The sequence below is a fragment of the Nycticebus coucang genome, chromosome 9 (assembly GCF_027406575.1).
Source record: "Nycticebus coucang isolate mNycCou1 chromosome 9, mNycCou1.pri, whole genome shotgun sequence".
Lineage (NCBI taxonomy): Eukaryota > Metazoa > Chordata > Mammalia > Primates > Lorisidae > Nycticebus > Nycticebus coucang.
This window is the reverse complement of record NC_069788.1, coordinates 24,976,880-25,121,058: the sequence shown is the minus strand read 5'-3', so window position 1 is coordinate 25,121,058 and position 144,179 is coordinate 24,976,880. Positions and strand designations below refer to the sequence as shown.

Here is a 144,179-nt window from a genome sequence, read left to right as displayed (position 1 = left end):
ATAGAGAATTTCTGGAAATTAGTTCTTTCTATAGATAGTTACATACCCAGCACACTTATAAATATTTCCATAGTGATGGCATAACATGGGCAAAAAGTCAACCTTGCTATAGCTTTATCCTTTCAACTGTTTTCATCCATTTATTTATTTGTTCATTAAAGATATGTTTTTGAAACCTGTCTCTGCTAGGTGCTTTTCCAGGTTCTGGGAATATAGCAGAGTAAAAGGGAAGAGAACATGCATGGGTTCCGAGATGCTTTAGTTACACAAGCCCTGTCTGAGGAGTTGATACTCAGCAAAGACTTAAGTCAATCAGACATACAAAATTGGAAGTACAAATACGGAAGCGAAAGTTTCATTGGTTTCTGAAAGGTGAACGTTCTAGTCAAAAACCACAAATTCCCAAGGAAAGTGTGCTCCTGGCAGGTTGAAACAGAAGCAAACGTCGCTACCCCGAAGTGAGGAAGTGGAAGAAAGGACCTTGAGGCTGGATCCTGGAAGGCCTCCTAGGTGGGGATGAAAATTGTGGATTCACTCTTAGATGTGATGGCAGCCATTGGAGGTGGTGTAGGGGACAGGGGCATGACTTAATTTCTTAAATTCCAAATTAAGAAATTAAGAATTAAGGATTACCCTGGCTGCATTCGAAAGAATAGACTAAATACAATTAATGTGCAAACAGAGATAGTAGGTATGAGGCAACTGTGGCAAGCCAGAAGCCCTCCCCAATTACTACAGACATTCAATGATTAATATTTAGGGCAGACTAATATCCTACATTAACTAAAGACCAGAAGCTCAAGAAACCTAGCTTTCATATGACTGAGCTTTGCCACTGTTTGGTTACATACTTAATACTCCTTGAGGAAGTTCCAAAACCTTTATGATCTCAGTTCTTCTACTTAGTAAAATATGATACCCGACTTTCCTTCCATACATAATGACAGCCGGATCAAAGGCGATAATGTCTGATAAAAGGACTGGGTACACCATAAACTTCAAAGCATGGTGCTTTACAAACTCTGGGTTTATGTATAATCGTAATTTTTTCTAGTGTTTTAAAGTTGACTAGAAAAAATATGTCAGTATAATCTTCCAAATATGTACTTACAAGTAACTCAATATTTCAAATATAGGTAATCTGCTCATATGGTAATTATCACATGGGGAAAGGGAGGTGCCTGTTTTAGAAGGTGCCTGTGGCTGGGATAGAATTGCTGCCCTTTCACTCACCTACTTTTCAGCAAGTGTTCATTTATTCAACATGTATTTATTGATCACATACCAAGTGACAGATGCTGTAATAGAAATGTGTGCTGAAAACAGCTAAGGTTCTCAATTGTAGATGAAAAAAGCAAGAAAAGTAAGCAAATATCTAAGTTTGCAAAAGGAAGTGGGAAGGAGAAAAAAATGCATCTTAATTCCAATTTAATTCTCTGTCCATTGTGGCATACTATCCTTCTATTAGAAAATATACTGATTTTACTTTTTTAAAGAACGTTATTTTTGCAAAATATTATTTCTATGGAAGACTGTATCTTACTCGAAAGGGAGATATATTCCAAATAGGTAAAAATAGGTAATGAGGTGTTTGAATCCAAATTATGGATGTTTAAAAGTCCATAACATTAATTGCTAAAGAATCAGCGATTACCATGAGTAAGGAAAATTTAGAGAAATGAGTAAGATTAAAAAAAATCACTTATAACATAAAACATTATTGTTGACTACTAACTCATGCATACGTATTCGGAAGATTGCAAATTGACATATGTACAAAGAAATTATTGCTAAAAAAGAGTAAACATTATAAAATATGTACGAAATTCATGCAAGGATCTTTTTTCAGAACTGTCATTTCTTTTTCCAAGAATGGAAAATATATTGCAAAATTATGTCAGTAGAATGTTTTGCATTATATTCATCAAAGCAAGGACAGCAAAGTCTGATATGTTTAATTAAATAGTAAAATCTAGATGCGATGGATGGGAAAAAGAGTACATAAAATAAATTAATGAGATTTATGTTAATCAAAAATTTAAAACAACTTACTGAAAAGAGTCAAGGAATCCTTAAGAGAAATGATGACATTAGAATACATTTCAATTGGCCACTTATTTTTTAAAGTAATGTCAATGTCATGTTTAGTTTCTTGCACACAAACTTGAGTGTCAAGGATTTTTAAAAACTTAATATATAAGGAGTTGATAGAAAATGTCATTTTTTCTTGTTTTTTGCAGCATAGGTCTCCACAAATATGGTTTAACATTTCTTTTTAAATAAAAGAACTAACACTGAGCTAAAATGCATACACCAAGGTTTAATAATAATGTATTCTTTACCAGCTGTTTATTGGACCCATGAGTCAGGTACATTATTTCTATTCCAGGAAACACCTATGATTCAAGCCCATTAATGTGGTCAACAGAAAAAAATATTTAGGGGTGAGGAGATAACATTTTTTAAACATACATATTTCTCTTCCCTAACATCTCAGAATTTGGATGCAATCTCCAAATAAATATATGGATAGAGGTAGCTCATACTAGCTAGACAAATATATAGGTGGATAGATAGAGTAGCCCTTATATTACATGTAAAATATAACATATAAGAATGATTATTTCTAGAACATCAGAGGGGGCTTAACCTATTGAGCAAAATGTCAGACTTTAAAAATAAGTATCTTTAAGTTAGTGGAATAGCAGTTTTAATGTTGATTGCTCATCGTTAAATAGTGACCCTAATAGGTTAGAAGGCCAGCCCTCAAATTCTCCAGACTTCTTACAGTACATTCTAGATATTTAGCTTGTTAGTTTGGGAAGTTTGTCATCCTTCTCCACAAGGCCTTCTTTTGTAATTTTCTCTAAAAGGCAGAATAAAATGCTTTTCCTCCAGACTCTGGAATTATTTTAATACAATGGTTCCCACAGCCCCCCAATTTGGGTCCTAACGTTGCAAGTTTTATTCTAAATGTCTTTGCCTTTCCTAATGAAGGTGAAAGCAAGAAACAATTTCTTCAAAAGGAGGGGTTTCCCAAGACTGGAACTTATTGACTTAATTAAAAAATGTTTTCCATTCCATTTTTGTTTTTTGTCTTACGTGTTTTTTTTTTTAATCGTTGGGAATTCATTGAGGGTACACAGAACCAGGTTACATTGATTGTACTTGTTAGATAAGGACCCTCTTGTAATTGTGTCCCACCCCACCCCAGAAAGGTGCACTACACCCCTTGTCCCTCCACCCCCTCCTTCGTTCCTTGTCTCAGCTCTTCCCATTCCCCACCCCCCACCGTGCAATAGGACATTAATTGTCTTCACATCAGAATTGAGTAAATAGAATTCTTGCATCTCCATTCTTGCGATGCTTTCTAAGAATAATGTGTTCCACATACATCCAGGTTAATACAAAAGATGTAAAGTGTCCATCTTTTTTAATGGCTGAATAGTATTCCATGGTATACATATACCACAGCTTGTTAATCCATTCCTGGGTTGGTGGGTGTTTAAGCTGTTTCCACATTTGTAACTGTAAATTGAGCTGCAGTAACATGTCTAGTGCAACTGGTCCTATGGTAAAAGGATTCTTTTTTCTTCTGGGTAGACACCCAGCAATGGGATTGCAGGATCGAATAGGAGGTCTAGCTTGAGTTCTTTGAGGATTCTCCATACTTCCTTCCAAAAAGGTGGTATTAGTTTGCAGTCCCACCAGCAGTGTAAAAGTGTTGCCCTCTCTCCACATGCACGCCAGTATCTGCAGTTTTGAGACTGTGATGTGGGCCATTCTCAATGGGGTTAGCTAATATGTAGGAGTGGTTTTTGATTTGCATTTCTCTAATAATTAGGGATGCTAAGTGTATATTCTTATGTGGAATTTTATTTTATTTATTTATTTTCTTATGTGGAATTTTAAGAGTGATTGAGGGGGCCAGGCGCGGTGGCTCACTCCTGTAATCCTAGCACTCTGGGAGGTGGAGGCAGGTGGATTGCTTGAGCTCAGGAGTTTGAGACCAGCCTGAGCAAGAAGCAAGATCCATTTCTACTAAAAATAGAAAAACTAGGCAGGTGCTGTGGCATATGCCTGTTGTCCTAGCTACTCAAGAGGCTGAGGAAAGAGGATTACTCAAGCCCAAGAGTTTTAAGGTTGTTGTGAGCTAGGACGCCAAGGTACTCTACCCAGGGTGACAGAGGGAGACTGTCTCAAAAATAAATAAATAAATAAATAAATACAAAGAAAGAGAAAGAGTTGACCGAGTGACTGCTTTAACCTTGTAAAATCTGAGCCAAGTTAAAAAAAAAACAATGGCTAACGTTTATTTAGTGTATGTGTTTTGTGCCAACTTTTTCCAGATGAATGATTTTTAGCATGTTATTTAGTCCACATAATAATTCTATGTGGTTGGGTAATAATGAGCTCCATTTAATGCATGAACACATGGGAAAGTAAGACATATATGGGGGTGAGTACCATGCTCAGGATCACATATGAACCATGCATCAAGCCAAGATATGAAGCTAGGTAGCCCGGTGACAAGATCTTCCTGCCTAATAGCCTCATTAATAATTCTAAAATATGAATGACTTATACATAATTCTACAATATGAATGAAAGTCACATTTTTAAGAGGAATTGAGTTAGTCATTATCAGTTTTTTTCCCCTTATAATCGAGGCTTTCATATTAGTTTTATGTAATTCTCAGGAGAGTCAAAAGGTACAGAGCTCACACACTAGTCACACATCACATTTGGGAAAACTGAAGTACAACAGACCTTCTCTGCCACGCATCACATCTCAGTTCTCTTATAAAATGAGTGTGTGACAATGCTCTTCCCCGTCCTTCCTTTGCATTCCCTACTATCACAACTCTTTCTCATCTCAGTGTCACCTGCAGCATTATTTTATGCTATGTGTCCTTCAAATATTGATAATCTGTAGGATCTTAAACTAAGGACCCTTGTCCACCAATTTGCAAGTGATATGACCATTCAGCCCAACTGTGTGCCTTCAGATTCCTCTGGTCTAGACTTTTCTTGTGATCTTTGGATTAGTATGTACCCTAGTTTTCATAAGAGATGTGCTAAGGCGTTGCAATCTGACAATTACAGAGAGGCATGGCAAATGGTCTGCCTCTCCGACGTGGTGTACAAAGTCATGTGTAACCCTCGTGACCAGCCTCCCTTCTCTCCTTTTCTTCCTTTTCTCTTCTCACGTTATACCATGGCCACACCAAACTTTTTTCTCTTCCCTGGGCATGGCACCCCTTATTCATTTTATCTTAACTGGTATCCAGTCTCTCCGAGCTCTCATTTGCTTAAGACAGACAATTCCTACATTTCTATTCATCATATATGACAAATGGTGACCCCTCCACAGAAGAACTGGCCACAGTAGGGGAATTATTCCCTCTTTTATGTTTGATACACTTTGTTCTTCATCTATTTCTGGAGGGGGGTTGGTGAATTTTATTTTCCTTAATGCATTTTTTAACATAAATTCCAAGTTGAATAACATATAGTATTAGTTGCACAAACTATGTAAAAACTCTTCCTGTAAAATGGTTTTTACATAGTAAAAACATAACAAATGTTATGAAGGTAACAAATGGTGGAATACTGGAGAATAATTATAAGATTCGTATGGAATTGGCCTATATTCAATGTTTACCAAAGAAAGAAATAACAGACACTCTGAGATACCTAGTTTGGATGCTGTAGAAGCTGAAGAAAGAACACTGGCCTGGCTGCAAAGTCATGATTCATCCATATAAAAGCAAAACAAATGCCACATTGTCATAAAATTCTTGTTACTGTACATAAAAAGATTCACTGTCATTAATTTTCACAATATAGCCCTATAACCAAAAAAATGACATTTCGAGGTCAAAAATGCGAATTGAGTCTTGAAAAATTGCAAAATGCTTTATTACAAAGAAGTTGGAATAATTAATATTACAGACAAAGTAGCTGAGGTTTGATTAATCATATCAGAATAAAAGAATAGGGCAAAGATAGTGAAAAAAAATAAAGGCTTCTCTTTTAATCTTCAGATTACTGTTACAGACATTTTTTTTTTTTGATGCCAATATATTTGCCCAAACTAATTTCTATATATTCTTCTGCTTAGGGATTTTCTTTCTCTCAAAATTCAAACATTGTTTTCCAAACTTCAACATGTTATGAATCACCTGGAGATCTTGCTAATAATCTAGGTGCTAATTTAAGAGGTCTGGGGTGCATTTAAAACCGGCGTTTCTTATAAGCTCCCAAGTGATCCAATGCTTTTAGTTTGTGCAGAACACTTTGAACACAGAAAGTTTATAGGGCTATGTCGCCCTTGATAGAGGGCTATGGCCTTATATCTTACAGCAACCTCAAACTCTTGGACTTGAGTGATTCTCTTGTCTCAGCCTCCTGAGTAGCTGGGACTACAGGAGCTGGCCACAACACCTGAATATTTTTCTTTCTTCCTTTCTTTCTTCTTCTTTTTTTTTTTTTTTTGGTTGTAGTTGTCATTATTCTTTAGCAGGCCCTAGCCAGGCTTGAACCCATCAGCCTCGGTGTATGTGGCTGACGCTGTAACCACTGAGTACAGGTGCCAAGCCAACCAAGGAATCTTTAAAAACAAACTATTGATGCCTCGCTCTCAGTGCCAGAAACTCTGATTTAATTGGTTTAGGATGCTTCCTGGGTACTTGGATTTTTTTAAATTCCCAGATGCTTCTTCAGGGATGTCAAATTGAGGGGAACCTCCAACTTAGGGTATATTTAATACTTTATTTACCTCAAATATATGTTAAACCTTTATTTGGGTTATTTTCCTTAGTTATGTTTAAATATTATGAATATGTAAATATAAAATATAGTAATATTTGGTATTATTGCCATTTATAAATTAGTTTTTGGATGAAAGTAATATATGAGTTAGTTCACATTTCACCAACAGTCTACATAATTGAAGAAAATAAGTAATATACTGTGATTTTTTTCCCTACTAAACATATAGAGGGGATGTATGTTAATTAATAAAACCAGTGGTCCCCAAACTTTTTGCCACCAGGGACTGGTGTCATGGAAGACAATTTTTCCATGGGGCAGAGGCAGGGGAGCAGGGGTGATGGGACCCGAGGAGGGGCTCAGCAGTGACGCTGAGCAGCCCGATTGCTTACAGGTAATGGACTGGTACCGATCCTGGGCACAACGCTGCGGATAACAGACTTAATGAGAATACTGTAAGTTTGCATATACACATGCACACACATGTAGTTACTGATGTACATATATAGCACTTGGATCAGATAATTTCTTAAGTGCTTTATACATAAACCTGCGCTAACTTTATGATATAGGTACTGTTATTATCCTCCTTTTACCGAGTTTGAAGTTGAGACGTAGAAAAATAATATACTTGGCTGGATAACACAACCAGCAAGGGACAGAACTGAGACTTTGACCCAAGACTCTCTTGGGGTCAGTACAACGTATTGCTGCATTATGCTATCTTTCAATAATTCTTTGTGAAGCTTGGTTGAGTGGATTTGATACTTCTTCCTTTTAACAGTGTGCCCCTTTGAAATTAATACTTAAAACTTACGTGACTTTGTACCTGGTCTGGACGTAAACAGTTTGGCTCTGAGAAAAGTGCTTTCCTGAAATCATAATGAGAGACAGAATGAATCTGTAGGATCTGCAAGAATGGGATTACTAGAGGCTGTTGCTGAGATCATTTGTTTTTTCCAATAGAAAATGATTTCATTAATGTTTCAAACAGTGAGGTATAGAAGGTTTACAGTGCTTTGATTTAAAGTGGCAAAATCCTCTAGTACACTAGGATTAATTAAAAATGTCAGCAAAAGACAAAATTAATTTCAAATATAAAAATACTCATATAGTCTTCTACTGTTAACTGGGAATTATGCAGGAGGGACCATGTGTATGTGTGTGTTCATTTATTTTTGTGGTAAATTCATCAATCATTTTTAAAAAGTAAATAATGACCTAAAGAATTCTAGAGCATCTGTTATGTGATGCAAAAAAATCATTCTTTATCTGCCCTCTTCAAAATATCATATCAAAGGAATAATTAAGCATGATAGAAAATTGCCATAATACCTTTAATTTTTGTAGCTCTTGTCTTCAGAAGAATTTATTTCTTCCCACATAATTCATCGAAGGCTTTGGATCATCAGTTATGGACTGGAAATTACAGGGCGGGGCATTCTTTGCTCTTATGTGAAGTAAGCGTCAGTGAGGCCGCTACCCACCCTTCACTTACCACCCCGTTCTCATGTGCTTCTCTATGTTTTTTCAAACTTGAGTGTAACAATTGTTCCAGAAGCAGGTGGTGAGCGTAGCCTTCATTATGGTTACTGAGGAAACCTAACTCTGGGATATGATGGGAGGCCAAGAATGGGTGTACCTTAATTTATGGCAGGAAAATATTGTATCTCTGAGATGCTTTATCCCTGCAAGACTGAGATTGTGAACATCAGAGACCAGGCCTGGGTTTCAGTGTGTGCATATGTCCGTGAGAACATTTTCATGGGTATAGTATCCATGGCATTTTAGTGACTGCTTAAAGCCATGCAGAAATCAGCAGATATTAAGAACCATTGTAGAGGGATAACTGTGTTGCGATACAATTTTACCAAAATCACTTCCTCTTAAACCCTTTATTAATTTTTTTTTTTTGGTATGTGTGTGATAACACAGATCTTCCCTCTTTACAAATGTTTACAGTATTTTTAATTATACTGAAAAGTAGATCTCTAGGGAAAATATTGATTCATATTGCATAACTGAAATTTTGTACTTTTGACCAACTTTCCCATTTTCTCCTCCCTGTACCACCTAGCAACCTCCATTGCACTCCCTGCTTCTGCGAGTTTGACGATTTTAAAATTCTTCATGTAAGTGGAATTCTTCATGCTTATTTCACTAAGCAGCTTCATCCATGTTGTTGCAAATCAGAATTTCCTTCTTTTTAAAGACTGAATAATATTCCATTTTACATATATAACATTTTCTTCATCCATTCGTCCATGGATTGAAATTTAAGTTGCTTTTGTGCTTTAGCTATTGTAAATAACATTATGATAAACACAGAAGTGCAGAAATCTCTTTAAGATCCTGATTTCATTTCCTTTGACTATATGGCCATCCCTCAGAAATACTGTGGGATTGATTTTAGAGACCACTGCAATTACAAAAATATTGTAGTGAAGTAAGTCACACAATTTTTTTTAGTTTCCAGGTGCATGCAAATGTTATATTTATATGAAACTATAATAAAGAAAGTGAGCCTTTGTTTTATGCCTAAAAACAACATAAATACCTTAATTTAAAATACTGTCTTGATAAGAAATGTTATCATGTGAGTCCTCAGCAAGGCATAATCTCTTTGCTGGCAGAGAGTCGTGCCTTGATATTTATGGCTGCTGACTAATCAGGGTGGTAGTTGCTGAAGACTGGGAAAGCTGTGGTAATTTTCTGAATAAGACAAAAATAGTTTGCTACATGATCAATTCTACGTCTAACAAAGAATTTCTCTTTGATGAACAATGCTGGTTCATACCATTTTACTCACAGTAGAATTTCTTTCAAAATTGGAACCCATCCTCTCAAACTCTGTCATTGTTTTGTCAACTGAGCTGATGTGAGATTTGATAACTTTCTTGTCATTTGAAAACACTCACAGCATCTTTACCAAGAGTTGATTTTATCTCAAGAAACCATTTTCTTTGCTTACCCATGAGAATCAACTACTCATGCATTCAAGTTTGATGATGAGATTGGAGCAATTCAGTCACAACTTTGAGCTCCATTTTGAACTCTACTTTTCTTGCTATTTCCATGACATCTGCAGTTATTTCCTCCACTGATGTCTTGAACCACTTGAAGTCATCCATGTGAGTAGGAAGCAGCTTCTTCCCAATTCCTGTGAATGTGGCTATTTTGACCTCCTTCCATGAATCTCAATGTCTTTAATGACATCCAGAACTGAAAATCTTTTCCAGAGGGTTTTCAGTTTACTTTGTTCAGATCCATGAGGGGGAAATCCCTATCTGTATGGCAGCTATAGCCTTTTGAAATGTTTTTCTTAAATAATCAGACATGAAAATCTAAATTATTATTTGCTCTATAGACTGCAGAAAGGATGTTGTATTTTATAAAGCATTAATTCCTTGCACTTCTTCATCATATTTCTGGGGTGACTAGGTACATTGTCAATAAGCAGTAATATTTTGAAAGGCATCTCTTTTCTGAGGAGTAAGTCTCAACATGTGCTTAAAATTTTCAATAAATTGTTCAGCAAACTGATGTGCTGTCATCCAGACTTTCTTTTTCTCATTTACAAAGGATAAGCAGAGTAGACTTTGCATAATTCTTAGAGGCATTTCTGTATAACTGAAAGTAAGATTTCTGGGTCATATAGTAGTTCCATTTTGAATTTTTTTAGGATTCCACATGCTGTTGTCCATAGTGGTTACAGTGATTTACATCCCCACCAACATTATACAAATACTCTCTTTTCTCCATGTCCTTGATGTGTGTTATCTTTTGTTTTATTAATAGCCATACTGTATTTGCTTGATGATTGGAGGTGTTGAGCATCTTTTCATACACCTGCTGATCATTTCTGCGTCTTCTTGAAAATTTGTCTATTCAGAGTCTTTGTCCATTTTTAAATTGAGTTATTTTCCATTTGTTTTTTATTTTCTATAGAGTTATGGATGGTCTTTACCTATTGTGAATATTACTTCTTTGTCTGATATGATACCTTTGTACCTTTGAATTGCTATAATGAAGTCCCATGGTCTGGGTGGATTATAATCAACAGATATTTATTTCTGACAGTTCTGGAGTATGAGATTAGGGTGTCAGCATAGTCAGTTCTGGCAAAGGCAGTCTTTTGAATTGTATCTTTATAAGGTAGAAAGAGAGTAAGAGAGCTCTATGGGTTCTTTTTTAATAGTGAATAAATCCCATGACCTCCCAAAGGTCCCATCTCCTAATATGATCACATTGAAAATTAGCATTTCATATAATTTGGGGGTGGGACATGAACGTTTGCATGTGGCTACTAAATATTTTCTTATGTTCCATCGATTGCCTTAACATTTTGTTGATTTTTCTTTGCTGTACAAAAGTTATTGGCTTGATATAATACCAACTCTCTATGTTTGCTTTTGTTATCTGTTTTCAGTGTCAAATCCAAGAAATCCTCACCAAGGCCGATGTTAAGATAGGCCGATGTTCCTATGTTTTCTTCTAGGGGTTTTATGGTCATGTTTGGGGGCTTAAATCAAACCCATCTTAACTGATTTTTTATGTGTGGCATAAGATATATATCCAATTTTATTCTTATTCAAATGGATACCTCATTTTTCCTGACACTGTTTATTAAAGAAATTATCCTTTCCCTTGTGTTAATTCTCACACTCGTTAAAGATCGATTGACAATGAATGTATGGATTTATGTCTGGGATCTCTGGTCTGTTCCACTGGTTGATATATAATCATGAATCACTTAACTGTAGTGATCCATTATGAGATTTCATCATTGGGAAACTAGCATACAGTGTAGTTTCAGAAACCTAGATGATATGACCTACTACACATCTACGTTATATAGTATGGCCTCTTACCCCTAGGCTACAAATATGTACAATGTGTTATTGTACTGAATATTATGGGAAGTTGTAATGCAGTGATAATTATGCATCTAAATATAGAAAATTGCAGTAAAAATACAGTATTATACTGTTATGGACCACTGTCATATATGTGGTCTGCCATTGACTGTAACATCAGTTTTTCATACATGACTGTATATTTTTTCATAAAAAAAGGACTGTAATATTTTGATTATTGTAGCTTTGTAATATATTTTGAAATCAAGAATTCTGTAGTCTCCAGTTTTGTTCTTCTGGCTCAGATTTGAATTGGCTGTTTGGGATCCATACTAGTGGATTCTAGTAGTTTCAAACTAGAGTGCAGGGCAGAGGGAGGAACTAAGCCCAAATTAGCAGAAGGAAGACAATAACTAAAGTTGGTGCAAAAAGAAATACTAATAGAGAACAGAAAAGCATTAAAAAATATTGACAAAACTGAGTTTGTTTTTGAAAAGACAAACTCAACAAACCCTTAGCTTGACTAATAAAGGAAGAATGAAAACTCACATAAATAAAATCATAAATTAAACAGAAAACTTTATAACTGATGTAAGAAATTAAAAAAATAATATGGGACTATTATGAAGTAGATGCTAATAATCTGGAGAACCTAGAAAAAATAGATAAGCTCCTAGAAATATATAACCTATAAAATGGAAGGAAAAAGAAATAGGTAAAATGCAATGGTGAAAACTGACAGCTTTCCTCCATGATCAGGAACAAAGCAAAGATACCCACTCTTGTCTTCTATTCAGTATACTACTAGAAGTCTAAGTCAGGGCAATTAAGTAAGAAAAAGATAAAAAAGGTATCCAAATTGGAAGAAGTGGTGAAATTACCTTGTTGGCAACTGAAATGATCTTATATGTGGAAAACCATAAATATTCCACACACATATGCAAAAAAAAATTAGAACTAAGAAATGAAGTCAGTAAAATTTCAGAATGCAAAAATCAACATTCAAAAATTAGTTGCATTTCTATACAAAAGCCACAAAGTTTTTGATAGGAAAATTAAGAAATCAGTACCATATACAACAGTATCAGAAATAATAAAGTATCTAAAAGCAAGAAAGTAAAAACTTATAAACTGAAAAATATAAAATGCTGATGAAAGAAATTAAAGAAGACATACATGAATGAAAAATCATTCTTTGCTCATGGATTGGAAGAACTAATATTGTTCAGATATACATAATAGCAAAATTCATCTGTAGATTCAGTATAATCTCTTCCAAAGTGCCAACAAACATTTTTTTACTATTCATATATAGCAATATGTATTTAAACAAATTAAACAAACCTATGGTTTAACTTGATGAAAAGTGTTAGAATGGATTTCCTTTTATTTTTCTGAATTTACTTTGACTAAATTTCAAAGCCTGTTTCCTAATTTTTACATAAAATAATGAGTACCAAGCAAAGCTAATGAATTCTCAGCCATTTTAATAGCCAATCTTGCACTTAAATAATATTTTACATGTTAGCACAAAAAAGTAGACAAGGAATTCTAAAAAAACCAATTTACCTCATTGCTCACAATAAAAAAAATCTGAATGTGGCTTTGTTGTCTTTCAGAGAAGATACCTAACCATTGCTGTTAAACGTTTTATATAAATGTATAGTGTTTTATTTCAGAAACACTTCTCTGAATCGCCGTCTAAGACCTATTCATTACAGAAGAGTTTGTGGGTGGTGGTTAGACATTGTCAATATGCCTAATATTAATATATTCTTGCATTTCAAAAATAAGTGTTATAAGAAGTCAATTTTTGAGGCAATAGAAAAAATTAGATTTATTTGCTTTTATTTTATTTTACTTTAAACTTATCGTTTATTTAGGAAAAACGTATAGGGTTTGAAGATTATATTAGCAAAGTTTGATTCATCTTCCCTACATAAACCTAAGAACCAAAATCATTGCAGTGAAAAATAACTAAATTTGTGACCATGATTATTTTAGAATGAAATGATTCTCTATGACTTATAAGCTGTGTGATGCTGGACGTGTTATCCAAACTTTGGGTACCATTCTCACTTGGGGAATGAAGGAGGATGGCAGCATCTTCATTATGGTCATGTGAGGACGAAATAAGTTTATGTATGTCAAGCTTGGGGGGCTGTATGCACACAGTATATATAGTATTAGTAATATTATTTTTATGCCGTTATTGTTACAGTATTATTTTTATTAACATTGTTATTATAACATAAGTGAAATTACGGTGACTCATTTTGTCAATGCTATAGTGGGGACCAAGCTAAATTAGATATAAAAATTCTAGTTAAGCTACAGTCTTCTAATTATATCCTCTACTTACTATTCTTACTCCCACAGCCCACACCAATCCTCATAATTTATATATAAATACTATGATTTAAAGTGTGAAAGCAAACATAATGATCTCATTTAATCATCACAACAGTTTGTATGGAGTTGCTATGGATCCCGAGATGAGGAAGGAAAAGCTCTAAAATATTGAGTGATTATTCCAGCTTTAATAGCTAGTGAACAGTCAATCTGGAATCAAAACCAGAACCTCTCCATGAGGCCAGTATCGAGGTAATCCCATAGCAAGGCAAATATATCACACAATAAAAAAACTACTCACTGATCTCACTTATGCATATAGATGCAAAAAATCCTCAAAAATATGAATAGAAAACAGAATCCAGCATTATCGTCTGAAAAGATTTATATACTAAAGACAAATGGGATTTATCCCAGAACTCAAGGTTAACTAAATTATGAATATCAACTAATACATCATAGTACAGGACACGCTTTTCAATAAATGGTGTTGAAAAAAATTGGATTGCCTTATGTAGAATGAAACTGATCCCCTATTTCTCATCATATGCAAAAATTAACTCGAGATGAATTTAAGGCTTAAATATGGGGCTGGAAACTACAAAAATGATAGAAGAAAACAGAGAAAAATTATGACTAAAACCTCAAAAGTTCTGGCAATGAAAATAAAAGTAGACAAACTGGACTTAATTAAACCAAAAAGCTTCAACATAACAAAAGAAATAATCAACATTGTGAACAGATAACTTGCAGACTATTTTCTCTTGAAAATAGTCACAAATTTTGCATTTGAAAGTGTGCTAAGATCTATAATTTACAAGGAACTCAAACAACCTAACAACAACAAAACCCCCCAAATAAGCCCATTAAAAAATGGGCAAAGTATATGAGTAGACATTTAGGAAAAAAAATATTTAAAAAATGGCCAATAGGCATATGAAAATTCTCGGCCTAACTATGATCAGAGAAGTTTGCACTTATGCTGAACTTCTTCAAATAAAAATGAGATATTATGTTACACTTGTCAGAATGGTTATTAAAAAAGAACAAATTTAATAAATGTTGGCAAGGATGTGGGGGAAAGGGAATGTTTATACACTGTTGGTGGGAATGTAAATTATCACAATCTTTATGAAGAAGAGTATGGAGGGCTGGGCGCAGTGACTCATGCCTATAATCCTAGTACTCTGGGAGGCCGAGGTGGGTAGATTGCCTAAGCTCATAGGTTCAAGACCCCAGAGCCAGAGCCAGAGAGAGATTTTGTCTCTAAAAATAGCTGGGCATTGTGGTGGGCACCTGTAGTCCCAGCTACTTAGCAAGAGAATCGCTCGAGCCCAAGAGTTTGAGGTTGCTGTGAGCTATGATCCCAAGGCGATCTATCAAGGGTAACAAAGTGAAACTCTGTCTCAAAAAAAAAAAAAAAAGGGGGGGGTGGTAGGAAAATTTGTCCAATAACTTAAAATAGACCTACCATTTATTCCAGCAATTCCACTACTGGGTATATCCCCAGAAGAAAAGAAATCATTATATCTAAAAAAAATAATGTATGTTATTATAGCACTATTCACAATTGTAAAGATATGGAATCAACCTATGTGTCCATCAATGAATGGTTGGATAAAGAAATAATGGTATGCAGGCGGCACCTGTGCCTTAGCAGGTAGGGCGCCAGCCCCATATGCCGAGGGTGGCAGGTTCAAACCCAGCCCCGGCCAAACTGCAACAAAAAAATAGCCGGGCGTAGTGGCAGGCACCTGTAGTCCAGCTACTTGGGAGGCTGAGTCAAGAGAATCGCCTAAGCCCAAGGATTTGGAGGTTGCTGTGAGCTGTGTGAAGCACTCTACCGAGAGCGATAAGGTGAGACTCTGTCTCTACAAAAAAAAAAAAATAATAATAAATTAAATAAATAAATAAATAAAAGAAATAATGGTATGTATACCCCGTGGAATACTATTCATTCATAAAAAGAAGAAATCACATCTTGTGGAACAATACAGATTGAACTGGAGGCATTAGCCCAATTGAAACAACTCACACACAAAAAGACAAATACCGTATGTTCTCACTTACATGAACACAGAGTATGGAATAATGGGCCATAGAAGCAAGAAGGGTGGAAGGGTAAATGATGAGAAATTACTGAATAGGTACAATGGATATTATTCAGGTAGTAGATACCTTAGAAACCGTAGCATTACCATTATGAAATCTGTGGATGCAAAATAATTACATGTGTATATCATAAATTTATGCAAATAATAACAACTAAAAACCCCACAAGAATGTTGTATATGGGTTTGTCATATATGGGTTTTATTATGTTGAAATATGCTCCTTCTATGCACAATTTGTTGAAAATGTTTAATGATGAAGGGATGTTGAATTTTATAAAATGTTTTTCTGTGTCTATTGTGATGATCATATGGATTTAATTCTTCATTCTTTTGATGTGCTGTATCACATTTATTGATTTGGGTATGTTGAACCATCCTCTTATCCCTACAATAAATCCTACTGGATCATTGTATATTTTTGATGTGTCATTGGATTCATTTGCTAGTATTGTGTTGAGGATGTCTGCATCTGTTTTGGTGAAGACTATTGAGCTATAATTTTTTTGTTGTTGTCAAGACCTTGTCTGGTTTTGGTATCAAGGTAATGCTGGCTTTGTAGAGTAAGTCACAAAGAATCCCTTCTTCTTCATATTTTGTGTTAGTTTGAGGAGAAGTGGTGTTAGGGCTCTTTAAAAAGAAGAAGAATTGGCTAGAATTCAAGAGTAAAGATATCTACTCTTGGGCTTTTCTTGTTGGGAGACTTAAATACACATGCGAGCGCACACGCGCGCACACACACACACACACATAGAGAAATACATCTTCCAACCTATTATGATGACTATAAAAAATGTTGAACGTAATGAATGTTAGTAAGAATGCAAAAAAAATTGAAATCCACCTATAATACCAGTTGTAATGTAAAACAACATGCCTACTATGGACCATATGGACACAGAAATTTTCCTCCCAAGTCTATACTAAGGAGAACTGTAAACATAAATGCACACAGACACTAGTACACACGTTCATATCAGCACTATTTATAGCAGGGAAAACTGGGAACAACCCATATGCTTGTCAACTGATGTATATATAAACAAAATATGATAGAACCATGTAATGAAGTATTTTTCAACATAAAAAGTATAAAGTACAATTTACACTAAAATATGGCTGAACCTTGAAAAAGTATGCTAAGTGAAATACACCAGACACAAACCCCCACATATTCTATGATTGCATTTATAGGAAACTTTCAAAACAGTTAAATCCATAGATGCAGATTGTTTGTCAGGATAATTAGTGTTTGTCAGGATATTGGAGGAGATGGGAATAAGGGGTTATGGAGGTTTATGAAATTAGATAGTGTTGGTGGCAGCACACTGTGAATATACCATAAACCATTAAGTTATACCCTTCAAAATGGTTAAAACAGTAACTATGTGAATTTTACCTCAATTAGAAAATTAAAACAACAAACATCAACAACAAAAAGTGATTCCCACACAATATAATTTTCACAGTGCCACTCAGTGAAGTTCAGAGATTTCGTTTACACTTATTGCTTTTAACATCGAAGTTCAATACATGAATCTCTTTCTCCATGTTATATGGAGTATATGCCATATATATTTGTTAAAAAAGAATTAAGATGAATTTCACAATGCAATAAAAAGGATCTTTTTTCCTATGGAAGATCAGACTACACACCTTAATGCTTGCATGCCAAACCCACTGTTTGCCTATGAATACATTTCTTCTAAAGCCAAAGATTGTTATTTTTGAGGAACAGTAGCCTAGAGAAATTATCTCAAGGAAAAATAACATTTACTGAAAGAATATAGAAGTATTTCAATGAGATCTAAGCGTGGACTGTAGCAGAATCTCATATGGCCCAGAGATCAATCCCGCTCACAGTTTCTCCTCTGGGAACCCACCCTTCAGAGCACCTGTGGGTAATGGACAACACCCAGAAAATTGCGCCTTGAGTGGTCAAGCTCCCCAAAAGTTACAGTCTGTACTACAAGACATTCTTGGAACTCACTCTCTTTCTACCCTCCATTATGATTTTTTCATTATAACCATTTGCCATTTTGAGAAGAAAGAAGAACTTTCAAATTATAAAAAAAAAAAAGACTTGAATTCATAAAATAGAACATCATACAAAAGTATTTCCAAGTCTTTTCTAGTCTAAATATTTAGACATCAATATCATGACATATCCAGGAGTTTACTTGGTGTTTCATAAACCAAGGTGACACAGATGTATAATTTTTTTTAAAAAATGCTCACTTTTTTTTTAAAAAAAGAGGAATTTCTTTTTTTAATTGAGTTTAGGCCTGATTGAGAAGCAGTAATTGGCAAATATCTAAACTCAAAGTGCTGAATTAAGTTTGGAGTTACAAAGATGAACTGGACAATATTCATGCCCTTAGTGTACAGTGTGGAGAAAAATAAACATTTACATTTTAGAGATCATGGGAGGAGACCGATTTGCTTTGGAACAGACATCATCCTGGGGGGTATAATAATTTCCCCCACATTTTTAAACTCCGAAACTATTACCATATAGTAAGAATTTTACAAATATAAGAAGATTATGTAATTTCACTACTGTTTTCTTAGGAATCAAGACTCTCGCTGTGCCTCACTTTCTTCATCTTTAAAATTCGAATAAAATTAATGAAACCTATCTCCTAGAGTTGTGCAGGTTGGTTGAGCTAGTGTTTGGCATAGAGTTTGACCCAGGCGATCATTTGATAAATGCTGACTTTTCTTGTTATCTTACATAAAAATTACTTTTTATGTGGCACCAGCTCCTTCTCCCACCTCCCATAATATGCTTCCTCCTTATTCTCCAATTCTTACCTTAGACAATATTTCCTCCAAATAACTTTATTGATGCTACTTTGCTGAAATAGGTATCTCTTCTACTTGCATTTTCAGACCATTTTAGGTATGTACCTGAGAGTATTCACTTTTCTAAGTTCAATTACTTACCTCTATACTTTTCATGAAACAAAAACTGAGCAAGACAAGCATGGAGTCCATCTGTGTTCAAAAGGGGATAGGAAGGTAGATATTCATATTTACATTTGTTGAATACAAGAATCATGAAGGTGAAATATCAAGACAAGAGGCAAGAAGGAACAAAGAGAACCTTGTCTGAGATGAGACCTAAGTAAAAGACGGTGTAGGAGGAGAATAGAAAGAAAGATGGGAGGAAAAAAGAGAGACAAATGTTTTGCAGTAATTTGTGACAATGGCTTTGATCCTCTATGGCCTAGTCTTCCACAGCATGAGGTTATTTCATTCTCAGAAACCCACTGAGAGTCTTGATAGTAACCCATGTTATCAGTCATCCCCCCCCCCCCACTTTATTAGATTTCTGGACACTTTGTGGTTCAGGACATTTCCAGAAGGATTTAGCTCAAGGCTATTTTGTTAAAAAATGTGGTGTTTGGAGCCTGGAGATGTCAGATAACTTCCTGCGAAGCTAATGAATTTATTTTGGGAATACATAAACTCAGTACGGTCATTACCAAGAGTACTCAGACTTGATTGTATTTTCATTCCAACAGAAAAGAAGGAAGGAAAGCAAGTTCTTCTCAAATATCAGGAAGTCAATAGTAAGGCATTTTTTTTTTTCTGTATTTTCAAAATATACACAGAAACAAACACAAAAATAAACTTTAAAATTACTGTTACCTCGTGGTCAGCCTTCAAGGAAGTAATGAAACAAGATGCCTACATTCTGGAAGGTGTCTACTTAAACAATGAAGTTTTTGAATAGTACCCAACCCCACTCAACCCCACCACTGGTACTTTTCTTCTGATAGGAGGATCTTACTCATCCTCCTCTAACCATTTTACACATTACTGCTGGGGATAATCGTGAAAGCTTGACCTTGCTTAACTTCTCCTTGCTTTTGCCTACATACCCCGTGTTTTCTCTAATGGCCAAATCTTCTGCCTGACCACTTACCTTCCCTAACTACTTGGGAATCTCCTCAAGAGTGACTTTCCCTGTGGGGAAGGCATCTACTCTGGTTTTCTCCAGGCATCTATTCTGGTTTTCTCCACATTCTTTCATGCCACTTTGCACATCTCCCTACTCTAGAAACTCACAGAGTTATTCAATAATCATAACATTTCCGGTTTGCCAATGAACAAAGAGATCACTGAGCTTTCTTGATCTTGATATCCCCAGCTTCTAACTGAACTCCTGTACACATAGTAACTACTCATAAATATTTATTAAAGTGAATTTGAAGAGTTATTATAGGCTTGCAAAATGGTGGTCTATTACCAGGAATAAGAAAGTAAAACCTGGGAAAGACCATACCAATTTAAGATCTCTGAACAACCTAGCTAAAACAATTAAGAAGGAAAAAATATTTTTTGAGATTTATTCCTTTTCCCCTCTATTTTTAATATATTGAAGTTAAAGGAGAGTTAAAATTACAATGACAAAAAAAATTAGCTAGATAGTTAAACAGAATTATTCAGAATACTGTGAGTTACATTTCTTTTTAAAAAAATATTAACAGTGTAATTGATATGTATAGAAAATAATATTCACACTAGGAGATCATACTACATATATTTTAAAATGTTGTTTAGCAAATATTTTTAGGTTACTTTCTGTCTACCAGGTACTCTTCAAAAAAATATCAATTCATTTAGTTCTTATAATGATCTTATGAGGATATCAAAGGACAAATTTAAAGCTTTATTTCTTTATTATTTTTTTTATCAGACTAAGATGAGGGTGCAAATGTTTAGATTACATTGTTTTTGTTTCCAAAGCGAATTTCAGGTTTTAGTGTCTTGTGATATGGGTTGATTCCTTTTCCCTAAATCCACCAAAAGAAATTTGAATGGAAGAAAATGATAATACCTAAATACTTAAATTATTTTCTAATGTCTTAATATATATCAAAAGATCTAATGAAGTAGATCACATCCAAAATTATGATATTTATCATTTCAAATGTGCATCCAAAAAATAATTAGAAGATTTAAGTGAAATGTTTGTATGTCACTGGAGTACCACATATTTAAAATAAAGTATCTGGTAATTCATAGATAGAAGAAAATTAAATATTTATAGAATCAAAATAAACCCAGGCTCGCCATAACAAAAGCAGATATCAGAATAAAAATTTGATAATATTTTTATTTTTTAATTTAAAACTTCAACAAGCAGTGATGATTGATTGCAAGTAGAAGATTTTAAAAAATATTGAAGTATCGGTAAGTTGAAGTGCCACAAAATAAAAGCTAAAGGCACTGACTACTGGGTCCATATTTATTGATTGCCAATGACGAGGAATTTGTAGGCATTAACTAATACAGATATGAGCTAAAGTTGCAATAACCTTTCTCATTTTGAAAAGAATAGTCATTGGAAGAGGAAAATGCAGATGTTAATTAATAAGCTAGAGTAAGATATCCTATTACAGCATATAGGTAGCAGATTTGTATTAATGAAGTTGAATGAAACCATAGAAGTTCTGCTTGTTAAGTTGACTGATGACAACAGATCTAGAGAGATAATAGCATCAGCATTTAAGAAGATCAATTTAAGCTTCAAATTAACAAAATTAAATTAATATATGCATACAAAATTTGGATATTCTACTTATATATGACCTCTTCACAGAGGCCTTGTTTACCACTCACTTATAACATGTCCTTCCCTCTCCATCACTTTGCCCTGTTTGGTTTTCATCCTAGCATTTATTCATTCCTAGTATTTTTCTGTATTTACTTGGTAATTTGTTTGCTATGCATAAAAACAAAAAACTGATTAACTTGTATCAGTAAGACTAGAATAAGAGCAGTCAGTAAATACTGGTTAAAAAAAAGTCCATTTATGCCTTTCTCTTAAAAATAAATTTAAATGCTGCAGATAGGGAAAATATACCAATAGTATTTCTTGTGAAATATAACCTCTGTAGAATAACAGAAGCCCCTGATTGTGATCAGAATAAAGAACTGGATAGTTTTACTATTCATTAATCACTTGATCTTTGGTAAATCGTTTAATTTCTCTAGAAATAGTCTCCTTATTTACAAAACAGGCTTAAAATCCCCAAGCTCCTCGGGGATTTTTTTTTTTTTTTTTGTAGAGACAGAGTTTCACTTTATTGCCCTCGTTAGAGTGCCGTGGCATCACACAGCTCACAGCAACCTCCAACTCCTGGGCTTAGGCGATTCTCCTGCCTCAGCCTCCCAAGTAGCTGGGACTACAGGCGCCTGCCACAACTCCTGGCTATTTTTTTTGTTGCAGTTTGGCCGGGGCTGGGTTTGAACCCGCCACCCTTGGCATATGGGGCTGGCACCCTGCTCACTGAGCCACAGGCGCCGCCCGCTCCTTGGGGATTTTAAAATAATGTATATGAGAGAATTTTATAAACTATAAAGTACTATTGAAGAAATAATTAGAGGCAAATATTGGCTGCCTCCAAAGAATAGTGTACCCTTTGTACTGACATGATCCAAACCAGATTACTGTATTTCCTCTCAGTTGCATATTTTGCAAGATACTGACAAGTGTAAACCAAGCAAATATTGACATGGAGATAGTGTCATTTGAAAATCAGTAGAAGAAATTGGAAAATTACACATAAGGATCATGGCAAGTGGAATGGAGGCTATGAGGCTTATTTAGAATATATGAAGGATGGTCATGAAGAAGATTTACTCTGTGTAGCCCCAGGATGCAAACAGGTAACACAGGTAATAGACTCCAGAGGGCAACTTGTGCTTTCAACCCTTGGTTTCATCATGTAGCAAATGATTTCCTCACCTTTAGAGAAGTCCTGCCACGGTGAAGGTAGTAAACTGTGGTGGTTATATCCAAGCTGAATGTGGACCCAGTGGCAATATTATTAGGAGGCTTCTATTATTAATTTGAAGTTCAGGCTAGATGATTCCCACTCCTTTCACAAATCCAAGGTTGTAATTAATCAAATGCAATGTTGCTGTCATGGTTATTAAGAATGAAAGGATCACACACTTGTATGCTGACAAATCTCAGAACACTTATTCTGAGAGAATAATTCAAGAGAGGATGGCAGGTGACATCAGCACAATCAAAGAGAGGAAAGACCATTTGGATGTCTCCACCAGAGAGAGGATGTTGCTTATATTATTATATCCGGCAGAGAATCTGTTTAAGACTAATATATGGGTGGTTTCTTTTGCTTGACAACACTATGGACATATTCCTAATCCTTAGCGTCCTTCAAGGATTGGCTGCTTTATTTCATATGGTAGTTTCTGTTGCACAAATTCCCGCTAAATATACTCTTCAAAAATGGTATATTACCCTTCAAAATGGGTATATTTGGGGCATTTTCAAAAATGGTTTCATTCCCCAATTTTGAGACGAGGAATAAGGAAATGCATTAAAGACTCAGTGAGTGCTAAGTTGACAAATATTAAATGTTAAAATGTTTGCCTGAAATGACTTTTGCAGTGTTCTGTTTGGAGAGCACACTGGCTCCGCCTCAGATTTTTATATTTGCATTACAAAGGCAAAGGCATCATGTCTTGAATTAACCATGGGTGGATCTTCGTGTCACGTCCACAGACTCCCATGTCTAGGTATGGTTCATAGAAACTGAACATGAAAATAAAGAAAGTAGAGAAAGAGATTTAACCCTCAAAGATAAATTAATTTTCATGACTTTTTTTTCCCCCTTCAGCTTCAGCTCTCCCTCCGCGCGGGAGGAGGCTGCGGGCTGCGGACTCGGTGCAGGAATGAGGAGTAATTGAGCTTGAGCTCGACCTGAGGGAGCTTCCTCAGCTGGTGTCGTTGCTGCAGCCTGCGGCGCCGGGTCCCGCGTTCTCAGCCGCCTGCCTTCTCCGTGCAACAACCTCTTGCCAAGACAGCGAAGCCGCGGCCGAAGTTGCCGGCGTGCGCCTCCGGAGGCGTTGGCTCGGGAACTTTTCACGTCATTTTCTGCTCCGGAGCCCCCTGTCGCCGCTCCGCGCAGCCTTCCCCTCCGCGAGTCGCCAGTGCTCATGGGGCAGGCGAGGAGCAGCCTGCAGCTCTGAGCCGACCCGGACTCCAGCCCGTGATGTCCGGCACCAAACTGGAGGACTCCCTCCCTTGTCGCAATTGGTCATCTGCTCCGGAGCTGAATGAAACTCAAGAGCCCTTTTTAAACCCCACCGACTATGACGACGAGGAATTCCTGCGGTACCTGTGGAGGGAATACCTGCACCCGAAAGAGTATGAGTGGGTCCTGATCGCCGGGTACATCATCGTGTTCGTCGTGGCTCTCATCGGGAACGTCCTGGGTGAGTCCAGGGCTGTCCCTTCCCCTCCGACCCAGGCGGCAAAGGCTCCGAAGACCCCTCCCTCCGCTTGGCATGCAAACAAAGAGGTCCCTGCTCTCTCCAGCGGGGTTTCCTAATAAAAAAAACATGAAAAGTTTTCTGATTTTATGAAACAGGACCGAGCCCTAGAATGGTTATTCCTTTTTTTTTTTTTTTTTCTGCAGGGAGAAGAGGGAAAGGGCGTTTCTTTTTTGAACCTAGGTTACAAGCGCAGGGAAAGGGGAGGCACGGGGGTCGTCAGGTGGATTTCATGGAGTGTGGGAGAATCAATCATCCTTGTGTGCAACGCGGCTGGGTGTCTCGGGGGCTTTGGGGAGAGGCAGAGCTGGCAGAACGCACAGCTGCGCCCCTAAGGAGCGAGCTCTGTCAGGCTGCTGAAGTCACAGAGCATTTGTGAGCGAGGTGGCGTGCCCTGTGGCAAGGAGGTTTAGGCTCCAGTCAAGAGGTAATGTGGAGGCAGCGAGTGGAGGGAGAAGCAAAGAAGGGGAGCGCACTCGCTCACGGAAGCTGAATTAGGCAGGAGCCGTGCCAGAAGCAGGGAGAAGGAGGGGCATCGGGGAAGTACCCCAGGATCCCAGTCATCCATCCTTCCATTCATTCATTCACCCCTTCAGCCAGTTTTTTTTTTTTTTTCTTTCTTCAAAGCGTGCTTATTTCCAGGCTCTGGAAATGTTTTGTATCAACTGTTTTTTGTTTTCATTTTCAAAGATCAGATTAAGCTTCATGCGAAACTCCCTCTATTCCTGGCTAAATCTGTATGCAAACACCTTTCCTCGCCCCTCCCCCTCTCCCCCCAATTTCTGAAGGTTAAGGAGCAGGTGGGAGGTGGCTTTACGGGGACTGTGATCATGGAGCATATTAGAGCAGGAGGGAAACCCACTTCAAGAAAAGGAGCTTTGGAAGGGAGGGTCAACTTAAAATGAATTGTGAATGGGAGACGAGTACACCTTGATGAATGGAGAGCCGGAGAGCGGGAGGCGGGGAGGCCTTTCACCTGCAGAGGGCAGTGTGGAGGAAGTCGCTGTCTAACCTGACAAGGGGAGGCGCGGGAGGCCGGGAAAAGACGTTCTTGATTTCAGTTATAAAAACAATTTGTAGCTGCAGGGGAAATGGTAAAGAACTTGATGGGGTTTCAAAATCTTATTTTGCTTACTTTCTTAAGTGTGTTGGTCTGGATAGGAAGCATTCAAAGTAGTCTCCACCAATTCAGCTAGCAGAATAGCTGCTAGTACGTGAATGAGAGGAATTCTCCAGAGAGTTAATAGAATGTTATTTGATGAGACAAGAAACCTCTGAGAACTGTAGTTTACTATGTCTATATTATTTTAGGCTATTTTCCCTTAGCCATTTTTTAAGTAAAAATAAAGAGACTCTGCTTGGGATTCTGGAAAGTAGATGAAAGTGAAAACACACATGACTGGGCTCTTATTATAAGGATATTTTTGTTGATAATCATGCCCCCCCTCCTTTTTTTTTTTTTTTGCTTCCCTCCTCTTGTCATCCATACTTAGGGTTACAGCTGTTAAGACCTATGGCTACTAGCATAGCAATATTTCAATATTTTCTGCATTAAGTCAATGCTTACTGAAAACTGAATAATCAAAATTGAGTATCTACTGTGTGCCAGACATGTTTACATGCACTCTCTCACTTAAACATCAAAAATATCCCCATATCGGACAGAAGAAGAAACAAGATTTAGAGAAATGACGTGATTTAATAGGGAACATGATTAAAATTGAGTTCCATTTCTTCTGACCTCAGATCCAGAATTTTCCATTATTATTCTACTCTAGAGCTAGAAAGCATATACAGAATAGATTCTCTGCTCTGAATGTCTGCAAGCCTATTGGATAGGTTCCTGTTATCCCCCACATCAGTGTCCACTGCCAATGAAATGCAATGAAGGGTTAATGGGACTGTCATTCTACCCACCAAAAACTTGTCTAGAGAAGAATGCAGTTGCTTTGCAGTAAAAAAGTGACATTTTTGCAGGAATAGCTATAAACCATAGCTATGTGACTTGCTTAATTTTATTTCAGGCTTAATCTTTGTGATAAAATATGCTATCCTTTGCTGCTGTTAGTTCATTTTTTTTTCTCTTCACAGATATGGTAATACATAGTCTTTATATCCTAATTGCATAGTGTAGTGATACATGTTAGTTAACCTAGGGAGTTTTAGTCTCAAGAAGGAAAGACCACTGTGTTAAGTCTACTTGTTTCATAATGTCAAGGAGACAGCCCTGTCCACAGCCCCAAGTGCTGAAATGTCCTATTCCATTCAGCTTAAAAAAAAAAAAAATTACTCAAAGCTCTCTGCACTCAAGAAACTGACAGCTATTTTCCTCAGGAATGATCCTCTCTGGCTAAACTGAAACCCATTCTTTACTGACATATTCTGTGAAAGTTGATGAGGTTTCGGTTTGACATTTAAACAAATGAGCAGTGTCATTACTCACAGACAACTTCCTGCTCTTTGATGTCACTGTCAAATTGGCAAAATGAATTAGAATGAGAATTGCTTTTTTGCCCCTCAGGTATAAGTAATTTTACACAGAGAGTGGCATAATGAGAAGTCATATTATTTATGCAAGATAAAGAGGCACCATTGCATATGAAGGTGAAATACCACTGTGTAGGCAGCCAATGTAATCACTGACCCTTCGGGGCCTTTCACCATTTTCACTTTCATGTAACTGACTACCTGTAAAAGTTCAATCTTGTTGCTTTTACAAATATAATGCCATCAGTTAGAAGTCCTACAGAGTCCTTTCGCGAGGTGGTGTATCAGAGTGTGCTCTGAGGAGAATAACAAGGTGATCATCCCCACCTCTTTTTCTTCTCCCTACACTCCATCTACAGTTATGCCCCCTCCCTACTGTCAAATGCTGCTTTCAGAGACAGAAGATAGTTTTCTTAGACAAAAAATGTCTATAGAATCGTGTGGGTATTTACATTCTAAAAAAAATCCTCATGCACGTCTAATGGTGGGATTTTTCTAGGAAGGAACATGGGGTAAGGTTCATGTTCTCCAGAATCTGCATATGCCACCTATCACCTATTCCTAAGTCTATCTACCATAGTCGAGTAGTTACATTCACTTATTCAAGCAGCACGTTTTGAGCAATATTTTTAAAATTAATATTTCTGTGGAAAGGAACTCTTGGAGAAATGCAAAGGAATATAATTGATGTAATTTTTTACTCCAGGTTCCTTGAGTAGAAACTGGTGGGAGCAATGTGTTCTAGTTAGTTCAAACATTAAATACTTATAAAAAATGATCAAATGTCTGCCTCTCTTCTGCATTCAAAGATATCAGAAGTTTCACCTGGTATACTTCTATCATCCCTGTTTTTGTCTCCATATGGCAAATGGGAATGACACTCAGTACACGTAGACCTCAGTCCCACTAGGCTCTTGCTTCTTATAGGCCCATTGGTTATTGGACTTTCCAAGTCTAATTTTTCTCATTGTAAATTAAGGTTGATAAGACCTGCCATGTAACAATCATTTCAGTATAAAAGGTGAAGATAGCTTCTATATAGAGGTATAGAAATACAAACACACACTTTTTTTTTCTTGACACATTGTAGGTACTAATTAATGCCAACTTTTATCCCTTTGTTTCAACTACTGAAATCTCTCTATGATGTGGTTTGTAGCCATCTTCTGCCTCCATGGCCAGGCTGTATCCCTGTAAGCTCTTTATGGCCTCTGCTCTAGCCTTTTTTCTCAATGCCTATTTTCCTAATAAGTGTGAGTAAAATGGACTTGGAACGTGTTTCTTTTTTATTTTTTCTATAGTAGCTCTACTCATCCATCTCCTTCCTTCCACCTCTCTGTGAAAGTCATACCAAACTCTGGGATAATTTTTTTCTCTGTCCCTCCCCAGGTTAAATTTGACTATAGTAGTTCTCATTTATTTAAAATTTTGAGTTATTAGTCACTGGTAGTTGGCTAGTCTGTCACTACCAATGTTTTAAAAAACACACATATGCACATGCACTCTCTTGGGCAATACATTTAATTTAAATCAGTTAAAGAATATTGTCCATTAAGGCATTTATCCAACAATAGTTAGTATAAATTAGGTGGGTGGGATGAGGGAAATACCTGTAATAAGGTGACTTCCTATAGAGGTAGTCTTATGTCTCAAATGGGTAAGTGGCAGAGTTGCAAGTTCCTGCTACTCCTTAGCCTAGGAGACTTTTCTTTTCTGCTTTTCCTAATGTCCAAGTTGCTTCAGTGTGTGTTTGTAAACCCATCCTTTCCTATGTATGAAACAAAAGAAGATTAGAGAAAATGTATTACTCATCTCTACCGACTCAATAAAAATCATGAATAGGGTGGTGCCTGTGGCTCAAGGAGTAGGGCGCCGGTCCCATATGCCGGAGGTGGCGGGTTCAAACCTAGCCCTGGCCAAAAACCAAAAAAATAAATAAATAAATAAATAAATAAAAATCATGAATAGTGATAATAAAAGGTAATGCCAGCCATTAAGCTTTAAACATGTTGGGCATTTTAAGTATAGAGTGCAAAAAACAAATGCTTTTCATAATGAGAGTTAAACTAAAGCTTCTGCATTTTTGCTAAAACCATGACCACTTAGTCTTATTTGGTAAAATAAATCATATCTTTGGCTTGAACAAAATCAGAATGGTAACTTTTTAAATGAATATCTGTCTCCCAGGTAACAGCAACATGTATTATGGGCACATGATGAGAGTACCATGTGTTACTGATAATTGAATGTAATTCATTCTTCCTATATTTGAAAAACTATATTAAAAAGTGAAATAATTGGAAAAATACTAATTTTGAAAAAAGGCAAACTATAAAGCTCAAATATAAACATAATGCTCCAGTTTTTTTAAATTTTATTTAATTTTTTAATTATTATACATACATAATAGTTGTACATATTTATAAGGAACATGGGATGTTTTGCCACAAGCATACACTGGGTAGTGATAAAGTCAGGGCACTGAGGTATCCATAACTTCAGGTATTTATCTTTTCTCTGTGTTAGGAACATTCCCATTTCACTCTTCTATTTATTTGAACATATGCATAAATTATATATGTTGTATAACTATTTCAATCTACTGAGCTGCTGAATATGACATCTCATTCATTCTACTATTCATTTTTTTGAGACAGAATCTCATTATGTTGCTCTCAGTAGAGAGTAGAGTGCTGTGGCATCACAGCTCATAGCAACCTCCAACTCTTGGGTTTAAGCAATTCTCTTGCCTCAGCCTCCTGAGTAGCAACCTCCAACTCTTGGGTTTAAGCAATTCTCTTGCCTCAGCCTCCTGAGTAACTGGGACTATAGGCACCCACCACAATGGCCGGCTATTTTTTGGTTACAATTGTCATTGTTTTTTAGCAGGCCCGGGACAGGCTTGAACCTGCCACCTTCAGTGTATGTGGCCGGCACCCTACTCACTGAGCTATGGGCGCCAAGCCCTACTAACTATTTTGTTCCCATTAACCATTTCCTCTTTATTCACCCTAATTTTTTTCTGGATTTTAGTAAAGCTTTCATGCAATTATATAATATGTATTTATATAAAATTTCATTATTTTGTATTTTAGATTATATTTCAAGATTTTCCTGTGCAGTAGCTATGCTAAGATTCCAGAGTCTCTTAATTCTCACTCAGCTCCTCGCATTTCAGAAACATCGATTACTGATGTAATTTCACTAGGATCTCTTTTCCTATAGCATTCTGATGTATCCCATGCCCTTAGGGATGCTAATCTTGTTGAGTGGTGGCTCACTGGTATGGTTCAATGAGTGACATATGATCAGTGAAGCTGAGGGTATTTCTCTTCAGTTCCTCTTCTCACCACAAACATACATGTATGGGATTATATGTCATTATACGCACTTATATATATTATAAAATCCTATATGCTGGGCTTCACAGATATGTATTTCCTTGATGCCTCACAACAAACTCATAGGGAGGAACTTTGGTGTATTACAATTAAGAAAAATAAAATTTAAAGAGCAATTTAGCTTATTCTGAAGTTAAGTCATGTAGTAAGAAGCACAGCAGGTTTCAAGTATGAATGTGCAGTTTCCGAGTCACACTCACTTTGTCACTCCATCCTCCTTCTTTCCCAAGCTTCTAATTCTGAGCGCGAAGCACAGAAGAAAGGAGGGAGGGAGTGGCGCTTCGACGTGTCCTCTAGACGATTTACAGGGTGACTCTGGCGCGTGGCCATGCTATTTCTCTGATAGACTATAGTTCTTCAGTTCTGAGGATGAGCTCATTTGATAAGTTAATCAAGGTCAGGCGAGGGTTACTTTACAAGAGAAAATTTCAAGGTAAAATTGGTGCTGCCAAAAATGCTTTTACCTGTTCAGGGTGGTGACTCACTGGGAAAAAAGGTAGATAATTATGGCCAAAAATTATTTTGTTATTGAAAGTGCTATCTTTACACAAAAATTAAGACTAAGGGACTAAACTCTTAAGACTTCAAATAATCTAGATTGTTTTTCTTTCTGTTGTGCATTTTTTTTAAATTAATGTTTACTTACACGCACCTTAAATTTCTATTGACTTTCCCGGATAGATCAATTTTTATTTCACATGATAATGTTCCTAGAACAGAATGATATATATGTACAAAGAGGTATTAGTTGCACACCAGAAAAGAAATGACCTTTAGACACTGATCTAAGATACTATTAAATGAAATATATTAGATAGATATATAGATATATGTGAGTAGTTTTTTGAATAGCTGACCCTGAGGATAAAATTTGTTCATTTTGGCTTTGTTCTTAATGAGAAATGATCTTTTAAATGAATTAGATAGATGTTTAAAATAACATTAAATTCCTTGCCAGTGAAACTGTTTCCTCATAAACAATAGCAATCACCAAAACCAAAATTGCTCAAAGTAAATGTCTATTTTATCTCTAAAATATATTTGGGGAGTATTACTGGGTCTTCGCCAATAATCTGCCTTCAATATTAAACACAAGAGAACAATGTTTGAATTGTATATAGTATTTTAGTCTTCAAAAGATATTGTCACACATTCTGACTCATATTTTTCACAACAACCTTATGAGGTGTATCTTTTTAATGAAGAATCTCAAGTACTTGAAGTAATTTAAAATCACTGTGGAAGAAAAACATGGGCACACAGAAATACCAAGTGGTTGTTTGTCATTGTGGGAAAAGCCTGCCAATTTCTTCTATTTCAAGAGGCCAGGATAAGTGATATAATTACCTTTGTCTGGACTTCAGCTATGCTGTCTTTAATAGCTGATTTTGTCAATACTCTGAAGACAAACTCACATTAACACAGTTCATAAACTTGTCAAAACAAAACAAAACAACAATAATGATCTTTTAGTTTACATCTTACAAGTTCTAGGATGCTCAAAGTTATTTCAATTATCAGACTTTTTCTGTAGACACATCTTCTTGTAGACGGTTATTTATCTGAATAGTTAGGCTATGCCATCAGAGTATGAAAACGCTGAATTCTCATTGGGTTAGCACCACAAATGTTTATTTCTTGCTCATTTAATGTATGATGTGGGTTGGAGAATCTTTTTTGTCCATGATCTGTGATTTGACATGAGGCATCCTCTGTGTTTTATGCACCATCTCAACTCAGGGACTCTGTGGTAACCAGTTTCCAAGATGGTTTCCAATGTCACTTCCTGGTATTCGCACTGTTGTGTAGTTGCTAAGATGGTATACTACTAAGATAAGTTGAAACATACATCATTTAGTAAGTTTCACATGTACCCTTGTAAGATACACCATAGGTGTGGTTCCACCAATTACCCTCCCTCTGCCCATCCTTTAAATGTCTTAACACAATAACTAAGAAAATTTCAGGAAGGCTATGTTTACCAGTGTGATGAAAATATGTCAAATGGTCTATAAAACCAGTGTATGGTGCCCCATGATTGCATTAATGTGTACAGCTATGATTTAATAAAAAATTTTTAAAAGAAACATACATCATTTAAATATTAGATTTCTTATAAGAGAAATAATTGATAATATTAGGAGACTTTGTAACAATCACTATGCTAGGATTGAAGGTAGCAAGATAATAGAATCCAAGGAATTTGCACTCTGGTTGAAGAGATGCCTTCATTATAATGTGACAAGTGCTATGATAGATGGGCAAGTGCTATGATAGATGGGTGTGCAGGATATAGTGAAAACATATGAAAAGAACATTTAGCTTCATTTGGAGGATTAGAGAATGATTCAGGAGGAGATGACACCTAAACTGGTTTTTAATAGATGAATTCAAGTTACCCAGGTGAAGAAAATTGGGTAAGGATGTTCTAAGCAAAGGAAACAACATGAGCAAAATCAAGGAGGCGTGAAATAGAATGAGCTATGAAGAGAATGTTAAGCAACTGGGTAACTCCTGTGTAAAGTACAGATGAGGAGAGTCTGGAGATGAGGCTGGAGCAGTAGATAAGAGTTGAGCCCTAAAAGGCCTTGTGTACCTTTCTTAAAATCTAGGCTTTGACACTGTAATTAATGGGGGAGTTGTTAAGGGATTTTAAAAAGAGTGCTTTGGCTGGTTTGTGCTTTCCTTGACAGCATTCTGAAGAAGATGTAGAGGTTAAATCCAAAGGGAGAAAGACTAGTGAAGGTTTCACATTGGAAATTGCGTCCTCTTTGCTCCATCTAATCAAGGCTGGGAGGCCGCTTTAATGAAAAAAAAAAAAAAAAATACCTGACAATGAAAAGCATAATCCAAATTCTCCAGATAATTATTCCAGGAGGCTTTCTACGTCCTGTGTAAGAAATGAAGAAAGGAAAGGAGCAGGTGAGAAGATAAAGAGAAAAGAAAATAAGAGAGATAAAAGGGAAAGGAGGAATGCATAGAGGAAAAACTGACAAATATTCAAATTTGAGAAGCAATTTCTCTTTAAAATATTTTAATTATGTCTTCTCTAGATGATATTCCTATGAATCTTGCATGCTATACTTCGATTCATATTTTCCAACATTCCATTTTTCACTAGGATCATTCTTGTAATAAGTTGCCTCTGGGGTTTTCAATGGGTCACATACTCCTTGTCAGCACTCACTTTAGATTATGCTTTGACCTCACATTAAAATCCAAAAATCGAAAAATGTGTGACATAATAGTTTCCAACTAGATCCACATTTTTTCTAAATTATCTCTAACTTTATAAATATCTTCACTTAAAAATTGATTTTAAAGGACATTTATTTCAGTCAAATAGTGAATGAAGGTGTTACATTGTCTCCGGGTCAGCCCTTAGGGAATTTCAGTGAGTATTTCTGTACAGGTTGGCATGGTAACACACTTCAAAATTTATAAAATTGTGGCTAGTTTAAAAGCTTTTATTTGCTATCTCTAGTTGACAATGGAAATACAACAATGATTAAAAATTGCAATATCTTTTCTAGCTTCTCAGTGAGCTTTTTTTGCCTACTCAGTGGCTCCAAAATGAATTTATAAGACATGTGGTTTGTAACCATATGAGGCTTTGATTTTATCACTACATTGCTAGAAATGGGGTCAAAAAGCCACCGGCTCTAATAATTTAATTCATCGATTCAGAATGAATTTGATGAGTCATCCACTTTGGTAGAAAATCATCTAGCTCATAAATACTATTTTGAAGGCAATTTATCTTTCTTAAAACGTGAGGTTTCTGCTAATCTTTCTGGGACAGGGGTAGCAAGGTCTGAGTAAGTGCTTAAGAAACCATTTTGTTATCGTGTGAAACTTAGACAACTTTCATTATTAAAAAGTAAATAAAACCTTAATCTTTCCAATTAAAATATTTGGTATAAAAGTTCCTCAGTTTTGAAAGGCAGAAAACAAAAAAAAAAAAAAAAGAAAGGCAGAAAACAAATACACTAACAACTGTCACTGGATGGTACAGAGAAAGAACTTAATCATTATTGAGACATTTATGTACTTGGGTTTGAGTTATACTTTGGATGCATGGAAACCTAGAAATACTCTTTTTCTTTGAATCATCAGAGACGATGATGTGACTCAGAGATTCCTGAAAGTCAGGAAGATTACTCTACTCTACACACATAGACATCTATTTTTTTTCTTCTACAGGCATAAAGAAGTTTACAACTGGTCACTGACAGGAAGCCAAATCATCGTAGTGGAAAGGGGGAAGATAAAAATTTAAGAATTTGGAAACATATAAATAAAAACACATGCATCCCTTATATCTGCACATACACAAACTCATTCGATAAGAATAATGTGATCAATAAGCCCTAATTTTTTCAAGTAGGATTAATAAACTATCTTTTAAGCATTAAAATTGCTAAAAACTGGACATAAGGCCTTGAATTTCAAAAGCGAAGACATATTTTTGACTATCCTTTGAGTACATGATTTCCACCCTGTAGGAAACTAAAAAAGATAACTAGACTGCAGATGAATGAGCCCTTGATTTAACATCCAGGTAAGAAAGAGCATCTCTTGGGTGACTGATCATCACAGCATAATTCGTTTTCCTTCAACAGACTCAACATATTCCTACTTGAGCATCTTTACAATACCTAGTCCCTCCAACCCTCCCTCAGCTGGCTCCTGCTCAGCTCACCTCACATTTTCACAGAAGTTTTCTTAGAACACCAAGATTGGATGCCTACCTCCAATGTATTAAAATAGCATCCTAATACATAGTCAGAGAATTATTACCTTTTGAAATTATATTGCTAATTTATTTGTTTACTTGTTGTTTCCCTAAGCAAAACATAAGTTGCATGAAGGTGGTTCTTTTATTTTTCTTGTTTGCAAGTATATCTTCAGTACCTACAACAGTAGGAAGAATATAGCATTATTTAGCTACCAAATGAATTAAAGTGTCATACTTCCATCAGGAGTAATAGTTTAGATATAAATACATTTTTAAACTAGGAATCGTAGGCTTTAAATTCTTCTATATAAATATTTAGAATAAAATTTCAATAATTTGAGTTACATTTGTAATCATTGTGGTCTATACGTTAAGTAACACATCCTTTAAATATTTTCTAATTATTATTTTTCTTTTTTTTATTGTTAAATCATAGCTGTGTACATTAATTTGATCATGGGGCACCATACACTGGTTTTATAGACTGTTTGACATATTTTCATTACACTGGTTAACATAGCCTTCCTGGCATTTTCTTAGTTATTGTGTTAAGACATTTATATTCTACATTTACTAAGTTTCACATGTACCCTTGTAAGATGCTCCGCTGGTGTAATCCCACCAATCGCCCTCCGTCTGCTCATCTCCCCCCTCCCTTCCCTCTCTCTCCCCTTTCCCCCTATTCTTGAGTTATAACTGGGTTATAGCTTTCATGTGAAAGCCATAAATTAGTTTCATAGTAGGGCTGAGTACATTGGATACTTTTTCTTCCATGCTCCATCCATGTAAACATGAAAGAGGTAAAGTCTCCATCTTTCTTTAAGGCTGCATAATATTCCATGGTGTACATATACCACAATTTATTAATCCATTCGTGGATCAATGGGCACTTGGGCTTTTTCCATAACTTAGCAGTTATGAATTGGGCTGCAATAAACATTCTGGTACAAATATCTTTGTTATGATGTGATTTTTGGTCTTCTGGGTATATACCTAGTAGAGGAATTATAGGATTGAATGGCAGATCTATTTTTAGATCTCTAAGTGTTCTCCAAACATCTTTCCAAAAGGAATGTATTAATTAGCATTCCCACCAGCAATGTAGAAGTGGGAAACCATTGAAAAATGCCTGCCTGGCACTAAAACCCCTTTGACATTGCTATGTGATCTTGAAACTGTCATGAAACCATAAAACTATCATACTCTTTTCATGATAAGCAAATAAAATTTATAAACTGTGCCAGATTCATTTTATTTTCTTGAGGAACATATACCAAGATTCTTCCAAATAATATACTACATTTCTGTAGTAACTGAGAAGAGCATGTCATGTGAAAAACCCTCACTTGAATTCTTTTTCTTTCAAAATAATTCTTAGTTGCTTTTATATAAGTCTAAGGAAACACATGTCCATGTCCCAAATGAGGTAAAAGAGCTGTGACTGCATATTACCACAAATCTATACTTACTATAATAAATAAAGCGAAACCTATGCCCACCTGGGCTCAAGATGTTTCCAACCTGTAGAGGCTCAGTTTTAGGAATCCTCTGTCATCCCCTTTCATTACTAGGGGCATCTGCCAATTCCGAGACTCTGGACTATGCAGATAATTGGGGGAAAAATCACACTTTTTGGCAGAACACAATACCAATGTCAACAATAACTGCATTGTTCTAGATACTTTAGTACAAAATAAAAGAAACATCACTCCTGACTATTTCTGGCCTTCAATTTTATTGAATAGCCATCCAATTGTAAACTAAAAAACAAAACAAAATAAAGTGCAATCTTGCCCACAGAAGGAAAATCTTGCTACCTCTAGCAGACCCTGAAACAATTGAATCAAGTTTATTAATATTTCTCAGTATTTCGAATCATTAAATGACAATAGAATTTACAGAATAGGCTTTTGCAGATTGTTACTTGCCCTAATTATATAAATCTTCAACCCAAGTGTCTGTCTTACTTAATCTTATAACAACTGGGGTGACAGGCCTATTATTTGTTTCTTTGGAGGTCAGGTAGTAAAATTTAGTCCTGGAGAGCTGCTGTTGTGTTAGTTGACTGAATGAATAGCTTTAAGTATTATCACTTGGCCTTTGCATCTTTGGACAGTGAATAAAGGCAGTGTCTGCTCTCCATTTTTATTCCTCCTTTGATAGTATACCTATGCTAGACTGCAGAGCAAATTGAAAAATATGATCTGCGTCATTTAAGGGTAACAAAATGTCTCATACACATTTTCTGGTAAACTCAACTGAAAAGGATTTGTGTTCCGTGACTAATCACCATTGCCTCAGTTATCTATAACTCATTTCATGTACCTGGTCAGAGGCTCTAGGGTGGAAGAGGAGTGAAGAATCTAAGAGTCAGAGTCTTGACAGGCACAGATTTTATCTCTGGGGGAACAGGAGCTCATAAGACTGCCCTGAGCAGTGAGTTATCATCAGCAACAATGGAAGTATCTCCAGATTATTGGTCTGAAGTCATGCAAATACAAATACATTTTTACCATCCAAAAGAAGGTAAAAGCAGCACACAGCAGAAGCAGAGGGCTCGGCCCAACTGCAGCAGCAAAAGGTGAACACAAAAACAATGCCTCCTGCACCAGCACACTGATTTTCTAGGCCTTATCTAATTTGGAGCTATTTCCTTTTCTTATTTCATTCAGCACATATTTATTGAACACCCACAACATGTAATCTGTTCTATTACATTCTGTGGAGGAAATGCAGCAGTGAATGAGGCATGGTCCTTTCCTACAAGGAATTTCTAATCTTGTGGGGGGAGATTAACTTGTGAACAATACCCTGTAGAATCAGAGTTCCTGAAGAGGTGTGTGCCAAGTGTCAGGGCATGGAAGAGAAGAGTTGAGTCTGACAGTCTGACGTGGGGTATGAAGCACTCCTTCATTGATGAGGTAGCATTTGAGGTATTATTGATATGTGATTACAATTTTGAGAAATTCCAAGGAGTGAAAAGAAATTATGCCAAAAATGGTGAAGCGGTAACTGTATGACAGCTTGAAGATGCATAAATAATTAAACATCAGCCACACTAAAATGTAAAACATAGCCTTTCAAGAACTTGTCTGAGTAATTTCAAGTAATAGACAATCTCCTCTGATGCATTACATTGTTTCTTTGGTCCTCTTTATTTTGTGGGTCGCCTGCCCCACAAGTAGAAGTCACTGCACAGTAGAATCAGTAGAGTAAACTCTTGTGCTGTATTTCCTAATTTATGGTTTTCTATATGAATACAGTCTTTTGGGATTAATATGAATGTCACTTCATTTTACTGGGTGGTCCCTTGAGCCATTAAATAAAATTTACACACATATTTCTATGCTTATTAATTAAACGCAGCTAATCAATTATGTCTTGGAAAGAATTGAAAGGTTGCTATAAAAACTAAGTGTTACATTACAAAAAAACATTGTGGAAGACGGCTCTGATTTAGACCTCATGATTCTGATTTATTAAATCATAAATGTTCAGAAGTTTTTGGTCACAAAATAGATACCAGGATTATAGGAAAGTCTAAAAATACCAAAATGTCAGCAATAATATCGAACATATGAAAATACTAGAAGAATAAGAATTTAGACAAAGAATAAAAACTTGCCCCCAAAGACACTGCTGCACCAATATATTTAAAATGCAATATTTCATAAAAATATTCTTAATCCTCTACATGGAAACGAGGGGAAAATGTAAGACTTTAGCACGTTTCATCCAATCTACTGTAGACAGATGGTTTACCTATTCCTTTCTTCAATATTTTGGAGTCTGAAAATAATCTACCTCCAAAGAGTAGGTGATACCAAAATATTGTGCAAGATTTATAAGACTTGAGCTATATTTGGCTATAGTAGGTTAGGGAAGAGACATTTCCACTTTAAACTCTAATAATTCAGGTTTGGAAATTGTAAATCTCTGGTTTTTTTCCTAAATATAGAATAGATTTATTTCTGTATGTATCAAACAATATATTTTTAATTATATAACTAAACTCAAAAAGGACATTCTAAGAGCTGGGATAATAACTCTGTGTGTGTATATATGTGTGTGTGTGTGTGTGTGTGTGTGTAATCCTGTGCAAATTTACATGTATTTTGAGGAAGTATCAGTGGTATTAGTAGTAGATAATTTGAATATCTTTGATATTCAATTTCAGCTTTTCAAATTTAAAGCTTTCATTTTTGTTTCAACAAAAATGTTTAGGATCTATCTAAGCTTTTACTAAGGAAACCATTGTCTTCAACACTGAGAATACACACATCCCTGTACCTATATCCCAAGATAGTATTTTCTGTCTACTTTGAATATTGATAAGTAAGGTCAATTGATAAAACATCTTAAACTCATTCTTCACTAAATATAATTGCCTTTCTCTTTTGCAGCAGCCTCTAAAAATTATATGTTAATTTCTATAGTCTGAGTATATGTTATAGTTTATGTGCTCAGTTTTCTGTTCAATATTAATAATTAAACACTTAAAGTTTGAGCTTAAGCACTAAACATACAAAAACAGGATCTGTGCTAAGATTAAAGTGATCTTAATGAAGCATCGCTAGAATAGAGAAACAAGAATCCAATGTACTCTATTCTACTATGAAGGCAGTAGATGAGCTAAGACAAGGGGTGTGGTGGGGAATGAGGGAGCAGAGAGGGGGAGGAGAGAGAGGGATGGGGAGTCACGGGGTATGGCACACCTCTTGGGTGTGGGACACAATTATAAGAGGGACTATATCTAACAAATGCAATCAGTGTAACCTAATTTTTTGTACCCTCCATGAAACTCAAACAATAAAAATTAAATTAAATTAAAAAAAAAATTAAAGAGTGAAAAACAAAATGCCAAAGTCTTTTGGATAATAACTGTAAAGTCACAGGGACAGATTCCTTTGGAAACATTTTCTATTTCCCTTCCCTTCCCTTCCCTTCCCTTCCTCCCTCCCTCTCTCTCTCTCTTTTTGAGACGGGGCCTTGCTCTTGTTCTGTTGCTGAGGTTAGAATGCAATGGCATCATCATAGCTCACTGCAACCTCAGACTCTGAGGCTCAAGTGATCCTCCTGCCTCAGTTCCCTGAGTAGCTGAAACTACAGGCACATGCCACCAGGCCTGATAAAAAAAAAAAAAAAAAAAAAAATTGGAGAATGGGATTTCGTTATGTTGTTTAGACTGGTCTCAAACTCCTGGCCTTAAGCATTCCTCCTGCCCCAACCTGCCAGGATTAGAGATGTGTGACACTGCACCCAGCCTGGAACCATTTTCTGAAAGAAAATGTCCACATCTATCAGCGTGCATCCTGACATTCAGCTGAGATATAATCAGGAGGTGTGCTACTTTTAAAGAAATACAAACTAAATCTGAATAGCGAGGGAACATTCATTCATTCATCCATTGAACAAATGTTTAGCGTCTATTAATTACCAGGCACTCTTCTTGACAATAGAAGGAGCAAAAGTTAAAAAGTTGTCATCATTGACCTCAAGGAGTGGGAAGGACAGAAATATAATAAATTGAAGTGGATAATGATACGATGTCTTCTATAAGAGAGACCCAGAGTGCTGGAATATAGGACCACGAATATATAAAATTAGTTCAATGGATAAGGAGCCATCAGCACAGAAAGTCCTACATATCTCTGCCTTTCTCTTGTGAAAGGGAAAGAAAAAGCAAGAAATGCTCTAGAGGCAGGGAGCAAAGTAACTAAACTTCTGTTATCTCCAGGTTTTAGTATTCTCAGAATGACAAAAAAAAAAAATCTTTGGATTTAAGAGAATTTCTCCCCCTCTTCCTCCAAGTGGCAAAATTTGGGAGTTTCTGGCAAAATCAGTTTATGGAAGAATTTCCACAGCTCCAACCCACCCCATTCTCCTGTGTGTCTATGAGACAGGGTTAAAGTATCATTTCCAAACTTCTCATCAAACACTAGTTTGGTTTTCTATTACTCTTTTCTTTTTAGTTGATTTTTAAAATAGGTCACGAATGACCTATTTAGGTTGGCATCACGAATTTGATGAATTTAGGAATACAGTATTACAGTGTGAATTCCATGAATGGATACGTTAATACTGTTGGCTTCTCTTTTCATGTTTTTTCCTGGTCTGTTCCTCCGTGATGACTGGTTCTCAGCTTCCTATTGCGTCAGCCATGGAACAAAAATGAGAGAAAAATCTCAAATAGATTGTCCCTGTAACACTAGAATTATTTTTTCTAACAGATTTAAAAATAGTGCCCTAGAAAAGTTTTGTTTCATTTGTCTGAATCCCCTTACTTGCTCATTGTCATAGATAGTGAAGCCAAAACAAAAAAAAGAGTAAATAAAAAAAAATAAAAACAAACATTGTTTCCTACATTTGTGTGTAATATTATTAACTTAACATTATTGGAAAAGAAAAGTAGAATCCTAAAATCTTAGAATGGGAGTCTCTAAGTTAGGTTAAAGGATTGAGCTTTATTTTTAATACTTTAGGCTATTTGGGATGTATAGGGTATTATTGGAAACTCTGATTATTTGCCAATTCATCAATGTAAAATTCTAATGGGAGAAAATATTGTATGTTGCTAAGTAACTAACAATGTGACTTTATCTTTGAAAAACAGTAGTAGACGAAGTAGAGTTCATTTTAAATATGCATTTTCATATTATAATCCATTTTGTTTAAAAATATAGCAAACATGTCACTAAGAAACCCAGAACATTTGGTGGAATTTTAAAAATGATTCAATACAGGGCAGTGCCTGTGGCTCAAAGTGGTAGGGCACCGGCCCCATATGCCGGAGGTGGCAGGTTCAAACCCAGCCCTGGCCAAAAACTGCAAAAAAAAGATTTAATATATAATTAAATATGGGGATTCGCTAATAAATTGTAAATTAAAAAATATATCTGAGATGCTAGCTAATCTTTATGTGTTATTTCTACTTCACAATCAATATTGCAGGACTCAAAATATTAATATGAGAGTTCAATTTTAACAAACATGATAAATAAGGTTATAAATAGTTTGGGATTTAACTTGTGAGGTTCAGTTTTGGGTTCTTCTCAACTTCACAATATTTAGTTTCTACAAGTTTGGTCTTTAATTAAATGCTTTGTCACTCCGTAGGATGGAGATATGGAGATATCACTTTGGGGACACTAAAACAATGAAAAATTAATAAAATCCTTTATCATTGATTCTGATACTTTTGTAATAAAAGAGATTTTGGCCTTTTGGATTTCTATGAAATAAAAAAATTAAGGTTTTTAATGAAAACATTATCATACAGAAAGATAAAATTAGATTAAATAACAAATATAGAGTGATTTATATAAAATATTAAGAATGTAATGATACAGAAACACGTTGGTTTCTCTAGACATTGTGTTTTCCAGTAAAATTGTCACCAAGAATTCTGTGAAAATGATAATTATCAAATAATTCACTTTCTGTATTAAAGGGAAGAAGGAGAAAAGAATGAATGAAGTGGAAACCCAGCAACAACGCGGAACAGAAAAAGTGAAACATCAATGAGATATTGATTTTTTTAAAGGACAGAACTTCGTAATAAGAAACACCTCAAGGAGGGAAATACAAACAAGTAATAACACAAAAGAAGAAAAAGAAGCATCTCTAAATGACTTGAGGACTGACTTCAGCTTTTAACATGTATTTAGTGAAAAGTATCCTGAGGAAAGTGGTGCATTGAGCAAGTTGTTCTAGGTAACCATTGAAGATAAAGCTAGAAATAGCTTAAATTAAAATCAGAGAGAGAGTAACTGGAACAAGCACAGACAAGTGCAGATTGTCACAAGGAACACAATCTTGTGTATCTCAACAATGTCTAGAACCTTAAGAATTCAGGGATGTGTGGTAGATACTTGCTGCTTTTCTCTTGCCAGTAACCAAATTCCCCTTTCTTCACATTCTCCCTTCTTCTGACAGAACTACCTCTTCTTCTAGGAAACTGTTCTTTTGCCACCCCATGAAGATGTGGGGACAGGGAAGATCAATCATTGTTCCCCAGCTGCTGGGGACAGAGGCAGAAATACCTAATCATCTCCCTTCTACAGCCGGGGGGCCATAGTTCAGTTCAGAAGGGAATAATCCGACTTTTTCTGTTAAGTTTCACATATCACTATGAGATATGAGGGAGTTTTTCCCCTAAGATTTTGCTACTAGGGATGATTATACTTAGAGATGCCTAAGATCTTTCCTTTTGCCACACAAAAATGTAGATACCATTATAGTAGAAGGATATAGTAGGAGCAGCTTCCAGAGATACAAACAGATGGAGGAACCCAGAAGGATACTGTTTGAATCTTTAGATTATCAAACCCAGCCTTTCACATATCTTCCCAGTTACAACATGAGCTTTATTTTGTTCACATTCACTAGATTCGAATGACTGTATTGCAAAGTACTAATTAAAGCAGAAGGAATCAACCTGTATTATTCAGGTAGTGAAAAGGAAGGAGAGAGAAGATGAGTTTAAAAGGAAAAGAAAGAAAAAGGAGAATAAGAAGCTCTGACCACCTTTCTTCCCTGACATGACTGGTGTTCTTCAGAAGTTGTTCTTCGCTAAAGTTCTGCAGAGATGAAGATAAGAAAGATAAATACATGGACACCCAAGGTGGTCTGCAGGATGCTGTAACTGAATGAGGAAAGAAGCATGCTGTTCCCTCAGTAACCTCAAATTTTGCTTTAAGAGTAAGAAAACCATAACACTAACATTAAACTTGGTTCTACTTATAGTCATTAACAACCCTGTCTCTAAACTTCACCTCTGACCGAACAACTCCCCTGCTAACTTTAATTCTGTTTTTAATTCCATCTGATCTTCACTTTTACTCTAAAACTAATGATAATACTAACCCCAACCCTATCTCCAAATGTAAAATAAACCACAATCTATATCTATACCTAACTGTAAAACTAACTCTAAGCCTAACTCTTACCCTGCCTCTTACCTTAGTCTTAACCCCAAGCATGCCTTCAACACTGGCCCTAACCATAACTTTTTAGCCTCATCCTAAACTCACATCTAACTCTAACTTAAATTCCAACCTATCTAACCCTAAATTTTATTTTGAATAATTCCAATTTGACTGCTAATTCTGATCCTGACTCTAAATACAGCTCCGGATATAACTCAGTCAAAAAATAACCACAGATTATCTTGAACCCCAACCCTTACACTGAGCTCAATTCTACCAACAAGTTTAATCCTAATATTATCCACGACTCTATGTTTAACACTATCACCCTAACCCCAAACTAACCTCAAAACTAACTCTAATACTAATTATAACCCAAACCCCAACTGTCTCCAAGACCCTAACACTAAAACTAGCCTACCACTATCAACCTGACTGTAAATCTAATTATAAACCTAGTCCTGTGACTAACCCTAAACCTACCTCTAACATGAACAAAAACATTAATTCTGTCTATAACACTATCCTAACCCTGACCTAAAAATAAGATGAAGCATAAGTCAACACTGACCTCCAAACCAAGCTTTAACAAAACTCCCAGTACTACCTAGAACCTTAATCCCATCCATAACCCTGATACTAAAAACTAACCCTAAACTGTCTCTGTACCCTAGCACTAACATTTAATGTTCACCCATAATTCTCTCTACCCAAATTCCACATTTAATGTTCACCCATAATTATCAAACTTCAAACCTATTTCTAACCGAATCTTTAACCATAATCCTGACATTAGCCATAGACCTATTTCTTTTCATGTATCTACCTCAAAATTTAGTACTGATCTTGATTCTTACCTTGACCTTAAAATTAACCACTATACTATCTCTAAATCTATCTGGAGTGCATGTTCTAACTGTAAACCACCTCTAACCCTCACTGTAATCAAAATCCTGCCTCTAAATCCCTTTCTGACCTCAAACCCAGCCTTAACCCCAGCCCTAACTTCAAACCTGGACCATGACTGGGGCATATGAGCACCCACTAGCATCCTGAGTGTCCCTGCTTTGCAACTTCCAACTTCCCTCACTGGCTTTGTGTAATGAATCAGGAAAGAGTGCTGGTATCCAGGGTCTTAGAATTATTGTACATAGTGTTATCCAGAGTTTGTCCTGCTTCAAGGGATAAAAAGCAAACCAGATTAACAATAAATAAATGTCTGGGAATTGGAAAAAGAGAAGAATTATTGATTCAAGGAACTGAGAAATTCAGTGGTCCTCACACTGCCACTCTTCCACTGGCTTCGTTTTCAAGTTTCTTGTGCCAACACTCCAGGCCTATAACATACTATAATCAACTGGTTATAGGACTGGTTTTCCTAGGTGCTTAAGCCTACATTCTAGGATTTGTTTACATGGAATCTATTTGGCTTTGCTCAGGCCTTATTACTATACTTAAGTAACTATGGCTAAATTTAAATAATGGTCTATATTGACCAGCTCTGAACCCCATGCCCACTTCTGGAGATTAGGAGCAGCGTGGCTCAATGCCAATGTGCATACTCATACTTGCATTTGGAGGGAATGTGTCTCTGAAAGAAAAATTAGGTTACTGTTAATAAGAGAATGGGAAATGGATGCTGTAATGGCTAAAACCACAAATGGCCCCTACAAATCTTGAAGCAGAAATTCCCTTGTCTACCATCTAGCCCGACTTTCTCATTTTATGAATGAGGACTTTGTAGCTTTGACTTCTTAATTTTTTTAAATTTAACAAGTCACCAAGTTGGGGTTAGTTCACATTTTGTCCTTGAAAATTTGAAGACTACTTAATCACACATGTTTACAAAGTGAAGGATTGAATACTGAACAGGAATATAAATAGTGACCTTCTGTCTCAGGCAATGTTGGTGCTTGCTGGGAAACAAGTAACTCATGACTTTGTTTTCTTTCTAATTCATTAACATGAATTATTTCAATCAGTAAAATTATGTCCTTTCTTCTCCTAATCTATCCACCCAGACCATACATATTCTAATTCATAAGTTGGACTGATTTTCGTAGTGATTAATTCTATGTGTCAAGAAAAAAAAAAGGCAATGGGACGATAAATACAAAATACAATTATGCATTTGGGAATGGCACTGTTCAACATTTCTTATGTGCACTTCAAATTCATTACATTTATTTTATTTGGGAAGACAATTAACAAGAAGTTGTAATTTGAAGATAATTTAAGGGTAAAGAAAAAACTCATCATAATGATAATTTGAGAAAAATATTATATTAAAATTCCAGGTTTCTCCCTTGTTTGGATGAATGAAATGAAAAATTCATAATAAAAAATTTTAAAGTCAATTATAAAAAAAAGAAAAGAAAAATCAGGGAAAATGTGAGCACTGGAGGTTCAATGTACTTAAATATTAAAGAATTATTAATTAAAAAAATTCATAAGATAAGGATTTAATCAGTCAAAAATCTAAATCCATCACAAAATTATTCACTGAGTACTAGCCATGTGCTCAGTACCTGAAAGAATACATTAAAAAGATGCACATCTTGTGCTGAGAATGTGAATAAGTAGAGGACAATGACTAAGGGTTGATCTGTGGGGCTGGACAGACCTGGCCCTGACACTCACTGTCCAAATGAGTGCCACCATCAATCAGATTGCTCTACCTGTTATGTCCACCTCATTGCAGAACCAAGATGAAATGTATACATTAGGATCCTTTTATAAAAATTTACAGGTGAATTCAGATGTTCTTAAAATGTCCTTTTTTCTAATACTGTATTTTTGTACTTGTTTCCTTTCACATATTTTTTAAAAATATGTTTAGTGATTTGGAAGGTAGGTTTCATGAGTATAATTCTACTAATAGTTTTCTTTAAATCTATCATTTTGCTTCAGAAAGAAAATGTTCTATCATCCTCGTCCTGCTAATAATTTCCCATGATTCCAAACATATCTTAATAATTTCCTTGGTCATCTCTCTAAATTAAAAGCTATAGAATAATTTCTGATTTTTGCCAAAACAGTTATTATAATTTTGACTCTTCCTGTCTGCAATTACAGGATCAATGAATTTTGTGCAATATTATTATACATTCTATAAATCTTATTTTGTGTAATAGCTTTACGTATGTCCTTTATGTTCCATATGTATTTTTTTAATTGTTATTATTTTATAACATAATTTGTTTTAATATTTAATCATAGGTTATTAATATTGTTTTTCTAGTATTTTCTTGATCTTGACATACGTATTGATTTTATGGACCCAAATTCACATTTCCATCAAAGAATATAATTTCACTAGTTTTGCAACTGAACATAAGGATGAACATAAAACTCTTTGTTCATAAAATTTTATAATCTGACTGTGTACATATTTGTCCAAAAGTCTTTGTGCATTAGTGGTATGAAGTGGTGTGAAGACATAATTTTAGTCAAACCTGCTCTTTTTCCTTTTTGAGATGTAACCTGTTTTTGCTCTCTCAGGTAATCACTCCTTTTAGCTGAAAATGTATGAATGCATTTATCTTGAGTTACATTAATTTTTGAGTCTTAGGTTTAGAAAATATTTCTGTTCGTTGATCCTATAATTGCAGATACGAAGAGTTAATTCTTTAACTGCATCTTTTTCTGTTCTATTGTTTTCTCTTACTTAATTTTAACTCATTATTTTTTTCTTCTGCTTTCTGAAACATTTCTCTGCACAGTGTTCGTCCAGTTTCTATTGCTTCTACTGTGTATCTTAATTCTCGCTTGAATTTTACATCTCATTGAACTGCTTTATTTTTAATTTGTCCATTTTTTGTTGCTTTCATTTTATCTCATTCATGAATACCTAGTCTTCCAGAGAGACCACTATGCCCTTTCCCTAATCCTCAAGATTTTCATCAGATTCTTAAGATAATTTTAAACTATGCCCTGTCTTTAGTCTCCAGTCCAATGTTCTTTTTTTTAACTCATATAACTTCCCTCACCCCATCCCTCCTTTCTGAATTGGGATATCCATGCCTAACATTTGACAATGGTGAGCTCCAGTGGAGTGTCAGCCTCCCTTTTACCCACTTGAGTGTTGGCAGCTTTTCCTCTTCAAAGTTAATTCAAAATGATGTCAAGTTTATGAGCACATACAGATTTAAATTTATGAAGTTCACATGGCAAGCCTTCTGGACTAGTATTGAAGTCTTTCCTCTACAAATTAGAAGATTTTCTAACTCAACTAGAATGAGCTATATTGTTTTTAGTATTTGAAATAAGCCTAAAAGATCAAAAGATTAAGTAATAAAGCAATCATCATTGCCATCTTGCTCTCCTTTGTTCTACCCTCATTTGCAATTTCTTTACTTGGATAATAAACAGGAATCTCGTCTCTCTCTGCTTGCTGCCATACTGTGTGCATGCATGAATATGGAGGGAGTTGTGAAGCTGATGAGAGTGAAAATTATGATAGACGTCTTCTGTAAGTTTTCCCACATTTTAGAAGGATAGCTATCTCTTTTCATCTGTCTTTGTCATTTAAACTCCTAGTGTCTGGGATTAGGCCCAAGAAGGGTAAATGTGTCAAAGATTTTTCTCTGTCTTCCTTCATACTATTTGTTCTCCTCTGCGTTAGCCAGAGAAGCACATGCAGTCCAAGAAACTCTATTTCCATCCGACTACGTCAATAATGTAATTAGTAAAACTCTATTTGGACTTATACCTTTGCTGTTCTCTTTTCTGTTTGGGTGTAAGTCATGTTAAGTATTCTTGCAGTTCCCCACACTCCATGAACAGAAAACTTGCTGAGGTTATATCTAGAATACACATGTGTTCACTTCAAAAACACGTGTTTGTGGAATTCTAAAAGTAACTTTCAGTAACACAATTCTAATTTACAATGAGAACAAGTTGAGGTGATTTTTAGGTTATTCTTTTTACTCATTCATAAATAATTTTGAATGGTAAGCATAATACAGAAATTAAACTTCATTCATAGCTACACTGATTTACTAGTAGCAGAAGTAAAAGCAAAATAAAACTAATTTTTCATGAGTATAAATAAAACCATAAGCAACATATGCAACCCTGAGAGGGAATTTGCAAAAATCTAAGAGTTACAGTCAACCTCCTGCCTAACTGGAAGTTAGCTTAATATTCTATAATTCAAGAAAGTTTGTGTAGTTTTAGTTTTTCAGACTGTTCAGATACACAAACGCAAACTTCAGAGCAAGTTTCTAGAAAAGAAAAGTGCATATACTATTAACATCTACTTATAGTGCTCAGATTTAGCATATAATTCCTGCTCTTGTTGGTTTTTAAATATTTCTTGACCATGGGTCTCAATAATGAATTCTTTCAAGACTCAGTTTTAATAATTTAATATTAGAAATGAACTAAAGTATCAACAAATTAAACTTGATTTCCTGTACTCAAAATAAAGGTTAAGTCCAAAGTATTGTGGGAGCCCATTGGTTTTCAAATTTGGCAAGAGAAGGAGAAAAAACTTTTTGGATCAAATAATTTATTAATTAAATGTTAAAGATAAACTTTAACGATACTGAACATTTTCTATTTTTGCCAATCAGGCAAGAAACGCTACTTGGTAACTATATGGAGATCTGTTTTTACCTTGTTATCCCCTGTTCTTGCTAAATTTTCTTAGTCCACTCACAAAATTAAATTGCAATGGAAAAATATTTATTGAATATCTGTAAGTGAGATAGGGTCCCTTTGTAGAGAGATAGACCTCCATGAAAGGAACAGTTGATCTAAATCCAAGATCACCATCTATATCATATACATGTGCACGCCTGTGTTAGGCAGTTTGGCCTCCTACAACCAAGTACTCGGTGGCTTATGAAAAACGGAAATTCATTTCTAAGTTTTGTGGAGACTGGAAAGTCAAAAATCAAATTTGGTGCCTTGGGAGGGCTTGTTTTCTGGTTGATAAATGACTGTCTTCTCATGGTGTCCTCACATGGCAGAAAGTGCAAGGGAGCGAGTAGTCAGAGGGCTCTTCCCTAAGGGCACTAATCCCATTCATGTAGCCTCTGTCTTGATGACCTAATCATCTCCAAAGGGCTCACCCCCAAATACCATCACATTGGAGATTAGGCTTCAAAATATGAATTGGGTGGGGAGTAAACATTCGGTCTGTGACATTGCCTAACATCAGGAGCTGGCCTGTACAATTACCTTTTCTGGATATGGCCCTGTCAAAAATATAGTAGAGATAAATTGTATGACAACAACAATTCTCCCACACATCCCACTTGAGCCTCAGAAAGTCACATTTTATGGATGTAATATTTGATTCCATATAAAATATGTTTTAAATATATTTTCATTACTTTAAAAAATGTGAAAAATCCAGGTTTAGAAAGTATATTTCATTATTCAGAGTTCTTCCAGTTTTATTAGTATGTCAAAATCAGAACCAGCAACAACTACATAATTAGAAACTCCCTCTCTTCATCATTAGCTTCTGTAAAAATGAAAAACTGTGTGCCCTGAACTTTATCAAAACCTAACAAAAGGAATATTTATGTAGGAATATGTAAAATTTGTCCGAAGCATACAAACTCCTCCTTAACTTCTATACTTAAAAATTCATTTGACAAATACTATGCATAGCTCCAAGCCCCCAAATTGTTTAGTTTTTCTTAGTATTCAATAACTCTCTTCCTGAACAATGCCATTTGATTTTGTCCAAGGTTGAGATTTTTGGCCGTGTACACGTTTGTTTGTTTGCTTTGGTGGTTGTTTGGTTTTACCTGTGGGCGTACTATGTGCCAAATTGTGTTATAGGTAAAAAATAGAGAAATAAGACAGAAACAAATCTTGTTCTTCTAGAGATCATTTCTTGGGGGAAAACTGAGAATCAATGAAGACAAGCAATAAGTAAAACATACAAATTGACACTTTGGACAAAGTGCTAAAGAAAAAATAAAAGGAGGGGTCATGGAACAACTGACTGGTTATGGATTTACTTTGTAAATGGATGGTCACAGTTCTCACAGATGAAGTGGCATTTGACCAAAGCCTTCTGAAAGAAGGGACAATTCCATGCAGTTATTTTAGAAAAGAACATTTTTAACAAAGGTAATAGCCAATGCAAAATCCCTCATGTAGAATCATAAAAAACAGTAAAAAATTAGTGTCATAAAAAAGAAAGCAGTTGGGGACCAAAAACAATATCTGGTAGAGTCTTGTAGCCATTGTCATGACATAAGATGTTTTGTTGTTGTTCAAATGAGATAGAAATTCATTAGAAGGATTTGAGCAGAAAGGTTACATGATCTGATTTACATTTCATAAGACCACTGTGTTGCTAGGTTGACAGTGGGCTCAAAGAGTATATAGATCCTCTGTTGACCCTACCCTTAATCTTCTTAACGTTGGACACAAAAGCCTAACTGCCACCTGCCAACTCCTGTGACCTCCTTACATAACATGTTTTCTATGCCCTCATACTCAACAGGCTGGAAGTGACACGGCAGTCACCCAGAGTACACTTAACCTGTGTCCCATGGCAGCAGGCAAATATCTACCTCAGCTGCCACACTCCTTCAGGACAATAGCTCTGAGATTTTTCTCCACTGTCACCCAGAGGGCACCCTTTGGATTAAGCTCCAGTGATTATCAGTGATACTTTTTTTTTTTTTTTCCTGAGATAGAGACTCACTTTGTCACCCTTGGCAGACTTGCCCTGATGTCAAAGCTCACAGAAACCTCAAACTCTTGGGCTCAAGAGATCCTCTTGCCTCAGCCTCCCACGAAGCTGGGATTATAGGTACCTGTCACAACACGCATCTATTTTTAGAGACAGTGTCTTGCTCTGGCTCAGGCTGGTCTTGAACTCCTGAACTTAAGCAATCCAGCTGCCTGGGACTCCCAGAGTTCTAGGATACAGGTGTGAACCACCACACCCAGCCCCAAGCAGTAACATCTTATTTACATACATAATTTTTACTAATTTTCTCTCCTCTTGACCCCACTTTTCCAGTTTCTAACAGTATTTCTTGGGAATACCTCTCAAATAAACTTACATTTATTTTAATATTTTTCTTAGAATCTTATTTTAGGGGAACTTGAGCTAAAATTAGGTTAAAGAGTAGAAACAGGGAAGTATTTTGTAGGACATTGCATTGTAGGATGTAGAACAGAGTCTCATAGCTTGGTGTCTGAGACTATTAAGACTTTAATAAGTATTTGGTTTATTTTACAAGAAAAATAAATGCAAGAAATAAGATAAAAGATAATATTTACCCTCAGGAGCTGCAAAGCCATGAAGTCTTTTAAAAATATCAAAAGACCCAGAATTAAAGTTCATGTCCTTATCCTAAGTAGATCAAAAATAATGGAGGAGAAATACATATATGTGACATATATTGAAAGCACAAAAGGTTTCATATGCATTAATATAGATCATAAATATTTTACAATATAATTAATACAGGAATGTTTAAAAATTATCTGTTCCTCTTGAAGATCACATCAAAAAGGCAAAAATAGTTGAATTATTATTATATATATATTTTTGTATTGTGATTGACTTATGGTTAATTTCTGAGTTCATGATTTATTAAGAAGTAAAAAGAAATGCAGTTGTTTAGAAGACAGAATACCTCATCGTATTTTTGTCTTTATGATTAACTACTGTGTGACCATATGAAATATGGTTAATCCTCTTGACCTTGGTTTGCTTTTCCACAATGTGGGAGTATTGAGGATAACTTCTACATTATCTCATAAGTCTAAGGACCACTGTACTCAGGTATAGTAACTCATATATTATTGAGATAAAGCCCTCTTACTATGTTTTACAACAAAATTAAAGATAAATTCTGAATTTTGTTCAATTTATAATTATCGACAAATTATTACATTCCACTTATAAGATAAAAATTTATTTTACATGTGTGCCCCTAACTTGAAAAATGAAAACATCAAATTATGAAAGCATTTATTAGCATTCTACATGAACTGTGCAATGTGTAGAACAGAAGGGTTTTTTAGTCTTGAATTTACTCGCGTAAATGTAGAAACTGATACTTTAAGGATGTATGTTTTCCAAAATGTAATGATTACCATTTCTTTTTCTGATGGTGTCTATATGAAGTCTGAGAAATATGGATGTGAATTATTTTAAATATCACTATTTGAAATAAATCTAAAAATTCAATTAGCTTATGAACATATAGGATACAAGACCACAGTGATAATTCTGTGGGGTTGTATTAGGACAAAATGATAGACGCGATAGGGAAAAAATTGTAGCTTACAATAGGAAAGAGCTAAGAATTGTTTCCAAATAGTAAGACAGGTTGAAATAGTGACATTGGCTTCTAACCTTTTTAAATGTTTAGACAATTCACTGTACCAGGGCTATTGTACCAAAGATTTTCTGCCTTGGGTGGAAGTGAGACAGGGTGACCTATAAAGTTTCTTCTAACAGTAAAATAGTACATTTTTCTAATCACTAGAGAATATATACTATCAAAAGGAGGCATGCAATAACTCTTACTGAATGTCCAAATATCTGCATCCCTTTAAAAAATCTGCTACAAGTACAAACATCGAAAGAAACAGTGTGTAATCTCTATGATTCAAAATAAATTTTATGTTTAAAATAATGCCAACTTTTTAAAATCTAATTTTTGGAACTAGCTAAGCTTTTTTGGCTTCATCATGTGATTTGTCTTGTGACAATCATGAATGGCTACTTTGAGAGGGGATTCAATCTTTTTAATAAGAACTCTCACTTTGTTTAACAAAAAAGTATCCTTCTGAATTATATTATAAACCTCAATTTAAGAATGTATTAACTCATACCATTGTCTCATTGATGATTAGATCCAATTCTGCAAGAGTATGTATTTTATGGGAACAGGAAGGTTTATCCTGGGTGTTATTCATGTCATCTATGATTTATCCTCTGATCCATAGGGATAAAGTTGCCTTTCACACGTCAAACTGTCAATCATCCCATTTTCACCTGCTGTGATGTGCATTGAAGACCTTCAGATTACATCTGTTATGGAATGCAGCCATGATAAATATTTATAGGTATATTTAGAAGGACTCAATGATGAGTTACGTTTTAATCAACATCAGACTTAGATGAACTATGTAAATGAAAGAACCATGCATTAAAATGACAACACAAAATTGTGTGCAAGTATTAATTAGAGTTCACATGGAGCTGAGCATGAGACTTGAAATCAAGGACTGTTCTGAATTATGTTTAGTTTAAATCACGTCTTTGGGGGTTAAAATCAAGGCCCCGATGTGAGTATTACTCTTGAGAATCTTTCTCAAAGATGTGAAGTGCCATATATACTGACAAATTGAAACAAATATTTCTATTTTTCTCACGATTCTTTCATTACAGATATATTGGCTAAGATAGCTTTTGCATATCCCTCTGTGCTATGTTACCATAATGTTAAGATAAACAAGACGGTCTGTCTAAATCCCTTAAAATGGAGCCCCCGAATGGAGTCTTAAACAATTATATTCCACTATATAATATTGAAATGTTTCAGGAGATGTGACTTAATCACGAGGCTACCTGAATTCATGCACTAATGAGTCATGTAATAAAGGAGGCTTAACCAGACTATTTAAGTCTCATGGAAAAATTACTTAGAAAAAGGTTATTTGAAAGGCACTGTTCTCCTTTGGTTTCTTTTTCAGAATGACAGGATTTAAAACTATGTAACTCAGTGCAGCCTCTCTCAAGTTAATAATAAAATACATATGTAAAAATGATTATTAGAAATGTGTTATTTCTTTAAGGTAGTCTATTTATTTAAATTTATTTAAATTTTGTAGATACATACTTTAAATCACTAAACACAAGTTAATTAATACTACAATTATTAGAATTGGTCTTTAATTTGTTAGTGTTGCAATAGACTTTTGGGGTTCTTTCCTTGGCCAGAATGACACATTCATTTATTTTTGTATAATTCCACTTATTGATTTTAGTTTTAATTTTTGTGGGCACATAACAATTGTTAAAAAAAAAATCCAAGAACAATTATATATCTTTACAGGGTACATAAGATGTTTTGAAACAGACAATGTGGATTAATTAAATAAGGGTAGTTGAAGTATCCATAACCTTATGCATTTATCGTTTCTTTGTGTTAGAAACTTATTAATTCTACCCTTTTAGTATTTTAAAGTATCAAATATTGTTCATTCTGTCTAGCTATCTAACAATATTTTGTACCCATTAAACATCCCCACTTTATTTCCCACTCCGTGGTACCTTTACCAGCCTCTGATAATCATCATTCTACCCTTTGTCTCCATGAGATAAATTGTTTAATATTTAGCTCCCACATATGAATGAGAACACATGAGATTTGTCTTTCCATGCTTGGCTTGTTTCACTTATCATAATTTTCTCCAGTGTCATCCATGTTGTTGTGAATGGTAGGATTTTATTATTTTTTTGTGACTATATACTATTCTGTTGTCTATATGCACATTTTCTTTATCCATTCATCTGTCAATGGACACTTACTTTGATTCCAAATTTGGCTATTGTAAAAAGTGCTGTAATAAACGTGGGTGCAGACATCTCTTTAATATACTGATTTCCTTCCTTTGGATGTATACCCAACAGTGGGATTGCTGGGTCATATGGTCATATGGTCTGCTTTCAGTTTTTTGAGGAAACTTCATACTCTTCTACATAGTAGTTGAAATAATTTACATTCCTAGCATCAGTGCAGAAGGATTCCTCTTTCTCCACATCCTGGCCAGCATTTATTATCGACTTCCTTTTTGATAAAAGTCATTTTAACTGGGGTAAGATGATATCTCAGTGTAGTTTTGAGTCACATTTCACTGATGACTAATGATGTTGAGCATCTTTTCAGATACCTGTATATCTTCTTTTGTATTTCTTCTTTTGAGAAGTGTCTGTCGAGATCCTTTGCTCATTTTTTAATTGGATTATTTGATTTTTTCCTATGGGATTGTTATAGCTCTTTATATATTCTTCTTGTTAGTCCCTTGTCAGATGGGTAATTTTGCAAATATTCTCTCTCATTCTATGGGGTGTCTCTTCTATCTGCTGAATGTTTCCTTTGCTGTGCATAATTTTTTAGGCTAATGTGATACCATTTGTCTAATTTTGCTTTGATTTCCTGTCCTTTGGTGGTATTACTTAAGAAAGCATTGCCTAGAATTAGAGCCATATCCTGAAGCTTTTCCTCACTGTTTTCTTTTAGTACTTTCTTTTTTTTTTTTTTTATTCTTTTTTTTTTATTTTTATTAAACCATAGCTGTGTACATTAGTATGATCGTGGGGCACCATACACTTGGTTCATAGATCGTTTGACACATTTTCATCACATTAGTTAACATAGCTTTTGTAGCATTTTCTTAGTTATTTTGCTAAGACCTTTACATTCCACATTTACTAGGATTCACATACACCCTTGTAAGATGCACCGCAGGTGTAATCCCATTAATCCCCCTCCTTCCCCCTCCGTCCCCCCTCCCTCCCCTCCCTTTCCCCTTTCTCCCTATTCTTAGGTTATAACTGGGATATAGCTTTCATGTGAAGGTCCTACATTAGTTTCATAATAAGGGTGAGTACATTATAGCCCTGAAAAATCACCTGGTTGTTTAACGTTTTCTATATATTTTCATACTTTTCTTCTTGCATACATTTTGGGAGTTTTTCCCAAATTTAAATTACAGTTGTTACTTTGAATTTCTCGTTTGTGCATTCATATTTTTTCTTTTTTTTTTTTTTTTTAAATCATAACTGTATACAATGATATGATTATGGGGCATCATATACTCACTTCATAAGCCATTTGACACATTTTTATCACAGTAGTTAACATAGCCTTTCCGGCGTTATCTCAGTTATTGTGCCAAAACATTTACATTCTACATTTTAGTACTTTCATCATTTGAATTCTTAGATTTAAGCTTCTGATTTTATTTTTGTATGTGGCAAAAGATAAGAGTATAGCTTCATTCTTCTGCATGTGGTTATCCAGTTTTCCCAGTATTGTTTATTGAAGAGAATGTCATTTCCTCACTATATATTCTTGAAAACTTTCTCTTTTTTTTTATTAAGTCATATATACATAGATCATGAATACATTTATGCCTTCAATGTGTTGGTGGGATTCAATGTGTTGATTATTTGTACAAATTGGAGTGCTTACATCCTACTAATTAACATAGCTTTCACCTCATTTACTTAATCACAGTGTTAAGACATTTGTGTTCAATGCTTGATATATTTAACTTGTACCCTTGCAATATGCTCCATAGGTGTGATCCCATCATTAACCCATTCATTATAGATGTGTAGATTTATTTCTGAATTTCCTATTATGTTCCATTAGCGTACATGTCTGTTTTTTATGCCACTAAAATGGCATTTTGGCCAGTACAGCTCTGTTTGAAGTCAGATAATGTGATTATTTCACTTTGTTCATTTAGCTCAGGATAGCTTTGGCTATTCCTAGTTTTTTATGGTTTCATTTAAATTTTAGGATTTCTTTTGCCTTTTTCTGTAAAGAATTTTATTGGTCCTTTGATCAGCATTGCATTGAATCTATAGATTGCTTTGGGCAATATGGAAATTTTAACAATATTATTTGTTCCAATCCATGAACATGGGATATCTTTCCACTTTTTGTTTTTTCTTTCATTTCCTTAATTAATATTTTATAATTTTCATTGTAGAGAGGTTTTATTTATTTAATTTTATTCTTAGGTATTTTATTTTATTGGTAGCTATTGTAAATGGAATTTTTACTTGATTATTTTTCTGATTGTTTGCTCTTGACATATAGAAATGCTACTGATTTTCATATTTTGATCTTGTATCCTTTAACTTTACTGAAATGTTTATCAGTTCTAATAGTTTTTGTGTGGAGTATTTAGGTTTCTCTAGACATAAGATCATTTCATCTGAAAATGAGAATAATTTAATTCCACCTTTCCAATTTGAATGCCCTTTATTTCTTTCTCCTGTCTCATTGCTCTAGATAGAAATTCCAATACTACCCTGTTTCCCCGAAAATAAGACATCCTCCGAAAATAAGACCTACCTACAGGAAAGATAAGACGTCCCCTGAAAATAAGACCAAGCGCATCTTTTTAAAAGAAGACACTGTCTTATTTTCGGGGAAATAGGGTATGTTGAATAAGAGTGGTAAAAGTGGGAATCCTTGTCTTTTCTAGATTTTAGAGAAAAGGCTTTCAGTTTTTTCCCATTTAGTATAATACTAGTGGGTCTTTCAAGTATGGCTTTTATCATGTTAAGGTAAGTTCTTTCTGTATATATTTTTTGATAATTTTTACCACAAAGGGATGGTGAATTTTATCAAATACTTTTTTTAGCATCAATTGAAATGATCTATGTTTTTTTGTGCTTTGTTTTTCTGATTTACATTTAATGTATCAAATTGATTGAGCTATCCTTGCATCCCTGGGATGATTCTTACTTGATCATGATGAATAATCTAATGTGTTGTTGAATTCAGTTTGCTAGCATTTTATGAAAGACATTTGCATCTATGTTCATCTAAGGTATTGGCTTATACTATGTGTGTGTCTGTGTGTGTGTGTGTGTGTGTGTGTGTGTGTTGTGTATTTGGTTTTGGTATCAGGATGATATAGGCCTAGTAGAATGCATTTGAGAGTATTCTCTCCTCCTCAATTTTTTGTAATATTTTAAGAAGATTTGGTATTAATTCTTCTCTGACTGCTTGGTAGAATTCAGCAGTGAAGCCATCAGGTCTTGTGCTTTTCTTTGATGGAAGACATTTTATTACTACTTCCATCTCATTACTTGTTATTGGTTTAGAATGACATATTTTTCTAGGGACTTTCTTTCCAAATACATAGATGGAGATTAGATGACCAGCAGAAAAAAACTCTGTGGTACTACCCCTGATTGAATATACAAGGAGTGAACATCTACTCTAGGGCCACTCAGATATCTTTTCATGGATATGGACAGATGGGAACACTTTTACATTGCTGGTGGGACTGAAAACTACTACAACCTTTTTGGAAGGCAATATAGAGAATGCTCATAGAACTCAAACTAGACCCCCCATTTGATCCTGCAATCCCAATTACTGGATATCTACCCAGAAGAAAAAAAATCATTTTATCCTAAGGATACTTGCACTAGACTGTTTATTGCAGCTCAGTTTACAATTCCCAAAATATAGAAACAATCTAAATGCCCACCAATCCAGAAATGGATTAACAAGCTGTGGTATATGTATGCCATGGAATATTATTCAGCCACTAAAAAAGATGGAGCCAACTTGGATGGATGGGGAACACATTATTCTTACTAAAGCATCACAAGAATGGAGAAGCAAGAATCCAATATACTCAATTTTGATATGAGGACAATTAATGACCTAGTACATGGGGGCTAAGGGGAGCAGAGGAAGAAGAAAGGGGGGTTTGGGGTCACAGTGTCTGGCACACCTCTTGGGGGAGGAACACATTTATAAGGGGGATTTTGTCTGACAAATGCAATTAGTATAACCTGGATCTTTGTACCCTCAATGAATCCCCAACAATAAAAAAAAGGAAAAAGAAAACAAAATTTTATTATGAACTCAATAGCTGAAGGTAATCTCTGCCATTATCTGTATTAGAATAAGATGAGTATTTATATTCCGTTGTGGTAGTTGAAATGTAAAAACCTTGTCCACAAGGAGAGTAAACATGGCGAATAAAATACGGAAGTGAGGAAGACAGGAAAAGACTGAGACAGAAGGTGATAGCTGTGAGGCCTTTTTATTTCCTCTTGGCAGATTTTTTTTTCCTGTGGCTGGATATAGACCACTCCCTTGGCTCCATAGGAATGTTTGCATTATTACAACATAATTCTATTTATTTTTATAAGCTAAAATTGTTTTCTTTCACTTAATGAAAAAACCTTGATGGGTATAATCTGATTTTACTCACCTCTCCTAAATTTAATAGCCCTTCTGAACGTTGGTTGACAGTATTTTTACCTCTGAAGACTACAGTCATGTGCCACATAATAACATTTTTGTCAATGACAGATTGCATATAAGACAGTGGTTCCATAAGAGTACCATACAGTATTTTACTGTAATTTTCTATGTTTAGATATATATTAGGTTGCCTACAGTGTTCAGTATAGACAACATACAGCCAAGTGTCTTCTAGGGTACACCATCTAGTTTTATACATATACAGGCTGTAGTGTTTGCACAATGATAAAATCACCTAGTGGCACGTTCTCCGAAAGTATTTCTATCATAAAGCTACACACGACTTTATTATCCCATCTATTTTATTCTATAGCATTTGATTATGAGATGCATTAAAATAAATAAAAGTTTTAAATGTGAAGTAAATTTTAAACCATTAATATGTTGGACTTTCAGTGTAACAAGTGCTTTGCAAGGATCAAATGTTATAATTCATATCTTTGAGATAATCTATAATTCATTCATGGGTAAATTCTGGAAAAGTGTCTTTGCTAGATGTCAGTGAGAGAATATGGCTTTTTCCTTCTATCTCTAGAATCCCAAATTTATTCAATATTTCATTTACTTCACAGATTGTATGCTGCCTATCCCTAACTGCTGTGCAGTGGGGACAAATTCCAAATGCCTTGGTATTAGTAAAATCCCTTCATGATCTGGCTTCATCTTTCATGACTTCTCCTTAATTCTCTTCCCTCCAGCATTACTGGATTTCTCTTGTATTCTTAAACACGTTCTGCTGACTTTTGAGCCTTTGCACACAGAATATTGAGGTAGAGCTGCCTAGTCAACTCCTAATTCTCCTTCAGCTCAGTTTGAACATCTATTCCTTTGGGAAGCTTTATGTTATTTCCAAGGTATATTCTGTCACAGAATGAAGGACTATGTGTCATGATGCCTACTTCACTTTGTCGTGACTTGTTTGTTCAATGACATCTTGCAATATCCTTGTTCAAGGACATCTAGCCTGTGAATACTGTGTGAACAGAAACCATGCTCTCTTTACCCCAGTTTAACATGGAGCCTCTCTAAAAGTCCACAGAAAAACAACAAAAAATGTCACTATAATAGCAACATACACATATACACACACATGAGCAGAGAAGTATCCATTTTTATTGATATCCAAAGATCATGCAAAATGACCAGCATTCTTCACAAATTTCTGTGTCAGAACTGAAGATACAGAATAAATGTGGCATGTCCTTTGAACCACATAGAAGCTGCAGTCTTCCCTGGATATAAGGCTTGCTGCTAGTGTGAATGGGGAAATTTCAACTTCTCAAGACCACAAGCATTTGGAAATGACTTCAAGGCAGACATGTGCCATTCCCCCTTAAATTCTTTCAATAAGACTTCTACTTCGTTCAAGTGGAAACATGCTCACCTTCAGAAATGTATCATGAATTTTCTAATGTAGCCATATCAATCCTATTCCCTTTCCCCAATGATTAGTATAGAAGTGGATATGTCAACAAGTCCCAGCCAATGAGATTTAAAGGAAATTTAACATTAGAGCTCTAAGAAAGATTTAGCTCTCTGTATAAATCAAAAGCATCAACAGGGGAAGATCCTTTGAGGCCTTTTCCCCTTTTCCTGGTTGGAATGCAGTTATGAGGGAGTATGATACCTGAAGTTGAAGAAGACACTTTATAATCATGTGATGAATAATTTAAGCATAATGTGCCATATGCAAGAATGGAGGCAAAGTAGGTCCTTTTACTTTACAAATTCTATCTCTAACTCTGAGATAGAATTTGTCTGGATTCCTGTTAAATATGAAGTGTCCTGTGGTTGAACTCACTCTTTGCAAACAAACACATCATAGGTAACATAATCTTCCTTGATCTAATCAAACTTCATTTGGAAAATGCCCACATAATTTAAAAATTTCAACTTTTTACCCAAGTAAAGTCAGTATCTGGAAAAGATATTACAAAAGTATTTATGTGTCTAAAAGTGGTAACTCACGATGTGCTTTCATTGGCATTGTAGCTGTGATTCTTGATTTCCCATTTGCTATAGATCAGGGTGATGGTTAAGAGAGACAAGATATAAAAGTGCATGAATAAAGGAAGAAATAAGAAGATAGAAAGTGGACAAGAAGAAAGAATAGTAGGACATGGTCAAATACTAGGTAGAAGTAAGAAGGAGTTAGTATAGAAAGTAAATTTCTGAGGACTGAAGAATGTGAAATGGTAGAGTGAAATAAAAAGGAAAGAACATTACATGGGAATAAATAAAGTCTTAGGGGTTTAGGGAACAATGGTTCTTTATAAAATATCAGATTTTAATAGGTGACAGTCCATGTTTTGACATCATGTTTAAATTATCAACATATAAACCAAACACAATTGTTTACATTATTTACTATATCAACTTTGTCACTTATTCACAATTTGGAGAGAACAAAAAATGAACTAGTTGCTGGAAAGTAACATCAGCAATACAGAGAAATAGGAAGCCCCAGAACCCCCTTTTTCTCATGGAGACAGAAATTCAAAAATAACACATGGAGAATTTCCCTTTGTGAGATACGAAGGAATGAGTTAAGAAGCTTCTGTATCCCAGGTGAGTTCAAAACCAGCTCACTGAAGCCAGTAGGAAATTTGTGAAACTCATCTACCACAGTCACTCCTCCAGGTACAGCACAGTGCAATCCAGGGGAAACTTCCAGTTCTTGGCTTCTTCCTGAGAAAGGAAAGAGGAAACTGTACTATACATTTAATGCTTTTACTTTTGGGGGGGGAGATGCTCAAGGGACTGGCTTTGATCTTGCATGAATCTAAGTGCTGACAGAAAAGGCACTAGATCTGGAACTGTGAAAAACAAAGGCAAAAGTTTAAACTAGCATTCATTCATTTGCCACAGTTTGTCTCCTCACATCAGCATACAATAAGCAGAAGGGAACACTCAACTTACAGATTCTCTCTGGGGAGAAAAAATATTGAGTCTGGTATCCAACATTCTGGCTTTGGCAGAAGAGCAGTGTCTACCTGAGGGATAGTTTTAGTTTTGCCTGTTTCAGAGAGCATAGACTCCAGCATAGCCTAGATGGCTGGGGGCCACAGAGGGCAAAAGGGAGCTGGACAGCATTTAGCAGCTCCAGAAGACACAAGAGAGAGCAAGAGATTACAAGATCCTAGAAAGGAAAGCAATTAATTCTAATTGAGAATTTAGATACACTGGTCCAAAGAAGATGCTTTCACAGAAGATAGAGAGGTGCTCAGAACTTCTAGCCAAACTTATTGGTGAAGGCCTTTTCCCATATGAAACCAATAGCAAAAGAGTGAGAGAAAATGGCTGTTTTCTTTTCTTTTTGTTTTTTTAATGAAAGATCATAACACAAAATTACACAGCACATGATGATACAGAGAAACATGGTCCAATCAAAGGAACAAAATAAATCTTCAGAAACCTAACACGAAAAGACCAATTATAAACTACAAAACTATTAATTAATGTATGAATATGAATCACTTGACAAAAATTTCAAAATAGCCATCGCAAAGACGCTCAAAGAGCTCAGAAAGGCAATGAATGAACAAAAAAATAAAATCAACACAGAGATAAAAAAAATAAGAAAATAATCAAACAGAAAGTTTGGAGCTGAAGAATCAAATAATGGAATTGAAGATTTAATAAGAAAAATTGAATACAAGATTTGAACAAGCAAAAGAAAGAATTAAAAAACTTAAAGACAGGTAATTTGAAGTTATACTCTCAGTAAAGAAAAAATAAAAAAATGAAAAAGACTATGAAACTTATAAAGATTTAAAGACTGAGGAAGAGTAAAGAAACACTAAGGCACCATCAGATAGATGAATATAAGCAGTATGGGAGTTTTAGCAGAAGGCAGAGAGAAGGAGGCAAAAAGCAAAGCTGATAAATAATGGCCCCAAGTTTCCCAAACCTGGAAGAGGAAATTAACATACAGATTCAATAGCAGAATGAGGTAGACAAAGAGGAACACAGAAAAATCCACACTGAGACACATTATATTAAAATTAACAAAGTCAAGGGCAAAAAGAGAAGTTTGAAAATAACAAGAAGACAGCATCACATATGTGCTATAAGGTGCTGAAGTAAGACTATCAATAGATATCTCAGCAGTAACCTTGAAAGCCAGAAGGGAGTAGGATTACTTATTCAAAACTCTTGTAAACAAAATATACTATTTCAGGAAAAATGTCCTTCAGAATGAAGGAGAATAAATGCTTTCCCAGGAAAACACAAGCTGAGGGAAATTAAAATTGAAATAAAAAGGACACTAAACAGCAACACAAAACACCTAGGAAATGTGCTTCACGTGAATTCAGTTTTCTTAAATTTGTGAAGATATGGTGTGATCTAGTAGGTGATCTTTTTCTGAAGAACATTTTGTGTTTACCTGAGGAAAAAATGCGTGTATTATTGCTATTAGAGGAAATGTTCTATACATAGATGGCTGTTATACAAAAAGATAGAAGAAAAGGATGTCAAGAAATTATAACTCTTGTGCAGCCACGATGGAAAAACAGGTTGGAAGTTCCTTAAAAAATTAAAACTAACGTTTTATCTACCAATCTCATTTCTAGGTATTTTTATGAAAGATTTTAAAATATGATCTGGAAGAGATATTTGTACTCAAATGTTCATTACAGTGTAATTTACAACAGCCAAAAGGTGCAAACAAGTAAAAATTTCCCTCAACATGAGAATGGATAATAAAAATACAGTATATGTATACACAACAGGGTATTATTCAGCTTTATACAAAAAGAAAACCTTACCATATGCTACAACATAGATGCACCCGGTATTAAACAGTGGGACAAAGGAATGAGTGTTGCAAGCATTGTCTGTGTAGGGGAGTAAATAATTTCACAAATGCTTCTAGAAACTTTCTCATATAACATGTTCAAGACCTGTACAAGGCATAGAGAACAAAAGTGTAAACACAACACAATTACTGTCCCCCATTCATTCATTCAACAATGTTCAAGGACCTGGCAATGCTAATGTGGTGTATTACACATGTATGAATACTTTTTATGTGCACATGGACTATAGTCCACATATGATCTATGCACACACAGTATACATGTATACATAGACTAACATTTTTAAGATATGTGAGGAGTAATGTTGTAATTAATATACTGTAAATGTGTTTTTTAAAATTCACTATAATTAAGTTGAAATTGTAATTAAGAATTGTCTTAATCAGCAAAAATTAGAAATGTAATTTCTGTTAGGTATCACTACTAAGTGCCTTTGACATTCTTTGCCTTACATAAGGGTGTTCATACGTGAAACATTTGATAAGCCAACTTCATAAGCTTAACACTGACAAATTTCCAGAATCATTTCATTTGGTTGCCATCATAGTACTACAAGAAAGAGAACTTAGGGGGGTGCTCTTATGTGACGGAGGGGACAAAGAAGATGGTTTTAAGTTTAGTGACATTGAGTTGCAGTATCTTTGGGAGATTTATAAGAGCAGCATTCATCAAATGTCACCAGCACATGTGCCTTTAGAGGATCTACTAATCTGCATGCCTTTGTCATTCTTCCTGGTTTTCTCTTTTCTATTCTCCTTTCCCTTTCTTTTGCTCTTTCTGAGGCTACATGAGCTTTTAAAAGCCCACGTAAGGACCCAAGGCCTACCCATCCCACCATTCTCATGGAAAAAAAAAAAAAAGCCCACCTAAGATTAGTAATAGTGAACTTGAGTGCTTCTTATTTGTTCAGTATGAAGTCTGAAGCATGAGGACACCCAAATCATTGTGCTTTTCTTCCATCTCTGAGCCATCCGCACTTACAGAGTAACACCAAATCACAGATGATTCTTTGAAATAGTAAAGATCTCATGAAAATAAAAAGTGGACATGACTGAAGCTTATTTTGTTCATTATAAAGCAAATTTTCTTATCTTAAACATAATGTATCTATTTTATGAAATGACATAATTTAAATTTTAAAAATATAGATTAAGAAAAATAAGGGAACATCAGTTAAATTAATATTGGTTAAGTATTCTGATGTATGCCAATGCATCATTCTGTTACTTGGACTCTTCACTTAGCCCCCATAGTATTCTATGATGTCTGTACCGTTTTTGTTCATGTGTTCAGGCATGGCATAGAAAAGTTTCAGTTAATAGTAAAACTAGCTGGGCCTTATGGCAGGCACTGTAGTCCCAGTTACTTAGAAGGCTGAGGAAAGAATATCATTTGAGCCCAAGAGTTTGAGGCTGCTGTGAACTATAATGATTCCTCGGCACACTAACCAGGGCCACAGAGTGGAGGCTCTGTCTCAAAAATTAAAAAAAAAAAAAAAAAAAGACAAGACAGAAAGAAAGGGAAAAAAAGAAAAGTTTCAGTAATTAGCGAAGGTTATACACTAGTATTCAATGGATGATACTTACTAGCTGGAAGAAGCATATTGATTGTTTACTTGGTGTTTCACATCATCATGTGTTATTTCAATTAACTTTTACATTAACGCCTAGAAGTTGGTATTTAAGTAGATTGTCAGAAGCAAGAGAACTATTACACGTAGGGACATTAATTGAAACCCAGTTCTCTACAAGTGTAGTATTTCTTTTCCATTCTTTTAATGTGTATGTGTGTGTACACCTAAACTTTTTGAAACATTCATGTGTGGCTATTGCCTGTCCATGTATGTTCCTCTGATTATTTTCATTCTTAGTATAAATACTGTATCATGTGTGTCCCCAGTTTTCCAATGGTGCATACGTTGTACTTAATTAAATATAGATGCTCTTTGTGACACTTGGTGGGGGAAGAGAGGACACTAAACATGAAGATTCGATTTCTATTGTGAGTGAAGAAAGAAGAAAAAAGAAAGATAAATAGAATTCAAGTAAAAAAATTGTGATTTGGAAACATAGCTAAATCTATGTAGTGAAGATCCTAGGACAGAGAGGTCAGAGAAGAGAAATAAAGTTCGGCATAACAGTAACGATTTGTGATAAGGAGTATGTTGGCAGTAGGAAGACAGATTATTTAAGCACTAGTCTGGAAGATGATTCGGGAGGTTAGTTTGTTTGAGCCTTAGGCATTGTGATGCAGACAGATAGCAAGACAGGAGTCAATTAGGACTTGAAAGAGTGTGGAAGTCGTGGTTGAAGTAGTGGGAGGATTACCAGAACAATAATAAATAACAGGATCTCAGCAGAAAGAGCATGTGGACTCCCAACATAATGTGAATAGTGGTAGGGCCAGAGGAAAATGTGTAAGTCAAGAGAATAGGAGTAGAGAAAAGGATTAAAATTTGAATGCACAAGTTAAATGAAGAATGTCAAACCTAGAAAACAAAGAATGTGTACTTGGAACTTGGTAAGAAAGTAAAATAATGTAGAGTTTCAGGAGGAAAATGTTGAAATACTAAATTTTAATATGTAATATACAGTTTGATGACCCTGAGCCTGGGGATTCACGTTGTGATGCTTCTTCATAGAATCTTTAGCTTGACATGGACATTGGAAATTAAGAACTTCTGCATCTTGCAGAAAGTGACTCTTGAAAAGTCAGGCCTATAATATTCACTACTTCATTGCTCTCAGTAACTGTGTTGCTAGGCATTATGAATAAACTCCCCCCCAAAAAATTTCCAATAAATGACCTAGCATTTAGTGGCTGTCAAACAAATCGCCTCCGAGATCTCATCACGTGCCATTCTTCTGCGTTCTCATTTAACTTTCTGTATTGTGAGAACAAATACATTAAATAATTATTAAGTTTACTTGTATTCCTCAACATTTTTAGATTGCACAACTTTTAATCATTTTCTCCCAAATGACTCCTTTGCAATAACCTTATGTAATTCTCCTATTTCATTTTTTGACAAAATAACTAGAAGAAGGATTTTTGCAAATCAAAACTATAAAGAGATATCATCTCACACTTGTTAGGACAGCTATGAACAGCAACAAAACAAAGATAAGAAATGTTATGAGGGATGTGGAGTAATTGAAACACATGTATACTATCAGCAGGAATGAAAGTTATGCAGCTACTATGGAAAATTTTTATGTTCCTCAAAAAACTAAAAATGAATTCTATATTATTCAGCAATTCCACTTCTGGTTCTATGCCCAAAAGAAATGAAATTGGGATCTTAAAGAGTTTTCTGCGTTCCCATGTTCATGGTAGTTTTATTTACCAACAACCTGAATGAAGGTTCATCCACAGATGAATGGGTAAGGAAAACAGGGAATTTTATTCAGACTTTAATAAGAAGGAAATCCTTCTGCAGGCAATAGCATGAAGGAACCTGCTGGACCTAAGTGAAATCAGCTGGGCGTGGAAGGCCAACTACTGCATGATTGCACTTACGTTAGATGTCTAGAATAAAGAAACCCATAGAACAAGGAAAATGAATAGTGGTTGCTAGGGGCTGGTCGGAGGCAGAAATGGGGGGTTGCCATCCAATGAGTATATAGGTTCAATTATGCAAAATGAATAAGTTCTAGAGATAAGTTGTACAACATTTGCCTACAGTTCATGGTACTGTATTGTGGACTTAAAAATTTATCAAGAGAGTAGATATCATGTTAAGGGTTCTTACCATAGGAAAAGTAATATAAAATAAAATGAAATATAAAATGTAGTAAGCTTTACACTAATGGAATCATAGGCAAGAACTATTTGGGAACAAAATTGAAAGTCTTCTCAGCTATATGATGGAAGTAGGACATGGGATGGGTCTCAAATGAAATAACTGGACTTACTCTAACTGGTAAGGAATCAACAAACAATACTCTTCACCTTTATTATAGTTTACTGGATAATGGAGAAAGGAGAGCTCATGTCTACTAACCAGGATCTGAATGAGCAAAGAACTGTAAATAACTTTTTTAATCCCACAAAACCCCTCTTCATTCTGTAGACTAACATCTTTGGCACAGATCTACATATAATGAACTACTGAGATTTGACCAGTATCTATACATTTAACAAATGGTTTGTTTTATAGGTGTTTTACCCCAATATAGCTAATAATAACAAAAGTAGCAAAAATGAGAAACAGTTTAAGATGACAGGATTCTTAACTGTACCTAAAGTACAGTCCGTGGACCAGCAGTAGTCATCATCTAATCCAGAACTTCAAGAATATTGTCAGTACTTTCAAATGTATAATGTGAAAACATTAATAAATGAATTATATTATTTCTCCTGAACTGAACTATGTTGAGATGAGTTAAAGACATACCTCAAAATAGTTGTCACTGTCATCTAATGTTGTTACTGATATATATGACAGGTTTTGGCTGCTACATAAATCTCCAGTTACATTGACTATATACAAGAATACCGGAAAACAGATTAAAAGTATTTAGAGCACAGTACACAGTTTTGTATTTTGCGCAAAACAAACGATCATTATGTTACAACATATGTACTTATTTTTGAGAAATTTAAATACTATCTTCAATAAATATTTGTTGAAAGAATGAATTAATGAATAAATATTCAGGCAAAAACTCATGTAGCTCAGTTAGCAAAATATCATTATCCCAAGAAACAGATTTTACTTCTAGTTTATTTCTAGCCAATAAGACCAAGGCCTATTCACTTCCCCTGTGCATGGAATCCTTCACTTGGACTGAGGCAGTAAGGAAGATGAGGTTACTTAACATTTTGCACAATTAGCCTAGGTAATTGCTACTTCCCATAATTCCTATGTGCCTAAGATTTCGCCACTTCCAGACTGCAGTGCCATTCAGAGATACAGCTTGGGCAAGTACTAGGAAACAGATACAGTTTTTCCAAAATACAGTGTCCCGGGTGGCACCTGTGGCTCAAAGGGATAGGGCGCCAGCCCATATGCTGGAGGTGGTGGGTTCAAACCCAGCCTCGGCCAAAAACCACACAAAAAATAAATAAGATAAAATACAGTGTCCCATCAATATCCTAATTCCTCTAGTCATCCGCACACATTTCTTTTAGTAACTAAGCAAAGACTAATTAAATTTCTAAGTAACACTCACTTAAGATAATAGGCATAGACTTAGTTATTGTATTAACAAGAGAAGATCAAACAACCCCATTTTTAAAAAAGTGGGCAAAAGACATGAACAAAAACTTTTCAGTGAAGACAGACTAATGGTCAACAAGCACATGGAAAAAATGCTCAGCATCTCTAAGGATCAGGGAAATGCACATCAAAAGTTCATTGAGGTATCACCTAACCCCAGCGAGGATAGTTCACATCGCAAAGTCCTAAAGCAACAGATGCTGGAGCGGATGCGTAGAGAAAGAGACACTTATACCCTGTTGATGACACTGAAAATTAGTACAACCCCGATGGAAAGTCGTATGGGGACTCCTCAAAGAACTTGAAAGAGACCCACCATTTGATTCAGCAATCCCACTACTGGGTATATATCCAAAGGAAAAGGGGTCATTTTATAAAAAAAGACACCTGAACTCCAAAGTTTACAGCAGGAAATTCACAATCGCCAAGACATGGAATCAACCCAAGTGTCCACCAACACATGCACGGATTAAGGAAATGTGGTATATGCATACTATGAAGTACTACTCAGACACACACACACACACACACACAAAGTTGCAATCTAGTAGTTTTTGTGACAACTGGATGGAACTGGAAACCATTGTGTAACATCACAAGCATGGAGAAACACATGTAACTCAATACCACACTGGAACTAATTGGATAACATTGAAGTGCAGGCATGGAAGCAAATCTCAATGAAAATCAAGGTGAAGGGACGGAGGAGGGGGAGGAGATGGAGAAGTTCACAACTACTGGGTGGTACAGCGCACACTGAGTTAAGGGCACACCTATAACTTTGTACTAAAATACAGTACGTAAACTCAACATGTGTACCCCCTAACCTTCTGAAATAAAAAAAAAATTACTTTTTAGCCACTGACCGGCAAAATTTCAATATCCATTTTTGCTATTTTTAAGTTATAATGAAATTAGATGTATGGCAACAATAAAGCTCCTTTTCAAAGAGAAATAAAAACCTAAATATGGATACAAAATCAAATGCTATTTCATTTTCTGTTTCAATAGATAACAGAATTAAAAGAAATAACCCACTTTATTTAAAAGAACAATTCAAAGTGTCCAAGTTGTTGATTTCTAACTATAGAATTTATTTGTAAAATACATCTACTTTGTGTGCCTTTTCAAAAAGGAAGAAAAACATATCATTCTAATACAGCAGATTCAGTTATTATACAGTATGACTTGACCCCAAAAATAATAAAAGAAAAAATTAAATCATTCATTGAAAGAAAAAGATTGTCAAGCCTTGTAAAATTGTGAGATGTGAAATGATTAAAAGCTAGTAAATGTGAACTATTTTGAAGAGCTTTCCACTTAATAAATACTATATCAACCTTGCTGAATCTCTATCTTTAATCAAACATTTTGTTTTTGTTGCACTAAATTTCACTACACCTCAGTACATTTCCTAATGGATGTTACTTAAGCACATCAAATTTAACATGCTCAAAATTATACTCATAATCTCCTCACCTCCACCCAGCTTCTCCTAATGTGATCAATTTCTCCACTTTTGTTAATTGTCCATCTTCCATAGAACAGATGTGTCCTAACCCATTTTTCTAAATGCATTTTTGTATACAAATGACTTCCTTTTTTCCCCAAAGATCTATTCTGACCGAAACACTGGCCTCAACATATAATTAAAAACTTAACAGAACTAATAGCGGCTTCAAAGAGCATCCTCTCTTTGTCAATGTGCAACTATTTCCATTAATTTGCATGTAATTCACTTCATACCCATTCACTTATTAACATGCACCACACAATTCCTAATTCCTTGGGAGTTCTCACTAAATCCGGAGATATAAATTGTAAAACAGCTGCAGCTGTTTATGCCATTGCTTTTGTTGGCTAATGGAGCCAGGTGGACATTCTTAATTTTTTTCTGGAATAGAGTTGAAAAAAAATTAACTTTCTTTGGTATGTTTTCTAAATGGATGTCATTTTACCTTACTCAGTGTGAATCCTAAAACTAGGAAATGTTTGCTGATCTCTTATTGTAAGTCAAGTTTTAACTACTGAACAAAAGAGTTGCTTCTTTGGCAAAATTTTTAAGCTATCCAGTGATAGAAGTGTTGGTTGTTCAATAGAGATCACTTGTGAGGAATTTCATTACATTTTTCTTCTGTTGAAAAATATATAATTTTTAGTGGATATCTATCATGTTTTATGTTCCTAGCTTTACAAAAGGTGTTTTTTATGTTCATTAAAACATTGCTATAGAAATAGATCCAAGTATTTTAACCTTGCACATTTCAAAACTGGAGAATAGAAAGGCTAAATAACTTGCCCAAAGTGTACAGGATACTAAAAATGGAATCTGAATTAAGGATTTTTAACTCCAAAGTGTACTTTACTTCTATTATATCAATTTTTATTCAATAATTATTTTAATACAAGTGGATTGATGTTTTAAAAACTATGCTTTTTCCCCCAGAAAGCAATATTTTTACATGATTTCAGAATCTTCAAGGTGATTTGGAGAAATCAATGTTTTATGCTCCAAGAAAAATCAGATGTGTGTTATAAAGCCAAGTGAGAGACGAAGGTGGATTTTTGAGAAATTAATAAAGCTTGATTTTAAAAATGGTCATGATACATTATTATCAAACTTCATTTGAATGTTAAAAATTTAGGGTAAGCCTAAAAATTTGTAATATTTTGGGTGATGCAAGTCGTCTTTGCTTCTATTGATTTCATATTATTGTAGCTGTATTCAAAGATAGCAAGCCAAAATGATTGAACATTATTTAGTAAAGTGAAACATTAACTTTTAAGTAGAAAATCTACTTAAGTGCATTAAATATAAATTACTATAAAACAGAAAACAATGTGGTTTGTAACCAAGACTGGACTTTTCACTATTATAATGTACTTACAACATGACAGAAAGATTTTCTTTCTGTCTCTAAATTAGATGAAGACACATTTTGTGTGGTCCATCCTATTATCGAAAAGGTCATTCTGTTGTTTTTAGCCTTGGTCTAAGACACTCTCAGACTCTATTTCAGGGATTTATGTGAGAAAAATGACATAAGGGACCAATGTAGATGTGGTTGTTATGTTTTACTTATGTTAAATTTTTTTCTTCTCTATTTTCAGGATTAAATATTCATGATAAATCCTCCAATGTCAAAAAAGTAAAATCTGAGTCATGTAAATTTCACATAATGTCAGTCACTCGGCAGCAATTTATTGGGCACCTACTACATTCAGAATGGAGCTTCCAAGTTTAGAAGACAAAAAGTAAAAGATTGCTTCTGTTAAATGACACACAATTTAAGGAAAGATAGACTATATTAGATGGCAAAAAATAGAAGAGATTACTGGGTGGCACCTGTGGCTCAAAGGAGTAGGGCGCCAGCCCCACATACTGGAGGTGGCAGGTTCAAACCCAGCCTCTGGCCAAAAACTGCAAAAGAAAAAAAAATATATATATATCACATAATATATATAAATACATTCATATGTATTTATATATATAAGAGATTACCAAATACTACAGAAAGGATGGGGAGAAATCATTAGATTGGTTTTAGAGATACTTTGTTTTAAATTAAGTTCAGATTAAAACCAAGAAATCACCATATTAATTCTGAAAAAAGATCACCTCCTAAAGTAGTTACCTAATAGCTCCGTAAGGTTTTAAATAATGTAAAATAACAAGGTACTAGAGAATAATGTTCTGCTCTGTTTTCAAATAGCCCACAAACATACAAAAATGTATTAAACTTCCCACATGAAAATATTTAATCTGGAAAAAACCCCCAAAACTTGAGAGTAACAGTGCTGGCAAAAATGTAGAGTAACTGGGACACTCCCTGCTAGCGGGAGTAAAATTTGGTGCTGCAACAAGTGCTTTGGAAAACTCTGGGTCAATTATGCAGTGATGGTGGTCACATGCATACTCTATCCACACACACGTGTGTCAAAATACGTGCCCAGCACGGTTGGTAGCAGCCTTGTACAATAGCCCTGAATGATAATGAACTACAAAGTCCATCAATAGTAGAGGAGAAGAGCGGCAATCTTTTTGTACCCTGGAATGCTGGACAGCATACATTTTGATTCCTTTTAGATCAAGTTAAAAATGGGTGAAATGAGGTTACAAGTCAATCTTGGGGTTTCCTTTGGTTGCAGGAAATATGAAGGGGTCTTTGGGGGTGGTTGCTGGTCATATTCAGGTGTCCCCCAAATTTCCATACATAGGAAAAATTAACAAACTCACATAACAACAGGCATCTTGGAATGTGTTTATCATGAGTGGGAAAGAAGACTTTGTGTGTGTGTAGAGAGGGGCCAACACAGAGAAAATCGTTTGTAAATAGTTTGTAGTGAATATTTTGTTTAAAAAAAAGGTGCATTCAACAACAATTTCCCATTTTCCCTATACACGGTGACTTTGGGGACATTCTTCCTATATTTACTAGTCTGAAAAGTAGAATGCTTACCAGGGTATGGCCACTCCATAGTAATTTGTCCAGTGATATATTTAGAGTTGGTTCATGTTTGTACGTCTCATACCTTAATTAAAAAGAATCTTAAAGCTACAATAACAACAGAAGTGGCAATAACAAGCCTGCTAACTACTAGAAATAATTATGCCAACCGAATGTTTTCACATCAATGCATTGTAAATTCTCTCCCTCTGTATCATGTATTTTCATACTCTTTTGATGTATCTTAATTTTACAGTTGTTTAATTTATCTAACATTTCCTAATCGTTTAACCTGTTTGAGGGAGTCTGTTTAAGGTCTTATCTATGGGAAGCTTATTTTTTAAGTTTCATACTTAGATCAATAATTAATCTGGAATTGATATTTGTATACATAGTAGAAGATGATGCACATATTAATGTTGATTTTTATTACGTAGATGTGGATTTACTCAGCACCATTTATAGGAAAGTCACTATTAACATAATGTAATACATGGCATTTTGTCATATGTACCAAGAGTTTGTATAAGTGTAAGTGTGGTCTCAAAGTTTGAGTCTATTCCCTTGATCTACTCGCTATCCTTGTGCCAAAACTAAACCGTTTTGTCTACTGACACTTTATAACATTTGATAGTTAACTGTCCTTCAATATTATATTAGACAATATTGGCCTATTGTATTTTTATACAATTTTTAAAATCACTCAAGCTTTTTAAGAGTCTCACTGTCACCCTGGGTGAAGTGCTGTAGTGTCACAGCTCACAGCCACCTCAAACTATTGGGCTCTAGCGATTCTCTCGCCTCAGCCTCACAAGAAGCTGGGACTACAGGTGCCTGACTTTTTTTTTTAATTTCTATTTTTTTACCTTTTTTTTTTTATTAAATCATAGCTGTGTACATTAATGCAAACATGGGGTACAATATGCTGTTTTTATATACAATTTGAAATATTTCAGTAAGATTAGCTCACATCACAAAATCCCCAAAGTGGCTCTTTTTTTGGTTGTAGTTGTCATTGTTGTTTGGCAGGCCCAGGCTGGATTCAAACCTGCCAGCTCTGGTGTATGTGGCCGGCGCCCTAGCAGCTGAGCTACAGGCACCAAGCCAATACTCTTACAATATTTATTTTTCTGTTGCATAAATAAGGTTTACCCCTCTATGTTGTTTTAAATGTTTCTATCTCTTACTATTTTTTCCTAGATATTGGATACTTTTAATACTATTTATTGCCTTTTAAAATTACATTTTCTTATTGTTTAATTAAAATGATTTTATTTTCTATATTTCATATACTGATTTTATATAGTTTATACATTATGGATTACTTCATATTCAGCAAATGTGATAAATTCATTTATTAATATTACTAGTTTCTCTGGAGAATCTTCCACACTTACAAGAGTATGCCGTGTGCAGATAATCATAAGTTTTATTTAATCCTTTGCAAACTGTCTGATTTCATTCTTTTTATTACACTTTCTCCAGAGTAAGGTTGAATAGAATTGACCACAGGAAGCCTTGGTTACCCCTGATCTTTTAGGGGAGAAACTGTTTATGAGAACTTGTAAAATAGTTGTAAGTATTCCCTTTGGAGAATTAAGCTGCCAATGTCATTATGATGCTGTGATGGTGATGCATTTCTTCTTTCTGCATTAAGATTTTTCTTTGCTGTGAATTTTCAGTTTTATGATGATAAAACTGGGGTAATTTTCTCCTATATTTATCTGGATTGAGATTTGTAGCACTTCTTATATATGTGGATTGAGACTTTTAATTATATTTGGAAAATTCTTTGGATCATATTTCTTCCTGGTTATTATTTTCTTAGACATTGCTTCCACTTCATTCTACTTCTCTACATTTACTGAGAATCCAATCACATGTGTATTAGAATTTTTACCATGTTACTCACATTCTTTCTGTCTTTAGCTTGGATGTTTTCTCCTAGCGTGGATGTTACTGTTAGACAGCTCTACCTAACCTTCCATTTGTGTTTCCAGTTAGTATATTTTTAATTGCTACAATCACCTTGTTTTTTTTTTCAATTATTTTTTATTTTCTCCATAATAATAGCTAATACCTTGAATTTATTAATTCAATCATTTAAACATTTGGGGGAAATTTATTATTTTTAATTTTCTTCCATTTTTCTATGGACTTGTCAGTCCTCTGTAGCCTTCTTGTATGCCCATAGAAATTTTACTGAATAAGTGACATTTTGAGTGGAAAAAAAATGTAGAAGTTATGAAATAATCCAGAGTCTAGACAATGTTATCTTTTATCAGAGAATTTAATTTTGCTTTGGTCAACACTGAGTGTTGGTACAGAAAACCTCTATCCAGCCAATCACTGGAGGCATTTGAAGCTGGTTCTCATTCTTCAGAAGAGCTTCTCGGCTTCAGCTTCATCCTCCTACAGTCACACCTTGGAATTGCATCTGAAAGAAAGGGTTGTTCACTTACTTAACAGGCCTTGAACTTAAATTATTGTCCTCTTTTCAATAGGTCTGCTAAAGTTCCTGCTCAACTCATGTTCTCAGCTCTTGGTCTCTGTTTTTATTCTGTTTTTAGCTAGCGTTTGCAAGTTGCCAAAATTCTTAAGATGAAAGAAATGCTAAATTCATGGAGAACTCCTTTCACATTTTCTCCAAGATATTGGCCCTCCAGGAGCTTGCTGCCTTGATAGATTTTCAATGTCTTAAAGAGGTGTGTTAACCTTCTGGTTGTTTTAGGGGGATGTTTGTCCTGCAAGCTTATCTGCCATTACCAGCGATATAAACTATTTAGTAATAGTAAAAAAACAAAAAAGTAAATATCAGTACTATAACATTTAGTACTTCAGAGGACAATTGGCACTTGTTAGATATCTATCAACCAGGAATATGTTGATAAAATTACACAGTTTAATTTCTGGAGATGGCTAAGTCCTTCCCTTTTTACTCTAATTCTACCATTAGTTGATCTTATGTATTCAGCTGGTTTTAATCACTATTTCTATTCTGATGAATCCCAGAGACTTACATGTAAATAAAATATATCTCCTGAAGTACAGACTCATAAATCCTAATGCCAACTGGATACTGACACCAGGGTAAGTCACAGGTGCTTCAAACTCACATATACAAAACTGAAGTCTTCATCTTCTATCGCTGCGTCCATGCAGAGCTACCCCATTCTCCTGTTTTCTCTCGCTCAGGGAGCATCTGGTCTTCTCCGCAGCTGTGCAGCAATGCACCTGGGAATCATCCTCAGTGCACCTCACTGCCTTATTCTCATATGTAATTTCTCACCAAGTTCTCACATTGCACCTTACTATTTAATTTTAATTCATGTATTTTCCCATATTTTTTTGCCATCACCTAACTTTCTTGAAATTTTAAAACAATGTGAATACTACCCCCCTTCCAGTTTATAGATACATAAGTTACACATATCCCAAGTCATCTTTGAAAAATACAAACATGATGTTGTCTTTTTTTTTAGAGACAGAGTCTCACTTTATAGCCCTCGGTAGAGTGCTGTGGCGTCACAGCTCACAGCAACCTCCAACTCCTGGGCTTAGATGATTCTCTTGCATAAGCCTCCCAAGTAGCTGCAACTACAGGTGTCCGCCACAAAGCCCAGGTATTTTTTTGTTGCAGTTTGGCTGGAGCCAGGTTCAAACACTCCACCCTCAGTATATGGGGCTGGCGCCCTACCCACTGAGCCACAGGCACTGCCCTATGTTGTCATTTTCTTGCTTAAAATTCCTCAGTGATTCTCCATGGTCTTCAGAACAATGTCTAAATGCTTTAAACCATGCACAGGCACTCATGTATATATAAAACACACATGTATATACACGCATGCTTACACACCCATACATACACACATTTCATGATTCATCTTTTCTTTAAAGAAAAGATGAAGATCTAAAAGATAAAAAATTACATTTAGAAACTCTGGTACTCATAGTAAGAGATAGCCAAGAAATGGAGTTACAACTTTGGGTTATAATTTTGGGTTATTCTCTCAGAGGGAAGAATTGAAGTTGTGAGAGTTAATCACAACCAAGGAAAGAATATCAAAGAAAAAAGATAAGAGGATTAAAAATACATGTGTTGAAACAAAGAAAGCATTTCTACAAAAGATACTGCCAGAAAAAGTTAACTGCAGTCAGTAAGAAGAACAGAAGTGAAACTTCCTGGGGAGGACCCTGTCGCGTGTGTGTTCTAATTAGGGCATGAGGGAAAAGCTAAGGACTGAACATATGGCCCTAAAGAGCTCTGAGGATGGGGGAAAATGCACATGTCATTGTGAGAGGCTACACCAGGAACAGGAACTTGTCAGGATTTATCTCCAAAGAGTAAAAGATATGAGTAACCAAAAAGTTGGTATTTCCTCCAAAACAAATTTCACTGAACTGGAAGGGTAACTACTATATATAGCTATTAATAGAACTGCAGATGCCGCCAGCCTGGAGCCTTCCCTCCTCCTCACCTTCTCTTCAGGCCAACCTTAAGGGCCTGTGAGTACCAATTAATGACAGCGCTGTTTTGTTCTCTAGCAGATCCTATAAGAAAGCTCGCTGCCAATTTGTGGGTGAGCCTCTCCCTGGGAGGAACCGTGCCTCAGACAGAGATGATAAGTCATGCCTATTTTTTTTTTTTTTTTTTTACTTTCTTCACTGTATTTTTCCTCTCTGAAGAATTTGTTTATAGACTTGATTCTGATAAAGCTGATAATCTGTAGGAATCAGTTTTATAAAATTCCTCAACACATTTGCTCCCAGCACATTTGTGTGTGTAAAAATTGCTGTTTTCCTAAATCCTTTCCCAGACAAATTATTACTGTGCTATGTTAAGTATTCCTCCCTCCCCTCACTGTTAGCAACACTGCGATGATGCCATTGGTCTTCCGGAGAATTTTATCAACTTTAACAAAATGAACAAATGCCGAAGAGAAAATATTTGTCTAATTATAGACTTTTATATTTTATTGAGGAAATAAAATTGTACATTTTAAACCTGTTATTTGTGCATATAGACTTGCTGTTTTTAAAAAGTTTTCTTTCTATTCATATTAGCTAACTTTCTGGGTGGCAAATTGCATAACACGGATGCACTTATAAGCAGCGTCCCATCTGTCAGCTCTATATGAAAAAGTGACACATTTGCATGTCATTCTTCTGAGACTGTTTTGTTGTTGTTGTTTGAAACAGAGTCTTATTGCCCTAGGTAGAGTGCTATGGTGTTATAGTTCACAGCAACCTCAAACACTTGAGGTCCAGCAAGCCTCTTGCATCAGCTCTCTAGTAGCTGGGACTATAGGCACCACTACCACGCCTGGCTAGTTTTTCTATTTTTAGTAGAGATGAGGTCTTGTTCCTGCTCAAGCTGGTTTGGAACTCCTAGACTCAAGTGATCCTCCTGCCTAAGCCTCCCAGAGTGCTAGGATTACAGGAGTGAGACCCTGTGCCCAGCCTCGAGGCAGATTTACGGACAACTTTGCCAAGGGATGTAGGTACACAATGGGAGATTGAAATAGGCATATAGGACCAGGAAGAGAGGCGGGTAAAACTAATAATAGAAAGAAGGAGGTCGGAGGAGATAGTGGTGGGGTGAAGTGAAGATGAGGAATAGGAAAATCCCTCATGATTGCATGCAAAGTCTGTTTCACCTTTTTAGGGCAACGCTGATGTTCCACTTCCCAGCTTTTTTTTTTTCTTTATTAGATCATAACTGTGTACACTACTGTATTTATGAGGTACAATGTACTGATTTTATATACAATTTGGAATGTTTACATCAAATTGGTTGACATAGCCTTCATCTCCTTTAATTGTTGTGTTTAGAAATTTATACTCTACTCTTAATATATTTGACAAGTACCCTTATAATATGCACAATAGGTGCGGTCCCACCATTACCCTCCCTCCATCCAGCCCGCACTCCCCTCCCCTCGCCCACCTCTTCTCTCCTTTTTGGGCTATACTTGTGTTTTATCATTCATATGAAAGTAAATCTACATCTTATAATTCAGGATACTCCATTCCATGACCTGTTTAGAGATATGTTCTTTATGAGAGTGAAATGTAGGGGATATTTCATAAATATTCAATTACCGTTTTTCTGTTTTTCATTTAGAAAGTTATTTTATTTCACCTTATTAATTCATCTGTATTTATGTAGAAGGTGTTGGCTGTTGTTGTTTTTCTTAAGCCACTTTTGTGGTCTAGAAAATTCAACATGCAATACTGATTTCATTTTCTACATTATAAACATTCTACATTTTAAATAATATTTCAGTTAGTTCAATGTCTAAAGCTCATCCTGAAGTGACAAGGTAAGCAGTTTCTAAGGCTTCACTGACACTTTGTGGCAAAGGATGGAACTACAATATTTTAAAAACAAGTTATTTCCTGAAATATTATTTTATATGTGTGTGATGTAACAAATATGAAGAAATCATTATCTTATATATTTATGTAAATATGTATGTAACTTAAATAAACAACCAAGAAATTGGAAAATATTTTATTAACGTAGTATCTAAACTATTATATGTTAACACAATATTACTACAAATAAATTTTCATTCCACAAACAATTAAAATTAAGTGTAAAAATTACATGGTTGTAGTCTTTAATGCTGCACTACTAGTTTGGAAGGATGATAGTTTTGAAAAATTTTGTTTTCCTTCACTATTTTAGATGTTCATGGAACTAAAAATTTTATTCATGAAATGAGTCATTAAGATGATTCTTAGGCATTTCCATTCTGATTTTTAAAGATTATTATTGGTCCAAAAATTTTATCTTCCCTTTGATAGTACTTCTTCTTATGGCAAGTCATTTTCAGAATTGAAACAAAATATACATAACGTAAAATTTACCATCTTTATTACTTTTAAGTGTGTAATTCAACAAAGTAACTATATTCCATTATTGTGTAGTCATCATCACCATTCATCTCCAGAACATTTTTGTTTTTTAAAAATGAACCTCTTTCCTCATTAAACAATAACATCCTCTCCCCCTTCCTTTAAACCCGTTAAGCAATTCCACTTTCTGCCTCTCTGATTTTGATGCTCCAGTACCTCATTATAAAGAGAATCATGTAATCATGGTCCCTTTTGTCTGACTTATTTGACTTAGCCTAATGTCAATATCCTGTTATAATGTTACCAAAATTGAATAAATTTTCAAATTCTTAAAATAAAATCAATGTATTTAGTATAGATATTTTCAAGATGCTCAGTGATACCCTTATGATCTACCAGGGGTCATCACATCTCAATGTTATGAGTTTCAGAACCAATTATTAGTTGGCGTTTAGGGCCCAAGTATAAGTTAAATAAGAGATGTTTGTAATCTCACCTATAAGGTTTACATATCTCAATTAGGCTAACCATATATCATCTTAGTTTAATATTTCTAAGTACATGTATTGATTGGAGAAAGTGAATTCATCTATATATCATCTTACAGTTGTTAAAACAGAAGCAGTTGGTTATAAATGCAGGTTATGATGACAATGACCTTTTAAATATAACATTTTGTTTTCCCATTTTAAAAGCAGTTTAATTGTTGTTCTATACAATAACACAAACAGCTCAGGGAGTTTCTAAAGATTCTATTTGTATATTATCGCTTTAATATATGTTTAAAAGATGTCTCTCTGCATTGAGCTGCAGAATGTCTCAGTCAGCTCCAGCCTCTCTCCATTTGTCTTGCAGAGAAAACACAGGGGCTATGTATCAGCAGATTCTTACAGAAAAAGAGGTGGTAAGCCAAATTACAGGGCGAAAAATAAAGGACAAAAGGGCTGTTTACCTTCTTGGCTCCTCTGCATTTCAGAAATATCTATTTCAAAAAATCCTGTGTTGGAGGTGGAACCCCACCAATGGCATTTTTGCCTTCTGATGCTTCTTTCAACCTTGCCTGGTCATTTATTCCTCGCTTACTCATGGTTCAGAGGAAGGCAGCTTAACACAGACTAACTGCAAAAGGACCCACAAATGTCTTGCTACCATACAGGTCAAACAGGATGATGAGAGGCAAAATCCTGTTGTTCTATCTGAGGGGGTTTGGTGATGTTTGTCCCAAAGAACCAAAGCCTTAGGAAATAGGCAGAAACCACAGTCTTTAAATATTTGAATGGACATAATGTGAACAACACATTAAGATATTTTGAAATAGTACAGTAATATTATCTAACATAAAGTCCAAATTTAAATTATTCTTATTGTTTTAATGCTGCTCTTTGTAAATCCTCCCCCCTTTTACTCTAGAATTCAAAGATAAGATTCAATCTAACATTTATATAAAGGAACTGACTTCTAGTAATTGGATATACATATGACCCCCCTGCTGCTGTCCACTGGGCTTCTAGTCGATGACACAGAAACAGCACTGCAGACAAAATAAACGATTTTTAAAGGGATGGCTGGTGCTCACTCAGGCACAACAGCAATCACTTGCCTTTATTCACTTTCTTATATATCCAAACTCATCAGATAAAAATAATCCAAGAATAAAGAAGACAAAAGGTAACAAAACTGTCATCAAGATTCCTTATCAGCGTTAATATAGCAAAGTATGTGCATACCTTTCTAAACTAAGAATATCCTGTTTGGAGATAAATAACAATGGAGATAAACCACAAAGGGCTGGGTTGTCTGTTCTGTTTGCCCACTTCCCAATATGACTAACTGAAAGTTATTGTGTAAATAGAGGTAAGGGATTAAGTGCAATGGTCCATTGCCCCAGGCAGATGATCTGTCTCTAGCTACGACTTGGTGAGGGTCCTCCAGCACACTCTTTCCTTTAAGGCGTGACTGCCTGCATTTTTCAGCAAAGCTGCTTATGCGAGCTAGGGGAGAATATCCCACCAAACTCACATCTAGCCCAAGTACTGGAAATGTTCCTTCTCAGGGCCTCATACCTCAAGGAGCACAAATGAGACTGATTCACCTTACAAGGGTGCAGGGGACTGTGCGCCTTAAACCCCCCCCCCAAAAAAAAGTGTGACTTGGATGTTAAGAAAGGTAATAAGATCTCAAAGCGTCCTTATTAGAGAGATAATAACCAAAGAAATCATTCTCTTCTTTGCTCCTCTGGGTAGATTGCATCTGGAGATGTGTGTGGAGTTATAGATGGCTCATTTAGAGCCATTACTGATAATCTGGAGTGTGTTCAGAATAAAGCAAGCAGGGTGATGAGGGATACAAAATCCTGCAGTTGCACACAAGGGTTCTGGAGATCTTTAGCTCCCTAGAGAGGCAAAGACTAAATGGAAGGACATAGCTGTGGTCCCTAAATATTTGAATGAGTACTGTTATGAGTGAATTGTATCCTCTAAAAGATATACTTAAATACTAACACCATTACCTCAAAATATGACCCTATTTGGAAATGAGTTATTGAATATGTAATTCTCAAGAAGGCCTACTGCAATAAGGTAGACCTCCAACCCAGTACAACTGGTGTCTTGTAAGAAGACTGCCATGTGAAGATGGCAACACAGTAGAATGCCTGGTGATGACAAAGGGAGAGACTGAAATTATGCTAAAGATTAATAGCTAACCACAAGGGGCTAGAGGGAACAAAGAAGGATTTCTCTACAGGTTTCAGAGGGAGTATGATCCTGCTGACACCTTGATTTCAGGCTTCTAGACTCCAGAACAATGAGAAAATAAATGTCTATTGTTTAAGACACCCAGTGTATGATACTTTGCTACAGCAGCTCTAAGAAACTAAACAATGTAGAAAACATAGACTTATTCCTTAAGTTCCAGGAAAGAATTATAAACTAGAAACAGAACTGAAATGGAAGTGATTTCAATCTTACATGAACAAGAACTTGCTAGTAATTATTATAAAACCACAACGTCATGAACTTGAGGGCTCCAGCAAGTCATGAACTTCCTACTGTTATAAATGTTCAAGCAGGACAGATCAGGGATGCTACAGAGATTATTTTTTCATACATCACATGGCAGATTAGACTGGGTGATCTCCAACTCAATGATTCTGTGATCCAGAGTTAAAGCTCTATCAAAGAGAAGTGGGTGGCTTCCCCTTCACTTTCTGCCTCAATCAAGAACATATAAGGATGATGGCCTGGTGTGGTGGCTCACACCTGCAATCCTAGCACTCTGGGAGGCTGAGGCAGGTGGGTTGCCTGAGCTCAGGGGTTCAAGACCAGCCTCAGCAAGAGCCAGACTCCATCTCTGCTAAAAATAGAAAAACTAACAGGACACTGTGGTGGGCATCTGTAGTCCCTGCTACTCGGGAGGCTGAGGCAAGAAGATCGTTTGAGCCCAGGAGTTTGAGGTTGCTGTGAGCTATGAGGACACCACAGAACTCTATCCAGGGAGACAGAATGAGACTCTGTCAAAAAAAAATATATTTATATCTATATCTATATGGATGGGATAGCATTGTGGTAGACTAAATTTAAGGTCTAGTACTTATTATTCTTTCTTAGGTATGTTACCTTGTCAGAGCCTGGGACCCCAGGTCGCCGGCCCTAGTCTATGAAACTGTCTGGATGTGGACCACTGTGCTACCTTGCTCGAGATCAATTCCCCTTAGATGCCTGAGGACTACTGTCTTAGCCAGAGGGAGAGAGAGAGAGAAACGGTCTTAGTAGGAGAGTGAACCTTAGCAGTCTTCGAGAAGGACACAGGGCAGGCGCCCTCTGAGTAGGAGGAGCAAGAGAGTCAGAGTAAGTGAGTCTATGAGAGAATGAGTGAACGAATCCGGACTCACCTCTCCTGCAGCTACTTACAGAAGTGATCCCGTGGCTATTTACACCACAGGTGTGGATGCTGGTGCTCTCATGTTAAGGAGAGCCCAATCCCTTCCCCATGCCCTTATCACCAAGGTGTTAGCCAGCTGTTATATCACAGGTGTTTCTTATAGTTACAGAGGGTTCAAAGCTAACTCTCGCTTCTCCTTCCCTTGAACTACATCGTCTCCTACATTACTTGACCTCTCCTTATTTTCTCACCTGATAAACAGAGATATTTATAGTACTCACTTCATAGTGTTACTACAGTCTAAGTAGTTAATAATTTACAATGCTCAGAACAGGGCATGGCACATAGTAAGCACCAAAGACATGTTTTTTTGAACGTGTACTTGCTTCAATATTGTTTAACTACAGCACGTGAACATTGGCTTCCCACCACTGCCATTCCTCACACCTAAATATGGAGAGTTGAAAATCAAACTACAGCTAATTGCATTTTTATTTAAGTTCTGCTTTTGTTCCCCCCTAGATTCAGGATTGATCGTTTGGACCATTTGTTGACCAAGTACCAGAAATATAATATTTTTGCCAATTTTCTCATAATAAACTATGATAATGTGTTTATCAACTGCTGGGAGGGGTGAGTGTGGGTGTGTGTGTATGACCATATGCTGACGTGTGTTTTAAGATTATGGGAAATAAAGCATTCAACATCATATTAAAATAATCAAGACAATAGTTTAATTATAGCTCACCTGATTTTTGGTGGTAGAATTAAATTTAATGTACTAAAGTCAGAAGAAGATGTGATGTTTTCGAAATTAAATCTCTAGAAATCTAGATATTTTATAAATTGACATTTGTTGATAGCTTATAGCCAATTTTAGCTTCAGAAATAATACAAAAATTTCCTAGCATATGAAACTATTAATAAATGGTACATATTTGTCAAAAAGAAATCCTCGTTCAGTGACTTGTGAATACATTTAATAAAATGTACTTTTATTCACTAGGTAAGTTGGTAATCGCTGCATTGAGTGGGTGATAGCTCTGTCAGGTTAATGGTATCCAAAACACATTCTGTCATTTTGAATAAAGCAAACCCATCCACAGATGTGGGTGGCAGTTCATACTTTATTCAATCCAGAGCCTTTGTATACATCAGACAGGGAGAGAACAGAGACTAGAGGAACTGGGTGTTCCTCTGGGAGGAATTGAGTGAGATAGTATAGCTTTCAAACTGGGGATATACCACAAGGTAACGATGGAGGATGACAGTGAAAATATTGAAAACAATGTTTGATTTGAGGGTACTGTTTAGAAGCCATCATGGTAATAGAAAGAAGAGAGGATAGATTGCTTAGAATTTCTAAGTACTTTATTATAACACTCTCATTTCCACTGAAGAAGGCAACTCTTGTAGTGAAAAACCACTCTTCTTGGAGCTAGATCCCAGTTGTAACTATAGATTTTTACTTTGTGAGCAATGTGTCACCTCATGTATAAACGTAATGACATCGTCCCTTAAGATTAAACAACATAGGTGGCGCCTGTAACCCAGTGGGTAGGGCGTCGGCCCCATATACGAGGGGCCCTAGCCAAACTGCAACAACACAAAAATTAAACAACATGAGTATATGAACAATCTAGCTCAGTATTTGGCAATAATAGGATCTGTTGGCTCATGTCTTTTAAAATTTCCAAATGCAGAGTCTAGGAGCAGATTTGGGTCAAGGTCATGGAATAGGCAAGCACTACAGTTCATTGACAATGTAACCTAATCATTTGTATCCTCATCTTAATCTGAAATAAACGACAGCAACAAAGAAAATTGCTAGCTCCTAAATAGTCTCACCTCAGAAACTATTTCTAAAGGTTCTACTGCATACTGAGAGAGGAGTTTTTTTGGGGGGAATAGAAAGATGAATCAAGGATAATTCTTTAACTTCTGAGACTTATAACTCAAGATCAAGTAAAAATAATCACAATTTTTTGATCTATTGAGAAATGTCTTGAAAAGTAAATGAACTGATGTATACAGGAGTCATATAGACTGATTCAAGGAAAATGCAACACAGACTTAAATGATCTTTTCTTTTAAATACATATGTGTGGATTTCATAGGACTATTAATTAGCTTGGCAGTGTTTCCTTAATGGTACCTATTTTCTTTGCTTAATTACTGTTGCTTTTTTGTTTGTTTTTCCAAATTAGTTTGTGTGGCAGTCTGGAAGAACCATCACATGAGGACCGTAACCAACTACTTCATAGTTAACCTTTCTCTGGCTGATGTGCTTGTGACCATCACCTGCCTTCCTGCCACGTTGGTCGTGGATATCACTGAGACCTGGTTTTTTGGACAGTCCCTCTGCAAAGTGATTCCTTATTTACAGGTAATTATTTTAGACACCTTTTATGTTCAAATGCAGAAGCTACTATAAAAATATTTTCAATCATAGGCATCGCCCTACAGTAAATTAGTGAATTAAACAATAGATATTCTTGCCTAAGGAGTTTCATGCTTAAAGAAAATAATGCTTGACATAGTTAATTTGTATATGTTACAAGTCAATTTATATATGTTACAATAAGTACATTTCTAATAAAAATAAATAAAATGTGGTTGCATTAAGTGAGATTTCAATTGAAGATTAGAATTGCATTAAGACATAAAATATAATTGAGAGTTTATATATTCAACATATTATATTAAGATTTGTGCATACCAGCATACCAATTTTATGAAAGAAATTTCTGGTCCAAGTAACACTCATAATGATATGAATGTTTTCTAAATTTTAATTTGATATAAATTTCAATATATCGCTTTGGAAATTCAGAAATGTGTATTTGTTCATTATAAATAAAAATAAAATATTTCTAAAAGGAATATAATGCAAGTTAAGTTCTGGATAAAAAAAAAGTGGCAACCCCCCAAAATTATCATCAAATGCTATGCAAACATTTTACTTCTTTGATTCTCTAAATTCCTTACTGTTAAATAAGAAACTCCAACCCAATTAATGACTGAGCCTTAGTTCAAATAATCAAAGGCATCTGTTTTCAGAAGTAGTTAATTTTCTTACTGAGGAATAAAGAGCTACTTGATCAAAGAAAGCAATACAGACAACAGGTTTTAGTGTAGATTCTACATCAACTACCAGGTTTCCAATTTCTGTCCTGTAATTCATTGATAATACCCTAAACACATATATTCCTGTGTGTATTCACTTTTTTAAATAAGATGGTAATTTTTTTTTAATTTCAGGTTAATGTGAGGATACAAACAAGGTTACAATATTTGCACTTGTTAGGTAGAGTCCCTTTTGTAGTTGTGTCCCGCACCCAAAGGTGTGCCATACACATTGTGTCCTTAAGTGGGAGCACCCCAGTCCCCTCCCTTCCTCCACTTTTGCCCCTCTCTCAAACCCCTTCTCCCAACTTGAATTAAGTTTTCCTCTTATGTGGGCATCTATTAGTAATTTTAATGAGATTTATCTCCTAAGGTGGTTGTGACAGTTTTCTTAGATAATTTTTATAAATCACTTGATGTAGTAATTACCCTCAGGAAGATGATAATCTTATAAAAAATATAGTATGTTCTCAACAAACACCAGTTACAGAATCAATATCAACATCATTAAAGGTTTGATTGCTCAAGAGGGAAAGCTGCTTTAGCAAAAATATTTTCGGCCCCGCGCCTCCGCCACACGGGCTACTATCAGCTCGCGCGGAGTCCAGCGGAGCTGCACTGTCTGCTTAGCCGCTGCGGGCGGCGCCGGCTGCAGCGCGTCCGAGGCCTCGTCTCCCTCCGCGGAGCCGCCGTCGGCAGCGCGTCCGAGGCCTCGTCTCCCTCCAAGGAGCCGCCGTCGGCAGCACGTCCGAGGCCTCGTCTCCCTCCAAGGAGCCGCCGGCTGCAGCGCGTCCGAGGCCTCGAATCCCTCCGCGGAGCCGCCGTCGGCAGCGCGTCCGAGGCCTCGTCTCCCTCCGCGGAGCCGCCGGCTGCAGCGCGTCCGAGGCCTCGAATCCCTCCGCGGAGCCGCCGTCGGCAGCGCGTCCGAGGCCTCGTCTCCCTCCGCGGAGCCGCCGGCTGCAGCGCGTCCGAGGCCTCGAATCCCTCCGCGGAGCCGCCGTCGGCAGCGCGTCCGAGGCCTCGTCTCCCTCCGCGGAGCCGCCGGCGGCAGCGCGTCCGAGGCCTCGTCTCCCTCCAAGGAGCCGCCGGCGGCAGCGCGTCCGAGGCCTCGAATCCCTCCGCGGAGCCTCCGGCGGCAGCGCGTCCTAGGCCTCGGCTCCCTCCGCGGAGCCGCCGGCGGCAGCGCGTCCTAAGCCTCGTCTCCCTCTCTGAGAGAGCCGCCGGCGGCAGTGCGTCCTAGGCCTCGTCTCCCTCGGTGGTGCCGCCGGCTGCAGCGCGTCCTAGGCCTCGGCTCCCTCTGCGAGAGAGCCGGCGGCGGCAGCGCTGTCCTAGGCCTCGTCTCCCTCGGTGGTGCCGCCGGCTGCAGCGCGTCCTAGGCCTCGGCTCCCTCTGCGGAGCCGCCGGCGGCAGCGCGTCCGAGGCCTCAGCTCCCTCCGCGGAGCCGCCAGCTGCAGCGCGTTCTAGGCCTCGGCTCCCTCCGCGCAGCCGCCGGCTGCAGCGCGTCCTAGGCCTCGTCTCCCTCTGCGGAGCCGCCGGCCGCTTCCCCTCCGCTCTCCCCGCCTCTCGAAGCCGCTGGTAGTGTTTGTCCTTGGCGGCCCCAGCGCCGGCCAGGGGACCCGTGCGCCCGGATCGTCGAGAAGTATGGCTGCACACACCTTTCTGCAGGAGAACTTCTTCGTGATGAAAGGAAGAATCCAGATTCACAATATGGTGAACCCATTGAAAAGTACATTAAAGACGGAAAGATTGTGCTAATTGAGATAACAATCAGTTTATTAAACAGGGAAATGGAAAAGACAATGGCTGTCAGTGCTCAGAAGAAATGCTTGATTGATGGGTTTCTGAGAAATCAAGACAACCTTCGAGGTTGGACCAAGACCATGGATGGGAAGACCGACCGTATGTGGTAATGAGATCTGTACTGAAGGAAGCCTTGAGAGGGGAAGAGTAGTGGAGAGGTAGGAGGGATGACAACAGAGAGAGCTGGGAAAAGAGAATTCAGACCTACCTTCAGTCAACAAAGCCAATTATTGACTTCTATGAAGAAATGGGGCAAGTCAGGAAAATAGAAGCTTTTGACCTGCTGATGAAGTTTTTGATGAAGTTGTGAAGATTTTCGACAAGAAAGGCTAATTAATTCTAAGTTTGAAAACATCCTTGAAATCTTGCTTTAATATTGCTTTGATAGCTGCTATCACACCCCTTTTTAAGACAATTTTAATTTTTCATAACTATATTAATGGCTGGAAAGTATATAGAAAGACATTAATTTTTTAGGTCCTCTTATTTTTGGTCACAGGAATAGACAGTGAATTCAGCTTTAACTTCATCCTAGTTATGGTGCTCACAAAATAAAGAAGGATATCAGCTAGTTCTTTGTTTTTATTAAAAAAGAATATCCCTTTCATAGTTTGTGCCTTCTGTGGGCAACACCCTTTAATATGCATATTAGATCCCTTTATTTTTTACAGTATGTTAGGGTTAGGGATACCCACTTCCTCTTCTTGTAAACTTCCAAGTTTAGGTGAATTTGTGGACCAAATTTCAAAGGAACTTTTGTGTAGTCAGTTCTTGCACAAAATGGTAAACAAACTCATAAAATGGACTCTTAGTGTTTTAATATTTATCAAATAATTGACCCATTTCCTATATAAAGGTAAAAAGAAAAAAAAAAAAGCTTAGGCTTTGTTTATTTACTACATTTTGTAGAAAGTTGTATGACAGGGCATATTTTTAGTTTCCAAGGTTTGATTTGGGGGCCCTGAGGGTTCAGAGCCTGGGAGAATTGTCAGCTTCATTCTGACATAACCCGAGTGGATGGGGCAAGGATCCCATGAAATAGCTTTGTTCTCATACTCTGTTAGATGGTGTTATTCATGATTCAGTTGATCTTAATAAAATCCCTAGCAGTGGAACCTTGAAATGCATGTATTACATTTATGCTAAAATGATTCAGTTAGCATTTTAGTAACACTTCAATTTTTTTGTTTGTTTTCTAGACTAAATACAAGGTTAGCATAAATAAGAAGCAATTTAATGTTAAATTTCCCATTTGTATCAATTTTTTGAATATTATTTGTTTAAGAAAATTAAAAAATCCTTGCACTTTGGACAGAAAAATAATAAATATATCTTATAAATGACTATTTTCATTCAGTAAATTGTTTTTTTTTTTGTCATGTTGAAGAGAATTTTTTTAAAGGTTCAAAGGAATATTCTTTTACATCAATTTTTTTCTGTATAAATCTCTGATAAGTTTTTCCTCTTTTCTTTTCCTTCTATCTCTAATGCTAAGTGGTATCCAAGGTTCTTAATATGAGATTTCTTAAAATGTTTCTTATTTTTGGCATTTACACTGTTTGATACACAGGGTTAAATAGGGCAAGGAACTTTGTTATTGTATAATTAGATTTGCTATTTAAAGTCCTAGGGAATAATGAGGATAAGTTAATGGATGTTTTATATTATAATAGAATCATCTATTTCTATGTGTTACGAAATTCACTTAAGTTTTTCAACATACTTGCCATTAGAAAACTAAGTATCGCTAAGTACTGTAACCTATTGACCACCAGAATTTGTATTGAGATTATCTTGGTTTCTTGGAAGACACTGTAATGAGTTCTTATCTAGTGTTTTAGTCCAGCCAGTAGGTAAGTGGCTTAATCAAACAGGTCTAGTATGAAGCAAGAGTAAAAGACTAAGGTTTTGAGAGCAGTCTTACTCACATAAGTGAAGAAATCCATCAGATGAGAATCTAAATATTTATACTGGTATTGAAAGTAACCTTAAAGTTTTGAAGAAGACTGTTGAGACTAGGTGCTTTGCTTTCTTTCATCAGATATCTTTCTTTGGCATTTGAGAACAGAAACCAAGAAATATTATAATTACTAAATTATGAGGCTTTGCTTTTTGTTTTCTTTTAAGTAGAAAAACATGTTGGCAATACTGAGTTTTGGAGGGGATTGAGATACATCTGACTTTACTAGTTTGATCGTTCCATTTGTGAAAGATACAGTCACTGAGAAGTTTTTGAGTATTTTGAAAGACCCTAATTTGAGCTTTGCTTGTTTTTTTAAATTAACATTATTTCCATTTAGCGATACTGCATATCTATGAATTATTTGGTAAATAATCTCAGTAAATTTGGTGCTGAGATGAAATGTTCTTGGGAGTTGGACCATGAATGAGATGGCAGCCACCCTCTAACTTGTCTTTTACAGCCTTTCTTCACCCCACATCCTTACTCCATCCAGTCTCCCAGTTGGTGATCATAATATTTGGAGGAACAGAAAAAAAGGTTTCCAGTAACAAAAAGGTGGAAGAGGAGCCTATTATTCATTAGGCTTTTGGAACTGAAAGGTTGCAAAGGGATCTGCTCAATAGTTCTTTAGTGAGTTTTCTAAAGAGAAGTGATCATTTTTTAAGGTCAAACATTATTTATAGAGTAGTAACTGGAAAATATCATAGAAGTTATGACCTTCATGTATACATTATGTTTAATTTTAAGATAAATTTCAGTCAGATTACTGAAAAACTTGAATGGATTACAAAAATGAAATGTAGCAAAATTTTTCGAAAGAAATTGTATTCAGAAGAAAATACCCTATTCATATAGATATCATTGAGAAATGGATAGCTCTGTTGGTGTTTGCACAGAGGAAGTGGGAAAGTAATAAATAGCAGAGAATTCAAATGTTTAGTCATCTCCGTAGTGATTCCAGCAACTTTTCTTTTTCTTTTGCTTTTAATAATTACCCGGGAGAATATTTTGAAGATTCTCTTAAGTTTCCAGTAGTTACAGTTACCAAGATTCTTCAGCTGGCTGAGAACATTTCATGCTGTCTCCATGAACCAGAAGATTACCAGGTGGGGAGTGGGGTAATGAGAGAGTGGTGGAACACCTTGTGGCAAGTGGGTTCTGATGCACAAAACAGCTTCTGTACAATGGGTGTTCCAGCGTCTCCTGTGAGCACTCCAGGAGAGACGAGAAGCAGCATGGAATCAGTGAGTGAAGCAGGGCCCATGTCTCTCCTAAAGTCCCCAACAGTATTCTTTCACACGGACAACTTACTACCAAGTCCTGTTGTTCAAGTAATATTGTTATCTCATGACAAATTCTGTTTGCTTCTCTATAAACAGCGGCCAGTCTAATCAACTGTTCAGGTGATCTTTTCTCTATAGAACAAGAGAAAACAACTGAGTAACCACAGGATGGAAAAAACCAGATCTACTCAGTATCTCATTCAACACTGCTCCTTGTTAAACAGGTGTAAATGCACAAAGACACTGGTGCCTTGGTAAAACTAGTACCCCCAAATTCTCAATATGTATTGCCTCATTTTAATAAAAATGTTCCCAAATACAACAGTGCCAATGGGCAATACACCCATCACTTAAATTTAAGTAGCTTTGCCCCCTCATTGTCATATTATAAAACTAAGGACTTTTATTCTTGATCTGGTATTTATGTCTTACTGAATATGTTAAAACATATTACATAATGCCCAACCACATTTAAGGTTATTTGGTTGCATTTAAGATTCTTTGGGCATTTACTATTTTCTATGATTTATATATTCTTTTTTTTTTTTTTCTAAATACAGTGCAACCTTTAGATTTACAAATGATAGACTGTGAGACTTTGGCAGATGCTCAAAAATCTCATAAATCTCACAAATGTAATAAAGCTTAGCTGAATAATTAAAATGACCTTGTTGTATCTTTAACAATTGTTTAATTTCAAGACCAGTAACATTTATTAGAATTATCATGTATTCCATGTCTCTTCCAATAATGAAAGGAGAAATGGCTTCTTTTAAGAATGATTTTTTTTTTTTAACAATCATAGAAGAAGCCCTGCAAAAGAAATACCAAGAAAAGAACAAAAGGCACCTGAGGTCTGGGTGGAGGGTGATTTGATAGGCTCCCTCATTCTCACAGTCATACTTTATCTCCTTTTAATCCATTAGCACTCATCCTTCAACTCTGTAATTTGAAAAAATTTCTACATCTATTTGTCATAAAAATTTAAGATGTTTTCTAGCATATACATATGACAGTATAAAATAGGATCTTTCTTTTTGTGTGTGTGTGTGGTTTTTGGCTGAGGCTGGGTTTGAACCCACCACCTCTAGCATATGGGACTGGTGCCCTATCCCTTTGAGCCACAGGCGCCGCCCCAAAATAGAATCTTTCTTTACCAAAGGAAATTCTCCAAAGTGACACTGGTGTATAGGGCCCCCAAGGTATAGGCTAAAGGTCAAGTTCCCAAGGGCAGAAGGAACTCTCATCACCTCACTCCATTTCATTTACAATTCATAATTCACACTAGATTAATTTCTCAAGTGACTTACTATCAAACCGATATGAGATACTATCAGAATCCAGAAGTGCACTCCTAGAAGTGAAAAGCAGTAACAAAATTCTCATATATAATCACTTTTGATGAGGCAATTTTATATCCCTCCAAAGAAAATCTTGTAAATAACATGCTAATTGTACATTAATGGGTCTTGTACTCAAGTAAATGTAGTTGAAACAGAGAATATTAAATCACTAATTGTCAAGGGTCAATTAAGTGGATCAATTCAGTCTACTGTTAGATTAATCATACCTGCATAATCTTTCACTTTGCTCTGTAACAGAAAGGATGCTGCATACTGTATCACATTTGTCAGTCTTCCAAATTAATTTTTATGAATTGATTTATCTAATAATACTGGGAAAGACTGGACATGGCATGCAAGTTTGAACCATGCTTCTCTTATCCCATTCATCCAGGTCGATTATAATTCATGAATAATATGTCACTGAGCCTTGATAAACACTTTAGGCTTCTAATTGCTAGAGAGGATAAATATAGCCCTGACCTAGTTGTTCTGACAAGTCAACTGTGCAAATCTAGACTGCCATAGTTCTATTCCCAGGATAGCAATAGGTGAGGCAGCCTAGCTTATATTATTTACAGAGAAGGGAAGGAGGTGGGGCTATGAGATTGGTTTAACAAACAGAATTGAAGGCATTCCTAGGTAGCACCAAGAAATTTCCAGGAATTACCAACCATCCTAACTGCACTGTGATAGAGTTTAGGCCTTTGAAATAACACTTAAAATGAAATTAGCCTCCAAAAGTTTAGCAAAGCTTAAGTTTTATTTGTAATTTCTATGAATATTCTTCTCTGAGAAATGGTCTGTTCCAATTAAAACCTAGAATGTACACTGGGGGAAAGAATCCCTATTCAATAAATGGTGCTGGGAGAACTGGATATCCACATGTAAAAGACTAAAACTTGACCCATACCTTTCTCCACTCACAAAAATTGATTTGAGATGGATAAAATACCTAAATTTAAGGTAAGAAATGATAAAAGTCCTGGAACAAAATGTGGGGAAAACACTGCAAGCTCTCGGCCTGGGAAAGGACTCCATGAGGAAGACTTCTGTGGCATTGCAACAACAAAAAATAAACAAATGAGACTTAATTAAATTGAGAAGCTTCTGTACAGCTAAGGTGACAACAACCAAAGAAAATAGATAATCTATACATTGGGAAAGGATATTTGTATTTGAATCAGACCAAAGCTTGATAACTGGGATCTACAGAGAACTCAAAGTAATCAACATAAAAAGAGCCAACAATCCCTTATATCACTGGGCAAGAGAGATAAATAGAACTTTCTCTAAAGAAGACATATTAATGGCTAACATACATATGAAAAACTGCTCATCATCCCTTATTATTAGAGAAATGAAAATCAAAACCACCCTGAGATATCATCTAACCCCAACAAGAATGGAGAATGGCCCACATCACAGTCTCAAAACTGCAGATGCTGGTGTGGATGTGGAGAGAAGGGAACACTTTTACCTTGCCGGTGGGACTGCAAACTAATACAACCTTTTTGGAAGGAAATATGGAGAATCCTCAAAGAACTCAAGGTAGACCTCTCATTTGATCCTGCAATCCCATTACTGGGCATCTACTCAGAAGAAAAAAAAAATCCTTTTACCATAAGGACACTTGCACTAGATTGTTTATCACAGCTCAATTTATAATTGGCAAAAATGTGGAAACAGCTTAAATGCCTACCAACCCAGGAATGGATTAACAAGCTATGGTATATGTACACCATATGTATATGTACAGCCAGTATAAAAGATGAAGACTTTACATCTTTTGTATTAATCTAGATGGAAGTGGAACACATTATTCTTAGTAAAGCATCACAAGAATGGAGAAGCAAGAATGCAATGTACTCAATTCTGATATTAGGACAATTAATGACCTAGTACGCCATGGGGGTGGGGAAAAGGAGGGAGGGGGATGGAGGTCACTGGGTGTGGTACACCTTTTGGGGGCGGGACACAAGTATAAGAGGCTCTTTACCTAATAAATGCAATCAATATAATCTGGTTCTTTGTACCCTCAATGAATCCCCAACAATAATAATAATAAAAAAACCCTAGAACACCAGACTCAAATGTGGAAGAGAAAACTAATAACATAATCTTCAGCTGTGCCTGGGGGCTCATGCTTATAATCCCAACACTTTTTAGGATGCTAAGGCAGAAGAATAGCTTGAGGCCAGGAACTTGAAACCAATCTGTGCAACATAGCAAGACCCAATCTCTACAAAAAATTTAAAAATCAGCTAGCATGTGCCTTCTTGTCCCAGCTACTCAGGAAGCTGAGGTGGGAGGATCTTTGAGCCTAGGAGCTTGAGGATGCAGTGAGATGTGAAAGCATCTCACTCGAGTATAGCAACAGATAGAGACCCTGTCTCTTAAAAAAAATATAACCATCATCATCTTTATTATAATCAATGATAAGTAACAGCAAACACATAGTTCTTATTTGCCAGCCTTGGGGTAGACATTTTCATCTCAATTAACTCTCCCTGCAATTCCATGGTTGTGTACTATGAGTCGTTCATATTTTACAGATGAGAAAACTGAGGAATAGAGAGATAACCTCCTGAGATCACTCAGTAGGTGAGACGGGATTCACACCCACTGTAGAATCCTGGCTGTAGAACTGATGCTAACTATACTCTCTTCCCTCTCCCAGAGAAAGTCAAAAGAATCAAAGTTGGTAAGAATCTTATTCTGCTAATTCCTTCATTTGTCAACAACACACACACACACACACACATAGCCCTTGTAGGCCCAAAGAGATAAAGTGAGTGACCCAATATTGCACATCCAGCAGGTAGGAGTGTGAGAATAGATAGATCATCCCAAAATTTAGCACGAAGACCTTTCTCCTGTGCTGCACTGGCTCCTAGGCCCCTTTTATTCATTTGTGCCTATAGTTAATGAATGCATCAACACGGAAGGAAGGTCCTGATGTGAAAGTCAGAGTTACCTGCCCTTACCACGAATTATAAAATCTGTATAACCAGAATGGAAAAATAGGGGAAGACGACTGAACCACATCTGTTGTCTTAGATTAAGGCTTACCACTTATGGATTCAAAACAGATTTATTAAGCGCATAATGGACATCAAATTCCATGCCAGGGATGATGAACATGGGTAACAGAAGCAGTTCTTGCCAACATGCAGCTATGTTCCAACAGAGAAAACAGACAATAAATAAGCAAAGTAAGCAGAATGATTCGCCATGTGACAGTGCTGAGGAAAAAAATAAAAAGATTATGAATCTGTAATTAAAAAGTAAGAGAAACAAGAACTACTTTCCTTTGGTGATATCAGATTTAGTGTAAGAGAGAGGACATGAAACACAATGACCTTAACTCTTCGTGTGGGCACGGGCGTGCTGAACATGCTTCTTTACTACCTCCTTCAAGTGCCAAGTCAAAACACCATTTGTGGTGGCGTTAATTATATAGAAATTTGGAAGTGAGTTGCCTATGTCAGTTAGTCTACCTGGTGTTTGGAAGTAAGTTCCCTGTAGCCGTAGCAAACGATACTAAGGAGATTCATATACAAAATTCTCTTTTCAAATATTCCTACCTTTACTGGGGTGTAACATGTTAAAAAGGTACTAGGGTGCCAACAGCTGTTATTACCTGAAAATGTGAAATGAGCTACCCCCAATTCAAGCATATTTAATTAAATGAAATTTCAATAAAACTTTTATCTTATAATTGAAAAGAAAGGCATGCTATATTATTCTCGATTAGTGAGAGTTTTCCAATTCAGACTACACATTTGCGTTTTTTCTTTCCATTTGAGGATATGACTTTCCCATCAGTGGAAAAGTTACAAAACAAAAGAATGGTAGTAATTCTTCAAAAAATGCTAGATAGTAAATTAAAACATTTGTCATAAAAAAGATTGCAAAGATTTCATTGTATCATTTCCATGTTTAACAGGAAATAATCATCCTTTAAATACGTTTTTTTCTTTCCAACATATCTTTTTTTGAAATAGAAAACACTTGCTTGGGTCTATTTTTTTTTCCTTGCAATTTCGAATTTGCCTATCCATTGTGACTGTCTTTTTCACATGGTAAATATATTGTGATTGTCTTCACAACAAGTGCTTCTCTATTCCTATGTTCCTTTCCTCCTTTAGACGGTATCAGTGTCTGTGTCTGTCCTCACACTGAGCTGCATCGCCTTAGATCGATGGTATGCCATCTGTCACCCTTTGATGTTTAAGAGCACAGCCAAGCGGGCCCGGAATAGCATCGTCATCATCTGGATTGTCTCCTGCATCATAATGATTCCTCAAGCCATTGTCATGGAGTGCAGCGCCATGCTGCCCGGCCTCGCCAATAAAACCACCCTCTTCACCGTGTGTGATGAGCGTTGGGGTGGTGAGTACAATGCAGTCTATGAGCCAGCATTTATAAAATCCATCAACCTGACACGGGAAATTGGATTAGCATAGCCAATGTTGGGTCTCTATGGTCCATTAGAATGTGTTCATGTGGTTTTGCCAAAGTGTGAAAACCAGTTTGAGACCCAAAACAATTTCAGGGCATAACTCCACCTATTGAGTCCCTTGGAGAGGCTAAACGTGCTATATTCTAGTTTTCATATCTTTCAGATAGAAAATGAAAGGAGGAGCTTGCTCTACCATTCAGATCTGGTTATGTTAGTTTTTCTCAATTTCTCTCAAACAGAACTCACCACATAATTCAAATCCAAGGATGCACTAAGGAATGATTATCATTTTCTAAGATGGTTCGAAATTACATTGTCTAAAGTGTCCCGAATGAGCTTCGAATACAACTAAACTTTTTTCATTTTGAAGACATGTTTTGAGAACATGGGTGAGGCTCAGTGTTGAAAGGTATATACTTCTGCTTATTAGATAGATATATCAAAAAAGCGCAGCCCAGAGGTTGTTTATAAATATGGAATTCTCAAATACTGGAATCTTTATCTACACAATAATGTCTACTTTGGTTCTTTCATTAAAACACCAAAAGCAGGGAAAGCAAATACACTGAAAAATTAGGCATTTGCTTTTACTACAGCAAGATAAAATTTAAGACACTGGGATTATTTTACATGTTGCCATAAGACCTATAATCACTAAAAGTTCACAGTTCTCTTTATCTATTACCTCCTTTGTCTCTCCTATATGGATATTTATTAGCATTTTCTAACCCACAATTCTTTTTCTGTATTTTTCTCTGGATCATCTTAATTTTTTCCAAATTTTCCCCACTGGTAGTACAGACAAAACCAACATAAATGGAAAGTTCCAAAATGGTAGGAATATTCCTGAAGTGTCTTTTTTTTTTTTTAATTTTTTTGTAGAGACAGAGTCTCACTTTATGGCCCTCGGTAGAGTGCCGTGGCATCACACAGCTCACAGCAACTTCCAACTCCTGGGCTTAAGTGATTCTCTTGCCTCAGCCTCCCGAGTAGCTGGGACTACAGGCGCCCGCCACAATGCCCAGCTATTTTTTGGTTGCAGTTCAGCAACCTGCCACCCTCGGTATATGGGGCCAGTGCCTTACCGACTGAGCCACAGGCGCCACCCTTCTGAAGTGTCTTGAGTCCCATTTATTTAATGCTCAGAAACCATCTTGAGTACTTAGAGTTTGCAAGGCATTGTGCCAACCTGGAGAGAAATAGACTTTGCCTCAGGGAGCTCATTCCATATAAGGTGGAGAGGCTAATAAGCAAAGATTCATAGTGTGATCAGTATTTTAATATACTTATGAGGGCTGTCTGGAAAATAGCCACCTATGTAAAATAAAAAATAGAGACATACATGGGTGGATACTTTCTGGACTGCTCTCATGTACAAAGTGCCAGGAACCCAAATAATTCTGGTCATCTGAACGGAAGTGTGCAGATGATCTGATAATGTTTCAGCAAAGCATTAAAGATAAGTAGGAATTCTTCACAGAAGGAAGAGGGAAAAGGGTATTCCAGAAAGCAAGAAAACTCACATCTTGAAGGAGAAAGGCAGCAAGTCAGAACTCATAGTTTCTGAAACATAGAAGAGATAGTCTAAAGAACTGAGTTTGGAAAGAAGGTGGATTGGGGCCCAATGACATGTCTTTTACACAATTCTTTTATAGTGAATTATATTTAGAAAATAGCCTAAAAATCTCTAGGTCAAAATCTTTTAATTTATTCATGATTAAATTGAGCCCTAGAGAGAATAAACACATTTAAATCTAAAGTTTTCAACTCGAAAGTGGAGATTCTTTAAGTTTATGGAAATAGTAATTAGAAAAATTAGGAAACTGTTATCGTCTGTTATTTGTGATTCAATATGTGTCACTATTTTCTCTAAAATACTGTATTTAGCAATTGTTTCCTTTTTATGTTAATGGTCTGCTTCCTTAAACTTTTTCATCTTTTATGTTTTCCTGAATAATCATATACCATTAACCTTTGGTAACAGTCATAAGCAGTTATTATGATTAAGTAAAAAGACACATGATTTTCATATTATCTTTTAGTAGTAAATGTAAATATTAATATTTAAAACTCATTACTATCTCTAGTATTTTATTATCTAACTCTGGCATTGACATTTTCTTTAAAAAAAAAAGATAATTATTGTTGAATACCTAAAAATTTAAACCTAGCTATCATAACTCATGTAAGAAACTATTGGAAAGTGATTTTGTAATAGTCTATAATTACTTAAAATGCTTATAAAAGCTAAAATTAAGTGGTACTGAATTGACTTAATCATCTAAAAATCAAACTTAATAAAAGCTGTAAAATCAGCTATTCAAAAATATAGTTAAATTGCTTATCACTCAATATTTTTAAGGAGAACATAAAATAATTCAAAGCAGGTGTCTAATATAATAACACTTTGCTTTTTAGACACTTATTATAATAATTTTTAAAGACCGTGAGCTCTGAACATGTAAGATGTTTGTAACTCCATGTTCAACTTAAAATTTTGATAACTCAAAATGGCAGATGTGTGATAGTCAAAAGTTAAAAACACCCAGAGAGGTATATTTTACAGTGTCAACTCTCTAAAATTAAACATGTTTAAAGGCTTACTACTATGTAGTACAATTTAAAAAAATGGCAAAATATATTCTTTTTGACAGTATTCCATGATCTGTGTTTATCTTTACCCTATATTAAATCAATAATGTAGTTATAAAAGTAGACAGTGATTGTCCTACAGCCATTACAATGGGAAAAAATTATGAAAGCAATATGGCCAGTTGAGTCATAGCTATCAAATCACTTTTAGGAAAAGTTCTGAAAATGCTATTTCACATATATGCAAAATAATTGAAAACTCTGTCTTGCTAAAAATGTTGCCCCAAATAAGTAATCATTTATGAATAATTGATTTCTAAAACTAATCATATTCATTATTGCCTATGGCTTCTTCAAATAAAGAATCACTCACCATAAATTCTGGCAGACACAGTTAACACTCTACAACATATAATTTTAATGATCATTAAAATATTCATTTGTATTTGTTCACTGTTTCAGTCACATCATTTCAAACTTCCAAATTTTTAAGTTGTGCCAGAACTATATATCTACTTCTTAATTGCTTGGTTTGTAAATGCATAGTTCCACAAATAAGTATAGATTCTATGAATGAAAAATAACTCTTATTATACCCTCAGTCAAAGATATAATTGCATTACTATTGACGCATCCAGTATTTAATGAGTGTGTACCCTTGGTGAAATCTTGGAGGCTGCTAATTCTTTTTTTGAAATAGAATCTCAACTCCGTCATCTAGATTAGAATGCTGTGGTGTCAGCCTAGCTCACAGCAGCCTCCAACTCCTGGGGCCAAGTGATCCTCCTGCCTTGGCTTCCCACAGAGCCAGGATTACAGGTGTGAGCCACCGCACCCAGAAGTAATATTTCTTTTTCTGAATCTGAGAAATTGTTTTTTGGCACCTTGAAAAAAAAATAATGAAGCTTTTCTCTGTAGTCAAAATAATTATGGTATCAGGCCTATTATGAAGTTTTAAAAGTATATAATTATGTGTATATGTGTATTAATTGGAACATTTCTTAAAGACATTTGTTGGAGAGAAGATAATAAAACATATTAAAAATTTAGGTAATTTAATAGACCTATAAACTTTAAAAAGATAGTCCAAATTAAATATTGGGAAATTATATTTAATTTACTTACCCATTCAATCCCTGATATGTGTGGCCTGGAAAAGAAGTATTTGTAGTTTTTAATAATTCAGTTAACCCGCTGCTGGCTGAACAGTGGACTTTCACTTGTCTGAGGGAAATTATGCTTTGCCTTTATAACATATGACATTGCTCTTTAATATCTGAATTTAAAGACTAAAAGTCTACATTTTTTTCATTATTTATAATCTTGTTATGCATATAAGAATTTATTTAGATTGTGCCTATTCACCTGTTGAGTAGAAATGGATTTTTAATGGTTGTCAATATTTAAAATCTGTTTTCTAATTAAGGTACTATGTTTCATTGAAACAAATTTCATATATCTACATTTTAGGTTATATACGAATGTCTTAGTGGCATATCTGAGTTTTCAATTACCTTAGACCGTAAACATAAAATGATGAATTTAAAACTATTATGTTTCCCCAATTATCTATTATAATATTCCTATTAAAACAATCTATCCTGGCCTGAAAGTGTAATTTTGCTTGATCAACTTTTCTCAGTGTCAGTGTTTATCATCATAAAATGCATTTACCAAGCAATTACATATTTTTTCAACTATTTATAAATATGCCAACCACATAATGAGCTTTAGCTCCCATCTGTTCAAAACTACAGTGATAGTGTCCATAAATGTAGTTCAGAAAAAAAAAAAATTAACCTTCCTTCCTCCACTCTCTTAATTTAGTCTGATGCAGACATCAGGGCTTCACAGGTATGTCAGCTTCAAAGGTATATATTTTTTTATGTGCAAAGCTCATGTGACACTTTCTTCAACACAAATAAAAGTTCAAAGCCACTTAGGTGCCTGGAAAGTGCTGAGGTCACCTTCAGATTCCTTTGAAAGTGGCCCACCAAATGCTGCTCTGCCTGTAGCACTTCAAAGGGAAAGGCTGTTTGTTATTCCTCCAGTCAGGATACTTGATTTCGATCTCTTTCTATGTAACTGGCCTGTTTTACAGGATAAACTTGAAAGGAAGTTAGAAACTGGTGAGATAGGTGAGTGCCCCTGGGCCAGAGACAAGCTAAAAATGATACCTCAGATTGGTCTCTTAGCCCTCCTGGAAACAAATTCAACCTGTTGTCCACTCTGAAGAGCACAGTAGAGAAAAATGTTTAACCCGAGAAAGAACACAGAGCTTCATAAGGAAGAATATGAAGAATATTAACTCGATACAACTGATTGTAGAAGACAAGGGTATGGAAAGGAGATTGCGAAGGACTAACTCATAAATGTGTTTAGAATATATAAAGTAAGAATTAAATGGTGAATTGCTAAATAAATGTTATATGTTATTATGGCCATCGTCAAACCTATTATTGATTAATCTTGACTGTAAGTTCCCCTGATCGCAAATTTTATCACATAACCAAGCCTTCATGCTATTACTATATGTCCTTTCTGGAGGAGTGAAAGAATAAAACACATTCTGTTCATTATCCCTCACTAATGGCATGGAACCCCCTTGCCAATATAGTGGTCAAAGTATGTGATTTTTTAAAGAAAAAAAAAAAAACACCAAAACTTCATTGTATTAGCATTCAATTCAAATTATATTGAGTTATTAGATTCAATATCCATGGAGTCTCTGTAGGACATTTTGTTTCCTGTTTTACATTGCAAGAAAAATAGGGACTACTGTGATATATGCAAATAGTAGTGCAAAGAAAAAATCTCCTAAAGCATTTGAAAAGTCAGTTACAAGTTATTAAAATTTCAGTATGAGATATATAGAAAAGCTAAAATATTAATATTAACTAATAAAGTAATTGGTTAATCAATTGCTTAATTGACTAGGTAATAAATGTCTAACATGTATCATCTGTGTGCATAGAATTAATGATAAATAAAAAATCCCTACAGTTGTAGAGGTATTTATGACTAATAAATGAGATGAATTAGCAAAATGTAAATACCTACATGGGATTGAAAATTAAAAAGCCTTAAAATTCTTACTTTTATTAAAAGCACATGCATACACACAGGCATATGTCTACATTGCCATACCAGGCTTAAGAAGGAATTTTGTATATATTCTAGAAAGTCAACAACACAAAAAACTGTATTGTATTTACTTCTCCTAATTAAAAGTTTCTTACACATAGTATTTGGAACTACAGTTGGGAATAGCTTCCCATTTCTCAGGGTAGTTATATTCTAATGAGGAATCAATTGAGTTTATGATCTGTTCCCATTTTAACCAAAGCATTAGCCATTAGGTTTTGAGTGAGTCCTGTCCCCTTTTGTATGTTAGTATAGGACAAGCCATATTAATTTCATTAATTAGCCTGATATAAGCAAGCCAAATAAAAGAGCTTTGAAAAAAAAGAATGGTTACTTTGGATAGACTATAGTATCTCAAATTAAGAAATGGTTAATTGTTATTTCTTTCTAAGTATAATAAGTGACATTAGGACTTCACTTTTGGCACACGTATATACATATATGTGAGTAAAGGTAAACAGGGTTAAATATGATGTCCCTATTGTATATATAACATGCCATAAAGCATATAGAAAGTAAATGTGTCCTTTGAAGGAAAACATGAACATAGGTATCTTTTTTCAAAAATCCATCAGTTGTGATGCAAAACTTTATTATTTTGATTTCTCAGGTGAAATTTACCCCAAGATGTACCACATCTGTTTCTTTCTGGTGACATACATGGCGCCGCTGTGTCTTATGGTATTGGCTTATCTGCAAATATTTCGTAAACTGTGGTGTCGACAGGTATGTAATTTCCAAATAATGTCCTTATGTTTTCTTTAGGATTGCTTAAAAACAAAGTTTTCAAATGTTCTGATCCAACATAATTTGGTTCAACAAATTATTGTGCATTTTAAAATAATTAGGCCATAGTTACATGTTTAGGCATTTTTCTAGAGTGATATATAGGGAAAATACTTTATTACTTGGCTTAAGGACTTTAAAATTTAAACCAACATTTAAACCTCTGTGATCAATTGACTTGATTTTTTTGATCTAGTAGTAAAATTAATTTTGCTTTTTCTGACAAACAGCAAGTAAAAATGTCTTTACAGTTTTCTTAGACTGTAAGTCTAGAAGGTTATAGTTTTGATGCAATATACATAATACATTTTCATATATGGACTAAATCTCCAACTTCATAGATCTCAGTTTTTGGAGGAATAGAAGAATCAAGCAAAATGCAGAATTTTAAAAAGTGTTTATAACACTGATTTGAGGTTACCGCAGCTTGCTGGATAATTCTGCACCGTCAGTGAAGGTTTGTATTCACTCCCTCAGTTATTCATTCCCCAAATATTCATCACGCACATTTTGCATATATGCTCACAAACACTTAGAGGTCCAGTTTTGCCCTTGAGGAATTTCTCAGTCTCTAGGAGGGAATACTCAGATGCAGAGTGAAAATAAATATAGGTGCAGGGAACCAGAGTAAGACGTAGTGAAGGGGTATCACATCCAGGGCGGGTGGATGCTGAAGTTGCATCTTAATGATTTGAAGGAAATCAGTAACACACACTTATAATGGCTTACAAAGGTACGGACAAAGGATATGGCTCAGTCTCCTGCATTTTATAAATTATATCTTAAAAACGTCACAATTCTTAGTGATGTATTTCTCTTTTTTTCTAAACATTCTTCTTTTTTTTTTTTTTATTAAATAATAGCTGTGTACATTAATGTGATCACGGGGCACCAAACGGTCATAGACCGTTTGACACATTTTCATCACACTGGTTAACATAGCCTTCCTGGCATTTTCTTAGTTATTGTGCTAAGACATTTACATTCCACATTTACTAAGTTTCGCATTCTTCTTGTACGTTGAACTTCTCATGCTTTGGAAAGCCAAGCCACAGCTATGTGCTGAATTGGTGCATGTGGCTGTATTTTTATACAACGCACTTCTTCAATCACTTTGCAGTGACTCTTTGGTCTGTCTCTTCTACTCTTCTCAGGTAAGGACAGTACACTCTTATATTCATCTTTGTATCCCTCCAATTGTCATATGCTCAGAACACATCAGACACTCAGAAAACACCTTATAAGACAAGGTTAGTCAAAGAATACAAGATAGTGCTGGGAACATTTAGACAAAGAAAACTTAAAGTATCCATTTCCATTTACTCACATAAAATGTCTCAGAAAAAAACTAGAATTTAAAAAATTTAATAAAGGGGAAAAGCATTTAATGAGCATGTGGGTATAAGGGCATATATGATTTAGATTGAGATTTTGATAGGGCATATTCAGTGTTAATATCCCTTATTTTTATATTTTTATAGGTTGGTGTAATAGATGCATATGTTTGCTTATTCATTTATTTGCAAATTGGCATACCTTTAAAAGTCCTTAAGGGTTGTATGTGTATCTGTCCTGCTACCATCATATCACCAAAATTTATATGGAACCTCAAATAAAGGGTTCAAAAAACATTTATTGAATAAATGGATGACTCCCAAACTCTAAAAAGATTTACTTCTCCATAATTTGCTAACATCTGCTTCTCAATTTCTCAAACTCTAAAATAAATTTAAAAACCATATTACAGGTTAAGAAATAATCCACATTCTTTGTGTGAATTGCCCTGGTTAGTATAAGCTACATGAGTCAGAAGATTTGCAGCAAAATGCCTGGACTGTGAAACTAAAATCATTTACAAAACAGATTGGAATGGAAAATGCCAAGTTCAGCTGAGCTCACTGTAGCAGCCACAATAAAGCAAATTAACCCCAAATGGGTGATTATATAGAATTCTGCTTGAGCAACTCTCAATTTCCAACTGTTAGCATCTATAAACAGAGTCACAGGCATTATGTGTGCCATAGGCTACATCAAGCGAGCCAGCAAATGAAAGGCCCATCCTATTTGCTTAAAATTACAGAGATGCATGAAATCTGGTGTAAACTTTTGAATTAGGAAGTGTAAGATTATTAGTGAGTAAACTATGTGTCCTTGTCTGACTTTCTCAAGAAGTTTAAGCTTCATTAAAAAAGTTAGCTAACACTTTGCGAAAATAAATTACTTAAATTCTCTTTTTTGATGCTGTGACTCAGAGAACTTGTTCAGAGAATTTTGTAGACTTCTCTAAAACTGCTCAAGTACTTCTTAATCTTAGCTTGCTTGTTCCTGTGTACCTCTGTTAGCATTCTTGCCGGTTCTGAGCCTTCAGATAATTCAACACTTAAACCTTAATCATCATGTGCACTTATGTTAATCCATTTCATAAATATTTATTAAGCACTTACTATGTGTCAGGTAACGTGGGAATCACTAGGTGTGAGCTGTAAAAGCTACTAGGATCTTAAGCCATATTTCAATTTTCCAGGGACTATGAAAGACCTTCCCCTTCCCAGATTTTATCACAATATCTTATGCTGCCCTTTATTGTGCAACACTATTCTAAGAGAAATTGTGATAAAAAACATTAGGTGATGAAAAATCAGTCCAGGTTGAGGAAATGAACAGCAAATTGAAATTACAGAGGCATTATCAGGAAGGCAGTGAATTCAAGTGCACACAAAGAAATAAAAAGCGCCAGTGAATGGAACTACATAGTTAGTATAAAAGATAGTATAAAAATAATTTTGAAATTGTTTTCTCCTCTTATTGACTTAAAAGACATGTATATACACATATATAGTGAAAAAAATGAGAATTAAAATGGTACAGTAGAAAATATCTATTTAACACAAAATAAAGCAAAATGAAGAAACAGAGGAACACAATAGCAAAATAGTATTTTCTCAATAATTACATTAAATATAAATCAATAAAATACTATAATCAAAAGGCATAGATTGGCAAAATAAATAAAACCAATCAAATTTTTTAGAAAGACAATGATTAAATTTATGCTGTTTGCAAGAGATATAATTCATATTTAAATATACAAATAGGTTAAAAATAATATAATAAAAAGGTTTACCATGCAACAGTAACCAAAAAAGAGTAGAAGTGGCTATACTAAAATTAGACAAAATAAATTTAACTCTGACAAAAAATATTTCTACAGACAAAGGGGGTATTTTATAATGTTGAAAGAATTAATCCATCAGAAAGATACCAAAGTTACAAACATAGGTTCGCTTACCAAATGAAATTCAAAATACTCTGAGGAAACATTAATAAAACTGGGAGGCTAAACAGACTACTCAACAATTATAATTGAAAACTTTAATAGTCCATTTTCAGTAATACATAAAACAAAACAAGTAAAAGGTCAACAAAGATATAGAAGATTTAAATAAAATGATCAACCACTGTACTTAACAGATATCAATAAAAGATACCATCACAAATAAAAGACTACCGAGTTGTGCCAAATGCTCATAGTACATTCTCCAGGATAGATCATATGATAGACATAAAGCAAGCCTCAGTACATTTTGAATAATTAAAATAACAAAAATATATAGAATTATATTCGAAATTAAGTATAAGAAAGAAATTCTAGAAATTTACAATTATATGGGAACTAAATACTGCTCTTTAAAATAACTCAAAAGGCAAAAAAAGAAATCATCAAAAAAATTAGAAAACAGCTTTTAATCAGTGAAAATTAAAAGATAACATACTCCAAGCACATATGAAATGCAACAAAAGAAGTGCTGAGGAGAAAAATTGATAGTTCTAAACATGTACATTTAAAATAATACCTCCAAACAATACCTAACATTCTACCTTAAAGAACCAGAAAAAAAAAAGAAAGAAAATCTATAAACACAGAGCAAATAATAGGATGAAAATAATAATTAGAATGGAAATAGGAAAGAGGAAAAATTAATCAAACTGAAAGTTAATATTTTGAAAAGATTGGAGAAAATGTCAAGCTTTTTGCTAAATTAGTCATGAAAGAAAAGACTGAAAATACTAAACTAGAAAGTAAAAGAGGAGACATCACTACTGACACTACAGAAATAAAATGAGGATAATAGGGTATTATGAAAAATTTAATGCCAACAAATTAGATAACCAAGGTGAAATAGAAAATTTCATAGACAGACCCAAACTACTGAAACTGAAGAATAGTGAGAACATCTGAAAAGACCTGTAATAATGAAGAAGATTGAGTTAGTACTCAAAAAACTTTCCAAAGAGAAAAGCTCAGGTGGCTTCACCATCTAATTATGTTTAAACCTGTTTAAAAACATTAACACCAGTCCTTCACACATTTTTCAAAAAAACAGATAAATCATTCCCCATCTCATGCCATTAGGCCAAAATTTCCATGATTCTAAAATCACAGACATTATAAGAAATTAGAAGTACAAACTATTTTATTTCAGGATATAGATGTGAAAGTATTCGACAAAATCCAATCAAACCCAATCCAACAGTATACAAAAAGGGTTATACATGATGACCAAGTGTGATTGAATTCAGCAATGCAAGGTGGGTTTAATAAAAAAAAAAAAATCAATCAGGCGGCACCTGTGGCTCAAGGAGTAGGGCGCCAGTCCCATATGCTGGAGGTGGAGGGTTCAAACCCAGCCCCAGCCAAAAAAACCACAAAAAAAGAAAAGAAAAGAAAAATCAATCAATGTAGTGCATCATATCACTAATAAAAGGCAAAAATCAAGCAATAATCTCAGTAGTTGTAGTAAGAGCATTGACAAAGCACAATATTCTTTCATAAGCACTCAAATAAGTAGCAATAAAAGGGACTTCCTGAATATGATACAGGACTTCTATAAAAACTCCACAGCTGACTTCATACTCAATGGTGAAAGACTCAGTGTTTCCCGACTAAGAGCAGGAACAAGACAGGAAAGGCTGCTATACCTACTTCCATTCAATATTAAGTAGAACTCATTCTCTCCAGAAAAATTATTCAAGAAATAATATTTATGAAAATAAAAATAAAAGACTTCAAAATTGCAAATTAATTTACATTTCTCTGGTGATTGGGGAGGTTGAGCAATTTTTTCATATGTTTATTGGCCATTAGGCTATCTTTTTTTGAAAAGTTTTTGTTCATGTCTTTTGCCTGCTTCTCAAGGGATTGGTTAATCTCTTCTTACTGATTTTCTTGAGTTCTTTATAGATTCTGGTTATTAGACCTTTATTGAATGGATAGCATGTGAATATTTCCTCCCATTCTGTACATTGTCTATTTGCTCTATTAATTGTTTCCTTGGCTATGCAGAAACCTTTTACTATAATCAATTACCATTTTTTTTTTTAATTTGCTATGCTTTCCCTGCAGGCCTTCTTCATAAATTCTTTGCCTGTGCTAATATCTAAAGGAGTTTCTCCAACATTTGCTTCTAGAACTTTTATGGGACACAAACCCATCCCCAGTGAGAATAGCTCATATAATGAAGTCCCAAAGCATAATGAGATGAATAGATGTTTCTTTCATATTTTCAATCACGAATATCAGTAACAATCTAACTATTGGCAACTTCGATGAGTAAGGCATAGTTAGATAGATAGATAGATAGATAGATAGATAGATAGATAGATAGATAGATAGATAGATAAAGGCCCTCAAAACCAATAGGTAAAATAAGAAATCACAAAGAAAATTAGAAAATACTTTTAAATCAATGAAAATGAAAACACATCATACAAAATGCAACATAATAAAAGCTGAGAGGGAAATTCAGAATTAGCTCAGAACTAATTTCATCAACTCCTATTTTTCTACAGTCTTATTCTTCATCACCATATTTAGTCTTAAATAATTTACCAGCCATGATTCTTGATTCACATGTATTACAAATTGAGCATCTCTGATTTTAAAACTTAAACTTGAAGTGCTTCAAAATCAAAACCTTTTTCAGTGCCAATGTGATGCCAGAAGTGGAAATTTTCACAACTGACATCATCACGTGACATGCAATCGTCAAAACTTTGTTTCATGGCCAAAATTATTTAAAATTATTAAAAATATTATATAAAATTACTTGTATATAAGGTGCTCCATTTGTAAGACATTCCATTATGTATATGAAAATAATTCAAAATCCAAGATTTTAAATCCTTCTGGCCCCAAGCATTTCAGATAACGGTTGCTAAATCTGTACACAACTTGTACACTTACAACTACACAATATCATTGAAAACAGTAAAGGACTACATAAATGGAAAGATATTCTGTGTTCATGGATTGGAAGATTTAATCTTGTTAAAATAGAAATAATTTCAAAATTGATTTATAGATTCAATACAATCCATACCAGAATCCCGGATGTCTTTTTTTTTAAGCATAAATTATCAAACAGATATAAAAATTAATGTGGAAATTCAAGAAACAGAGAATAGCCAAAATAATCTTGAAAAAGTAAAATAAGTTGATAAACTTATTTCCTAATGTCATATCTTAATATAAAGCTACAGTGTTCAAGACGGTGTGGTACTTGCATACAGATAGTCATATAGATCAATGACATAGAATTCATAGTTAACAAACATTTTTTATATTATATGCTCAATTGATTTTGGACAGGATTCTAACACAATTCAACAGAGAAAATCGTAGTTTTGACAAATGGTGCTAGGATAATTCTACAGTCACATGCAAAAGAATAGAGTTGCACCCACCTCACACTATATAAAAAACTTAACTCAAGGGCGGTGCCTCTGGCTCAAAGGAATAGGGCGCTGGCCCCATATGCCGGAGGCAGCAGGTTTAAACCCAGCCCTGGCCAAAAACTGCAAAAAGAAACTTAACTCAAAGTGAATTATAGGCTTAAATACAAAAGCTGATACTAAACAATCCTTAGGAAAAAAAAATAAAAGTAAATGTTTATGACCTTGGGTTAGGCAATGAGTTCTTAAATAAAACACTAAAACCATAAATCACAGTGACACAACAGATAAATTAGACACTATCAAAATTAAAACTTTTGTACCTCAAAGTGCACTATGAGGAAAGTAAAATTTCAATCTATCTGATGGCAGAAAAAAATTGCCAGTTATTTGCCTGTTGAAGGATTTGTGTCCAGAACATATAAAGAAGTCTCATGAATCAATCATAAAAAAGAAATTCCCACTTAAAATTAGGCAAAGATTTAAATAGACATTTCTTCAAAGAAGATATATAGATGGCCAGTAACCACATAAGAAGATGCTTACTATCATTTCATCATTAGGAAGATGCAAATCAAAACCACAGTGAGATGCCTGTCCACACTCATCAAGATAGCTAATAACAATAATGATTTTTAAAAGACAGACAGTAACAATTGTTGGTGAGGATGTGGAGACACTGAAACTCCTCATACTCCCTTGGAAAGAACAAAAATATATGCAGATAACCACAAGAATAGGCGCCTATGGCTCAGTCAATACTTTGGGAAACAGTATGGTAGTGCCTCAAAATCCTGAAGAAATAATTACCATAGGACTCCTCAATTCAATCCCGTGGTATATAGCTAAGACAACTGAGAACATGTCCACACAAACACTTGTACCTGAATGTTCATAGAAGCATGATTCATAGTGGCTAAAAATTAGAACCAACCCAAATATCTATCAATGGATAGATGAACAAATTAATTGTGCGGTGCATGTAATTAGTTATTATTTAGCCATAAAAAGAAATACAATACGCTTCCTAAGTCCCTCCACTCTGCTCTCAGGTTCCCCCGCAAACTGGCGACTGCAATAGGCCATAGGGGGAGTGGTGCTGAGTTTGCGCGGTATCTCCTGTAGCTAGTTCCCGGGGACCCACCCCTCTCACCATTAACCAAGATAGACTCTCACTGGATTAAAGATTTAAACCTAAGACATGAAACTATAAAAATACTAGAAGAGAGTGTAGGGAAAACCCTTGAAGAAATTGGGTTGGGCGAGTTTTTTATGAGAAGGACCCCCCGGGCAATTGAAGCTGCTTCAAAAATACACTATTGGGACTTGATCAAACTAAAAAGCTTCTGCATAGCCAAGAACACAGTAAGTAAAGCAAGAAAACAGCCCTCAGAATGGGAGAAGATATTTGCAGGTTATGTCTCCGACAAAGGTTTAATAACCAGAATCCACAGAGAACTCAAACGCATTAGCAAGAAAAGAACAAGGGATCCCATTGCAGGCTGGGCAAGGGACTTGAAGAGAAACTTCTCTGAAGAAGACAGGCGCATGGCCTTCAGACATATGAAAAAATGCTCATCATCTTTAATCATCAGAGAAATGCAAATCAAAACTACTTTGAGATATCATCTAACTCCAGTGAGACTAGCCTATATCACAAAATCCCAGGACCAGAGATGTTGGCGTGGATGTGGAGAAAAGGGAACACTTTTGCACTGCTGGTGGGAATGCAAATTAATACATTCCTTTTGGAAAGAGATATGGAGAACACTTAGAGATCTAAAAATAGATCTGCCATTCAATCCTGTAATCCCCCTACTGGGCATATACCCAGAAGACCAAAAATCACACCATAACAAAAATATTTGTATCAGAATATTTATTGCAGCCCTATTCATGATTGCTAAGTCATGGAAAAAGCCCAAGTGCCCATCGATCCACGAATGGATCAATAAATTGTGGTATATGTACACCATGGAATATTATGCAGCCTTAAAGAAAGATGGAGACTTTACCTCTTTCATGTTTACATGGATGGAGCTGGAACATATTCTTCTTAGTAAAGTGTCTCAAGAATGGAAGAAAAAGTACCCAATGTACTCACCCTTATTATGAAACTAATGTAGGACCTTCACATGAAAGCTATATCCCAGTTATAACCTAAGAATAGGGAGAAAGGGGAAAGGGAGGGGAGGGAGGGGGGAGGGAGGGGGAAGGAGGGAGATTAATGGGATTACACCTGCGGTGCATCTTACAAGGGTATATGTGAATCCTAGTAAATGTGGAATGTAAAGGTCTTAGCAAAATAACTAAGAAAATGCTACAAAAGCTATGTGATGAAAATGTGTCAAACGATCTATGAACCAAGTGTATGGTGCCCCACGATCATACTAATGTACACAGCTATGGTTTAATAAAAAAAAAAAAAAGAAGAAAGAAATACAATACGTATCTCTGCTACAACATCAATCTTGAAAATATTAATTAAGCGAAAGAAGACAGGTAAAAGAGACTACATATTGTCTGATTCTATTTTCATGAGACAAGAATAGGCACCACTGGCTCAGTCGGTAAGGCGATGGCCCCATATACCGAGGGTGGCGGGTTCAAACCTGGCCCCTGCTGAACTGCAACCAAAAAATAGCTGGGCATTGTGGCGGGCACCTGTAGTCCCAGCTACTCGGGAGGCTGAGGCAAGAGAATCGCTTAAGCCCAGGAGTTGGAGGTTGCTGTGAGCCGTGTGATGCCATGGCACTCTACTAAGGGCAAAAAAGTGAGACTCTGTCTCCACACACACACACAAAAAAGACAAAAAGATTCGTCCTAATGGGTTTGGAGCTTCATTTTGGGATGACAAAAATGCTCTAAAGTTAAATAGTGATGATGTCATGATTGCATAACTCTGTGAATATTCTAAAATCACTTATTTGTGTACCTTAAATTATAAGTATTTTATTAACAAATCTGTCTTATTAAAAAGGAAAGAACACGGCTCTGCGCCTGTAGCTCAGTGGCTATGGTGCCAGCCAGCCACATACACCAGAGCTGGGGGGCTTGAATCCAGCCCAGGCCTGCCAAAGAACAATGATAACTATAACAAAAAATAGCCAGGCATTGTGGCGGGTGCCTGTAGTCCCAGCTACTCGGGAGGCTGAGGGAAGAGAATTGCTTAAGCCCAAGAGTTGGAAGTTGCTGTGAGTTGTGATGCTACAGCACTCTACTGAGGGCAACATAGTGAGACATTTTCTCAAAAAAGTTTAAAACACAATTATGTTTTTTTTAAATCAAAAAGTTGAAAAAATTATTTTAGAAAATTCTTCTTCTACAACAGGGAAAGAAAACAGGTTAAATGCACAATGTAACACATTGATGTAGCAAGAGTGTGTGAGTTTATGACTAAAATTTCCAAGGTCTAGAGGAGTGAAGAAACTTAGACAGTCTATCCAGTGATAACCATATATGAGATTCCAGAAAGGAAAGAAGAAACGAATTTCTAGAAGAAGAGCTAATAGACTGTATGATGGAATAATGTGGTAAGGCAACAAATCTGGAGTTGGATGAGGAAGCACAGGTTGGTGGGGTTAGGTAAAAGGATGAGGTATTGCAGTTCTAGTCCATAAAGCTACCTGGAGACTCTGAAAGTGTGAGAATGAAGATAAGGGACAAAAAAAAATTATGATCCTCATCATGAGAATTCAGCATGCAAGTTATCAATTTTGACAGACCAATGCTAAGGCAAGAAAACAAATGTGTTAAGAAGTCATAGAGTTTAGTGGGAAAATGTCACTGAGTATCAGGACACAATCCTCTTCAAATAGGAGAGACAAGGAAATGTCCCATAGTCCCTGCTGTTTCAAACAGTGAAATTTAAGGTTATTGTTTCATGTAAAACAGCCCATGTCCACCATGTTGCACTTTATTATGATGAAATGGGCTAGGAGTCCTGGAACAAGGTTAGAGTAGAGCAGATTTGACCTTCTGGAGCAGGCATTTGCTAAGTGCCAAGGACAGTTTCCTCCAAACTCTCAGGATCTTCTAGCTACACGCTACCAACTTTTTTTCCCTCCCACTTACAGATAAAATTCTTGACTTATTTGCATTTAATCCTCTCCTTTTTCTCACCCTACCCCACTGCCACTGTTTTCTCAGCCTACCTCATCTCCTTCAAGTTTCACCAAAGTCGCTGATTATTTCTTCCTTCCCTTCCCCTCCCTTCCCTTCCCTTCCCTTCCCTTCCCTTCCCTTCCCTTCCCTTCCCTTCCCCTCCCCTCCCCTCCCCTCCCTTCCCTTCCCTTCCCTTCCCTTCCCCTCCCCTCCCCTCCCCTCCCCTCCCTTCCCTTCCCTTCCCTTCCCTTCCCTTCCCTTCCCTTCCCTTCCCTTCCCTTCCCCTCCCTTCCCTTCCCTTCCCTTCCCTTCCCTTCCCTTCCCCTCCCTTCCCTTCCCTTCCCTTCCTTTCCTTTCTCTCTTTCTCTCTCCCTCCCTTCCTCCCTTCCTTTTTTTCAACAGGGTCTTGCATTGTTGCTCAGGCTCAAGTCCAGTGATGCAAGCAAATTCCTAGATTCAAGAAATCCTCCTGCTTCAACCTTCCTACTGTCTTAGACTATAGACATGCACCATCCTGCCCTGCTAATATTTTTGTTTCAGTTTTGCAGAGATGGAGGTCTCACTACATTGTCCAAACTGGTCTTGAAATCCTGACCTCAAGCAATCCTGCATCTTGGCCTCCCCAAGTTCTGAGATTACAGATGTGAGCTACCATACACAGTCTAGAGTCGCCAGTGATTTCTCAAGAATATTTTACCAAGGTTTTCTTGCTTATTCTTTTGGCAACATTAAGCAATATTGTTCATGGATTCATTGTTCATACATTCCCTTCCAGTGGCTGTCCAGTATGTCTTTCTGCTTCTCTTTACTTTGAATAGTTGTCTTCCTTTCCCTGGCTATTAAAGGACACTTTGCTGGATTTCTTCACAGCTCCATACACTTTTGTGGGCCATCTCTTTCTTAGATACTTTCATAATGAGATAAATTGGAAATTCATACAACAGACTAGTCCTCGAGGATACACACAATCACAATAAACATAAATGTATACTTTATTTTTATTATGAGTCTTAATATCAGATGACAAATGTCCTGCAATTTTATGCTTTTAAAAATTTACTTTTGGGGGGGCGGCGCCTGTGGCTCAAAGGGGGAGGGCACCGGCCCCATATGCCAAAGGTGGCAGGTTCAAACCCAGCCCCGGCCAAAAAACTGCAAAAAAAAATTTACTTTGGCTATCCCAAGTCCTTTGCATGTTCATAAAAGATTAAAATCAATTGATTGCATTTAATCTATAGCTCAATCTTGGGAGAATTTTCATATTAATAATATTAAATCTTCTAAACCATAAGCATAGTGAATCTCTTCATTTATTTAAATCTTTTTTAGTATCTCAGCAATGTTTCATAGTTTTCTTTTTTGCATGTTTTGTTCACATTTTATTACATGTATGCCCCCAAATGCATTCTTTTGTTATTAAAAATTTTGTTTTATAATTTAATTTTCTATTTGTATGTTGTTAGCATATAGAAATGCAATTTATTTTTGCTCATTCATTTAGTGTCCTGCATTTTGTTAAATTCATTTATTAGTTCACTTGGGATTCTATTATTTTTAGAATCCTTAGGATTTTTTGTAAGCAATAATTTTTTTTTCAATAAAATCAATCTGTATGCATTTTACTTATTTTTCTTGTCTTCTTGTACTGGCTAGTAACTCTAGTACAACGTTGGGTAGAAGTGGTTGAGCAAAGAATTAATTACTTTCTTCCTAATTTTGAAGGAAGGTGTTCATCTTTCACCACATAATAGGACAATAGCTAAATTCCTTTCATAGATGCCTTTTTCATCAGGCAGAGAATTTTTTCTTCTATTACCATTAACTGAGGATTTTAATCATAAATGGGTATTGGATTTTTTAAATGCTTTTTCTTTATTTATTGAAATGATCATTTTTTCCTTCATATTGTTAATATGATATATCATGTAGGTTGTTTTTTGAATGTCGAGCCTATACTGCACAGCTGGAATAAGGCTAATTGAGGCAACTTTATTATCCTATTTATATATTGCCAACTTTGATAAGGTATTTTTAAGGTGTATTTTAACTTTATTCATGTGGAATATTTAGTTGTTGGCTTTCTTTTTTTGTCAGATCTTTGATTATCAAGGTAATTGTAGCCTCACGAAAATGGCTAGTAGATATTATCTTCTTTATAAATTTCATAAGGATTCTGAACAAGATTGGTATTATTTACTCTTTAATGTTTCATAAAATTCATTAATGAACTATACACATAGACCTGGAGGAATTTATAAGAACAGTGTCCGTTTTGGTCATTTCTGTTTGTTAATGTATTTATGCATTTCTTGTATATTGGCAAACTTACTGATTGTTCATAATCTCTTCTTCCATTTTCAATGCCTGGAGCATATTTTCTCTTTCCCTACAACCTCATCCTAATCAAAAATGACTTCTTAGACAGAGTGGCGTTTAAGGTCTATTATTTCATGATATTTCCAATTCATAATTGTGGTAATACCTCTTTCAGGATGTATTTTTGTGTTAAAGTGGATTTATAAAGTTTATTCATAATAGTAGACTAAAAGTGGTGTGTGGATGACATGAGTACTTTGCACAGTCAGAGGGCACTGGGCCCTCACCGACATGGCACAAGGACAACCTTCCCACGTGAACAGCATCCCAGGTCAGATCTTTCAAAGTCCTCTTGTATGACTTGTATGATTATTTTTGCTTTTGCATAACTAGGCAAGTAGTCAAGGATTTACTAACTTCTGTATCGTATTGCATTCATTACTTTGTACCATAGTGTAAAAAAGATGAACTTTGAACTCAGTGGTAAAATCAATAAAGTTTAAATTATCTCTGAGAGATCATTTAGAAAACAGTTCAAAGTCACTTAGCAGACCCTGTGCTAGAAGTCTTCAGGAACTTTCCAGCATTCAATGTTGATTCCTGTCAGTTATTTAAAAAAATTGCTACTTCAAAAGAAAGTCACAGAGGAGAGAGGATTCTCAGCTCCTATCCCCCACCTGAGAGATTAAAAAACTGAGTTTAACTACCACTATGTAAAAAGACTAATCTAAATAACAGGAAATGCAGAGTTGGAAGAGAAATAATCTATCAAATGTTTTCTACTTAGCGGAAGGTTTTTATTAGTATCATTTGCGTCTTTTTCAAGACAGAAGATGGTCATATTAATTTATCTGTGTGAACATAAAAGTAAAAATCTGTTCTCAAGTTAAAGAATATCTAACAGACTTTGATCGTGTGGTGTAAAAAACAACAGACTCCATCCGACATCCATTCTGAGAGACCCCAGGGACACATTGGCCTCTCCTGGCTTGCAGCAGAGAGATAAAAGCAACAGCTGAGTAATCTTAATAGAACTAAGATGGCCTTACATTGTGCTTGCTAGAGTATTTTCCTCTTTAAAAAAATTACACATGCTGATTTTTATTGTTTTACTCACTAAGCCTTATCAATCTTCATGAGATTATAATTAAGAAAATATTATACTTGGAGGGACTCCAGGCTATTATCAAATACAACTGAAAAGGAATGGAAAAGTACAAGTTGTGTAACTATTGTTACATACCCCAGCTATTTGAAATGTTGATATAAGACCATCAGGAATTCTCAGTGTTTTTGTGGGCATTTTAAAGAGTCGCAGGACAAAATTGGTTTCAAACAATTCATAAATACAAGTAGTGAACAGAGAATATTTGATCTGTTTTCCTATACTTTTCATTCAAAGATTTGCTTTGTCAAGACTTAAGAAGCAGAAAACCTAATAAAAAGCAGTAGGTAGTTAAGTCCTATCTCCCTATCTGGCAGCAGGTGGCAGTGTTGACGCGTGAAAAATCCATCCATGGTCCCTTTGACAGTCCCTGCAGATTCTCCTTCTCCTTAAACTTAGGTAAAGAACTCTAACAAGATCATATGGTTGACATCCCTTTACCATTCCCCTTCCATAGGTTTTTCCATTCTTACAAGGAGGTATCTTTTCCACTTAGAGCTCTCGTTAGGCGTCGACAAAATTGTGATGTTTTAACTGTTCTTTCCACCCAAACCCCTATTTGGTATTCCACTGAGTAAATGCCAAGAAAATACTCAGTTCAGCAAATGTTCTGGAGAAACAGACACTCGAACCTCCCAAGCGTCCTGGACACTTTTCTGACTGTCTTCTAATTAAATCTCCAAAGTGGAATTTTCCTAAGTCAAATAGCAATGCAGACTCTCTTCTCCATTCAGATCCCTGGAACATCTTCTGTAGTTCAGAGAAAATGGAAGCCCCTGCAGCCTGTTTCACAAGCTCGAGGACCAGGACAACAGACCAAGTCTAGGATAAGCGCTGTGGCTGCTGAAATAAAGCAGATCCGAGCCAGAAGGAAAACGGCTCGGATGCTGATGGTCGTGCTTTTGGTGTTTGCAATTTGCTATCTACCAATTAGCATCCTTAATGTGCTAAAGAGGTAAAGTTCATCTATTATTTGAAAATGAAGTTACTTGTCATTTCTTGATTCCTAATTAAGAACTTTGTGTATTTTTAGCAGACAAAATTTTAAACTTTCTGCCTAGATAGCTTGTCAGGCCAAGGTAAGGTGAGTAGCTTTGTAGAGTGCACACACACATATGCCTGTGTCCATGGCGATTCTCGGTTGAATGGCAGATATAAAACAGATGTTTCTCCAATCTCTTCAAGCTAATTGCTAAGCCTCAGATACAAAAAGAGTTCTAACCCTAAACAATTAATTTACAGCCTGCAGTTCTTTTTTGATGAGAACAAGTGGGTTTTCCAAAACTTTTTGTTTTCAAAAACACAGGCAATCTTGACAGAATTCTATCTAATGAAAAAAGAGACAAGAATGTTTTGGTTTTCTAATTATATACTTAAAAGTGCATTTTTGAGCACTAGACAACAGCTACAAAAGTAGTAATCAAGGCAGATGAAATGTGTTGACTGTTTTAAAACAAAGAAAGAAGAAAGAAAATCCATTTCCTGGAGTCTGAATCAAACTCAGGATAACTATTAATAAAAGTCAGCACAAAAGTTTTCAGTGAGGGAAAGTATGTTATTTGTTATGCTGCAGAGTTGAATATTAAGTTCAAACCATTGACCAAGGACATGAGCAGCAGAGGCAGAGGCAGGGGGACACCCTGAACTTCATGGCCAACAAAATTAATTAGGAATTACCACAACTGTTGTACATGGACTGCTCCCAAGGCAATGCTAATTTTATTTATTATTGGCTTCAAACTTAAACTAGAATTGCTCCTCTTACTTTTCCCCAAGTCAGTGTCAATAGCATATTCCTTACAGCTGGGAATTCTGGAGAAGCTCTGGCCAGAATTGAACAAACGACGGTATAACCAGCTGCAATGATTCTCATTCTTTGGCCCTTGTTTTTGATTGCTTGATACTTTTTTTTTTTAATGAAGAAGAAGTGGAAAATAAACTTTTATTCAGAAGTATTGTTTATAGCAGGCAAAGCTTTAAAGGTATGAGAATCGTATACCTTTAAGCCTAGGTCCTCGAGACATTTGCCAGCTCAAAAGAAAATGAAAATTATTTTCTTTTTGTGCTTTCGCTCTTATTTTTTTGCTCATGGAAATTCCATTCAAATTTATTCTGGTCTTTTGCTAGATGATGTTTTTTTCTCTTATGAACTTTATAAATATGTTATGTACTAAATAGTTTTTCTTCCCTTTCTCTCTTTTTCTTTTTACTATTTTAGTCAGTCTGAATTCAAGAAAAATCAGATTAGTCACTGAGTTGTTTGGTTTCTCTGTATCTCAGCACTAGCTCCTTATAAAAAATTACTTTCAAATACCTACTTGTCAATAATATTTCTCTTATTCATCTGACTTAAATATCTTTCTTTCCAAAGAAAACAAATAACTTTCAAGGGAGAAAGTCCATGCTACATTTAAATTATTTAAATTGTGTTTTGAACATTCTTTTTTTTGCACAAAATAAAAACTTCTAAAATAAAATTAAAAATGTTTTTTGCATTACCCCATACCTTTTCTTCAAATATTTATCTATTTTCCCTTGTATATTAATTCTTTTTTCTTTCTTTCAAAGAAATAAAAATTCTTAGGTATTTTTCCTTGAAATTTAACTTTTTGCCTGATTAGTCAAAACCGATTTCTTTCAAGCAGTTCTTGTTAATTTAACAGTGGTTCTCAACCTTCCTAATGCTGTAATCCTTTAATACAGTTTCTCATGTTGAAGTGACCCCCAACCATAAAATTATTTTCGTTGCTACTTCATAACTGTAATTTTGCTACTGTTATGAATCATAAATATCTGATATGCAGGATGTGTTTTACAATGGTCTTAGGGGTCGCGACCCACAGGTTGAGAACTGCTGGCTAAAATTTCAAAGGTATTTTAAGGGGCAGAGCACAGTGGCTTATGTCTGTAATCCCAGCACTCTGGGAAGCCAAGGTAGGTGGATCGTCGCAGTTCAGGAGTTAGAGACCAGCCTGAACAAGAGTGAGACCCCATCTCTACTAAAAATAGAAGAACTAACCAACTAGCCAGGCCTTGTGGAGTCCCAGCTTCTCCAGAGACACAAGAGAATCGTTTTAGCTCAAGAGTTTGAGGTTGCTATAGCTATGACAACACAGCATTCTACCCAGGGTGACAGAAGGAGACTTTAAAAAAAAAAAAAGTGCCGCCCATAGTTCAGTGGGTTGGGCCTTGGCCACATATACTGAAGCTGGTGGGTTCGAACCCAGCCTGGGCCAGCTAAACAACAATGCCAACTGAAAAAAAAAAAAAATAGCTAGGCATTGTGGTGGGCACTTGTAGTCCCAGCTACTTGGGAGGCTGAGGAAAAAAAATCGCTTAAGCCCAAGAGTTGAAGGTTGCTGTGAGCTGAGCTGTGACACCACCACACTCTACCAAAGGCGACATAGTGAGACTCTGTCTCAAAAAAAAAAAAAATGACATTTTGAGGTAACTATATTGTTTCACTTTATGCTCTGATAAAATTTTAGTAATGTACAACATCACTGTATACCGTATACTATAAATACATTTCTGTCATATGTCTTCTTATTTTAAAAAAAAAAATACAGATAGGGCACGAATCTGTACAGATAGGGCTCCCTCTGACAGGAAATACATTATCATCTTTGATAATAAATTATTCACTTACTGAGCAGCTACAAGTTATCTGACGTAGGTTAGTGAATAGAATTTGATAGGTTGGATATTTCTAAGTATGGAGCAAATCTTAAAATAGTCTTTAAGGATATCATAATAAAATATTTTCAGAGTTTAAAAATTAAAACTCATGAATTTTAAGAAATCTCCAGAATTCTGCCTCTTAAAAACTAGTTCTTCTCTGGGTACTAAGGAGGCCCCAGAGGCCAAATTTCCAAAAGGCCAGGAAGACTGGAGTTGACAATATGGTACTTTGATTAATGTATAAATGGAAGTAGGGAAAGATACTTGCAGACTGCAATTTCAAATAACAGTCTGCTTTTTAAATAACATACATAATTGAATTATCGACATACTATTGCTGCATTGTATTTAGAACAAAGTGAAATAAGGGAAATATATATTCCAATTCTGCATTCTTATTCAAGAGAAATACTGCCCTGGCTGTTTACAGAAGGAAGAGGCCCTTCTCAGACCTGATTTGGCTTTTGATTTATTGTGCCGTGGAGATTCTGTTCAGGTGCTGAAATTATCTAGACCAATTACAGTGTCAGAAACCTGTAAGCGGTCAATGCCTGTGCAGAGGACAACAGAGGTCAGACAGCCGTTATGGAGAGCCTTATTCACCTTTGAATTTAGTTAATTGAAAGGCACTTTCCAGAATCACACTGACTTTCTGTTACTGCTTCTTTCCCTACAGAGTATTTGGAATGTTTGCCCACACTGAAGACAGAGAGACTGTGTACGCCTGGTTTACATTTTCACACTGGCTTGTATATGCCAATAGTGCTGCGAACCCAATTATTTATAATTTTCTCAGTGGTGAGTTTCAGCTGTTTCTTCTATAAATCCTAGCCCTAACCAAGGGTGAGGAATCAATGATTGGAACGTTTCAAACATTCTTGAACTATAAGAAAAGTTTAGTTGCTACTCAGATGATTTTTCCCCTGACCTGATTGGTGTGGAGTATTTTTTCCCTTTATGAGATAAAATACATGATACTTAACTCATCAGATAAAATTATCTAAGTTTTTTTTTGCTCCATAAAATTTGTTGAAATAGGAGAAAAGCATTATGAGAAATAAATAACACAGAATCTATGTGACATTCTTTAAACTTACCATTTACAAAACAATAAAATAATTTAAACTGCCTTGCTGTATTATTCCTTAACCAAAATGTCTAGCCTAATTGATATTGAATTGGAAACTATTCACTTTTATATATTTTCCCATATTTACATTTCTCTTGGGATTATCATCTCTTGCTTTATCTCAAAAATTCTCTCTGACCACCAAAAATTATATTAACCAATAACCCAAATGACACACATGCACACTTCTGTTTGTGAAGTCAACATAATTATAAAAATCATTTCAAGATGATCATTTTATGCTACCATTTTATTTATATTTTGCCTGTCTTCCTTTTAGAATTGTGTTTTAATTAGCTATATCTTTACATTGTCTTTTTCTCCAACCTTCTGGCTGTTCCTTTGCTATTTCTATCTTCAAGTATATGGTAATTTTATATGGAAGAATAGCAATTCATTTTCTTGCATACTTAATAAATTATGTAAATATTTCAACTTCATCTTTGGCCTTCTGACTGCATAGGTTAAAAAGAAAAAGACAACCAATTAGATGTTTTAAAAATAACTTTGTCTTAAGAAACAAAGAAAAGATTGCACTACTATTCTAAGACTCTAAGCCTGTACCAGCAGGTAAAACCGATAAAAAGAAGTTGTGATAAGAAGGGTTTGAAGCAGAAGCCACAGAACCAAGTCCAATCCTGGTATGGGGGTTAGGGGTGAGTTAGGAGAGGCAACGGACAGTTCTGGAGAACTTGTTACACACCTGCTATTGTGTTAGATCCTGAAACATCCGTCTTCTCATTTATCTACTCAATAACTCAATAATCTCACTGAGGCTCAGAGAGAAAAAAGACAATTCCTAGCAGTGTCATTTACTCTAATAAAGGTGATTGCTTCATCTTCATCGTTCTCTACTTTCTCATCAGTAATTTAAAGACAAGCAATGCATTCTAAAGCTCCCCCCTTCTTCTTTTTTTTTTTTTTTGGTTCTGCCTTATGTAGATTATAAAACTGAAACTTTTCTAGATGTTTTAATATATTTTTCTAGGTACTCTGTAGAATTAGGCATTTTAGGTAATATCTAAGCTAGATTTTATTGTTTTTGAAATTATCAAGCATCTCTGGGCATTCTTTTACTGATGGCCACTTCTCTTATAGTTTTAAGGTAAAAATATACCTATATTCACAAATACATGAAGATTGACTGTAGAGGAATAAAGGAAACTCTAAACCTCACATATGAAAAGTGGTCTCATTATTTGATGGAAATACATCATTGTTTCAAGAGTCTACCAAGCTTCCAATAAACTCAATTTCCTTTCTCTATTTTCTCCATCTTTGCAAAATATGACACCTCATCGTTAGTGTGGCTCAAGTGAGCAAGGCGGTTGGACCCTAGTCATGACTTGTTGAAACAGTTACACATAATTCCTTTTCCTTTTATTCTCTCTGGTTTGCCAGGAAAATTTCGAGAGGAATTTAAAGCTGCATTTTCTTGCTGTTGCCTTGGAGTTCACCATCGCCAGGAGGATCGGCTGACTAGGGGACGGACCAGCACAGAGAGCCGGAAGTCCCTGACAACCCAGATCAGCAATTTTGATAACATATCAAAACTTTCAGAGCAAGTTGTGCTCACCAGCATAAGCACACTCCCAGCAGCCAATGGAGCGGGACCACTTCAAAACTGGTAGAATATTTATTCATATGACAAGATACCTGAGTAAAACTATTCTTTTTGAAATCACTGGAAAGCAGAAATTTTATTATCCTAATGATTGGAAGCTAAAATTACTTGTAGATCCATTTTTAAAAAAATCTATTGCTCTTTGGAAATAAAAAAAAATCGTATTAAAATAATCTCTCAAGTTTTGATTTAAATGTCTTAGAGGTTTAACCTTCACCTGAATTTATTTCAGATTATTTCACTTTAGGTTTCATGTGTGATAATTTTTGTCAATTAAATGTTTGAACATTTCTAATTCTTCTTACAATTCCTTGTTATTTTAATCTCTCACATTCAAATTCCCCAAATTACCTAAAGTAATCCATTGATTTTCTTTTGCCTACTAAGAGAAGTAGCGATTACAAACTTAATTGGCAACACCCACATTCGTTAACTTTATAGTTTTTTAAAAATCACAAAAAGATTGTGGTTACAGGTGACATCTGAGAAAATATTTATATAGAAAATAGTAAAATAGCATATTATATAGGTAACTCAAAATCTATCTTTCAGAACTACATGAAATATGTACTGTCAAACTTTATTTTTCTATTAATTTCATCACCCATTTACACAATTTTCTCAGGTTTCTAAATTGACCGTTGCTAACATTTCTTGTTTCATATATGGCCAGTAAGATTTTGAATTAAAATAAAAGTTTCTGAGTAACTGCTAATACATAATAATTTCCATCTCTAAGGAAAGGCTTTAACATTTAGGAATAAGAGAAAATCACATTATTTTATTCTCTTAACCAATAAAAATGATGATGTCAGCCTTGATGGATCAAATTAAAAATTCACTACTGTGCTAAGTGCTAGGGAATGAGGTGGGGTAGGTGCAAACATGCCTTCAAAGGAGCCATAGTCTAGTGAGGGAGAGATGTAGACGGAGACCAAGGCAGTGAATGACTCGGGGGGACAATTCCTGGGCATGGCAGAGCCACCAAGGACAATGGTCCTCTCTAGAACCTTGGTAGTATGACTGCACTTTATTTCTTTCCCATTTAATTATGGTGACAGTCAATATCAGCAAATTCCACCAGAGCCTAGGGCTGAGTACCAGGTGGTTAGGAGACTTCAGAGAGTTACTCACAACTTACAAAAGAATAAGACTATCACATATTTTGTCCAACTGTAAGATCTGGGAGTCAAAGCCTTGAATATTTTAAATTTGTTCCCCTGAAAAATTCTTCTGCTTCAAACATTCACTTTAAAATTAAGTTAAAAGTAAAAGAGGTATTTATGAAAAGATGTTTTTCCTCTGTTCTTATACCAGCAGGTGTTCTGGTTGTATTGAAAAAAAAAAAGGTATGGAGCCTGGTATTTAAAAGATTGTCACAGAAGATAATTAATATAGTCTTTCCAACTCATCAACCTCTAAGAAAAATACTACCAAATTATCCATATTTTATTTTTCAAATCTTAGAATTTGAGATTTTGTTACCCTGTGCCTTTTTACTGAACAAAGCAAAAACTACCCTCTTATGGAAGGTTTATTGAGATTATGTTATTAAACAACAGCATTATATTGATGAAAGCAAAGTATTTTAACTCTCTCCTTTCTCCCTTTGTACATTAGAGAATGTCTTATTTATGCTGCATGAAAGGAGAGTTGTAATTTTCAGAAAGCAATGAAAGCACTTTAAATAGTGTGAGGATATCGTCAAATAACATTGATATATGCCTTAATAGCAAAGTATTAGCTCAGAGTAAGAATAAATTCTTTAGACCTTAATATGCTTACTTCTTATCATTTGAGGTGGGGGAAAGGGAGGGGAAAGGGAGAGAGAGAATTGGACAGGCAGACTGGAGGGATAGCGGGAGGGAATGAGAAAGACAGATTCAGGCAGTCGTTAGGACACATTCTGGGCGGCACTTGTGGCTCAGTGAGTAAGGCGCCGGCCCCATATGCCGAGGGTGGCGGGTTCAAACCCAGCCCCGGCCAAACTGCAACAAAAAAGTAGCCGGGCATTGTGGCAGGACACATCTATCAGAAGTCAGAATTCTTTGGCTCTAAATCAATGATCCCCAAAGAGCAGTTCCTAACCATCAGTGTCAGCATCACCCAGGAGCTTAGCAGACATGCAGATTTGCATCCTATCCCAATTTAACTAAGCAGAAATTTTGGGGGTGGTATTCAGGAATCTCCGTGTTAAAAGCCGTACAGGTGCTGCTGAAGCATCCTAAGAGTTGAGAGCCACTGCTTTAAATGATACTACCTGACATCAGATTTTTAGCCTGTGTGAACTAAAGTCTTTTACTGCACAGGTTTCTACAACAGGGGCCACCATCATCACTACTGCCAACCTGTGGAGGTCTGGGAGAAGCAGCTGAGTGTTAATGTTGAACCTCACCACTGTCATCTCACTCAGAGAGACAATGGTTTACAAAGCCATTGCTACCGTGCTGTGAGCGAGGTGTGAAAGAAGACTGGGTTAAGGCACTGGTGTACTTCACGTCCACCTGGATGACCTGAGTTTTTAATTAAAACTTTCAAATCTCCCATTTTATTTACACTTACTAAAGTTAAAATTTTGCAGAAGCAGACAGTTTCTGAGAATGATGGTTGCCTGGAACGAAAACTAATAAACTAAAACCAGTAATTACAAGCAACTCTGGGAATGGAATAACAGACCATGTACATAGCACTCAACGCGTGGAACCAGGAATCCTGAGCACTCTGAATTTAGTATGATTGCTGTAATAGGACAAATGGTAAAGAAGCAGGTGTTCCCCAAACCCTGCCAGTCATATGAAACAGTCAACTCCTTTCCTCATTATGTGCCAATGACACCAAGCAGAAGATGTCTTACGAAAGGAAAGTGTTGGGACTGTTTTATATTATGCATTGAATTACGCCCCCCTCTCTCTCTCTGTCTCTCTCTCTCTCCTGTATTTCAAAGATTTAATGTAAGATTTCAATGTCACTGAAATTTTGTTATCAGCAGGGATGATGATATAATTCTATCTAATATCGAATCCACTTGAACTTAATTGTTCCTGAATTTCTACAAAACCACAGACACCTGGATGTTGAAGTCGTTCATTCTTGGAAAAAGATTACGCTGTTAGAAAAACCACTTCTACATTTTCCAAAGCTTGCAGAATTTATCAGGCATCAAATACCTGTTACATTTATGAGTTAATTGCAAGTGACAAGCTCACTGACAATGAATTTCACTCCCGGTATACAATATTTTAATGAAAATTAAGGTAAATACATATGTTTATAAAATGGAGTCTGGATATGCTTAAATTTGAAATACCAGAATGGCAAAAACCCTAAAGGTGTTTTGGGACCCAAATTGGGAGGAGGGCTATCATTTTAATACTAGTATAATAATAAAATGTACTTGATGTAAGTCATATTAGCAATTAACTGCATTTCAAAAAAATGGCTAGTTATTATAATTTAGAAAACCTTTCAATACCAAGAAATTTTACAACAGATGACTTTTCTACTTCCTACAAGTCACAAGTGAAAAAAAAGAGTAAATTCTAATAGGTTTTATTCAATTAGTTTTCAAATTGCATGAAGCAGATAACGGATTTTCTTTTAGAGACAAAATATAGAGAAAATAAGGTTAATTTAAATCTGTGCTATTACCTTCTGTACCACAGAAAATAAAGTGCCAAGGCATGACACACACTATTATTTCCCAAATTCAAAGGGAATTGTTTTCTACACAACTACTGCTACTGACGAGGGCGGGCAACACCTCCCTCCACTTGCCACGTATTTCTATTCTCTTAAATTTTCTTTATAACCTTTGGAGCTATAATGTCTTTTAAGTTTTTCATGAAATGTATTTCTATAATTGTTATATCCCACGTGTGTGATGTTACGTCAGTTGTTTAACAATTATCTTATCTCTTTAATGTTCTTTATGCCTGATTGTACCGTGTCTTCATGAAGAAATTTCTTTTCCAATCCAATGTGATTGCACACCTATTGCTGTAAAGGATGTGTATTATGTAGTTTTTAAGTAAAAAACATATTGAGACTTCTATAATCACATTCACACTGCCCTCTCTTTTGTATGAAAAATCTTCTTCTTGTTGATTAGATGAGTTGGATATTCATTCTTAATTAGTGTCAAATATTTTCAGTTAGAGATTGAATTAAGCCCTCTGGGGCAGTACTTAATGATCAAAATATTTTCCCAATAAGTTTACATAACTAGAGATAATCATGATATAAAGTGTTTTTAATATTGTTTTTAAGAACAGGTACTACAATAAAGAAGGTTAACATTCACACAGAAATATTTCATGGAAGTTATATAACCCCAGATACATATGTACACAGAAAAGAATCCAAACTCTAGTTTATTTTTGAGCTGAATGTGTGTGACCGTGGCAAGGAGAGCTGTGGTCAAGAAGCCTCAAGCAAGTGTTTGCTTCATGGCTAGATTACGGTTTGGTTTTATACATTTTAGGGAGACAGGAATTACATACAAAATAATCATTTAATACATGGAAGACTGACATTGGTTTGGCCCCACTTACGAGCAGGACATGTAGAATCAGGGGTGGAGGGCGTGCTTATGGGATACAGATGGGTTTAAAAGATTCATCGATTTGAATGATGAATGAAATGAACCTTATCTAAAGGCCTGGCATGTTTTAAGTTATGATAAAGATGTCCATCAATTTCAGACAAGCCACTGGATATTAATTGAAACTCACGTGATCTGTTAAGAAAATTGAAGGCTTGAAGGTGTGATTCTAATATTTGTCTTATGTTTGGCGTTGAGGGCCCCAGTTCCCCAAACCCAGTTGACCTGGTTCGATTACTCCGCTGAGCTACGGAGTTCAACTGCAGCACAACAGTAATGGAAAGCTCAAGTGAGTGGAAACTGGAAATAAAACTGGAGCAGCACAGGCAGTGTGAGTAGAAAGCAAAAGTAACCTACACAAGTTTCCGGGTCACAAAGAGAGATTTTATTTAGGAAGAACAAAGAGAAAGTTTAGAGCCCTTGCAAAGGGAGGTGCAAGTGGGTCCCTCTGTGAAGGAGAAAAAGAGAGAGACTGAGACCCAAGGCCTGCAGGAGTGTAAATACTTTCTCCATTTGAAACTGGCTGCAAGGCTTTCATCGGCCTTTGTGCCCCCAGGCAGTAATGCCCTTTTCTGTTGGTCATTAATGCTCTCTTTTTAATTGGTCATGGCTGCCATGGTTACTGCATACCCACATTCTTATGGGCCCTCAAACATCTTGGTTCAGCAGGGCCCGTTTGTTTTCCTCTCATCCCACCTTGGAGCCCTTTTCTTAGGGTCCCTTCTCAACTTACATGGCCTTAGGCCTGTAAATGATTTAGTATCTGATTGTTATAAAGAATAACTCAAAAAAGACAGGCCTTTTGTAACTAGGCCTTGTCTGATCGCCCTTCTCCTTATGACCTGCAACTCAAGCTTTAAGGTTTTTCTGGGGTCTCCTTATTCTGTAAGCTGGGCGGGGTCCTTTGGATTTTATTTTCATTCATACATACAACATTAAAGTTTGGATCATTTATCTGAGCCAAGAAATTTAATCTACTTTTGATTTAGAGGGAAGGATCATTTCATGATTTTCAACTTACTATTGGACTAGTAAATATGACCTTAACATAATTAATGATTTTCTTTGGCCATTTACGTAAGATTTTTAGGATCATTTTCAGTTAGGACATGGCATCTTTCTTCACTTTAATTCAAGACGAAGTCACTTCACCCAGCAAGTGGCAGGGGTGCCTGAGAAGTAGCAAAGGAAAGCTGCTTAGAGCACCTCTTTGGTCTTGCCCTCCTTTGACTGTTTTCTCACTTTCTACTGATAGTTTTTGCCCCCAGTCCTACCCCAAGTTTACCATCCGCCAAGGCCCCCGCCCCCCACCGCTTGCCTTGCCCTTCAGAGCACATGGGGCTTCCTTCAGCCCAACCCTATCCAGCTGCCTCAGGCTCCTGTAATCTCCTGAGGGGTGCAAGGAACAAGTAGCTAATCTGAGAACAAATGAAGCACAGCTCAAGGAGAAAATAAAAATTTTACATTTCAATATCTGAAAAAAATTACAATTTAAAAATTGTAAGGAAGTTCTTCATTTTCTTCCCAGAATATTTGTGTTTGTCAGTGGTCTTCTGAATCAGTGTCAGCTCCCTTTCCAAGCCTCAGCTTAGTTTGCCACCTTAAGCTAGAAGGAATTCCAGTTTCCAGAACCTTAGGTTAAAGCCATGGCAGTAGGTGGAGAGTTTACCTGAGGTGGTACCATGTGGTGGCACCTTCAGAAAAAAAAAATCTATTGCATCATTTTTCATAGATCCACCCTCTGTGCCATAACAGAGAAATGTAGGTAATGTTTAAAAATGTTTTTTACCTAATCAATTTCTAGTTAATTTCAGAATTCTTTAGGTAATATTTTAATTACCGAGGAAGAGTGGTAAGAACAAAATGTTTGTGGAACTGGAGGATTTTGAATGGTGCATGTCAACATAAACTTAATTTACTGAGGATGTGATAATGAGAACACCTTCAGGAAAAATAAACGATGTTCCATTTCACAGGGACACAGATTTAAAAGCTCTCTTTATATGGCTCGGTGGACTATGGGAGGATTTGTCTATAAAACTAGACATAGTTTTCCCAGTCCCATCATGGACTGGGAAAATTACAATTCTAGAGTAATATCAATATACACATTCAAAACAAGTATACTTTTTCTAAATCTAAACTTGTGTGTCTATGTATCTGTAGATATCTGCAACAATTAGTTCAATAAATCCCACAAAGTATATTCATTTTATATCTTAGCCTTTTAAAAATTTCCCTTCTTCATCTAATTCACTCTCTTAAGTCATATCTTTTAGCTTGGTGGCTGGTTCTGCTCACACTTTCACAAATATCCAGCTTCTATATTTCAGCTCTTCTATAGAGCGTTTTCCCCCAATAATATATTTTCTTTTCATTTATTTTGTCTGTTTGTTTTATTCTGAGCTAACATTTATATGGTTATAGCAATTTGGGGAAAATGAAAAGGAAAACCCGATTTCCTCCATAATGCCATGTCCAATAGTCCATATGAATCTGGAGTCCTCAAGGCCGGGCTTCTCTTTAGGGTGGCTGCCTGCTCTTTTCATGGTTTCTAGAACATTCTAGAACATGCCTGGCACATAGAAGTCACTTGATAAATAGCTCTTCAATTACCAAGTTAGTAATAACTATGAGAAGTCTTTCCCTACCTCATTCTTTTGCTTTATTTACTCCCAATTTCTTTTATGTGCTTTGTGGAACTCTCCTTCCACTATGAACAAAATACCCGATATTCTGAGAGTCTTCAAAGTGCATGCCTTATTTTACAAAAATTAAATCATACTTTGAGAACACTCATGTCCATTTTCTAGCCATCATCAAACTGGCTGGTGGAACCAGTATTCTCCTTGCTCACCAATTTTATGCTCAGATGTCTCTCTTTCTTTCATGAGTAAAACATTTTCAGTGGTAAACACTCTTTGTTACTGACGTTGCCAGCCTCTTGGGCTCTCCTCACACATATTGGTACTGCTGGGTATCAGTGGTCCCAGTTCCTTGAACCTCGTTGACTTGATTCAATCATTCTGCTGAGCTAGAAAGTCCCACCAAGGCAGGGCAGTAATTGAAAGCAAAAATGAATGGAAACTGGAAATAAAACTGGAGCAACACAGGCAGTGTAAGGTGTAAACATCTCACGAAGATAAAAGTAACTTGTACGAGCTTCAGTGTAATAGAGAGAAATTTTATCTAGAAGGAACAAAGAGAAAGTTTAGGACACTTCCAAAGAAAGTTGGAAGTGGGTCCCTCTCATGGAGGAAAGGTGAGAGAGAAGAGACATAAAGGGCTACAGGGGCATGAACACTCTCTCCATCTGAAATTGGTGCAAATCTTTCATTGGCTTCTCTGTGCCTCCAGGCAATACTGTCCTTTTCTACCTGTCATTGATTGTCTCTTCGTGTTTGTCTTTGGTCACTAGGTTACTCCGTACATCCTTATGGGCCTTCCCACTCACTGGTTCAACCATCCAGGCTTCCCTCCCATCCCCCTTGAACCCTCTTTCTTAGTGTCCCTTCTCAGGCACCCGCTTAAAGCAATACTCTCTAGGCCCTAGTCAGTGTGGAGGACACATCCAGGAATCCAGTTTCATACTTGGTTTCCTTGATATGAATGACTTTGATTCCAATTTTTCTCCCTCAAACTCCTCTCATAGTTCTGTATAGTGCAACTCATAGGCTGTATCTTGTACTTTTTTATCCTATGACAACATATCATCCACTGATACATAAAATTCTAATAGTCTATGCTAAGCCAACAACTCCTTATCCACCCTTTTCTCTCAGGCTTTTCTTTCCCCTACAACTTCCCTTTTCATCCCAAAAGCAATGACTGATTTTTTTCCCTTTTTATTTTATCCTAGTCTATGTGTCTGTCCCTGGATTTGCCTCCTTCCTCACTCAGAGAAAAGCAAAACCATCAGATTCCATTGACTTATTACTAGATATTTACTTCTGATAAATGCTTACTTTTTGTCCTGAGGAAGATTATGACAGTTTTCATACAATAAAGAGCTTGCTCTCTTATAGCATGGAAAAGAAATGGTTCATGTAACGTGTAAACATCTCACGAAGATAGGTATCCAGGCCAGGCAAGCCATTCACTCTTTCCCTATTCAGGACTGTCCTCCTGAGACTCCAGGTGGGAAGTCTGCCATGATGCTACTGATGGCACTTTATGTACTTGTCTCTGCTGTTATAATTACATATGACTTTTTCTCCTGTTTTAGAAGCTGTTCTGAAAAGGATTTTATTATTTATAAATTGTTTTTAAGAACGTGTATTGATGCCTTATTTGATTCTCAAATCCTCTCCAACCCGTACTTCCTATTGTCCAATTTTCTCTTCTAATTGGGTATATGTGAGAGTAGGAATATTTTTAAATGTTCACTGGCTATTATTAATTTCATTATTTATTCATCTTTTTTTCAATTGCAAAGTACTCATTTCAAATTCATCTGCAGCAGGGACTCTTTTTGACTTTGTAAATTCTACTCAGGGTTTATCCCTTCCATTGAAAGCTATTAGAATAATAGAACTTAACTCACCATACTCCGGCATTTTGAAAAGGTAGCAGAGCTTCTCTTTATTTGGTTCCTAAACAAATAATATTTTTTCCTACTATCAGAGGAACTTTCTTCATGTGCTCTGTCAAACATTCTAATGCTTTAAAATTATTAATGAAAAGATTTTTCATCAGAAAAGTGTCTTTAAAAAGAATGCATCCCTTCATGAAGTTATATTCTGCCAATTCTAAAAGCCCACTGTTTGCCATGTGAAAATCTAGTGTAGGCCTTTAGCATGCATTATTCTAAGGAAACATATATGTTTTTGCTTGTTTGTTTTGCCTTTCTGAATGTGGCTATCTAGCTTCACAAGTTACCTCAGGGCTATTATACTCCCGTTGTTGAAAGGTACCACCTCCTTCTTACCTCTTGTTCATAAATTGTGTTTAGTTAAAACTTATTTTACAAATAAGCAGAATGGAAATCATAGTATTAAAAGGTTGAGAAAGATAAAATATTTCTCTTATTCCATTCACATTAATCTGTGATTCAAAAGTTAACCACGTTCTCTGTACTCTTGTAGGCAATTCTTCCAGGCTTAACACTCATTAACTTGCATGGAGGTCAAACCAGCCTTGAATGCAATTTGTTCAGAAAACGGAAACCATTTTTCCTTTCTCTTTGTTTCTCAGAGTGTAGGTAAGCCCTGCTATGGACGCTTATACTGAAGTTCAGTATTTTCTTAAGAGCCAGAATCTGTCAAGACGTTCATTTATAAAGATTTTCCAACGAGGTGAAACTTTAATGAGTCCTCCTCCTCCTTTAAATATTTGAAAATTTTAGTTTAATAAAATGTTTTAATCTGATAGCTTTAAGATCCCCTTCTCTGCTATTGAGCACAGAATACTGGTGAATATTTTAGATACACACGAGACAATCATGTTGCCACCAGGGTGCCCAGAATAGGCCATTGAAACAGTTTTTAAATACTGCCATCAGAAAGAGCTTTAAATAAAATATATTAAACATAGAAGATTATTTTGTGTAGCTATACCCCAATGAGGCCAGCAACCAATATGTGTACAAATTGATGCCCCTAAAATTTTAGCTAGTAGAAATCATGGTCACCAATACAGTAAGGCACTTCATCCATTCATGTTGGTGTTTATTATTCAACCAGGTGATCTTGGAGGGTATATCAAACTAGTGATACTTAAAACAGTACATTGTATGAGTGTTTTCCTGGGGTGTTTGACTATACTTTGTTTACAAACTAAAATCATCGTGACAAGGCTTTCCCTATAGACACTACCAAACCATCCCTGTTTCACACACACTCCCCTGACATTCTTGTTAAGAATGCAGATTCCTTGATACAACCTCTGATACACTATTTCAGTTAGTCTGGGATGATAGCAAGGATTCCGAGTTAGAATCTGGTCTAGACTGGCATTCCACCATTGCCTTACCACCTGGAACTCTAGAAGGTTGACCTTTCACTAACTGATTTGGAACATAATCCGTTATATCTGCAGGAGAATATCTATAGCCTACAGGTCTCTCTGCCCATTTATAGCAAGTGTTTCTTTGCCTGCTTCTGACTAGAATGGGCACCATTTTAGTCAAGTCATCTTTATTTGGCTTCTTTTATTTTTTTTTTTTTTAGATCTTATTTGGTTTTCAACATTAAGAAAATTTGAATACCTATGAAACTAGGGGCTACATTATGTGGCTCCATTCTTTCTTTTGATAACATAGCTTCATTCTAAGCATGTGTTGAGATTCAAAGGTATTCTCTCAGTTACAAAATTTTAACTAATATTTGATATCAGAAAAGTTCTAAGCCAAAGAAAAACTCTTTCCACTACTACCAGATGGTGTCACTTTGGACTTACCTACAAATAGATTTCCAAGAGGCCTTTCAGAAACTGACAGGAGGTAATCAGAATTTACAGGACTTACTACAGTTCTTTGCATATCCAAACCTACGACAGAAAATAACATTGTTGAAGAATATTTAGAATTAAGCAGTCTTTTCTTTTCCTCTTGCTTCTTTAAAATCCTTCCTATATGAACCCCCAGTGGAGCTGTGTCCTCTTATTGCCTTGTATATGAGCATGTATGTTTGTGTGTGTATGCCATCACTTCGATATGATATCATTCTTCTTTAAGAACCATTCTGAAAAAGATTATTAAAAACATGTTATTCTGGCTGGGTGCCCGTAGCTCAGTGGCTAGGGCACCGGCCACATGCTCCAGGGCAGGTACGTTTGAACCCAGTACGGGGCCTGCTAAATAACAACAACAAAATAGCCAGGCATTGTAGTGGGCACCTATAATCCCAGCTACTATGGAGGCTGAGGCAAGAGAATCACTAAGAGTTTGAGGTTGCTGTGAGCTATGACACCAAGGCACTCTACTGACGGTGACATTTTGAGCCTCTGTCTCAATTAAAAAAAATGTTATTCTGTTTACTTAAAAGTCTTGAGGACAATGTTCATATATTCTAAGCTTATATACAGAAATATGTGCAAAGAAATATCTGCCTGGACTTAGTACCAGTGTTACTTGTATTTTTCTTGTTTCCTTCCATGATGTACTATTTTTTTTTTCAAATTGTGCTCACTCTCCTCAGATTGTGCACAAATCACATGCTAGAAAAATGGGACGCAGATGTGGGATCTGCAAAGTCCCACCTTCGCAGAGATATATGACACCATAGCAAACATTGTATACACTAATCTCCATTTGCTTCACTTAACTTTTCTATTTTCCTTCCCTCTTTGCCTCCATTTCCTTCATTTTCATTTGTTAATTGCATTTTTCACTTAAATAATTTTGGAACAAATAAATATAAACAAAGTGTGTTAGAAAGCACAAACAGCAACTGCACTTGGAAAAATTTAAAGAGATAAAATTTAAAGCAAAACTGAAAACAAACTGCAGATGCAATTAAACTTCCATCATTTTAGCAAATTATTTCTTTTAAAAACTTATGAACCGAGTGGCGCCTGTGGCTCAAAGGAGTAGGGCACCGGCGCCATATGCTGGAGGTGGCGAGTTCAAACCCAGCCCCGGCCAAAAACTGCAAAAAAAAAACACCACTTAAAAAATAAATAAATAAATAAAAACTTATGAACCTTTGTTATAGGGACAGGACTTGAACTTCAAAAAATTTGTATAAGGAACAGAATGTAGATTTGAAATCCTTGTCTCCCAGACTGTGGCTACTTTGGAAAAGATTTTGCTGCCTACAAATTCCACTGAAGATTGGCACTGATCTTGCGCAGGGTACATCTGGAGAGTGAATATCCCTGCTTTATGTACCTCAAGACTCCCCAGATAAAATTTGCTAACTCTCTATACCTCATGTCACATTAATAACTTTTAATTACAAAAGTATCCCAGAAAAGACTTTTCAAATCCTAATAAACATCTCAGTTATGATTTTCTAAAGAATAAAAAAATTTTTTTTCAAGAAGTATATGCTATTTTCCTTTCAAAATTATTAATTCAGTAACCTATTAGTCTTTCGCAACCTCACAGTCCCAGTTTTCTTTTCAATTAATTATAGTTCTGGGCCATTTGAGTTTGCCATGTTTTTCCCTATTATAATACACATTATTTGTAGGAGAAAGCTCCATACAGTTTGAGATTCATACATCGATCCCTGGGCAAAGCAAATTACCTCATAAGATGTGTGCCCTCAATAAACTTTTGTTGACTAAACCAGTAAGTGAAGGAACCTCTATCTAAGGTTGGTTTTATCTGACTCAATTTTTTTTTTTTTAATTTGAGACAAAAGTCTCACTTATTTTCCCCTGGTAGAGTGCTGGGGCGTCATAGCTCACAGCAACCTCAAACTCTTGGGTTCATGTGGTTCTCTTGCCTCAGCCTCCCGAATAGCTGGGACTACAGCTGCCCGCCACAATGCTGGGCTATTTTTTATTTTTATTTATTTATTTATTTATTTATTTTGAGATAAGGTCTCTCTCTGGCTCAAGCTGTTCTGGAACCTGTGAACTCAGACAATCCACACACCTCAGATTGCAGAGTGCTAGTACTACGGGCATGATCCACCACATCCAGCCACCTATCTTGTTCAATTTTGAAATGTGTTAGGAATAATACGAGACATGGAAGAAAAAAATATTGAGTGTTAACTACTAACCTAAATGCTTACTGTGAAGGTATACACAGATCAAAAGTCCTAAATCTCTGCCCACAAGAAGCTAACCCTTTTGTGCAGAAGAATGTAAACAAAATTAAGAGAAATCAATTTTTAAGTACTAGAAATTAGACAGTATAAAACAGCTGGCCTGTCGGGAGGAAGGTGACTTTTCCAAAAGGGTAAAGACAAAGATGAGGAAGGGCATTCTGGGCAGAAGGGTCGGATCTACACAGAGATGGTTGTGGAGCAGCATGACCCCTTCAAGGACCTGCACATAATTTAAAGGGAAAACAGAGGCCCATGGCAGGGAATGTCAACGGTCAGGAGGAAAAGGATAGATAGTAGAAAGCATTTTATAATTTTCAAGGAAGTTTGAAACTTATGGAGTGGGGGACAATTTAGGCATCCTGTCCAGAGGAGTGACATGGTAAGGCTTTTGGTCCGGAGAGTACATACCTGTAGATGGTGAATCTGTTTTTTTTTTTTTTTTTTGTAGAGACAGGGTCTCACTTTATGGCCCTCGGTAGAGTGCTGTGGCCTCACACAGCTCACAGCAACCTCCAACTCCTAGGCTTAAGCGGTTCTCTTGCCTCAGCCTCCCTAGTAGCTGGGACTACAGGCGCCCGCCACAACGCCCAGCTATAGATGGTGAATCTGAAAGTTGGAAATCGTAAAAGTTTAGATCTTAGATAGCTTTTTATATTCATACGCATCCTCAAGAAACAATTTGAAACTAAACCAAGGCAGTAGCAGTGGGCTGAAAAGTAAGCCCTAGATCTCAAGTCTAGATGAAGATTTGGGAAACAAGGGCGGGCACGTTAATGTTTAACTTCTATTTACAATGGATCCCAGCCACCAGCCACTTTAGCAGAGGTGCCATTCTAGTAGCTGAGAGTTCTGGATGCTTTAGATACTGTTGTGAATTTGTCTTCCCCTAGTTAACATTTTTCTTTTCTTTAATTTCTGTGTGTGGGTTGAAGAAGGAGGCTGGGTTAGAATCACACATAGAAATTCACTCCTTGAACTGTTTGCTATCTCTTCTCTCCTCCTCCTGGCATATGGTCCCCGAGGCAGGCCTACACGTTACACACTGCCAATTTGCTAGTCTTAGAGCCAAGAACCTGCCACCATCTGGCCCACCACAGCCTGCCTTGCTAGTGGCTGCCCTGGCAATGGCGGCCTTGCAGGCGAGTGTGGGCCCCGAGAGTTCTGCTCTCTCCCTGTGCTCTGAGTGTGGGCTTTCTCTTCTCTCCTCTCATTGGGAGAAGTGGGCTGCATTTTCTCCTCTCGGGTTACCCACCACCAGAGGTGTCTCATATTAAAAACCTATCCCAGGTCCAACCCTTAAGAGCTCTTTAGTGGCACAGCTTACACTTGGGTTGTTGCTTCTTAAGGGCCACCTTCCTCACCAGTAGAGATTTTAACCTCCTACTATAGAAGCCCAACTCTGCTGTCCCTCACACGTTCTTGTTTTTTATTTTTAGTTTTTTAAATCTCAGATTAATATGAGGGTATAAACAATTAGGTTACAAAGTTTGCATTTTTTTGGTAAAGTCCCTGTTGTAGTTGTGTCCCATACCCAGGAGGTGTGCCATGATATTACATTGTACCCACTAGGTGGAGCACACTAACCCCTCCCCAACTTGAATGAAATTAATTTTTTCTCTTATGTGGACGTGTATTAGTTTGTCTACTGGCTCCGTATTAGCATTGAGTAAATTGGATACTTGCTTTTCCATTCTTGTGATACTGTACTAAGAAGATTGTGTTTCAACTCCATCCAGGTTAATACAAAAGATGTAAATTCTCCATCTCTTTTGTTGCTTAATAGTAAAGAAGTATGCATATACCACAGCTTGCTAATCAATTCCTGGGTTGATGAGCACTTAGGTTGTTTCCACATCTTGGTAATTGTAAATTGAGCTGCGATAAACAGTTTAGTGCAAATGTCCTTATGATAAAAAAAAATTTTATCTCCTGGGTAGAGGCCTACCAATGTGATTGTGGAATCAAATGGGAAGTCTATTTTGAGTTCTTCCTCAGACCTTCTTGAAATCTGTGCCTGGGTGGCATGGACATCAAAAGGGTCTGTGGGTTCTCAATTCAGAATGTGTCAAACCAAAAGGTGACATTTGGGGACATTTATTGAGTCAAAGGGAATATTTTACAGGGTGATAATAAAAGAAAGTACTTACACTAAAATAACAATTAAACTGAGGTTTTAAAACAGGGAAAAAATGAAGGTGACAAGAAATAGGTAGCAGATCTGGACGTAAACATCCCCATGTGTGTACGCATTAATAGAGTCAAATCAAAATTAGACATTTAGAAGATCCGATTAGCTTTAACTGCAGGATATGGAAAGTTCAAATGAGTGGCTTACAGAAGCTCAAGGTCACTTGCTTTTCACTTACATGCAATCCAGAGAGAGAGAGGAGAAGAATTGGCATGTGGGATTCACAGTCCTCAGGGTGCCAGGTGCCTATGTTTTAGTCTCATATCATTAGAACAAGGTTTGCATGCTCACTTGAGATTACTTTATGTACAAGATGGCTGCACAGCTCTATTCATTGATGAGGGACAGAAAGACATCTGCCTTTCCCTCTTTAAGGAGCTTTCCTGGAAACCTTCACCAACCACTTCTAGTTGTCAGGAAAGCCAGGAAATAAAGTATTTGAATTGGAGTCATTGATATTTTAAATAAAATTACGAGGAAAAAGGTGACATAAGTATCTGATAGAAAACTAGCAGTCCTTTTTGCAATGATGTTAAGATTTCTGGAAGTGTTTAGAATAAATGGTCCTCAAAAACAAAGAGTAATGCTTAAGGAAAAAATTCTGAGCAGGCTGGGAATAAAAATTTTAAATGATTTCAGATAGAAATCTGAAAATTTGTGGAGAGTTGGAATGTTGGGTGGACAAGGAGAATTTGAACAAAACCACCAAGGTTAAGATTTAGAAAGCATAAAAGCAACCATTTTCATCACAGTCAAAATGAATTGAATGACTCTATTAAAACTAATTCCAGTCATATATTGTTTATAAGAATTGTATTTCCTAGCCGGGCGTTGTGGCGGGCGCCTGTGGTCCCAGCTACTCGGGAGGCTGAGGCAAGAGAATCGCTTCAGCCCAGGAGTTGGAGGTTGCTGTGAGCTGGGTGAGGCCACGGCACTCTACCGAGGGCCATGAAGTGAGACTCTGTCTCTACAAAAAAATAAAAATAATTAAAAAAAAAAAGAAAAAAGTATATTTCCAGCCAGAGCAAGAGTGAAACCCTTTTTTTTTTTAATTTTTAATCTCTATTAAAAATTAAAAAAAAAAATTACCTGAGCAAGGGGTCACATGCTGGTAGTCCCAGCTACTAGGAAGGCTGGGCCAGAAGGCTCGCTTGATCCCAGGAGTCTGAGGTTGCAGTGAGCTTCGATGATACCACTGTGCTCTTATCTGAGGTGACAGAGTGAGACTGCCTCAAAGACAAAATTATTTTTAAGAGGATAAGAAAATATCATAACTAAAATTAGTACCAAAGGGAACATGGGAAAATGCAAACAAAAATAAAGTAATATATTGTTGTTATTAGACAAAATAAAATTTAAGGTGAAAATATGACAAAGAGAATCATTAAATAAATATAAATCATACAACCATGGTCTAAACTTTTATAGACTTAAGGCTATATTGACAAAACACTGACAATATAAACATAAAAGAACTTGATAAAATGTAAATTATTAGGCAACATTAATATACTTATAGCAGAAAGTAATATATCAAACTAAAACAAGAATATATACCTATATCATACATATTATACTTTGTAGCCTACAAAATAAGAATATAAATTGTCATTTTAAAATGTTAAGCACTTACATAAATTAATATTTTGGCCACTCAGAAAACCTTAATAAAGCTATGATAGTAAATATTTTATAAGCCAATTTAAGAATAATTTAATAAACTGAGTTATAAATGGAGGTTAGAGCATGCAGTGGTTGTGAACATGAATTCTACAACAGCCTAGTTTTGTGATCCAGGGAAGTTATTCATCTTCTATCTACCTCAGTTTAATCATCAAAAATATTAGGATAACAATAGTTTCTACATCAGAAGACTTTCTTTGAGGAATAAATGACTCACAACATAGCAAACACTGAAAACTGTTATTGACATTTAGTACATATTTATATAATATATAGAAACGTCATCCTAAAAAGTTAAGGCAATGACCTTAAATAATGCTTGATTTAGAATAAAATCAAAATGAAATGACATTATTAATTAAAAACAATAAAACGGAAGACTTTAAACACATAGATGGAATATAGCTGTAACTCTAAAAAGAAAAAACAATTAACTGTTCTTTTTAAATGATGAAAATAAGGGAACTACTAATAGAATTTTAGAAATTAAACATTTTTTAAATTAAGCCAGAAAAT

General features: G+C 35.8%; 1 protein-coding gene across 1 annotated transcript; it reads left to right on the top strand.

Annotated features, from left to right (window-relative positions):
• Positions 1-23,866: 23,866 nt before the first annotated feature.
• HCRTR2 (hypocretin receptor 2) lies at positions 23,867-130,502 on the top strand. Its single transcript, XM_053602254.1, has 8 exons — positions 23,867-24,352; positions 87,427-87,605; positions 98,886-99,129; positions 105,546-105,661; positions 120,773-120,993; positions 124,396-124,517; positions 126,250-126,475; positions 128,782-130,502. Exons 1-8 carry the CDS (start codon positions 24,130-24,132, stop codon positions 128,852-128,854), a joined length of 1,404 nt encoding a protein of 467 aa, XP_053458229.1. The 5' UTR covers positions 23,867-24,129; the 3' UTR covers positions 128,855-130,502.
• The last annotated feature ends 13,677 nt before the right edge of the window (positions 130,503-144,179 follow it).

Coding starts and splice junctions, on each gene's coding strand:
- HCRTR2 (XM_053602254.1), top strand. CDS start 24,130: ATGTCCGGCACCAAACTGGAGGACTCCCTCCCTTGTCGCAATTGGTCA. Junction 99,130..105,545: donor GTGTGATGAGCGTTGGGGTG/GTGAGTACAATG, acceptor TTGATTTCTCAG/GTGAAATTTACCCCAAGATG. Junction 120,994..124,395: donor ATCCTTAATGTGCTAAAGAG/GTAAAGTTCATC, acceptor CTTTCCCTACAG/AGTATTTGGAATGTTTGCCC.